Raw genomic sequence first — 144,179 nt, 5'->3', positions numbered from 1 at the left:
AAATTGCAGAAATCCTAGATTATAACGTAATTGCCTTGTTTCCCTAAAAAAAACATAATTTCCTTGTTGAAATAAATCAATAATCCCCGGCAACGGCGACAAAAACTTGATAGAGGTTTGGCAAGTGCACCAAATACTATCGAAGTAGTAAAAATATCGATCCCACGAGGACTGTTTTTAACTTCAATAATTCAATTGCGTTATAGAAATTGGATGTGTAAAGTTTATTTTGGTTTGCCACTAGGCAGTAGATTTGGTTTGATTTTATGAAATCAAATAAAAGAAAATAGATTTGATTAAGAAAATATAAGAGAAAGATGAGATCAGATCCTTCGAATCCTCTAAATTCCCCTAATTGGTCTACTGAACCTATTTGTTATGAATCCTCTTCTAATTTACGATGATTAAAAAAATAGCCCTAATCAATCCCTTGAGTTAGGACCCTCTTCTTAAACTACAGCCCCTAATTCCTTAGGTGGTCTAATAATTCTTGAAGGTTTTACCGAACGTTAACCTATTATCACTAACAAACGATTATCTATTCCTAGACTAACCCTGTTTATTAGAACAATTCAATTAGGTCTAAGTCGAAAGCCATGGTCAGTGGTCATTCGTTCTCACAAAATCAAGTTATATGTGATCAAGATATAAAAAGCATTAAGAATAATTGAATTGAATAAACTAGAATTGAATTCATAAACAAAATAGAGTTTCACAGCAACATGTGTCAATTAGGGTTACAAAGATTCATCTCGGATCTAATCTCTAAGAGATTTAGCTACTCATAATCGAGTTTACAAATAGCATAATCAATGAAATAATTAAAACATACATGAATTGGTAAGAGGTTGAAGAAATCGCCCTTCTAGCCGTCTCCGATGTCTCAAAATCGCACTTTGCTCTCCAAAATCGTAACCCTTGTTCATCAGATTGAGTGCAGTATTTATAGAAGTCATGGGCCTGACCCGTCAAAATCGAGCCGCGCCTTGTATAATGGCGTGCCGCGATTTCCCTCAAACAGGGAGGTTGTAATTTCGCTTCAAAAATCGCAGCACAGCTTGAAATTGGCGTGGCGCGATTTTCTTCAAACAGACTTCAATATTTCAGCTTTTTGCACTCCAGAACAGTATAAATTGCATGAGAACTCTATCAAAATGTCACAATAAGTCCTAAAAATTACGTAATGACAGCATGTCATCAGTACTTTCAAAGCTTTAAATCATCATTGTTCTTTCACGTTATACACCAATATAGATAATCCACGTCAGAAGTTTTCAGAGTAACTACCAAGTTAGTGGGCCAGGAGTTACCATAAAAAGTAACTCCCAACGTTTCCACTAACTCTACTATTCAGAAGCACAAAATCCTGCTTCTGGACTTCAGATGCTGACGTCATCATCAGAAGCACATTTTCCTCAGAACCTCAATAAAGAGCTTCTGATAGACCATGGTCAAATTTTTCTTTATAAAATGCATGTTCAAATTTTTCTTTATAAAATCAAATCTTTCAACAGTTAAAGGCATAATAAATATATCAGCCCATTGATTCTTAGTATCAATGAATTGTATATCTAAAACACCTTTTTGAACATAGTCTCTGATAAAATGGTGTTTCATTTCAATATGCTTAGCTCTTGAATGCAAAATTGGATTTTTAGACAAACAAATAGCAGCAGTATTATCGTAATAAATGGGAATACTGTTAGCAATTATCTGATAGTCTTCATACTGATGTTTCATCCAAAGTAGTTGTGTGCAACAACTTGCAGCTGAAATGTATTCTGCTTCTGCTGTAGACATAGCAATAGTTGTTTGTCTTTTGCTAGCCCAGGATATAAAATTGTCACCCAGAAATTGACAATTGCCACTGGTTGACTTTCTGTCAATCCTATCACCAGCATAATCAGTATCACAGAATCCAATTAGTTTATAATCTAAGGATTTCCTATAGAGGAGTCCAAGATTAGTTTTTCCCTTCAAATACCTGAAGATTCTCTTGACAGCAGTCATATGAGATTTTCTAGGATCTGATTGGAATCTTGCACACAAGCATACACTGAATAAAATATCTGGCCTAGATGCAGTGAGGTATAACAAAGAACCAATCATACCTCTGTACAGCTTCCGATCTACTTTAGCTCCTTCATCTTCTTTGCTTAAAATGCATGTTGGATGCATTGGAGTGTTCATCACTTTAAAATCTTCAAGCTTGAACTTCTTCAGAAGCTCCTTTGTGTATTGTGATTGATGAACATAGACTCCATCTTTGCATTGATTGATTTGAATGCCCAGGAAGAACTTCAGCTCTCCCATCATGCTCATTTCAAATTCATCCTGCATTAACTTAGAGAATTGCTTGCAAAGAGATGCATTAGTAGAACCAAATATTATATCATCAACATATATTTGCACATCAAGAATATCTTTCTCAAGAGTCCTTCTGAAGAGTGTTGTGTAAACCTGACCTCTTTTAAAATCATTTTTGATTAAGAAATTACTTAGTCTATCATACCAAGCTCTAGGAGCTTGTTTCAAGCCATATAGTGATTTCTTCAGTTTAAAAATATGATTACGATACTTAATATCCTCAAAACCAGGAGGCTGTTTGACATACACTTCTTCTTCTATGACACCATTAAGAAATGCACTCTTGACATCCATTTTGTCGCGTCATTTTTCGGACGGTCGAAATGCCATTTTGATTGGCGTTCATTCCGCTAAGTTGTTTTCACGACTGAACATTTAATTCTTTTCAAAAAGAAAGTGGAAAAAGGTTCAAATACCACATTTTTAGGGATTAAGGGTTCGGGGGTTGGTTATATTTAGGGAAGGTGTTAAGCACCCTAAATATTCGTAGTATTCTACGAGAACCTCTTGATTTTATTTAACTTTTGTGCTATAAACTTGCTTGCTTTAAAAAATGGAATTAGCAATGATAAAAGAAAATTAGAGACCTAAATTATCTACGTTTTTATTGATTTGGAAGGACGCATGTCCTTTGCCTACGTACCCGTGAGGGATCAAAACCTCGTAGTTCGGGGTAGAAATTGTCGTTTGATTTGTTTTGTGTTTTTTAATAGTTTTTGAAAAGGTTTTAAAATGCAAAGCCAAATGGCAAATTGGAATTCGTCTGTATTTTTTTATATTGAAAGAAAGATGACTCAAAGTAGAATTAAATTGATTGATGATTTGATTAAGAAATAAACTAAAAAAAAGACGATCACTTGATTGAAAAATCAAGGTTTGCTATGAAAATATTTTTGTGATTTTGATTATTTGCATGTTTTTTTTGTTATTTTGGAATAATGATATGAAAGTTATATAAGCAGAATGAGAAAAATAATGTTAAGCTGAAATAAAAGGTTATTTTAACCCGGACCAGAATACTCTGGAGAACGATTATATAAGCGGAAATATAATATTAACAGTTGATTTAGGACCAGAGTACTCTGGATTAATTTAATTAAACAAGGACCAGATCGTTCTGGAGAATAATTAAATTAAACAAAAAATTATAATTTTAACAGTTAATTTAGGACCAGAACACTCTGGATTAAGGTGTGTATTTAATGACAAAATTTAAATATGCATATTAATAGTAGAAAATAGAATGTAATGCAAAAATAAAATAAAATGCATGAAAGACATATTAAAGTTAAATTAATAAAGAAATAAAATGCGAAAGTAGTGGATAAAAATGCGAGAGGAATTAAAAATGCATGAAAAGAGATAAAAAATGAAATGCAGGGGGTGAAGCAGTGATATGGGGGTGCAGGAATTGAAAAAAAGCTGAATTGGGCTAAGGAGAGAGACAGGCATGTGGTTGGGCCTGGGTTGGGTTAAACCCAATGGGTCGGTAACAATGGGTCAGACCATGGGTCGACCCAAAAGAGCTTCTATATAAGAGACATGGGTCAGAAAAAAATCATTTTCACTTCTCTTTTCTCTCTCTAAACTTATTTCTAGAGAGAGACTCTCTCATCTCTCTCTTCTTTCACTCATCTTCACCGATGAGTTTCCCGGCGGAACAGGGGTGGTCGGAGCAAGTCCGACGCGGCGGTTAGCCGTCGAAGACGGCGGCGCCGCCGCTCCAAACACCCTCCCTTTTTTTTTCTCTTTCTTTCTACCTATTTTTTCCTCCTCTTTTCGTTTTTTAAACCCAAATTTCCAAGCAAAAGGCCAAACGGCCTAGGTCTAAAGAAAGAAGATGACTACCTTTTGTGTGTGTGTATGTTTGTGTCCGTTTGAGTGGCTGCTATTACTGTTGGTTCGGATTTTCGAATCGGTTTTAGTGTGAATGGCTGTGTGTGTGTTGAGGTGTTGAGGTCGATTTTATGTGTTGTGTGCGTGACTGTGATGTTGTTATGGTGGTCTTATGACTGCTGTGTTGTGTTGGTTTTGAATGAGATTGGGTTTGATGATCGTGTTTTTGTTGGATGTCGGTGATGGTTGTGTTATACGGATTTGTGTAGCTTGCGTGAGCTTTGGTTGGGCTGGTGTTACTTGCGTGATGTGTAAATTTTTGCAGGTTTATTGGCTTTGTTTTTGTGTGAATTGGCTGTGTGTGTGTTGAGGTGTTGAGGTCGATTTTATGTGTATTTTTGCTGGAAAATTCCTCCTTCTTGTTGTGTGCTGCTGGTCTGTATTTATAGAACTTGGATTGAGACATTATGTCTGAACAAGAAGCAACCGAAACTGCCTTGCTTGGTTTGGAGGGGACAAAGACAGCCTGTTTTCTGCTGGCTTGGATATTTTGGGACTTAATTTTGGACTAAAAAATAATAAATGAATAATAATAATAATAATAATAATAACACTAATAATAATAATAATAATAATAATAATAATAATAATAATAATAATAATAATAATAATAATAATAATAATAATAATAATAATAATAATAACACTAATAATAATAATAATAATAATAATAATAATAAAAGTAATAATAAATAAAAAAATGAGAGAAGAGGGCCCAACTCGGAACCAAATATGAGGTATTTTAAAATACCTCTCTGCCGAATTTTTCGCTGAAAAGTCTAAGACTGATCAGGGTTCGAGGACACGTGTCTGTAATATCTTGGGTCAAAAATTGGGGTATGACAGATGCCCCTATTTAAGTTTTCTTCGTCCGGCGATTTGAAGATGAAATATTTGATTTGACGGGCCGAAGAGACTTAAATACCGAAAGTGCACCAATTTTGACCTAAGATGTTATGAATGCAATGCTTATGAATATCATGGTATGTATGTATGCGATGCAATTATGAATGCAACAAAGATGAACATATGCCGACTGAGGGACAAACGGATAATGATTGTTGGGGAGGAGAGAATGCCAATTACCTTTGAAGTGGTAATAATGAACATTACGAGGAAAGAAACCGTCTATTACTTTTGATGTAGTAAAGACGAAGTATGTTACCTTTGAACTGGTAAAAATGGACATGGTAGAATTTGTCAATTACTTTTGAATTAGTAAAGACGTGCAAGAAGTAAACTTGTCAATTACTTTTGAATTAGTAAAGGACGATGTCTGTTACTTTTGAATTAGTAAAGACGTGCAAGAAGTAGATTTGTCAATTACTTTTGAATTAGTAAAGGACAATGTCTGTTACTTTTGAATTAGTAAAGACGTGCAAGAAGTAGACTTGTCAATTACTTTTGAATTAGTAAAGGACAATGTCTGTTACTTTTGAATTAGTAAAGACGTGCAAGAAGTAGATTTGTCAATTACTTTTGAATTAGTAAAGGACAATGTCTGTTACTTTTGAATTAGTAAAGACGTGCAAGAAGTAGATTTGTCAATTACTTTTGAATTAGTAAAGGACAATGTCTGTTACTTTTGAATTAGTAAAGACGTGCAAGAAGTAGATTTGTCAATTACTTTTGAATTAGTAAAGGACAATGTCTGTTACTTTTGAATTAGTAAAGACGTGCAAGAAGTAGATTTGTCAATTACTTTTGAATTAGTAAAGGACAATGTCTGTTACTTTTGAATTAGTAAAGACGTGCAAGAAGTAGATTTGTCAATTACTTTTGAATTAGTAAAGGACAATGTGTGTTACTTTTGAATTAGTAAAGACGTGCAAGAAGTAGATTTGTCAATTACTTTTGAATTAGTAAAGGACAATGTCTGTTACTTTTGAATTAGTAAAGACGTGCAAGAAGTAGATTTGTCAATTACTTTTGAATTAGTAAAGGACAATGTCTGTTACTTTTGAATTAGTAAAGACGTGCAAGAAGTAGATTTGTCAATTACTTTTGAATTAGTAAAGGACAATGTCTGTTACTTTTGAATTAGTAAAGACGTGCAAGAAGTAGATTTGTCAATTACTTTTGAATTAGTAAAGGACAATGTCTGTTACTTTTGAATTAGTAAAGACGTGCAAAAAATAAATTTGTCTATTACCTTTGAAGTAGTAAAGACGCGTCTGTCACCGTGAATTAGGTGAAGACCCACAATGCAGGAGAGAAACTATCTATTACTTTTGAAGTAGTAAAGACGTGTCTATTACCTTTGAAATGGCAAAGACGAACATAATGAGAAATGAAACCGTCTATTACTTTTGAATTAGTAAAGACGTGTGTGTTTAACAAAAGACACTTAAGATAAGGTTTGAACAATTACTGGGGAGATTTGGATAGACATTGGTAAAGATGAATATTTGGTGGGACCTGCCACTTGAAACAAATTTGATTGGTGACGCTCTTTGAATCAGTCCTATTGGGGATGACACTATTGAAATTGAATTGTGATTCCAAACTATTCATTAGTTGGAACTGGCCGTTTGAAACATGATGAAAGTAAACCTGATCGGTCCGTTGGTGGACTTGGTGACTTGAAACATGATAAAAAGGTAAACCCAAGCGTCCGTTGGTGAACTTTGTGACTTGAAACAAAAAGTAAACTCAAGCGTTCTTTGGTGAACTGACAGCCTGACGTGATTGATATGTGAAGCGTTAATCTTTGTTCATTACCATGAGGTGATTTATCTGTGTGTACCGTTCGAGCCTTCCAGCGTCTAAATAAACGGTTATATTCCCCCTTTTAACGGTCATGAATAGTGAAAAGTAACCCCTTTTTCTTTCCCCCTAACGGCTACATTCCTCCCTCCTTCTATAAATACTTCACATTCATCTCTTATTTTTTTCACAACCTCCATCCTCATTCTTTCTTAAAATGACTATATTCCTTCTCATTGTCATCACTCTCCTTGCATTCGTTCTTCTTCTCATCGACATCTTCCATTATGAAGAAATAGATGAAGAAATGGCGTTTCTAAGAGAGATTGAAGTCGCAATAGCGGTATTGCTTGGTTTACCGTTACTGATCCTGGCTTGGACTATGGAGATTTGTTCTCGTAGAAATCGCGGTTAGAATAATAATCTCTGCTATGAAATGTATTTTTTTCCTTTTTTTTTTTTTTTTTTTGGTGTGGCTGCTGGAATTTGCGAGAATCCACCCGGCTTGGTAAGAGTTCGCCGGAATCCAACGGGCTCATAACGAGTGACATCTCTGGACCAGACACACTGGGGATGACACTTTTGATGACAAGAAGGTAAATGCAAGATGTTCATTTATAGAAACTTGCGGCTTGACACCATGATAAGTAAAGACCGGACTGAGGAGACACGACCGAAATGAGATTCTAGGTGACTGATGTAGTTATGTATGAATGATGTTGTATATGTGTTATGTATGCATGAATAAATGAAATGTGAAAATATTAATGTATGAATATATGATTGTTATGAATGTAGGAATGTATGCATGTATGAACTGTATATGACAGGTGACTCGGTGAAACAAGACAAGACAAGTAAGATGGGAGGTGGACTGACGACGCAGTACAAACACTCGGCAAACTTCCTTGAAGATGATACTATTGTGAGCAAATAGAGCCGTTGACGGTGTAAAATCTGGCACAAAGTAGCAACTGATGCCTTTTGGGGATAAAGCCCATTGCTGACGAGAAGTCTGGAAGAAGTTGTCATTTGTAGACCAGCGCAGAGTGTTCCTTCATTGGCATGCTTCAGCAGTCATGCTTTTTGCTTTGAAAATCCCTAATTTTTGCCTGGATCGCCCTTTCAGGTTTTCAATCCACCGGGATGCTCATTTTTGCCTAAGTCTCCTTTTCAGGTTTTCGACTCAGCGAGCTCTCTCTTTTTTTGATTCCTTTTTTTTTCTTTTTTTTTTTGACAGAGGCATCATCCAACATTTGGTCAGACTTGCAGAGTTTAAATGTCCTTGAGATGGATGTTGATGTATGTTTCCTCTACTCATAAGTTCAAAGAAACCGTACAAGTTGCTTATGCATTCCAAAAGACATGAAAAAGTTTAAAAATTTTTTGCTTTAAGTATTCATATCAAAAAATAGAAGAAAACTTTTGCACACCAAATAAACGAGAATTTCAAATAAATAGGCATAGGCTCAAATTAATGTAATGGAGTGGTAGCATGCCAAAGGCGTGGCTCCACAGATTTTAAAAAATTTGGAAAATGGTAATTATAAAGGGAAAGGTACGTTGAACACAATAACCGTTATACTCCCTGACAACTTTGAATTCCACTGTTCCGAGTCATTGATTTGCAGATGCTTCATAGCGGAGATCCTTTTGACAGTTGAAAATGCCCCAGATGAACTATGTCTGATTTGATGCAGTTACCTTGCCATAAATTGGAGGACTTTTTACGACTGAAATGCCCCAAGCTTCGAATTGGATGTTCTTTGATAGCAGGCATTCCCCAAGCGGATTGTTATTGATTGGATGTAGTTACTTTGTCATTTGATCCATAATTTTTGCATAGATCGCCTTTTTAGGTTTTCAATCTATCAGGATAATCATTTTTGTTTATGTCTCTAATTTTTGCCTGGACCGCCCTTTCAGGTTTTCAATCCACCGAGACGCTCATTTTTGCCTGAGTCGCTTTATCATGTTTGTGACTCATCGAGCTTTCATTTTTTGACAAAGTATTTCTTGACTGCATCTGGACATACAAGTTTGCTACCATGGATTGTAATTTGGCATCCATTTGCCCCCGGAATTGGGTAAAACACTTTTGAGCACAAAGTCACTTTTTGACATTCGCGGGGACGAACTTTATTTGTCGCATACTTGCTTTATCCTTTTGACATAACTGTCCAAGACATACAGTGGCAACACTTTTATATCACTGGAACTTCTGTTGACGGGACTTTGACTTCCATGAGAAGCACTACCTTTACGTTGTATATTGAGGGATAGAGGGGGATTGCCTCTGTTGAAGTGTGTACTGAAGTACAATACCCATGTGAGGCAAATTGTGTCAGTCTTTGTACATGAATGTCCTCTCCTGGACAAATCTTTCTTGATAATTGCGGCTTCGACGACCAAAATGCCCCAGCATGCGAGAAATCTCATTGGAAATTTCTTCATCATCCTCCTCTTCAGTCTTGGATATAAAGAACTTAAAGTCGAGAGAGAGTACAGGGTTTAAGTGTTCAACGGGTTTAATAATGCATGATTTGATTATTGATATAAACATTATGATTATGCAGATATGTGGAGATGATTAAAGGAAAATATTTTTTTGGTTTTTTTTGTATTACCATTTTTTCCAGAAAAGCACAAAAATAAAACAAAGTCGGGAACGAAGCGACTTTTTATTAATGATGAAAATACATAAAGCAGAAAGCCCTAAACAAGTTCACTTCCGTTTCGGGTGGGACGGGAGGATTTTTTTTTTGTTTTGAAAAAACATAAAGCAACAAACAAACATATTATTTGAACAAATGAGTAGTAGAAATAAACATCAACAAAAACCCAATTGCAGCTAATGCATCAACATCAGGTTCCAAGATCCGATAGCGGATTAACTTGCACATTCCAATTCAAACTCTTCAAAAGGTATGAGATCGTCTTCAATCAACCTTCGGACTTCTTCCTTCAAAGGATAGCACTGCTCAGTGTCGTGACCTAATCCCCCTTGATGAAAGGCACAACAGAGGTCAGGTCTCCATCGAGCTGGCAATTTCTTTGGTTTTAGAGGAAGTGGCCTTGTCCGAACAAGGTTCCTCTCAAGCAAATATGGAAGCAACTTGGCGTACTTCATAGGGATCGGGTCATATTGCGGAGCTTTCTGAGCCTGTTGCCGAGGCTGTTGTTGATGTCGTTGAAACTGGGGCTGATGACCCGGATTTTGAACAGCATCCATGGTGGGCCTAACAGCGGCAATAGAGTGAGGAGCCAGATGATGTGGTTGAAGTAGTACTTTTATATCTGGGTCCTCAAAGGACCATGATTCATCTTTGATTAACTTCTGCACTTCATCCCTCAAAGCATAGCACTGTTCCGTGTCATGACCCGGCGCCCCCTGATGGAAAATACATGTGTGGTCAACGCGATACCATGATGGTAAGGGGTTTGGCACACGAGGCGGTAGCCTGGTTTGAACAAGTCTCTTCTTAAGCAAGATAGGAAGCAAAGTCGCATACTTGATAGGAATTGGGTTGAATTGCGATACTCCCTGAGCCTGATTCTGAGAAGTAACCGACTGAGGGGCCGGACTCGGAGGAGTGCGCTGATGCAGAGCCTGTTGTCGAGGCTGTTGCATACACATTGGTTGATATGGTGGCTGAAGCCTTTGCTTGACAAACGGTGGTTCCATTGTAGCCATCAATGAAGATACTAGACTAGTTAACTTCCCTATTTCAACCCGAAGTGTTGTTACCTCTCCGCGAAGTTCATGGACTTCCTGCTTCAGCTGATCAAGTTGATGTGCTTGCACGAGTGTTTGCATATGCGAGCCGAACTTGGATGAAGACATCGGACCACTTTACTGACGGATTGACCTTTGGTAGACAGAGACAAGACGTGAGACACATACCAGAAACTATGAATGCACATGATGTATGAAATGCTTATGAAAAAAAATTTACCCTTTCTTTTTTTTTTTTTCATCGAAGGATTTGTCAAGATGAATTGTAAACATCGTAGATGAACGTGATTTCTCTTGAAAATTTGTAAAGATATTGCAATCAGTTCTATTTTCCTTTCAATGTGGAATATTTCTGATGTTTACAAAAACTTATCTAAGTCCTTCGATGTTTTGATGAGAAAAGTTTTTATGCATGTATGCATGTATGCATGATTATGCTACTCAAATGGTGAAAACACAGTGAGGTTAGGCCCATAATGATGGAGTCAAGGGTAAGAACGCCATTGGTAAGGACTACGGTTTTCAATTGTATCTGTATCACGGGTTCTACCAAGTTCCCAGAGTTATCAACCACTTCCGAACACTATCAGGTTACGGAAATACTTCCGTTCCAATAATGTTCGTAAGAAAGTCTCGTCTGAGTGTGGTATCGCGTGTCAACTAAACCAAGATTACTCATGATTAGCCACCGCACCACGTCCTAAAAGGCCAAGAGGGGTTAAAGGTAACTAAAGGTCCTCAACTTTCGACAGTCACTTGAAAATAACATGCCAAACACGAATACTCATGCCAACATAGTATACTTCCAAGATCCCTCAGTTGAGTGGGGTTATCACATGTGTCACAAACCAAAATTCACTCTTGGCAAGGCACTATGATTATACCACCGTCCTATCTTAAATTTCTCTCAAGTCCGGGTGTAGGACTTATCTCACCACTTACGTTAGAAGAAAGAAGGAAGAAGAAGGGAGAACATACATACAGATATTTCCATCTTTTATTTTTTGTTTTTTTTTTAAGCAAGTTTAAAGCACAAAATTTTAAACAAAGCCAAGTTAGGCTTAACCCACTTAAGACAACATCCCCAGTGAAGTCGCCATTTCTGTCGCGTCATTTTTCGGACGGTCGAAATGCCATTTTGATTGGCGTTCATTCCGCTAAGTTGTTTTCACGACTGAACATTTAATTCTTTTCAAAAAGAAAGTGGAAAAAGGTTCAAATACCACATTTTTAGGGATTAAGGGTTCGGGGGTTGGTTATATTTAGGGAAGGTGTTAAGCACCCTAAATATTCGTAGTATTCTACGAGAACCTCTTGATTTTATTTAACTTTTGTGCTATAAACTTGCTTGCTTTAAAAAATGGAATTAGCAATGATAAAAGAAAATTAGAGACCTAAATTATCTACGTTTTTATTGATTTGGAAGGACGCATGTCCTTTGCCTACGTACCCGTGAGGGATCAAAACCTCGTAGTTCGGGGTAGAAATTGTCGTTTGATTTGTTTTGTGTTTTTTAATAGTTTTTGAAAAGGTTTTAAAATGCAAAGCCAAATGGCAAATTGGAATTCGTCTATATTTTTTTATATTGAAAGAAAGATGACTCAAAGTAGAATTAAATTGATTGATGATTTGATTAAGAAATAAACTAAAAAAAAGACGATCACTTGATTGAAAAATCAAGGTTTGCTATGAAAATATTTTTGTGATTTTGATTATTTGCATGTTTTTTTTGTTATTTTGGAATAATGATATGAAAGTTATATAAGCAGAATGAGAAAAATAATGTTAAGCTGAAATAAAAGGTTATTTTAACCCGGACCAGAATACTCTTGAGAACGATTATATAAGCGGAAATATAATATTAACAGTTGATTTAGGACCAGAGTACTCTGGATTAATTTAATTAAACAAGGACCAGATCGTTCTGGAGAATAATTAAATTAAACAAAAAATTATAATTTTAACAGTTAATTTAGGACCAGAACACTCTGGATTAAGGTGTGTATTTAATGACAAAATTTAAATATGCATATTAATAGTAGAAAATAGAATGTAATGCAAAAATAAAATAAAATGCATGAAAGACATATTAAAGTTAAATTAATAAAGAAATAAAATGCGAAAGTAGTGGATAAAAATGTGAGAGGAATTAAAAATGCATGAAAAGAGATAAAAAAATGAAATGCAGGGGGGTGAAGCAGTGATATGGGGGTGCAGGAATTGAAAAAAAGCTGAATTGGGCTAAGGAGAGAGACAGGCATGCGGTTGGGCCTGGGTTGGGTTAAACCCAATGGGTCGGTAACAATGGGTCAGACCATGGGTCGACCCAAAAGAGCCTCTATATAAGTGACATGGGTCAGAAAAAAATCATTTTCACTTCTCTTTTCTCTCTCTAAACTTATTTCTAGAGAGAGACTCTCTCATCTCTCTCTTCTTTCACTCATCTTCACCGATGAGTTTCCCGGCGGAACAGGGGTGGTCGGAGCAAGTCCGACGCGGCGGTTAGCCGTCGAAGACGGCGGCGCCGCCGCTCCAAACACCCTCCCTTTTTTTTTCTCTTTCATTCTACCTATTTTTTCCTCCTCTTTTCGTTTTTTAAACCCAAATTTCCAAGCAAAAGGCCAAACGGCCTAGATCTAAAGAAAGAAGATGACTACCTTTTGTGTGTGTGTATGTTTGTGTCCGTTTGAGTGGCTGCTATTACTGTTGGTTTGGATTTTTGAATCGGTTTTAGTGTGAATGGTTGTGTGTGTGTTGAGGTCGATTTTATGTGTTGTGTGCGTGACTGTGATGTTGTTATGGTGGTCTTATGACTGCTGTGTTGTGTTGGTTTTGAATGAGATTGGGTTTGATGATCGTGTTTTTGTTGGATGTCGGTGATGGTTGTGTTATACGGATTTGTGTAGCTTGCGTGAGCTTTGGTTGGGCTGGTGTTACTTGCGTGATGTGTAAATTTTTGCAGGTTTATTGGCTTTGTTTTTGTGTGAATTGGCTGTGTGTGTGTTGAGGTGTTGAGGTCGATTTTATGTGTATTTTTGCTGGAAAATTCCTCCTTCTTGTTGTGTGCTGCTGGTCTGTATTTATAGAACTTGGATTGAGACATTATGTCTGAACAAGAAGCAACCGAAACTGCCTTGCTTGGTTTGGAGGGGACAAAGACAGCCTGTTTTCTGCTGGCTTGGATATTTTGGGACTTAATTTTGGACTAAAAAATAATAAATGAATAATAATAATAATAATAATAATAATAATAACAACACTAATAATAATAATAATAATAATAATAATAATAATAATAATAATAATAATAATAATAATAATAATAATAATAACACTAATAATAATAATAATAATAATAAAAGTAATAATAAATAAAAAAATGAGAGAAGAGGGCCCGACTCGGAACCAAATATGAGGTATTTTAAAATACCTCTCTGCCGAATTTTTCGCTGAAAAGTCTAAGACTGATCAGGGTTCGAGGACACGTGTCTGTAATATCTTGGGTCAAAAATTGGGGTATGACACATTTGATATAATATTATGCCATGATTAACTGCATAGAATAGAAATAACCTGATTGCTTCCAATCTCGCAACTGGAGCAAATGTTTCAGTATAATCAATGCCTTCTTGTTGACTATAACCTTGTGCAACAAGTCTTGCTTTGTTTCTTGTTACTTCTCCTTGCTCATTCAACTTGTTTCTTAATACCCATTTTGTTCCACTAATGTTCTTGTGCTGAGGTTTGGGTACCAGATCCCACACATCATTTCTTTGAAATTGATTTAACTCTTCTTGCATAGCTAAGATCCATCCATCATCTGAAAGTGCTTCATCAACTGTTGAAGGTTCAATCATTGATATCAGTCCAATCATTGAATCTTCTTGTCTGAAGTATGATCTTGTTATTCTAAGACTATCTTTGTTTCCAATGATTAGATCCTCAGGATGTGAAGACTTGTGCTTGAAAGTGTTTCTGGGAGGATCTGCTTGATGTGAGCCATCTTGTGCTTCATCAGAAGCAGCTTCATCTTGAGCTTCTGATGTGGGTTCAGCTTCTGGACTATCTTCAGATTCAACTATCTGATCAGGTTCTGGAGTATCTTCAGGAACCTGTATCTCTGCAAAACTTTCATCTTGCTTTGGAGTTTTATCCCCAAGCTCTTTGTCATCAAATTTAACGTGCATAGATTCTTCAACACAAAGTGTTTCTGAATTATACACTCTGTATGCCTGTGACCTTTCAGAGTAACCTAAGAAGATTCCTCTTTGGGCCTTGGCATCAAATTTCTTTAGGTAGAGTTTGTTGTTTAGAATGTAACATGTACATCCAAATTGGTGAAAGTAAGAGATATTGGGTTTTCTTCCTTTAAAGAGTTCATATGTTGTTTTCACCAAGATAGGTCTGATATAAATCATGTTTTGGACATAACATGTTGTATTCACTGCTTCTACCCAAAAATGTTTTGCTAAATTGTTTTCATGGATCATGGTTCTGGCCATTTCTTGTAAAGTTCTATTCTTTCTACAACCCCATTTTGTTGTGGAGTTCTAGGAGAAGAGAATTCATGGACAATTCCATGTTTTTCACAAAAAGCTTCAAATGGCTCATTTTCAAGCTCTCCACCAAGGTCACTTCTGATTTTCAAAATCTTTGTTTCTTTTTCAGATTGAATTTGTGTGCAGAAATTACTGAATACATCACAAACAACATCTTTACTCTTCAGGAATTTTACCCAAGTCCATCTACTGTAATCATCAACAATAACCAAATAAGGATGTAGTGTTAACTGGTCCAAATAAATCAATATGAAGTAATTCCAAGTGTCTGGAGGTGGATACAATGTCTTTTGTTTTGAAAGATGATTTCACAATTTTTCCTTTCTGGCATACACCACATAGTGCATCTGAATGATAGTCAATGTCAGGTAGGCCTTTAACAAGTTGTAACTTACTAAACTTAGAGATTAACCTCCAGTTAGCATGTCCCAACCTTCTACGCAACATCCATTTCTTATTATTCACTGATAGAAGGCAGATTACCTTCTGATCAACCAGTTCAGAGAAATTGATTTTATAGACATTCTCCACTCTATTTCCCTTGAATATTATGGATTTGTCTTCCTTGTTGATTACAGTACAATTGGCTTTCTCAAATAACACATCATAACCATTATCACAAAATTGACTAATGCTCAAAAGGTTATGTTCAAGACCATCTACCAACCATACATTATTAATTGAGGTAGAGGAATTACCAATAGTTCATGTACCGATGATCTTGCCAGACTGGTTGCCTCCAAACTTCACATTTCCTCCCTCTTTCGTTGTTAGACTGAGGAACATGGATTTCTCTCCTGTCATGTGTCTTGAGAAACTGCTGTCTAGGTACCATGATTTTTGTTTCCCCTTTGCTCTTAGACATACCTGCAATATTGACATTTTCAGATTTTCAGATTTAGGTACCCATTGTCTTATGGGTCCTCTCAGGTTAGTACTAGAAGTTTTACTCTTCACTTCTTGTACCTTGTGGTGTGAGTTTGATTGCTTCTGATTAACCATCACCTTAGGTTTAACAACCTTTGGTTTTGGTACTTCAGGAGTAGTAACTGTTCTCTTCTGAAACTTAGACTTCAAAACCTCAGATTTTGGTTTCACCAGACTCTGAGGAACAGGTTCTTACCTTCTTAGGATCCTGATCTTTGAAGTCTTGGAATCAGATTTGATCATAGCCTTTGGCTTAGAGTTCTTTGGCTTTGAAGTAATAATCTTAGCCTTAGAGCTAGAAGCTTTAGGTTCTGATTGAACGACAGTTTCCAACTCAGCACCTTCAGGTACAAAGAAGGTTTTCAATCTTTCCTTGATGCATTCACAACATGCTTTGAGACTGATTTCATTAGGTTTCCCTCCTGAAAATTCAATCCCTTTGCCATTGTTTCTGTAAATGATGTAAATCATTGCAGCAACTCTGATTCTGTCAATACCAGACATGATAAAATCTTCAAGAGCAATTTCATGGTTGCTTAAAGGTTTTTCATTACACTTTTCTTGTAGCTTCTCACACAAGAACCTGAGCTTATCTTCATAAGTTTTACAGATGAAATCAAAGCCCCTAAGTCCTTCTTCAGAATCTTTCAGATCCAATAGAGTTGATTTTTGTTGTTTCACTAAATCAACATATTTTTCTTTTAAATCCTTCAACTCATTGGTTCTTACTTCAAAATGTGTAAGAAGTTCTTTAAGTGACTCAACAAGTTCATCTCTGGGAATCTTAGAATATACCTCGTTTTCATCTTCAGAGTCTGATTCTGATCCAGCTTCTGAAGTTGATGTAGCTACTAACCCAACAGCTATCTTTGCACCTTCGTCAGCTTCCTCTGTTGAAGCTTGATCTTTCACCAATGATCTTTTGCCTGATTTGGTTGTTGTCTTATGAAGAACCAATTTGAAATCCATTCCCATTGTGAAGGAACATCTTTGCAGGCATAGCTGTTATTCTGGAGCTGTTTTCTTGTCTTGTAGCGTGGACACAAAACGAGTAGTGGAGAAGGTGGTTGTACAGTTCGTACATAGTACAATGTCAACGCTCTTTGAAGATAAGCTTCTGATGCCTTCAAAATTTCACCAAAATGACTGTTGCAAAGTTCCACTAGTCTTCTGCATTGCTTTCGAATCCAAAAGACAGCTTTTGAGAGGTTAATTCTTGAATCTTCAGCTTGTGGTGATTATCAGCATCTGATGAGCTTCAGCTTCTGATGAAGTTGCTTCTAAACTACTTTCTTCTGATGACTTTCAGCTTCTGATGTCGTCATCATTCTTCAGGAGCACTTTTGATCTTCAGGAGCACTTCTCTTCAGATGCTTTAAAGCTTTCTTTTCTTGATTCCTTAGCTCTCTATTGTTCTTCAGAACCTTTATATGATGTAAATTTTTAACTATGGTCATGTACACTTGAACAAATATTAGTTAGTCCAATTGTCAATTTTTAATACCTTGTTATCATCAAAACTCTCAAAGGTTTATTGTTAAACACATTTTGTTCCATCAAATGATGCCTTTAGAGGCATAAAATTCAGAGGGGAGGAATTCAGGACCATTGTCTGATCTGATAGTTTTAGGAGTAATGTTATATTGAGTATGAATCATGTTAATGAAATTCTTAACATGAGTGGAGACCTCAGAGTTATTCTTAAGAAGAATAATCCAAACAAATCTACTGAAATCATCTACAATAGTGAGAAAATATTTATGATTATGAATAGAAGGAAAAGCTAAAGGACCCCAAATATCAAAGTGAAGCAGTTCTAATTTAGCAGAAGAAATAGAAAGACTGGGAGTAAAAGGCAGTTTTCTTTGTTTTGCCAAATGACATATGTCATAGACATCTTTATTATTGCAAGAAATAGAAGGGTACAAAGATTGCATATGAGATAATTTATGGTGGGAGAGATGTCCTAATCTATAATGTCATAAAGCTGAAGCAGGAATTACACTGAAATGAGATTGAGAAACATTATTACAAGAAACAGACAAATTTTTATTGAAACTAAGAGGAGAGGATTTGAAGGAATCAGCAGACACCACCAATCTGTATAGGCCATTGAGATTCTCACTCAAACCAATCATCCTCTTGGTACTCAGATCCTGAATGAGACAACTATCAGTGGAAAAATTGAGAAAACAAGATAAAGATTTGCACATTTTGGACATTGAAATGAGATTAAAACTGAAAGTTGGACAATATAAAACATTGGTAAGATATAGGAAAGGAGAAAGAAAGACATTGCCAACATATTGGACCAAAACAGAAGACTTGTTAGGCAAGTTAACATTTGTAGGTTTGATTTTATAGAATGAAGTAAAACAAAGCAATGATGAGCATATATGATCATTGGCACCTGAATCTAAAATCCAATGATGAGGAGAAGAATTAATAGCACAAGAGACAACACTGAATATACCTGATTGATGAGAATCAGAAGCAGAAGGATTGGAAGTATGAATGTGATTGGAAACAGGACCAGTAGGGGAAGGAACCGAGGAAAGCAAATTAGCCTGTTGAAGCAAAGACACAAGATGATCATACTTCTCTTGAGTCAAGCTGAACTTAGAATCTGGTTCTACCACATCATTGGGGCCAATAGAGTTGTTTGAATCAGAAACCTCAGCACTAGCATTATTGGCAGATGAATTACCCTTGTTGAAGTTGGGGTGACCATGTTTCTGATAACAAAATTCTATAGTGTGATTATATCTATTGCAAAAGGTGCAAAACCTATCTTTACCCTTACTAGTTGAAGATCCAGAGGCACCTTTACCATAAGGATTAAATTTCCTTGCATCAAAAGCATTAACAGAAATGTTGGATTCATCAATAACAGTAGGAGTAGAAAACACAACATTTTGGCTTTCTTCCTGAACTACCAATGAGTAAAGGATCCATAAGGAGAATTTGAGTCTTCACAATAGAAAAAGTATCATTCAAACCAGTAAAAAACTGAAGAATTTGATCTTCAGTTCTGTAGTATTTAGCAAGGCGTATAGAATCACATCTACAAGTATGAACGCAAGTGCAATTTGGAATTGGTCTGTGTGAATTCAATTCATCCCATAGATTATGAAGCTCAATGAAGTAATCAAGAACAGATCTAGTACCATGCTTGAGATTGTTGATGGTGGATTTCAAAGAAAGAATAGGACCACGATCAACCTTTGAGAATCTTTCTTTCAAATCATCCCAAGCAGACAAAGCAGTGTCATGAAAGACAATAGTTTTAGCTATGGATTCAGTAATAGAATTCACAATCCAAAAGTGAATCAAATGGTTGCAACGTTACCAAGCATGACGATTGAGATCATCAATGTCAAGAACTGAGATAGAACCATCAATTAAAACAAGTTTGTTCTTCGCGCCCAAAGCTCGTTGCATGGAACAATGCCATGCAAGATAATTGGAACCGTTGAGTTTGGGAGTGATAACCAAAGAACTAGGTCCATGGAGAATCTGAATCAGAGTTAGAAGGCACAGAATTTCCACGAGCCATGAAAAACAGAGTATGAAAAAGGAGAGAAAAGCGAAGAATAAAAGCGAACGAATTGAGCAGAGAAAGACAAAATTCGAAGTAGAAACAAGGAAGAAGAAGAAGATAAGGAATCTTCAACAAGAAAAAGGGAGAAGAAAACTTCAAAACGAAGCTTGAAGAAGAAGCAACAATGGCGGAAAACGGTTACACCGGATCGTAACTAACTCCTCAGAGAGGAGAGAAAAACTTCTGATACCATATTATGAATGAAACAAATGAATGAAATAATTCTCATTACTTGGAAATGAAGTATGATTACAACTTATACAGGCAACTGAAAGACTACTATAACTGTCATATACTAGCTGCATTTTATCATACATTCTATTACAAAGCGACAACTAGATAACTTGGGGAGCAAATTATCTCTATAACTAAGATGTATCATCACTAATCTCTTCACCATGCAATAGAAACAAAAATAGAACTATCAAAGCATATCAAACAAAAACATAAAACATCATACGATACTTTCACTCATTTCCAATAGAAAATGAATTATTCCAACCATGATATAGGAAAGGAGTTTCAATTGGTGGCTAGAGACAATTAACATTTTTCTTTATTGAAAAATATTTTAGTGGAAAAAAAGAAACCAACACATCAAAATAGCAAACATGTTTTTATAAAGGAAACTATTTAATTGGAAAGTAAGCAAAAATGTAGAAAAAATATATAGATGCACATATAATAAAGAACAAACAATAATTAGTACTAAACAATTAATTGTTATCCTCACTTAAGAATTTGAAGAAGCTCTAATCACATGGAAGAAAAGAATGTGATTACTATCACTAAGTTGTGTTTCATCATCATCACAATCTTCAACATTTTCAAATGTATTAACTCCCCACGATCTCGAAGTCTTAATTCTACAAACAAACATTATCCTCTTATATGAACTCGAAATTTGAGCAATCAATGCAGCCAAAACACAAAGCACAATATAAGCCAAATTATAGGTGAAAGTTCATAAAAGCATTATATCAAACAGATGGAGAAGGCAAAAGTAAGTGAAAAAACTGATTCAAAAAGCCTACCATATAAGAAACCAATCCATATTCCAGTTTAGTTTTGTTTAACTTTGGATAATAACAATTGAAAACATAATATGCATTTTTAATTTAGAGTATGTAAATAAATCATATTAACAGGTGCATACTGTCGATTTTCTGCAGGATTTGCTTGACTTTATGTTTGCATCCATCCCATATGTTCACTTTAACCACATATTTCTGCATACACAATAAAAGTAAGATTAATTTTAATTTCAATGTTCAAAAAATAAAAAATAAACAGAAATGAGATAAAAGCAATATACATAACACAAAATCAAAAATAAAATAACCCTGGAGAAGGTGATGGGATTACCTGTATCTTCGAAAATTCTTTAATCTTGTTTCATATACCAATAGGAATTAAGTTTGTACTTATCATAAATGAAGATTTGGGCAATAGAAAAAAGAATGATTGTAGATATGAGAAGAAAAGAATAAAGGAGGAAAAGGTCAGTGGAAATATAAAATCAAACTCAAAATCAATTTTTTCCTATACTATCAAAATATCATGTTTATCCCTTCAAAAACCCTAAAAACAGAATAAAAAACGAAATTTGAGCCATGTAGTGTAGTGTGCGATCACGAAAATAAAGTGATTCAATTAAAGGAAATAGTATAGGAATTGAGATACTTGAGATCAATGGAAGAAGTAGATGAGAGCAGTGGGGGTGATAGAGAGGAAAACCTGCATACCAAAGAGAGAAACAAACCTGGTCATAGCTTGGCCGAAAGGATCAAGTAATGGAGAGAGAGAGAGAGAGAGAGAGAGAGAGAGAGAGAGAGAGAGGGGGGGGAGTTTGATTTTGTTAAGGGAAAAGAGGAAGAAGATGGGTTCTGTTATGAGAGATGATACCCATTACTTATCATGTGCACCATCATCTCTTATTGGTCTATTTTACTGTGCTTAACTCTAAACCTAATTGGCTAGGTATTCTTGAGCAGTGCACTTTTTTTTTATCCATGTGGTCTGATGACAGTCCGTCATATCACATTTTTAGAGTCTTTTTAACTAAATTTTTAGTCTATTATTATCAGTTTAGTATTTAATTTAGAGTCAATTTGAATAAAACATTGTTTTATTGTTCTATTAAGTCAAGCAAGGAAAAGATTGAAATTAATGGATTATTATCATGATTATTGGCTATGTGATCATACAAGAGCAAAACAAGAAGTGCCAAAAGCAATGATTTTTATATTTATATTAAAGTTTGGGCTTGAAGCATGACACGCTTGTGGAGAAAGAAACAATCAGGAACTAGGTCACTTGGAAAAATATAAAAGGAGAAGCATTATTCACGTTTTGGCAGGAGGGAGAGCACAATTCACGTGACGGCACAGAGGGATCACGATTCTGACCTTTTGGAACCATGCCGCACGCATTACGAGACCCTTTGGAGGAAATAGGATACAGGCAGGAAGTCGCATATCACAAAAAGGCATGAGCATGAATATGGAAAACATTATCAGTAGCGTTTGAAAAGAGATTGAGGATCAAAGCCGGCAACGACGGAACTCTATCGGTTTATTTTTTTACTATGTTGTTTATTCCTTTTACCATGTCTAACTAATTTCGTTTGATTAAGCCAAGATGAATTTGTTGTATCTGTGAACCCACGTAGCTTTTGACTCTATTTTTATCAATATAATTCAGTCTTTATTCAGAATTATTTATGTTCATTGCTTTTCATATGATTGTTTGTATGACTATTAACCTAGCTTCTTGCAATCACGTAAATTGATCTTAGGAATTGAATGACTACTAGCCCTAGCTTTTAATCCTGAAATAGTAATTCTGTTTAACTCAACACTAGGAACCTAGAGATAGGAAATTGAGGGTTATGACATATAAATTAACGTTCCAACATCGCTTCCGCGGTTATTCAATCTGTTTAAGGGTTATAACTTAGGAAGGGGTTTTGAGTCAAGAGATTGATCAAAACCACTTAGTTAATTTTTCGTAAAGATTGAATTTACATTGAGAACTTGGAGAATTTAGCTACCACAGAGACCAATAGAGGATTCGAAAGCTTAATCATCTGTTTTCCATATAATCTTCCAACCAGTTTATTTACTTGCAATTTATTATTTTTAGCACTTAATCCAACTCCCTAGGGCATCCCTATAAATTTAATACATCCTTTATTTTAACGCTTTTGCCGAGTAGAAATTGAAACAGTCCATGTGGATACGAACTTATAAATTTTATTACTTCGATATATTTTTGGTACACTTGCCAGATTTTTATCATGGTCATTAATTAACCTGTTTAAGAATGTGATCAATTCAAAAAAGCGGGATTAGGGTTGTAAATCTATTTGTCAGACTGCACAGGATTTATATTAAGTTAGATTAGATTAGATTAGATATTCAACCATATTTTTGTTTGTGGTCACCCATCCATTGTGCCTTAACTTGATTAACTGCAAATTTAATCAAACAATTCAAATTATTCAATAACAAAATTAGCTTAGGCAATTATGACCGTTCATTGAAATCGTAAATTTGATTGATATTAATAATAGTGCGACAATTATGTGAAACAAGAAAGTGAGACCCACTGAATGTGAGTAAAGCCACTTTTGTCTTGAAATTGTGCACCGAAATAATTTCAAAGCATATGCACCGAAAGTTTGTTTGTTGAAATTATGCACAACTAGTCGAGATACCCGTGCTACAGCACGGGTAGCGCGGTTTCGCCGCGCTGTATGGCCGCGGCTCTACCGCGTGTCGCGTCTCGGCTGCACTTGGCATAATAATTTTTTTTTGTTCATGGTGAAAAATTGTAAAATAACAAATTTTAAATGAAGAAATATATATTAAATTTTAGTATTGACGATATTAAAAAAGCTAATAAAACAAATAATCATAGTTTTTATTTACTAATATGTTTTAGTGTGAAAAATACTAATAAGCATCCCGTGAAAAATCATAATTTATGTATTATATAATATTGTTAGTATATAGTCTATACACTAACATATTCCCGTAAAAAAAAATACTGTGAGATATATTTTTGTTAATATATAGTCCATACACTAATATATATTTTATCAATATATATAGTTCTCATTAGATTTCATAAATAAGAATATACTGATATATTCCTGTAAAACAAAACATAGACCCATATATATTTTTATTAATATATAGTCCATACAACAACAAATACTTTATTAATATATTAATAAAACTTAGGCAGTTGCGGTGTTTAAATAGAGATATTAAAAAAATACTATTTTTTTGAAAGATTAAAAATACTAATTAAAAATACTTAGGCACTTGCGGTTACGATGACAGAGGTGAATTTTGAAGACTTATCATTGACTGATGATGAGGGACTTAGTTTCGACATTGAGAAGGAAGAGAGTTCTGAACATGACCCCCGCCTATGTTTGGTTGGACATTTTCTTGTCAACCGTCCTGTTCGACTTAAGGAGATGAAGATACGGATGTCTGAGGTGTGGCGACCGGTAAAGGGTGGCGGTGATGGAAGCGCAACCAGGGCTTTTCTTGTTTCAATTTTTTCATAAACTGGATATGGAGGAGGTACTGAAGGGAAGTCCGTGGACATATGACAATCATTCTTTGGTTCTGGAAAAGCTGCGACTAGGGGTGCCATTGAAGGATATACAATTGAACTATATGAACCCTGGGTTAGGGTTTAGAATTTGCCAATTGGTATGATGAAGGAGAAAGTCGAAATGGGGTTAGCAAACTATATTGGAGAGTTTTTAGAGTATGATGGAAATAACAATTCTAGCTTCTGGCGTGAGTATATGAGGTTGAAGGTGAGGTTTGATATCCGACAACCATTGAAGATAGGGAAGAAGATCAAGGCGAACAGGGGAGAATGGTGTGTGGTGAATTTCAAGTATGAGAAGTTAGGAATCTTCTGTTTTGTGTGTGGGGTGCTAGGGCATAGCGAGAACAAGTGTGAGGTTAGGTTCTCTCAGCCAGATGTTGCGATTCCTAAACGGTGGTTAAACGCTATTAGGGCAGATTCATGGAAGCCGGGAGGGAGGGCGTCATCACAGTGGTTGGGGGAGGATGGGGTTCCTAAGGCTGATGTGGAGAAGGAGGGAGGGAATATAGCTGAAACAAATGGACAATCCGAGTCCAGTAGACAGCAGGCATATCCAACTTTTGTGGAGAGGGTGCCCATGTGCCAGGTACTGGTGGGCAAGCAGACTGGTTCCACGCATGTCTCAGGTGGGGCCGGTAATGGTGTGAATGAGTTAAGGCATGCAAATGCTCCTTTACTGACTTTTACTAAAGATATAAGGTCGGATACATCATGTTTAGCTAGTACCTCGGATATTGATAACCAAAACCAAGTGTACAATACATGTACTAGTGAGAAGGAAAATAATGTAGATATGGAGTATTAGTTTCAGAGAAAGCGTATGCAAGAGGACAAACAACATGTTGAGGATTCCACAAATCAGGCAAACCAGCATTTTTTATCGGCATGTACTGGCAGCCAGGACTTCCGGGACCAATGATTATTTTGAGTTGGAACTACCGAGGATTGGGCAGCCCGAGTGCAGTTCCAAATCTTCGAAACCTGGCCCGGGGACATAAACCAGACATTCTTTTCTTATCTGAAACATTGGCTAATACTCGAATCATGGAAAGTATTCGGGTCATGTTGGGATATGATTCATGCTTAGCAGTTAATGTCGAAGGAAGGAGTGGTGGGCTGGCAGTGTTTTGGAAAAATGGTACTAATTGTCGTGTGTTAAATTACTCTCGAAATTTCATTAATTTGATTGTGGAGGATAGAGAAGCTGGTGATTGGAGATTAACTTGTTATTATGGCTTTCCTGAACGTGCTCGTCATCGTGATGCTTGGGATTTACTTCGGGAGCTGCGGGATATGTCATCTCTTCTGTGGTGTATCATTGGGGACTTTAATGACTTGTTGTCTCAACAAGACAAAGCTGTATTCATCCTCATCCTAATTGGTTGTGTATGGGTTTTTGTGAAGCGGTTGATGATTGTGCCTTATCCGATATTAAAATGCATGGTCACCCATTTATGTGGATCAAAAGTCCGGGTACCAATCGAGTGCTGGAAGAAAGATTAGATATGGCTATGTGAAACTCTGAATGGTTGCAACGTTTTCCAGAAGTCAAACTTACAAACTTGCTTACTTCTCACTCAGATCACACTCCAATACTGCTTGATACTATCCCTTTGGTTCGTCAGAGGTATAATTATTCTTTTAAATTTGAAAATTGTTGGCTCTTAGAGGACGATATTGAGGAGGTGGTGGTGGATGGATGGGTTTGTACTAGGGGGTTGGAGCTCGGTGATAGAGTTGTGAATTGTTCTACGAAGTTGCAAAGTTGGGGTAGTAGGAAGAGAATTCGGTTTAAGGAAGAAATTGACCAATGTGTTCTTATTTTAGAGGATCTCCGTGCCCAGCCGAATGGTATGATGCGTACACAATATGTCGTAACCCGTGAGAAACATGCTCGACTACTTGTACAGGAGGAGGCATTTTGGAAGAAAAGAGGGAAAATGCACTGGTTGAAGGAAGGGGACATCAATACTAAGTTCTTTTATACATAAGCGATAACTCGTGGCAAAGTGAAGAAGGTTAGTAAGCTTCATACGGATGATGGGAGGACGACTACGTTGCAAGAGGATATGTGTAATGTGGCACAAAGTTATTTTGAGCAATTATTTTCTGCCAATGCGGGAGTCCACGAACCGGAGCTAGATTTGATGAGTCAGTGTGTTTCGATGGATGGTAATGCAATGCTTACAGCACCTATTACAAAGGAAGAATTGCGTCAAGCCCTTTTTCAGATGCAACCAGACAAGTCCACAGGTCCATATGATTTTAACCCGTCATTTTATCAGAGATTCTGGCAAGTGTGTGGTGATGATATTTTTCAGGCAGTGGTTTCTTGGTTGGATCGCGGTTACTTTCCTACAAACCTTACAGAAACAAATATTTATTTGATCCCGAAGTGCGAAGACCCGGATAATATGAAGGATCTTAGGCATATATCTCTTTGTAATGTTTTGTATAAGATGGTGTCGAAGTTGCTCGCTAATCGACTGAAACGTTGTTTGGATAAATGTGTGTCAGAGGAGCAGTCAGCATTTGTCGAGGGTCGTTCCATACTGGATAACGCATTAATAGCTACCGAGATAATCCACTCAATGAAGAGGAAGACGAAAGGATGGCAGGGGGAATTGGCTCTCAAGATTGATATTAGTAAGGCTTATGATAGGTGGATTGGGGGTTTCTTCGTGGCATGCTTATGCGAATGGGGTTCGGTGAGAAATGGATCCAGTGGATGATGATGTATGTTAGTTATGTTACGTATTCGGTGCTTAGGAACTTTGACAGGGTGGGTCTATTGTACCCGACCGAGGGTTGCGCTAGGGTGACCCATTATCACCATATTTATTCATATTGGTGGTCGAGGGCCTCTCAACTCTAATACATAAGGCAGTTAATAGAGGTGATATTCATGGGGTACAAGTATGTCGCGGTGCACCAGTGGTGTCCCATCTGTTGTTTGCAGATGATTGTTTCTTGTTTTGCAGGGCCAATGTGGTGGAAGCACAACGTTTACTCACTATTCTTAAAACTTATGAGGCAGCATCTGGACAAGAAATTAACTTATCAAAATCTGAGGTGTTCTTTCGTCGTAATATGAGTGGGCCGGCATAAGAGGATTTGTCACGCATTATTGGTGTCCGACATGTGATGGGTACTGGAAAGTATTTAGGATTACCTTCGATGATTGGTAGAGATAAGCAGTCCGTTTTTTATTTTATCAAGGATCGTATCTGGAAATGAATAAATGCATGGAGGGGACGAGCATTATCAAAGGCGGGTAAGGAGGTTATGATCAAGTCTGTGTTACAATCCATTCCTTCATACATATTGAGTATTTAACTTCTGCCGAGTTCAATTATAGATGATATTGAGAAGATGGTCAATGCGTTTTGGTGGGGAGGAAGGAGTAACAACCAAGGTATTAAATGGATGGCATGGGAATGTATGGCATGCCCCAAAGTGTTTGGTGGAATGGGGTTTAGGAATTTCAAAGCTTTTAATATCGCTATGGTAGCTAAGCAAGGATGGAGCTTTCTGTCTAAACCTGAATCTCTAGTTGCTAGAGTTTTTAAATCGAGGTATTTTCCGCGTTCTTCATTTTTGGGTGCTAAACTAGGTAATAACCCGAGCTTTGCTTGGCAGAGTATTTGGAATTCACATCAGATACTTCTACATGGACGTAGGTGGACAGTTGGAAATGGGCAGCAGGTCAGCGTGATGAATGATCCATGGATTTGAGGTGTTCAAGGTAGCTGGATTCAATCCCCACAAAGCCAAGGTGTGTATAGCTTGAGTGTGTCTGATTTGATACCCAAAGAGGATCGAGTTTGGGATGTCGATAAGAATGAATCTTTATTCCCAGATGATATGGTGCAAGCTATTCTCGATACACCACTGTTTGCGGAAGTTCAGAATGATAGAATATTGTGGATGATGGAACGTAACAGGAGGTATACTGTCAAGACTGGTTATAAACTAGTTATGATGGAGTTGCTACATACTGATCGATTCCATGTTGAAGGAGAGTGGCAAAGAATTTGGATGATGAATTCCCCTCATGAAGCTCGTAATTTGTTATGGAGGAATTGCATGGGATGTGTTCCAATGCGTCTCCGATTACAATCACGACATGTACAATGTTAGGTGATCTGTCCCTGGTGTGATACGACTGTTGAGGATGATTGGCATGCTTTTGTGGGTTGTACGGTGGCACGTGAGAGTTGGTATTGGGTAGGACTTTCGACTGTGCGGCAATCGCGAGTTAGCACTATAAGCAGTTTGGCAGATTTTGTTTTTCATATATGTCGCTCAGAAAGCCGAGACATTGCTGGTCGGGTGGCTTTACTTCTTTGGCAAATTTTGGCTGCACGTAATGATGTAATTTGGAATGACTCTCATCAGACATCAACGGGCATTGGGAGGATGGCACTAGATGCATGGCAGCAATGGCAAGAGGATCATAAACAGCCCTCACTACCGGTTGTACAACACGGGCATAACAGAGTGCAAGGCAACAACTCAGTTTCGGAGAAACCGAGCGAGACGTGGTTGAAGTGCAATGTGGATGCCGCGTTCCATGACCGTAACCATGTTACAACTTTTGCATGTTGTGTTAGAGACTTTCGCAGGCAATTTATTCGGGCTCAAATGAAATGGCAGCTGTAACGCCCTACTTCTATTAAAGCGATAAAACACGCGAATAAAAAAAAATTATTCCAGAAATAGACGCTACAACAATAATTCACTCAACATGCATTTATAAAAATATTCTCGACAGTTGCAGCGATATAATTCATGTCTCCAAAAATATACATGTCATAAGTTCAACATACAACCATAAATTAAATCTCTAAAACCTGACAAATGGGCAAAATCTCCATAACAACATAAGTTCAATGAAACATAATACCGACACCTAATCAGAGCTTAATCTAAGACGCCAAGAAACGATAACGGAGATTAGCTCCCGCTATCCAAGCACTTATCAAAAACAACTAGTCCTGCACTCCGTCTACCCATTCATACAAACAGGTAGGCGGTCAAAACCACTGGGGGTAAGCTTCACATCAATCATAATCAACATAAAACAAACATAAGCATTCAAAGATTTCATGCATAACACATATACATAATCATCCCTCCTAGAATACTATCATCACATGATTATTATCCCTCATTCCATACATCTCAAGTTATCACATTACTAGCATAGCATATCAAACATATTCAATCTCTAATCAAGTCATCAACATAAATCAATGAAAGGATTACTCACCTTATTCTTCATTTAACATACTTAACTCAACAAGTATAATTCATCATTTCAAAGTCATACGCAAGCAATCATCATTATCAAAGGAATCACCACATCATATATATATATATATATATATATATATATACATATACATACATACATACATACATACATACATACATACATACATACATACATATACATATACAATTCTCACCTCATCATTATCACCTAAATAATTATCATCTAATAGAATCACCAATTGTATAAGCACGAGCAAGTAAGACATGCAATTAAAATATAATTCAATCATTCACAATCATCGACAAGATTCACCAATGTACTTATACACCAATCCACGTAATTATAACATTCAACAATTTCACGAAATATTCCTCCAAGGTCGTCACCTCAAGATGCAACAAAATCATCATTATCAACGGTTATAATCAACTGCTATATATAATCACATCCAAATTAGCATGTATAAACTCAACACCAACAATCAACATCATTTTCATATAATGATTCAATAACATAATTCATCTTCATGATTTAGCATATAAGCATTCACCAACAATATCATCATCAATTAACATATATGCAAATATTCAACATCAACAACAATTAAACAACACTGATGCTTCACATAATTCCTCAATATCAACTTATTAATTATATTAACAACTTGACAACAGGACAACAACATCGACAACTCAACATCAACGACAATGCAGCAACAACTACATTAACTTGACAACATGACAACAACACCGACAACTCAACATCAACGACAATGCAACAACAACTACATCAACTTGACAACGTATTATGCATGATGTACCAATCAGGGCATCAAGCCCCCAACGTATAGAGCGTAGGCTCTCAGGGCATCAAGCCCTCAACTTAATTGAGCAAAGGCTCCAGGGCATCAAGGGCATCAAGCCCTCATCGTATTGAGCAAAGGCTCCAGGGCATCAAGCCCCCAACTTTATATGAATATGAATGTGTTGGAACAAAATGTGTTTAACAATGAACCTTAAAGAGTTTTGATGATAACAAGGTATTAAAAATTGTAAATTGGACTAGCTAATATTTGTTCAAGTGTACAGGACCATAGTTAAAAGTTTACATCATGAAAAGGTTCTGAAGAACAAAAAGAGAGCTAAGGAATCAAGAAAAGGAAGCTTTAAAGCATCTGAAAAGAAGTGCATCTGAATATTAAAGAGCATCTGAAGACAAAAGTGCGCCTGAAGAATGATGACGTCATCAGAAGCTGAAGGTCATTAGAAGCTAAAGGTCATCAGAAGCGGAAAAGTCATCAGAAGCGGAGAGTTCAGAAGCGACTTCATCAGAAGCTGAAGCTCATCAAAAGCTGATTATCACCACAAGCTGAAGTTTCAAAGATCAACACTTTAAAAGCTGTCTATTGGATTCGAAAACACTGCAGAAGACTAGTGGATGATTGCAACGGTCATTTTGGTGAAGATTTGAAGGCATTGGAAGCTTATCTTCAAAAAGCATTGACATTGTACTATGTACAAACTGTACAACCACCTTCTCCACTACTTTGTTTTGTGTCTACGCTACAGGACAAGAAAACAACTCCAGAATAACAACTATGCCTTCAAAAATGTTCCTTCCAATGGGAATGGATTTCAAATTGGTTCTTCATAGGACAACAACCAAATCAGGCAAAAGATCATTGGTGAAAGATCAAGCTTCAACAACGGCTCTTTGATGTGCTGGCAATTTCACAACTTCTCTTTCACACCTCTATATAAAGGAGTGAAGACTTAGAGATTTGGTAATGCTGAACGAAAGACTCTCAACATTTTTACAAGTTCCAAACCTCTGCTGAAATTGTTCTGCATTCACTTAGAATTTCTGTGTCTCAAAGTCATATCTTAGAAATTCTTAAGTCTTAGAGTCTGTATCTGATTTGTATTGTGAGCACCTCTGATTGTATATCAAGTGTTCAACCTTAAATAATTTTCTATGTAATTTTGTTTAGTTAGAAGTCTCTTGCAGTTGTGCTTGAGCAGGGAAGTCTCTTAATTGTGTTCTTGAGCATAGGAAGTCTCTTGCAGTTGTGCTTGAGCAAAGGAAGTCTCTTGCAGGTGTGCTTGAGCAATTGTAATCAGATATTACATTCTAGTGAAATCTCCTTGGAAGTGCAAGGGGGACTGGACTACTTTCGGATTATGGAAGGAACCAGTATAATTGCTTTGTGTCTTTCTTCTTCTCTCTCTATGTTTTATTCCGCTGCGTTCAGATTCTGATTATCACTTCAGAAGCTGTATCACTTAGTTTCTGACCAGTGTGTTCAGTTTTTAGGAGAAACGAAGAATTTTCAAAAACACAATTCAACCCCCCTTCTTGTGTTTTTCTCACCTTCAATTGGTATCTAGAGCCTTGGTCTGTTGTTTAACACTTAACCGTGCAACAGTAAAAGATCTGATAAAAACATGTCTGGTCCTATTCCTGCACCTATTCCTGGTCAAACTAGCTACACTAATGTCTCACATGATTATAGTGATAGTAAGAAATCCAGTGTTAGAAAGGTTCCAGAGTTCAATGGAGATGCTGAATAATTTTCTTGGCGGAAAACCAACTTCTATAGTTATATCATGAGCTTAGACGAAGAACTATGGGATATTCTAGAAGAAGGAGTTGGTGACTTGGTTCTTGATGAAGAAGGAGCTGCTGTGGATAGAAAGAAACATACTCCTGAGTTGAAGAAACTCTACAAGAAGCATCATATTATCAGAGGAGCTCTTGTCACTGCTATTCCTAAAGCAGAGTATATGAAGATGAGTGACAAATCCACTGCTAAAGCTATGTTTTCTTCTCTCTGTTCAAACTATGAAGGCAGCAAGAAGGTCAAAGAAGCAAAGGCTCTCATGCTTGTACATCAGTATGAGTTATTCAAGATGAAGGATGATGAAACTATTGAGGAGATGTACTCAAGGTTTCAAACCTTAGTCTCTGGGCTACAGATTCTAAAGAAGAGTTATGTTGCTTCTGACCATGTGAGTAAGATACTCAGAAGCTTGCCTGCCAGATGGAGACCAAAGGTGACTGCCATTGAGGAAGCTAAAGATTTAAACACTTTAAGTGTCGAAGATCTTGTTAGTTCTCTTAAAGTTCATGAGTTAAGTCTTAATGAACATGAGTCTACTAAGAAGAGTAAATCAATAGCTCTTCCATCCAAAGGCAAGTCATCAAAAGCTCTCAAAGTGGTTGAATCTGAAGAAGAAGAACAATAGTGTTCAGATTCTGAACCAGCTGCTGCTGAGATGGCTATGATCTCCAACAGACTTCAATATCTGGTCAGGAAGAACAGGAAGTTTCTAAACAGAAGGAGTAACTCCAGAAGCTCAAGGAAAGAAGATCAGAAGGGATGCTTCAACTGTAAGAAGCCTGGACACTTCATTGCTGAATGCCCTGATCTTCAGAAGGAGAAGTCAAAGGACAAGTCAAAGAAATCAACTTTTAAACCAAGCAAATACAAGAAGCAGATTAAGCAGAGTTTAATGGTAACCTGTGATGATTTAGGAAGTGAATCTGGATCTGATAAAGAGGAAGCTGATGAAGATGCAAAGGTAGTTGTTGGGTTATGTCATACCCCAATTTTGGACTAGTTATTTCTCTTTTTAGTCGTATTTTTAAAACATCTCAAACTTTTTTTTTCGCTTTAACTATTTAAAGTATTTTAGTCGTCTTCTAAAATTTTTGAGGCTTTCTATTTTACAGTTTGAAGTGGAATTCATTTTTGTCCAAGCATTGTGTAATTTAAATCCTTTCTTTTGTTTGTTGGCATTTTAAAATATCTTACACGCTCTTTTTAATATTTAATGTCTTGTTTTTATTTTAATTTCCTTTAAAAGCTTTAATTTAAAATTTCCTCTTTGTCCGTATATTCAAGTCGCCTTAAAAGAGTTTTGTTCGCATTTACAAACACCGCATTATTTTAACCGTTTCAGTCAAAATTTTGGCAGAGAGGTATTTTAAAATACCTCATTTACCGAAAGGGACATTTTTTTTTTTATTATTACCATTATTATTATTTTTATTATTATTTTTATTACTACTATTATTATTATTAGTATTATTATTATTATTATTATTATTATTATTATTATTATTATTATTATTATTATTATTATTATTATTATTATTATTATTATTATTATTATTATTATGAATTTTGTTATTTTCATCTTTATAACTCACGTGAGTTTCAACTGACTCCTATTTCATTTTTACTTTTTTATTATTTCTTTGTTAGTCTTTAGTCCATGTCCTTGGGTCCATCTATTTGTCCATGTGTCCTCATGCTACAGGTTCAAGAAGCATCCAAAGTTTTTAACTTTCTCTCCAAGACAGTCCAGGTGTCACAAGTCCATTGGTCCAAAGTCTCCAAACCCTAATTTCTATCAGTATAAATAGTGCATTTATGACACTGACTGAAGGGACTGTTCACGCTTCAGAAAAAAGCTTGCAGTCTCCAATCAAATCCCAAAAACACTTTTCGTTTCTCTCTCTCATCTATTTCCGAATCAAACCAACAAAATTTCAACAAAAAAAAACCATGAACATTTTCCCAGATTCATGAACAATTTCCAGAAAACCTAAACAATAACAATATTTTTTACATGTGAATCTTGCTTTATTTTATGCCTTGCTAAAATTTTCTTAACATCATTGCATTTCATTTTAGTATATGATGCTTTTAGATTTCTCTTCATCTTATTATATCATGATTGCTTTAATTTTAGTGCATATCCATGCATTTCTTTTCCTATTGCAAAGCCCTATGATATTTAGTGTGTATAATTAGGGAAGTGATGTAATTTATTTTGGGCTTTGCATTTCTCTTAGTGTGTATCTAGGAATGGTATGTAATAGCGTTGTAAATGCACACGCCGACACAAGCACCGACACTATCACTTTATTTATCGCTTCTCGCTTTATTTTTCACGTTATTACGCTAGCTTTCCGTTAGTTAGAAAATCATTTTTATCTCAAAAGAATCAAATAAGCAAAAGTAAAATTATTTTCTTAATAAACCTTGGATCCAAATCCAAGTTGTTTTCCCTTTTTATTTTCTTAATCAAATTCCTAAATGAATCTTAATTAAACTTAGACTAAATTTCTTAAATAAAATGAAACAACCTCACTTCTATTTTATTTCTAGAGCCTTGAGGCCCCTCAATCCCCTTCTAAAAATCATTTTCAAAAATAATTAAAATCAACCTAACCCACAAAAATATTGTTCAGAATGAACTACGGCGGTTTTGATCCCTTTTAAGGGTACGTAGGCAAGGGTTTATTCCTTCCAAATCGATCAAATAAAAAATAACCAAAACTCATACTTCTTCTCCCTCCATTCTTTCACTTAGATTTTAAGCAACAAAATTTCAAATAAAAATAACCTAGGACAAGATAAAGTTAGAAAGAGGTTCCCACGGAGTACCGTGGACTATGCGGGTGCCTAACACCTTCCCCAATCGTAACCGACCGCCCGGATCCAAAAGGGTTTTAATCTCATTTTTCCCTTCCCAAGAATAAAATCGAGAAGTCCAAATGATTGAAGGTTCAAGTCCAATTAATGGCTTGACACCTGAAAATAATGGTCTACAAAAATGGCGACTTCACTCGGGATCCTACGCGGGTTAAACCCACCTTTCTTCCTTTATTTTTGTGTTTTATTATTTGTAAATATTTTTTATCTTGATGCGTGAGGGGTGAGAACCCATCTTGAAACCCATCAAGCGTTGAGAACCTTTAGATTACCGTTAACCCATCTTGGCCTTTCTAGGACGTAGTGCGTTGGCTACACCAAGAGCGGTCTTGACTTTAGTCGTCACGCGATACTACACTCAAACTAGACTTCCTTATGAATACTGTTGGTCTAGGAGCAGTCCTACGCACCGATAAGTCCATGTGGGTAGTTGTAATTTGGGAACTTGGTAGAACCCGTGATACAGGTACATTTGAATCCACAGTCCTTACCAAATGGCGTTGTGACCCCTAAACTCCAACATTGTGGACTTACCCCCCATGTATTCAATGTTCTTAGCATCATGCATTCATGCATTCATCCATAAATTTTTTCATTCATCGAAGGATTTAGACAAGTTTTTTTTGTAAACATTGTAGATGAATCCCGAAACAAGGAGCATTAAGAAGTATAGTTTCAAGAGACCGGATTTGACAAGACTAAGGGAGCTAGGGAATCAAGTTGCTAATCCTAAGAAATTCTGGGATCATTATGGGAGGTTACTCGATCTCATCAGGGTGAGGGTGGACGATGGCATTTTGGAAACTTTGGTGCAATTCTATAATCCGGCTTATCATTTCTTTACTTTCCCAGATTATCAGTTGGTCCCCACACTCGAGGAGTATTCCTATTGGGTTGGTTTACCGGTGTCAAAAGAAGTACCCTTCAACGGTCTTGAACCCGCACCTAAAGAGACAACTATTGCAAAAGCGCTCCACTTAAAGCCTTCTGACCTAGTTCAACCCCACTTTACCATCAAAAACAAGTTCCTCGGCCTAACCGCTAAGTTCCTCTACAGAAAAGCTTCTGACTTTGCCAAAGCCAAAAAGACCGATGCATTTGAATCTGTTCTCGCCTTACTTATATACGGCCTCTTCTTGTTTCCCAACATGGATAACTTTGTTGACATCAATGCCATCAAGATCTTCCTCAGTAATAACCCAGTCCCTACCCTCCTTGCTGATACTTACCACTCCATCCACCATAGACAGCGCCAAGAGGGTGGAACCATTGTTTGCTGCGCACCACTGTTATACAAATGGTTTGCTTCACACTTGCCCAACACTGTCTTCTCCCAGACCGACATCGGGACAACTTCTTGGTTTGAAAGGCTTATGCCCCTCACCCCGGCCGACATTCTTTGGGCCCACCCTGCTGCTGACACTGAAGGGATCATCGGTGCTTGTGGAGCATTTGAGAATGTGCCCCTCATTGGCACATGTGGAGGAATCACTTATAATTTGACTCTTGCTATGCTCCAGTATGGATATCCTATGAGAAGGAATCCTGATGGTATTTCTTTATCCAGCGAGTTTTACCTTAATAGTGAGGTGGGTCATACAGATTTGAGGATGTAGTGTGTGCAAGCTTGGTATACCGTTCGTAAGTTCGATGAGATCCAGCTAGGGGAAAAACAAAAGTTCGCCCACGAGTCTTACACTCAGTGGATGATTGAGAGGGTTGTGGCTTTCGGCATGCCCTACACCATACCAAGGTTCGTGTCTGTGACTGATCCAGAAATACCACGACTTTTACCCCCAGAGACCAAGAAAGAGTACCAAGAGCATTTGCATGCGTCCAACTATGAGAAAGCCGTCTTGGAAAGGATGCTCCGCAAGAAAGAACAGGATTATGAGATAGTGATGGGTATGTTAGAGCAAAAGCATTGGGAAAGTGAACATAGACGCCTTGAGATTGTCTGATTAGAAGCCATCATCGAAGAAAAGGACGCCGCACTTGACATGGTTTCGGGACAAAAGAAGAAACGAAGTGCTTTCTTTGCCAGCACATGTTCTTATCCATCTCCATAGAGTGTCCAAATTTTTCTCTAGATTTGTTTATTGTCTTATATTTTGTATTTGTAAGTCTATCCCTTGACTTGGTTGTTAGAAAGGGATTTATTTTGTATTTCTTTATATTTATAAGTCTATCCCTTGGCTTGAAAGGGATTTGTTTTGTATTTCTTTATATTTGTAAGTCTATCCCTTGGCTTGGTGTTATACCCTAATTTTGGACCTAAAAATACTTGCTCAAAATGTTTTTTCATCTTTGATATGTGTCTTTGATTTTCGAGAGATTGCCAATTTGCTAATGTTTTATCCTGATATTTTACCATACTTTACTATCTTTGTCTTGAAAATATTTTCAACTGTGTATTTGTCTGTGTTTTCTTGCATTTCAAGCCATCCAAAAGGGTTTTCTTACGTTCCAAGTCATTTGAAATTGTCTCTGATCAATTGCATACTTTTCTGCATTTTATTTGCAAAAATTCATGAAAAAGGGCATTTTAGTCATTTCCTGTGTTAAAACTCATTTTAGTCCTTAGAAATTGTCTCTGAGTCTTTTCAATTAGTTCGTATAAATCCTTGCTTTAATTCCATGTTAAAATCCATTTCAAAATTGCATTTGAGTCATTTTGAGTCAGTTTAGTCCCTAGGGGCATTTCGGTCATTTCACATAAAATTTTGACAGAGAGAGGTTACTTTAAAGTACCTCATTTGGTAGTTGGTTCATTTTAGTCCTTTTGTTGATTTTATTTTTTGTTTCACTTTACGTTAATTTCAAATTACCAAATTTTAACCAAATTTTATTTTATTTTTATTTTAGTCCTTTTTCATTTCAGTCCTCAAGTTTTGCAAGTTTTCATTTTTTAGTCCTTTCACTTAATTGCAGAATAGTCCTTCTAGTTTGTTATTTTGCAGAAAGGTCCTTAAGGCATTTTAAGTCCAAAGCCGAAGCTTTTAGTCCAAGACAGGTGTCAAGAGCTCATTGGATCAAAAATCACAGTTGGCCTATAAATACAGGCCAACTCATCACATGTGTCGGGATCACACCATTCTCTAACCGCAAACTCAACAAACATCATTCCACATTCTCTCTCCAAAATCAGAGATCAAATCCAGAAAATCAACAAGAACATGAAGGACAGTTTGAAACCCTAGAATTTCCAGAACCAAAATTCATCACAAATTGAAGCAATTCGCTTCAGTTCTCAGTGATTCTTTGCATAATCATCATCATCGAACCATTCTCCTCGCAATTCAAGCGAGAATTCGTCAACCACAGGGACGAATTCATCACGATCACAAAGAGAACTTCGAGTTGAGAAAAAGAGGGATTGAATCTGAATTGAACCAGAGAAGAAGAGGAACGTGTACACCGATTTATTTTCGGTTTGAAACAACAATGAAGCATTCACCAGAAGATCAGAAAAGGATTCAAGAAGTTTCTTTCGTCTTCTCTTTCAAATCTCCAAATTAAACCACAGGTAAACACGTAAACCTTCTCAGTTTCTCTTTAAAAACATCAACGAAGATAGATCGAAGTAGATCGGTGGTTTCTGGGAAACATATGTGAAAAAGATTCAAAACTGAAAAGTTCTTGAAAAACCGTAAGTTTAAACCCCGATCTACTCCGTTTTAATCACAATTTCACAAAACTAGCTCCAGAACCATAAAGAGGAGACAAAGACGAACACAACGATGTAATTTTTTTCAAAAAACGTTCAGGTACGGTGGCGCCACCTGCGGACCACCGTACCTCCGCCGTTGTGTTCGTCGGAGAAGATGAATGGAGAAGAAGAGAGAAGTTGCAGAGCTTCTCTCTCTAAAACACTTAGAGAGAGAAAGGAGAAGAGGAAATGAAACCAGACCGGTTTCAAACCTTTATATAACCAGTGGACCGGTCTGGTTCACTCCTGGTTCACCTTTCTTTCAATCTTCACCGTCAGATCTAGGTCTGACCCATTTGGATCGATCTGACGGCTCCTGTAGCTCCCTGGTGGTTTGGATCCGTTTTCCCTTGGGCTTGGGCCTGTTTCTTTGTTTTTCTTGGGTTTCTTGCTATATGTACCCCTGCTTGTGCTATTTGAACCTCCTGTGTATTTGTTCTTGTGTTAAAAAAATTTTAAAAAAAAATCCTATGAGTTTTTCTATGTGTTTGGTGATATTTTTTTATCCTTTTACTTGTCATTTTATCTCTCAAAAAATATGGAAAGATATTTTTGTTAAGGTTTCTTGAATTTTTGTTTTTGATTGATTGATTGAAAATGTAGAAATGAATATGATGATTATGCATAAATAAATTGTTACGAAAATTATGCTTTATTGATCCTTGTTAATCCCTGTATCATGACTTGGAAAATTTGTTATGGAATTAGGACCTTTGGATCAATATTCCATAATTTTAATGATGGTTTATTTAAGTATATGATTATTCCCATTTTTTGCATTTTAATCCTCCTTTGTCCTTGACATTTTCTTGCTTGCAAAATGTGCCAACATACATGCTCATGATTCTTGATTACCTCTATCATCTTTGCTTTGTTCTTCAATGTTTCTATCTTTTCATAATGTCCTATGAAAATGCCTAAAAAAAAATGTTGAGTTTCAATATGTTTACTTGCTATATTCTTCTTGCTTATATTTTTGTTGATATTTTTCTATATTGTGGTACTAACCCTTGCATGCATTTCCATCCTTTGCCTCATTAGCATTTCATCTCTTATTTTCTAGCATTTATCTTTCTTGCAATTTAAGTTTCCTTGCAATATTAGAATGTAAATTAGGGACTTGTAATTTTACTTTCATGTCATTTACTTTTCTTACAAGACCATAGAATGTAAACTAGGGCCTATGTAAAGGACAATGGACTCTAATGATATACACAGACACAAGCACCGACACATGCACACACATCACATGGATACTTTAGATGTATGCTTAGGGAATATATGTTTTAGATGTATGCTTAGGAATCACGATACTTAGGAAAATTCTCTTTCCCAAAAAATATGAACAACTTCACTCAAATAATTTTCCAAAGAAACCTTGGGATCAAAATCCCATTAAATTTTCCCTTTATTTTCTTAAACAAAAAACCTTAATGAACTTTAATCATACTTAGACTTTTTTTTTTGCAAAGTAACTAATCACACCTCGCCTTTTTCAAATCTTATGCCCTTGAGGCCTCTCTCTCTCTTATTCTTCAAAATTCCATTTTCAAAATTAAAATTAACCAACAAAAACAAAAACTTTTTTTGGAAGAGAACTACATGGATTTTGATCCCTTAAAAGGGTATGTAGGCAAGAAGTCAAAACTTCTCCAATTCCAATAAAACAAAAATCCAAACACCTTCTTCTCCCTCCAAATCTTAACCTAGCAAACCCTTAGGTGTAAATAACATTTTCAAAGAGCATTTAAAAATAAAGCGCGCGCGTAGAAAGTAAAGACGGTTCCTATAGGATACTATAGTCGTTATGGGTGCCTAACACCTTCCCGTAACGAAAACAACTCCCGGACCTCGATTCTCAAGGGTTTTTCTTATTTTTCCCTTCCCAAGAAAAAATGAGATATCAAAGGTTAAAAAGGTTCAAACTTAATCAATGTTTGACACCCGAAAAACCAAGATAAAACAGCTGGCGACTTCACTGGGGAGATTCGAGAATTACGCCCAGTCTTTATTTTCACGCTTGCGCTTTTGTTCTTTTATTTGCTTCCTTATGTGAATAAATGTTTAAATTCTTGCAAACGTGTGGGGGTGAGAATGTTAAAGCCCTACACCCGGGCTGAGTGAACTTAGGATTTAGGGGGATATAATCGACAATTCATTCCGAGGGTTGCCTCGTGTATTGGATTATGCGATCAATCCCACATAGCTGAGGCATTTTGGGGGTGATGTTGTCGGCGCGTGTTGTCGCGTTTAGGCACTTTGCTTCCAATTGTTCTATGACGCTATGGACCGTAGATAACCGAACCCATCCATGGCCACTTTCTAGGATGTAGTGCGGAGGCTAAACCGAGTGTTGTCTCGAGTTTTAGTCGTCACGCGATACTACACTCAAGTTAAACCTTCTTACGGATAATCATGGAGCAAGTGTTTGTCTCGTGGCACCATGATATACGTAAGAGAGGTTGCGACTTGGGAACCTTTTGTAGAACCCGGTTACTATTACCCATAGCCCTAGTATCACCGGACACCTTGTCCACCCATGGCTCCTTGACTTTTAAACTCTAACCCACTATGTTCTCCCCGTACTTGAATGTGATCATGCATACATGCATACATGCATACATGCATAAATCTTTTTCCATGCATTTATCGAAGGGCTTAGACAAATTGAATTTGTAAACATTGTAGGAATGGGGAAGACTAAGTCCTACAAGTTCAAGGAAGTGGATTTGGCTAGTTTGAGATATTTGGCACTCAAGATCAAGGATCCGACCGGTTTCCGACATCGTTACGGGGACTTACTTACTCTTCTCCGGACCAATGTGGATGAGAAGCTTGTACACACTCTAGTGCAGTTTTATGATCGGGACTATCGGTGCTTCACTTTTCCCGACTTTCAGTTGGTACCCACACTCGAGGCTTATTCTTTCTTGATGGATCTATCTATTGCCAAGGGGACACCTTTCACGGGTCTTGAGCATCCCACTACTCCTTTGGTTATTGCCCGTGATCTCTATCTCAAGACCTCAATCTTGTCACTAAGGCTCACATTCGAGGGTTCACTTCGGAGTATCTACTTGAGAAAGCCAATCTCAAAACCACTTGTCAGGACACTCTTGAGGCTATTCTTGCACTACTCATCTATGGGCTTATCCTCTTTTCAAATCTTGATGACTTCGTGGATATGAATGCTATTATGATCTTCCACTCTAAGAATCTGGTTCCTACTTTACTGGCTGACACGTACCATGCTATTCACGATCGATCCGGCAAGGGTCGTGGATACATCCTTTGCTGTGTACCTCTCTTATATAGGTGGTTTATTTCGCACCTTCCGAAGTCTTTCCATGATAATCCAGATAATTGGACTGTTTCACAGCGGATTATGGCTCTCACCCCTAACGAAGTGGTTTGGCTCACCCCCGCTGCTAGAGTCAAAGAAATTATCTTCGGTGGTGGAAAGTTTCTTAATGTGCCTCTTCTTGGTACCCGGGCTGAAAGAGAAGCCCATCTATCTTGCTACATCTCCTTATTTCTTCTATTACTCTAATGCTCCTACAGGAATAAGAGAAGATTTCATAGAGGCTTGGTCCAAGATTCGGAAGAAAGATGTGAAGCATATGGGTGTGAGATCCGGTATTGCCCATGAAGCATATACTCAATGGGTAATAAACCAGGCTGAGAAGATTGGCATGCCTTACCCCGCCATGAGATATGTGTCCGCATCTACTCCAACCATGCCTCTGCCTCTACTTCTGCCTACTCAGGAGATGTATCAGGAGCATCTAGCTATGGAGAGCCGAGAGAAGCATCAGTGGAAGACTAGATACTATGAGGCTGAGAATTTGATCATGACTTTGGATGGAAAAGATGAGCAGAAGACTCATGAGGTTTTGACGTTGAAGAAGGAGTTGGCAAAGGCTAGAAAAGAAATTGAAGAAAAGGATAAGTTGCTTATGAGGGATTCCAAGAGGGCTAGGGGTGCCCGTGACTTCTATGCCCGATACTGCAGCTATGAGTCTGAGTCTGAGTCTGAGGATGATCCTTCCATTTCCTATGCCTGAAGATTTATGTTTCCTGTTGTTGTTTCCAGTTGGTGTGTATGTTGTTTTACATTACAAAGTCTATCCCTTGGCTTAGCATTTCAAAGGGAATTATCTTGTAAGACCTTGTGATGTTTGATTGTTTCGTCTGGTTATGATGTTTCAGTTGTTTAGTAATGTTTACAAATTTCTAATTTGTCTAAAACCCTTCGATAATACAAAAAAGAGTCTCTTTTGCATATGCATGCATCATATGCATTCATTGGTCACAAAAAACTTCCCTTGTGCTCATTACCTCCTGGTTCTTCTGCCACAGTTGAAAGGTGGCTCGTGCTCACAAAGTTTACCAACTAGCTAGAATTCATCAGACAAGATTGTACAAAAGAAGAAACATGGCTAATTTTGAAGAAGAGAATGCTCAGCTCCGTGCCGAATTGGCTGCTATGAAAGAAGACTTGGCTAAGGCTCATGACACTATGTCTACTCTGATGGCTGCACAAGAACAACCAGCCATGTCTGTTCCAGTCACTACTGAAATGATTCCATCCATCCCATTATCCACTGTGGCTTCTGATGCTCGATTTGTTATACCCAATGGACGCCCTTATGGACTCTCAGCTTTCTATGCTCCTAATACTGCGGCTGGTATTCCTGGTATTGGCAATCAAGGACAGATTCCTGTAACAACTTTTGCTTCCACAAGTACCTCTATGCCTCAAGTGACTACTGTTGTTACTGATCCTGTTGTGCACACTGTGCAACAGGTAATCGATGTTGACACTCCGCGTGGACAGGACCCTGTAATGAAGGCTATGAGAAAACAGTTAAGAGAGCTAGCTGGAGAGCTCCGTGAGGTCAAAGCTAGCCGTGGGAACGGTGTTTCTGCTAAGGCTCGTGATCTATGACTGGTATCCCGATTTGAGGTTCCTAAGAAGTTCAAAGTGCCAGATTTTGATAAATACAATGGATCTTCTTGTCCACATAGCCATGTCATTCGGTACGTCCGGAAAATGGCCAACTATGCAGATAATGATGCGCTAATGATCCACTGCTTCCAGGATAGCTTGACAGAAGATACGGCAGATTGGTACACTGGCTTGAGTAAAGACAATATCCATACTTTTGAGGAACTCGCCGCTACTTTTGAAAGTCATTATGAGTTTAACACCCGCTTGAAGCCGAATAGGGATTCTCTTAAGTCTTTGTCTCAGAAGTCAGATGAAACCTTCCGTGAATATGCTCAGAGATGGAGGGGGCAACTGCCCATGTTTCTCCTCTGCTCGATGAGGAAGAACTGACGCAGACATTCCTGAAAACTTTGAAGAAGGAATATGTTGAGAGGATGATAGTCTCTGCACCAAATAATTTCTCCAACATGGTTACTATGGGAACTCGTCCAGAGGAGGCTGTCAGAGAAGGTATCATTGTTCTTGAAAAAGGTGAGCCCTCAGCTAGTGCGCCAAAGAAGTATGGTAATGGCCACCATAAGAAGAAAGAATCCGAAGTAGGGATGGTGTCCGGTAACCAGCCTACAGCTGCCGTCGCTCCTATTAATGCTGCTCAGTTACCCCTACCCTACCAATACATTCAGTACCCTACCCTGCGTCATTATATGGTGAATCATACAACTTGGTTGATATCCCGAATGGATCCAATCAAGTACATCTTTGAAAATCCGGCTATTACTCGATGACTATGGAGCGTGACTGCTACAAACATGCCAAGAGATGCCACAAATGTCAAATCTATGCTGACAAGATACATGTGCCTCCACATGCCCTCAATGTTATCTCTTCCCCATGACCTTTCTCCATGTGGGGCATCGACATGATCGGAAGAATTGAACCAAAATCTTCCAATGGTCATCGTTTCATTTTAGTGGCAATTGATTATTTCACCAAATGGGTTGAAGCTGCTTCCTATGCGAATGTGACCAAGCAGGTGGTAGTGAAATTTATCAAGAATAACATCATCTGTCGATATGGTGTTCCCAACAAGATCATCACTAACAATGGTTCCAATCTGAACAATAACATGATGCAAGCTTTATGTGAAGAATTCAAGATTGAACATCACAACTCTTCTCCTTATAGACCACAGATGAATGGTGCAGTTGAGGCCGCTAACAAGAACATCAAGAAGATTGTTCAGAAGATGGTCACTACTTACAAAGACTGGCATGAGATGCTACCTTTTGCCTTGCATGGTTACCGTACTACGGTGCGTAGTTCAACTGGGGCAACACCTTTTTCTCTGGTATATGGTATGGAAGCAGTTCTCCCTCTGGAAGTGGAGATTCCGTCTCTTCGAGTGATCATGGAAGCAAAATTAACTGAGGCTGAATGGTGTCAAAGTCGGTACGATCAGTTGAATTTGATTGAAGAGAAACGTATGGTTGCTATGGCTCATGGACAGTTGTATCAAGTGCGAATGAAGAATGCTTTTGACAAGAAAGTCCGACCTCGTGAATTCAAGGAAAGCGAACTTGTATTGAAAAGAAGGATAAGTCAGCAACCTGACCCAAGGGGCAAGTGGACACCTAACTATGAAGGTCCTTATGTTGTCAAGAAGGCTTTCTCTGGTGGTGCTTTAATTCTTACACACATGGATGGTGTTGAACTTCCGAATCCTGTAAATGCCGATATAGTCAAGAAATACTTTGTCTAAAAATATGAAAAGAACAGTGTGGTAGGTCGAAAACCCGAAAGGGCGGCCTAGGCAAAAATGCGCTTCCCGGTGGATCGAAAACCCGAAAGGGCGATCCAGGCAAAAATTAGGGACAAAAAAAATTGAATATGAAAAAGCTCGCTGAGATTGTACGCAACTCAGGCAAAAATGAGCGTCTCGATGAGCCGAAAACCCGAAGGGGCAGTTCATGCAAAAATGAGATTGATAATGAAAGACAAGTAACTATATCTGGCAAATCACCACCACCCGGCATCTGCAGCTGTCAATGATCGTCTTCATCAGAAGCTTCTGTACTTGTGAATTCAAAATTTCTATGAAATGTAGCGGTCATCGTGTTCAATGTACCACCAACCAATAAAATTACCATTTTCCAAGCTTTGTAAATTCGTGGAGTTATGCCTTTGGCTGACTTCCACTCTACTACATCAATTTGAGCCTGTGCTTTTGTTTGAAACTCTATTTTCTTCCTATTTTCAATGCTATATACAAAATATTTTCTTTCTATTTGATAATGCCAATGTCTGAAACAAACATCTTTGAAAATCGTAAAACCTTTTTCTGTCTATTTTGAAAGCAAACCTGAGCAACAAGGTACATTCCAGTGAAACATACATGAATAAATGTGTACCAGTGTCCATTTCAATACATGTTAAAATTTGATGTCTATGTTAAAATCTTTGAGAAAGTTTCTTCTGGGTCAACGATGATGGTCATGTCTATCTTCAAATCAAGTCTATGTCAATCTACCCTCAATTTGTATCTTGTTAAATCAAACCTCCAATGTATCTTGCTATATGTCTTGTTATCGGCCAAGTGGCTAGTTCGATCCAAAGAACAGCTTGTACCTGCTTATATGCCTGTGTTTCCGGTCAAACGACAAGTTCGATCCAAAGAACAGTTTGTACCCTGCTTATGTTTTGTTATTGGTCAAGTGACAAGTTCGATCCAAAGAACAGCTTGTACCTGCCTATATGTCTATGTTTCCGGTCAAGTGACAAGTTCGATCCAAAGAACCGCTTGTATCTGCCTATATGTCTATGTTTTCGGTCAAGTGACAAGTTCGATCCAAAGAACAGCTTGTACCTGTCTTGTACTTCTATTCCCAGTCAAGTAGCAAGTTCGATCCAAAGAACAGCTTGTACGCATCTTTTGTCTGTATTGCTTGGTCAAGTAGCAAGTTCGATCCAAAGAACAGCTTGTACCTACCTTTTGTCCTCTGGTTTGTCTACCCTGTTAATGTCCACCTAGATCCCCAGTGATATGACATGCTCTGTAGACTCCAGTTGTTTGTCTTGCATTCATAATCAAAATGTTGCATGGCATTCATGTTTTTGCAAATGTGAGAGCGTATTTTTATGTCCAAAAACAGTGCAAATGTTAATATTTAAGTATCTTCGTCCCGTCGAATCAAAGACTTCGTCTCTTGACTCTCCGGACAAAGAAACTTAAATAGGGGCAGCTGTTATACCCTAATTTTGGACCTAAAAATACTTGCTCAAAGTGTTTTTCCATCTCTGATATGTGTCTATTACTATTGAGTGATTGCCAATTTGATAATGTTTACCCTGATATTTTACTATGCTTTAGTTGCATGTCTTACTGTCTTTGCCTTGAAAAAATTTCAAATTGTGACTATGTCTATGTTTTCTTGCATTTCAAGCCATCCAAAAGTGTTTTCTTGCATTCCAAGTTATTTGAAATTGTCTCTGATCAATTGCATGTTCTCTGCATTTTATTTCAATGTTATTTGCAAAAATTCATAAAAAGGGCATTGTAGTCATTTCCTGTGTTCAAACTCACTTTAGTCTCTGAAAATGGTCTCTGAGTCCTTTCAATTTGTTGTATAAGTTTTTGTTTCAATTCCATGTTAAAATCCATTTCAAAAATTGCATTTGAGTCATTTAGAGTCAGTTTAGTCCCTAGGGGCATTTTGGTCATTTCACATGAAATTTCGACAGAGAGAGGTTACTTTGAAGTACCTCATTTGTGTAGTTGGTTCATTTTAGTCCTTTTTGTGTTTTTTATTGGTTTCACTTTACGTTGTTTTCAATTTACATTTTTTACCCAATTTTATTTTTAATTGCATTTTAGTCCTTAAAGTGTTATTATTTGCATTTTAGTCCTTTTTTTATTATTTCAGTCCACTGAGTCTCTAAAATTTGCATTTTAGTCCTTTGACAGTTTTACATTTTAGTCCTCAAATGTTTGTAATTTTGTTTTTAAGTCCTTTTTCTATTATTGCATTTTGGTCCTTGTATTTTCAATAATTGCAGGAAGGTCCCTAGGTCCCAAAACAGCCCAAGACCGAGTTAGTTACAGTCCAGTACAGGTGTCACAAGTTCATTGGGTCACAGGTCCACATGGCAGCCTATATAAGGGTCAATTCATCAATGCACAGTGCCAACAATGCCATTCACAACACGTCACATCACACAAACACAATTCCCAATTCTCTCTCTTCTCCTCAGAATCAAAATCATAACCGTTTTTCCAGATTCGTCAAGAACACCAAGAACATTCATCAAACCCTAATTTTTCCAGAATCACAAATTGAACCAAATTGAAGCGAATTTCATGAAGTTCTCAGAGATTCAAAGCTGAATCTTCATCATCGAACCAAAATCACTGCAACTCCAGCACAAATTCGTCACCGAAGTAACAAATTCATACGATCACAGTGTTCGAAAAGAGAAGAAGAAGGATCGAAGTAAAATTTTGAACCGGCGAAGAAGAAAAAGAGATTCACCGATTTATTTTCGGTTTCCAGAAGTTTCAAACACTTACCAGAAGAATCTGAAGAGTTCTTGAGGATCTTTTCGTTCGAATCTCCGATTAAATCCAGGTAATCACCAAAAACTTCTTCGTTTTCATCGCAAAAGCTCATCGAAGGTTTACAAACACAAATAAACGGTGAATCGAAGCAGATTAACAAGTTCTAAGACTTGTTCTTTCGAAGAACTCTGAAAAGATTGAAAAGATTTGAAAACCGAACCCTAAAATGTAGATCTACGAAGATTCACCGTTTATTTTGTAAAACTAAGTTCATATTCATAATCAGTGTGAAAAATAGAGTAAGTTAGGGTTTAGATCCATGTAGATCGAAGTTGTTTAGGTCTTGCCGGAATCTGGAATTCACGGCGGTGACGATGAAGATTCCGATGAATCTTCATCTTCTCCAGCCGTTTCATTCCAGAAACCGGCGGTGAAAGATGAACAAGGGAAGAGAGAAGTGAGAGCTTCTCTCACTAGAATGAGAGAAGAGAGAGAATGGAAAGAAAGAAATGAAGTGAATCGGTCTCACTTCTCTTTTATAGGCATTTTTGAACCGTCTGGTTCACCCAAACCCTGTCGGTTCACTTGGTTCAATCCCTTTTTCAATCTCAATCATTTATCTTGCTTAGTGATGAGGTGTACGGCTGTGGTTGTTTCCTCCTGTGTATCTGATTGTGTTTACCATGCGCTGTGTGTTTTGAACCCTTGGATCTAGGTCAAACTTGGACCTGGATCAATCCAATGGCTGTATGGCTGATGGATAGTCCAGATCCATGAGTGATCTTGGTCCTGGGCCTGTCTCTTGCAGATTTTCATTCTTCACTTGTTTTCTTGCTATTTTGTATACTGCTTTTGATAATTGCACCTCTTTTGAGTTTAAAATCTTTTATAAAAATTCCATAGAAATTCATAGAGTTTTCTTGATAGATTTGTGATGTTTTTTGATAGTTTTATACTGGAAAACTTGATAGGAAATATTGATGCTGTTTCTTGTTTCATTTCTTGAATTTCATGTTAAAAAAAACTTGTGAAAGTTGCATGATTTCAATGCCAGTTCTTGATAGATGTTTGTAATCCATGATATATGACTTTGTGAAAACTTTTGCTACTGTTTGAATGTGTTTTTACTGAATATGTGTGTATGATGCTTAGTTGCTTGCTTTGCAAGTTTTGTTTGTGAATAAATGATGCAAAATATGTTCAATTTCACTATTGAAATGTATAGACTATCACACTCCTTTGATCCTCATTGCAAAAACCTGAATCTATGACTTTAACATGTTTTGAATTATGAGGATTATAGGTCATGTGACCCTTGCATTTTGTGGTAGAATTTTGGCTATATTTTGCATTATTTTGGCTATGTTTTTGTGACCTTTCCTTACTTTTGTTATGTCAATTTCACTTGCTTTATTTTTCTTGACATTATCATGTGCTACTAACCCCATTGTTTCATGTTTCATACATGCCATAAACATCTCATCCTTCATCACATATTCTTAGCTTTTATTTCTCGCACTTTAAATTTCGCCAAGACTTAGCATGTAAAGACTTAGGGATTTTGCAATTTTCTTTATGCTTTTAATTTCTTGCAAGGAGTAGCATGTCAACTAGGGCATAGGTAACGGACAATGGACTCTAATGATGTACACCGACACAAGCACCGACACATGCACACACATCACATGGATACTTTAGATGTATGCTTAGGGAATGTATGCTTTAGATGTATGCTTAGGAATCACGATACTTAGAAAATTCTCTTTTCCAAAGTATGAACAACTTCACTCAATAATTTTCCAAGGAAACCTTGGGATCAAAATCCCATTGAATTCTCCCTTTTGTTTTACTAATAAATGATAAAACAATTGTTAAATACTTAGACCTTTTTGCAAAATAACTAATCACACCTCACATTTTCCAAATCTTATGCCCTTGAGGCCTCTCTCTCTTATTCTTCAAAATTTCATTTTCAAAATTAAAATCAACCAACAAAAACAAAAACATTTTTTGGAAGAGAACTACATGGATTTTGATCCCTTAAAAGGGTATGTAGGCAAGAAGTCAAAACTTCTCCAATTCCAATAAAACAAAAGTTCAAACACCTTCTTCTCCCTCCAATTCTTAACCTAGCAAACCCTTTGGTGTAAATAACACTTTCAAATAGCATTTAAAAATAAAGCATGCGCGTAGAAAGTAAATACGGTTCCTATAGGATACTATAGTCGTTATGGGTGCTTAAAACCTTCCCGTAACGAAAACAACTCCCGGACCTCGATTCTCAAGGGTTTTTCTTATTTTCCCCTTCCCAAGAAAAAATAAGATATCAAAGGTTAAAAAGGTTCAAACTTAATCAATGTTTGACACCCGAAAAACCAAGATAAAACAACATGATAGAGAAGAACATTGAGGTATTAATGGACGACTCTTCAGTGTTTGGTAAGTCTTTTGATCAATGCTTGTTTCACTTAAATGTTGTACTTAAAAGATGCATCGAAACTAACCTTGTTTTGAATTGGGAAAAATGTCATTTTATGGTTACCGAAGGTATAGTTTTGGGGCATAAAATAAGTGCTAAAGGCATAGAGGTGGACAAGCCAAGATAGAGGTTATAGAGAAACTTCCTCCTCCTATAAATGCCAAGGGAGTTAGGAGTTTCTTGGGGCATGCCGGTTTCTATCGGAGTTTTATAAAAGATTTTTCAAAAATTTCTAAGCCCCTTTGTAACCTCTTGGTCAAAGAAAATGATTTTGATTTTGATTCTGAATGTTTAAATGCTTTTTCTTTGATTAAAACCAAGTTGGTGACTGCACCAATAATCATTGCACATGATTGGGAACTACCTTTTGAACTTATGTGTGACGCAAGTGATTATGTTGTTGGTGCAGTCCTAGGCCAACGAAAGAACAAATTTTTCCATGCAATTTACTATGCAAGCAAGGTTTTAAATGAAAATCAAGTGAATTATTCCACTACTGAAAAGGAATTGCTTGCAGTAATCTTTGCATTGGAAAAATTTCGTTCTTATCTAATAGGCTCCAAAGTCATTGTTTTTACAGATCATGCAGCTCTTAAATATCTCTTGACGAAAGGGGATTCAAATACTCGGCTATTAAGGTGGATCCTATTGTTGCAAGAATTTGATCTTGAGATTCGTGACAAGAAAGAAGTGGAGAATGTAGTAGCTGATCACCTCTCAAGGTTGGAAAATGAGGAGGTGACGAAGAAAGAGAAGGCTATCACGGCCGAATTCCCGGATGAAAAGCTGATGGCTATTGAAGAAAGGCCTTGGTTTGCCAACATGGCGAATTTTAAGGCCGGTAACATGATTCCGGATGACATGGAGCAGCACCAGAGGAAAAAGTTTTTCAAGGATGCAAACCACTATTTGTGATATGATCCTTATTTATTTAAGGTAAGTCATAATGGTACGGAGGCCAACAATATCATGTGGCATTGCCATAGCTCAGCTTATGGGGGCCATCATAGTGGAGAAAGAACCGCTGCAAAAGTCTTGTAAAGTGGCTTCTGGTGACCCACTCTCTTCAAGGATTGCCAAAAGTTCGTAAAGCGGTGTGATGAATGCCAAAGAACAGGCAGTATCTCAAAGAGGAATGAAATGCCCCTAACTGGAATCATTGAAGTTGAACCTTTTGATTGTTGGGGCATAGATTTTATGGGACCATTTCCATCCTCTTACTCTTATCTCCATATACTTGTGTGTATTGACTATGTTACCAAAAGTGGGTTGAAGTGATACCATGTGTTGCTAATGATTCTAAAACTGTGATTAATTTCTTGAAGAAGAATATTTTCACTAGGTTTGGAACCCCTGGAGTTTTGATTAGTGATGGGGGGAAGCACTTTTGCAACAATCTTCTTGAAACTGTGCTTTAAAAGTTTAACATCAAACATAAAGTTGCAACTCCCTATCACCCTCAAACTAGTGGTCAAGCGGAGGTTTCAAACTGTCAGTTGACGTAAATTTTGGAGAAAACTGTAGCGTCTTCTAGGAAAGATTGGTCTAGGAAGTTAGATGACGCTCTTTGGGCATATAGAACTGCGTTTAAGACGCACCTTGGGATGTCCCGTTATCAGTTGGTTTATGGAAAGGCTTGTCATCTCCAAGTTGAATTGGAACATAAAGCTTATTGGGCTATCAAAGCCCTAAATTTTGATCAAACTTTAGCTGGAAAGAAAAGGTTGTTAAAACTTAATGAGCTAGAGGAGATAAGGTTGCATGCGTATGAGAACGCCGTAATTTACAAAGAGAGAACTAAGAGGTATCATGACAAGGGGTTGGTGAGGAGAGAATTTTATATTGGACAACTTGTTTTGCTGTTTAATTCCAGGTTGAAGTTATTTCCCGGGAAGTTAAAATCCAAGTGGTCCAGACCATTCGTGATTGTAGACATGACTCCATATGGAGCTGTGGAGCTGAGTAAGCCTGGTGAATAACAAACTTTCAAGGTAAACGCACAAAGGCTGAAACCGTACCTTGGAGTTAAACTCCCAAAGAATAGAGCAGTAGTGGTGTTGAATGATCCTTAGGGGTCGTCATAAGTCAAGCTAGTGACGGTAAAGAAGGGCTGGATGGGAGGCAACCCATCGGATTTAGATCCGCTCAGGTATTGTTTATATTTATTTACTACATTTTTCAAAACAAAAACAGCAAAAAGATTTTTTTTTATGAAAGCTGAAAACAATTTTTTTTCTAAGTCTCATTCATCGTGGCACGTCTGTCTCTCATCGTGGCACGATTTGAAACCAAAAATCATGATGGAAGCCACTGGAAATTTCGTGGCACAACGGTTGTCAAATCGTGGCACGTTTGCTGGAGAGACTATGATCGTGGCACGAAGGGTATGAACGTGACACGTTGAAAACCCAGAACGATGATTGTGGCATGTTTGCTTGCATCGTGGCACATGATTGGGAAGTTTTGAAATCATTTGACCGTTACAACTATCTTCGTGGCACGACCACTACCCAATGTGGCACGATGACCCTTTGCCTATATATACATGCTTCACAAATTTTTCACCATTCTCATTTTCCCTAACAAAACTCTACCCAAATTTCGCCCTACTCATCTTCAACCTCTCAAATTCGTCCTTAACCACAATTTCATCATCTTATTCATCCTCACAAACATTTTAACCCATCACCACATCAAATTCATCAACCTTTTCCACAATTTCAACCTAACCCTTATTTCACAAACCTTAACCCACAAATCTTCATCTCCCTCGATCCAAACATCTACCCTAACTCCACAAATGGCCTCAGCATCCAACAAACGTTCTAGAACTACCCGCAGCACCCAATCAACCCAACCACCACCTGAACCTACCTACGAGAAATTTGAGGATGACGAGCATGCAGAGCGGTTTGTAAAGATCAAGAGGTTCAAGTTTTCTGGTGAAAGAAAGTTTGATTTCTTCAATCTTCAGAGGTATCCTCAATTTGAAACAACAATAAGGACGCTTGGGTGGAAGAAATTGAATGACATGGTGGAAAAAGAAAGCAATTACACCATCGCTCTTGAGTTCTTTGAAAATGCATTTGGAAATGAGGGTAATGTGTCTTTTGTCCGTGGGAAGTAGGTTGATTACAGCCCTAGAGCCATCAATGCATTTCTAGGGCTAAAGCCACCGAGAAAGTGTCATGTGGAGTTTCGGAGGCAGAGAAGCACAAATAATTTTCCTTCTGATGATGTGCTTCAGCAGATATTGCAGGAAATTAGGGAAGAAGGTGATGATTATGCTAGGTCCAGAGCTATTGGACTTCTTACTAGGATGGATGTGGTGGACCTCAAGCCACAATACAAAGCTTGGGCTTCGTTCATTCATTCTACCTTGGAGAGTGTGTCTGCTACATTTGAATTGCCCATGGAGAGGCTGTATATTTTGGAGGCCATTATCTTTGGCTACGGGATAAATGTTGGGCGACTGATCAATTTGAGTATTCAGGAAATGGCAAATTGTGGGACTACCGTGCATTTGGGGCATGTTTGTTTGATAAATGCCTTGTGTAAGAAGGAAGGTGTCCCTGAGGATCTTAGAGACATCATGCTTAAGTCCAAAGGGGCCATTAACGATACAGCCATGGTGAAGTTTGAGAAGAAGAAGGGTCGTGAAGGACATCCGGTTCAGTGAGAGTGTGGAGGACCATCCCAGGCGCAACCTATGCAAGAAAATGCGCCTCAATACCCACCACTACACCCGATGATGCTTGATTATTTAGGTGGTATGGCCTGCTGGGCCCAGGATACTTCATCACAGCTGTATGTGGACGACCCTTATTTTGGAGCGGAGATTTCTCTTGCTGCTGATCAGCACCGTCAGAGGTCTCTTCAGAGCAATTCTTTTGATAGGTTTGGCATTGAATCCAACATGGAGGAATACTTTATAGAGCAGAGGATACGTGCTGGTGAGAGAGAGGGTCGTCTTCGATCCGACTTCGCTCGTGGGAAGGCAGCTAGTGAGCAGAGTGTGAATGAGTTTTATGCTGGCTTGCAGGAGGATTTGGAGGCCACTGATGAGGATGAGCAGTGATGGACTTGGAGTCCAATTTTATTTTCAGCTTTCTATCTTTTGTTTCTTTATTTTGATGTACTTTTTATTCCGTTTGAATATTTTGTTGATGTGCACCTTGTTTAACTTTATTGCCCCCCGTTTGTAATGCTTTCCTTGGTTTATTATTGATGAATCTGTTTGTTTGTGGAAATTTATAGTGCTATACCAATGATATGTCAAAGAGTTCAAAGGAGGGTGATGCCTAATTGATTCAAAGGGAAGTGTTCGAAAAAGGAAGTAGGTAGCCACAACTCCCAGATATCTTAACTTGCAAGGTCCATAGCCAAAATTTTTATTTTTTTCAATTTTAGATATATGAGTGTTCCATGCAACTGTTGTTTCTAGAACTTGCGATATTTCTCTATTGTTGATTGGTCTTGTTTTGTACACACTAAGGCAAAGTGCTTGGTACCTTGAGCCTTTTTGAGCCTACCTTGATTTGTTCATTATTTATCCTTTGTAAAGCCAAATTGAGCCATTAGGTATAGATCTTTTTGTTCGGTGACGAGCCATGTTACAAACCTAGAAGGCCTTAGGAATGAATGTCCCAATTATTTGTTTGAAGTAAGCTCTCTAGGTTGTGTTAAATGTTCAAGTTTGGGGTTGCTTTTGGAATTAGCAACTTACTAAGTTTGGGGTGGGGGTACTAGAGAACCAAGAGAAATTGTTAAATTTTATATTTTATCTCTTGAAAAACAAAGCAAAAAGCACTTGAAAATGTGCAAAAAAAAATGAAAAGAAAAGAATCTTGTGTATGAGACCAGCAATGTTTATATGTCTCAAAAGAATAAGTTTTCTAGTACTCTCCTGTGTTAAATTTGAAAAGAAGGAGATTGGTTTTCTGTGATGTTTCCAAAGATACCCAAGTAGTATGAGCTTAACTTCATTGTTTTATAACACTACTTCCCAAAATATATCCACCTTTCACCTAAGCTCGGTTATAACCTTAAAAGACCTTAAAGGTGTGTACTTGACTCTGACTTTGATTGACAGTTTAGAATTTTTTCAAGCTTATGGTAATACAGCATACCTACATGATGATTGTGTGACCCTATTCAAACAATTACGTGGAGTTGTGGATTCGGAGGTAAGAGCTAGGCATCTGGTACATCATTACACCGGAAAGGAGTGAACTTTTTAAGCATATCATTGGTTGGTAATTTGTTATCTTACTGCGATTTTTTCCATTTGCAAATTGGATTCCTTGAGGACAAGGAATGGTTTAAGTTTGGGGTTGACGGTGCAACAACATTAGTTTTTAGTCACATTTATGCATTTATTATAGCATTTAGAGAATCAACTGCAATGAATTCATGGTGAAATCAAACTAAAACAGGAACAAGAGCTCAAGAGAAGAAACTTTGAGAAAAAAAGAAAATATTGCCCAAGTTTAAGCAATCGTGCCACGTTGATCATTGGTTGTGGCACGTTGCAACGATGTGGAGTTCATGGTGACATTCTGGAATTTTCGTGGCACGATGGAAAACAAAACGTGCCACGATTGGTTGATGAACTTGCTGCCACGTCAGATTAATGAAGGCATCGTGCCACGATGGTCCCGAAACGTGGCACGATGATGGGCTTTTTCTGAAACCCTAAATTCTTTCTATAAACATCCAGCTGCTAGAAAAGGTTAGGGTACCGATTATTATTGCGATTTTGAGCACAGAGGACGGCAGGAGACCAAGGAACAAGCTCTGAATCTCTTACCAACTCTTCGTTGGTTAGATTTATGTATGTTTTTCTCTTGTTTATGCTTATGATTGTTTAGCTATGAGTAGCTAAACCTCTAGTTTGATTAAGCCATGATGAAACTTTTGTAATATATGATTGTGTAGTTGAACTCTCTTTATAATCACTGCTATTCAGTTTTTATTCAGAATTATTTGTGTTTATTGCCTTTCATGTTATTGTTTTGTATGACTACTAGCCCTAGCTTCTTGCAATCACATGAATTGATTTTAGGAATTGAATGACTACTAGCCCTAGCTTTTAATCCTGAAATAGTAATTTTGTTTAACTCAACATCAGGAACCTAGAGATAGGAAATTGAGAGTTATGATACATGAATTAACATTCCAACATCACTTCCACAGTTATTCAATCTAGTTAAGAGATTAATAGGGTTATAACTTAGGAAAGGGTTTTGAGTCAAGAGATTGATCAAAACCACTTAGTTAATTTATCGTAAAAACTGAGTAGTAATTGAGAGTAAAGAGAGGTAGACTTTTCATATAAAGCAATAACGGATTCACCGGCTTAATCATTCATCTCAATATAATTTTCTCTCGCACTTTGTCTACTTCTATTAAGTCTGATAAAACCAAAATTTTCTGCCTAGGGCAAAACAATACAAACTTTACACATCCTAACGTATAACGCGCTTGCTAGAATTGAAATTAACACAGTCCTTGTGGATCGATATTTATTACTACTTCGATAGTTTTTGGTACACTTGCCAATTATTTATCAATTAACAATGAAACTTCATTAGCCATAAACATCTAATCTACTCGTCTTGACTGCTGCAACGCCAATTATAAAGTATCCCAGTGGTTAAAACCTTATTTTAGATTAAAGACAAAAGCAGAACAACTAACAAATTGTTACTTTGTAGAGCTTAATAGGACCACCATATCAAAGTAACAAATAATTCACCTTTGTGTGAATTAATTGTTACTTTTGACTTTTATAGTGTTGTGTGAATTATTAACCAGAGAATTGTTACTTCTAAAATACGCTTACATTTCAAACGGTAAGTTGTTCATTGCGATGGTGTTTGTGATAATTTAATGCTTAATGTTCGTTGCAATGGTGTTTGTGATATTTTAATGCTTAGATAGAAACAATTGTTTTCCTCTGAACAACAAACAGCTGAATTAAGGTTTCCTCAAATTGTGTCACGTTTTTGCCTCGTGACACGTTTTCCTCAATGTCCAAAGCATGTTTTTGGTCTTCTAAAATCGTGTCACGTTTATACCAAATCGTGACATGTTTTCTTTCTTTGCATTTTCTTCAGTTTTTCTGCTCTTTTTGCTGCATAAGTTGCCTTGTGAACAGATTTGACTATGACCAAATCTTATGACTATGACCATCTAGAACAGATTTGAGAAGGAAATAGCTTACCCTGCTTACAATCCTCGGATCATATCGAAGTTGGATCGTCGTGATTATCGGGGGAATTCAATCTCTTTTTACAGGACAAAGAATATTGTCTTGACTGAATCTGATGTTAATTCTGGATTTTTTGTAGTAATTATTGATTATGTTATTTGTTGATTGTTAAGTTTATTTGTTTTTGTTTTGTAGTTTTATGCATAATAATGGCTAATGGTGTATCTTTTTGCTGTATGTCAGATATTGACGTGTTTCGGTTTATGTCAAGACACCTTGCCTACTAGAAACACTGACCTAACTGTGATCAATCACCTCGGATTTACTTGGAGGTTTAACTTGACGTTTGTTTAGTGTGACAAGTCTCATGTCTGTAAGATTGGAGGTGAAAGGGGGACTATATGCAAGGCGTGCGGGTTTGTCAAAGGCCGTTTGTTAGACATTGCCGTTACTGAAGCACGGGTAGCACGGCTTCGCTGCGCTGTATGGCTGCGGCTCCGCTGCGTGTTGCGTCTCGGCTGCACTTGACATAGTGATTTTTTTTTGATTTGTTTATATTGCCTTTAATTTGATTTCTGAATCCTCACTATCAATATTTGTATTATTTTTCTGAATCCTCACTATCAATATTTGATTTGTTTATGAATTCTTATTGATATGATGGTTAAGAGGAAGGTTTGCTTCTCAATGACGAAAATTTGTGTATAATAGTAGGTAGCAATTGATAGCTGTTGACAATAGTGTTGTGGTAGTAATAAAATATATATACTAACATATTCCCTTAAAAAAACATATAGTGAGATATATCTTTGTTAATATATAGTTCATATACTCAAAAAAATATACTAACATATATTTTATCAATATATAGTTTCCATTAAATTTCAGAAATAATTCCACCAAAAAAATTCAGAAATAAAAATATATTAATATATTCCCATAAAACAATCATAAACTTATACATATTTTTATTAATATATAGTCCATACACCCACACACAGACATATATATATTGGTTGCTATTTTTCGTCAACTACTTTTGTTTTTTGTATTAACAGAGTTAAATTCAATTATTTATATATTTATTTGTAAAAAAATTCATTTATATTTTACTTTTTGAGTCATTTTTTCTTCTTTTTATAAAATTCTTTTACTTTTGTCTCAATACCTGACATCATGTGCACCCATAAACCTACTTTATATGAAGAAAAAAAATTCACTTGTCAAACCTAAAATATAAATTATTAACTAATATTAAATTTTATCGATTCCATTTTATCCGAAGAAGTTAGACTCTCATAACGTTGCAAACCAATTTTTAAATCTCATATAAAAGAGGTGTTCATGTTTAATATCTCGAATAAAAGAGGTGGTCATGTTTAATATCTCGAATATAATTAACAACGTGTAGAACATTATTTCAAAAAATAAAAAGTGCAAAGAACATGTAAGAAAGTGTGCATAGGAACAAAAATATAGAAAAGAAATTATGCAAGTATATTTAAAATTATTTGTTAGAACCTGTAACAATAACAAATAAAAGAAGTAGATTCATGCTGCAAATAAAAAATGAGGTCTTATTAGTGACCGAAAAAATAACTCCTTTAATAACATTTCAATGTATACTTTTTTATAAGAAAAGCTTAACTTTTAATCAATGTATATTTTTTTTATAAGAAAAGCTTAACTTTTAATATATGTTTTATTAATAAACAAATACACCACAATTCTAAAAATTCATTTTCATTAAGACTGACATTATAAACAACTTTTGTAAATGTAGACCATCACTATATCTAAGCCATTCAATTTTTAAATAGTAAATCTAAGGTAAAAGTATGTTTGTGTATAATTTGTGCACCCTAAAAGTCACCATTATATAATAGTGTTATCATAAAATACAAAATCATATTCTGTTATAACAACAACACTTGTTGGTTTCCTCTAAAAAAACTTGTTAGTAAAACCAAATTAAAAAATTAGTAGAGAAAATGAAGTTGCAAATGAAGAAAGTTGGTAAGAAAAAGATAAGAGAGGAGAGTGAGATTGAGAGAGAAAATTTTATTATTAAAAAATAAAGGTGAGAGATAAAAGTCTATTATATAAAGATGAGAGAGAAGTTTATTATTAAATAAAGAAAGATGAATTTTGATATTGGATTTGACAAAAATAACCTTAAAGTTGTAAAGGAAAAAGTTTAGAAGAAAATTAGGTAGGGGTAGTTAAGTAATTTTGGTTATTATTATTATTATTATTATTATTATTATTATTATTATTATTATTATTATTATTATTATTATTATTATATGTAGATAAGTAGACTTTTTTTTTTTGTGGTCCGAGTTTATTGTTAAGAGAGTATTGCTAACCCAATTTTCCAATTTAAATTTATCTGGACACACTCAACTAAAAAAATAATAAAAGAGAAAAGAACAAAATGACTTGTCTAAATTATTTCTCTCTTAATATTTACATACACATGCGTATGTCCAAATTAATTTGATTTGTGGTTGTGCTCAAATTGGAGTTGCTTTTGATTGAGATTTCTATAACATCCTTTGCACCATCGCTTTGGATTGGTTAAACAATTTTTTTATATGAAAATTATCAATTTTTTTATATGAAAATTTTCAATTGTTTTCATTTTTTTGTCTTTAATCGGTGCTTCTCTGCATTGTTCTTAGAAGGGCGATGTGTATGGTCTCTTTTCTGTAGAATAGTAGTTTGATTCATTTGTTCAGGGTTCAATTTTCTCTTTTATCCTCTCCCATCGTGTTAAAATGTCCTAAACCCCCCTCTTTCACGGAGATGTAACTTCTCCCACTTTTTATTTGAATTCTCGACAGTACTCCTTCCTACCCCATACATCATCAGTTTCGAAATTCAAACCCTAACACAACACAACCACAACTTTCGAGAATCATCAACTCCAAATCCCTATATCGAAATCCAATTCAACACAGCCTAAATCCAAACTCACAAGCATCAAGAGGTATAGATCGGAATCTAACCGTACAAACATCAAACAATTTCAAATTTGAGCTCGGATCAGTGAAGCATGTGAATCGAATCAGAATAGAGAGACATTAATTGTTCCGTTTCTACTGATTTTTTCAAAAGCAACTTAAATGGTAAAAATATAAAATTACCTATGTTCACAAGTACCTTGTCACATGATTTATCAGTTTAGTTAATTTGAATGGCTCGGTTCTGTTAAAAAGGATAGAGGTTGTTTCTATTAGCAACTTAGCAATGATGTTAGGTAAACTAGCAGTCTAGTACATCAAACAAAACCAAACTAGTCTTGGACACTGCAACAGTTAACTGCAATTTAATTACATTTTATTTTTATGATTTTTTATCATGTCCTCAATGCTGAATACATAGTAATAAATTAAAACAATTCCCTTCCAAAATCAAATGAATTTATGCAGGTACCCAAATGGCTTCAGGCACTATCACTAGTTGTTCTATGCAATTAAACAACTTCACTGGGTGGACTGTACATCCTAGAGTAAAGGAAGTAGTTGAACACACTTGTTTTAAATATTTTATGAGATTCCCCACCAGTAAAATTAATATCCCTCACAGAATGATCTCCGCTTTACTTCACTTTTATGATGCGGAGCAAGAATGCTTTGTGTTTGCGGATAATACAATGGTTGATCTTGGTCTTGAAGATATAATGTATATCACAGGACTTCCCATTGATGGGAAGCATGTATATTTTTTATTTTTTTTATTTCATTTATTTTACTTAACATGAATTAGTCTTTCTTAAGTTATTTATATACTTGTGGCAATTGGTGTGCAGGTTTCAGGAACTGAACACGAGGATGCTATTAAAACAATAATAGATCACTGGTCAATAAATGTGGATGAAGCTAATAATTTGCTAATATGTAATAAGGAAAAACAATCCTATGACATAAATTTAAAAAAATTGAAAGAAAAATTCCATAATATTGTTGTTTCTAATGAGAATTTAGATTCTCATGTTAAGGCATACCTATTATATTTATTAGGAAATGTTCTTTTTTGCACTTCAACTTTTAATGTTATTTATGTTATGTATTTCCCTTTTCTTGAACGATCTGATATAAATAGTTACGCTTGGGGGGCAGCCGTGCTTGCTACCCTCAAAGTTTCGATGAGTAAAGTACGAAACGGTTTTAAAACGTTGAGCGGTTTTGCATATCCTCTAATGGTAAGACATTTATCAATATGCATACAACATCTATATTTCCTTTGATACAAACACAAAAATGCTTATCTTTTGCTTTTTGTTTTTCTTGTAGGTATTTGCATTTGAACGATTCAAATGCCTTCGTGAAAATGTATCAAGTGCGGGGTCTTAGGAAAAGATCTTGTATCCCTGACCTGAAAACTTGTTATGATAAGCTTCAGGAAATGATGAATGAAGATGTAAGTTTCCTACATCTCAAAGGTGAATTGTACTTATTAAGAGTATATAGTTCAAGATCTATCTTGTTGTATAGCTTAGCTTAGTCAATCATAGATGTTAGTAAGCTAAAGGCTCAGTTTATTAATACTTTATTTTATGTTTGAAAGGTGGATTGGTTCCCTTATAAGAGGGGTGCTCTAAAAGACGTATTGCCCATTGAACTCCAATTTTAAACTTGGACGATATATGCGAAAGTTTATGCCATTTGCTTTGAGGATATTGCAAAACACAGTGTAGATATTTGTTGGAAACAGCTGGGGTTGCAGCAGCAAGAGGCAAAACACATGTGCCCTAAGGACACAAGTTTTTTTTTTTGTTTTTTCTCCATAAATTTTTATCTTAAGAAAACTTATTAGAAAAGATCCTTAAAATATCAATTATTTTCTATTTTTAATTTAAAAAATGTCTAGAATACTATTTAAAATGAAAGACATAAGATTTTATTGATCATCATAGGTTAAAAGTTATATATTTAATGTATTTAATTAAGAAAAAATATATCATATTAAACAAAGGCTTTTTAATGGAAAATTTTAATAATTAGTTGTTAGATTAATTTTTCTTTCTTTCTCAAAACAAAATTAATTTTTTTTCTTCTTCATCCGAGTTTGTACCAAGAACCTCTAACATCATCTAAAAAACACAATCAAAGAAAACCAATAAATACATTCAATTAGACAATTGATATTTCATTAAATGCTAAGATTTTCCTACCTTGACTTATTTTTCCAAAAATTAAAACAAATTTTTGGAAAATTATTTTATTAAATTTTTCGTAGGAAAATTAATACGTAAAAATGATTTTCTATTTACTTAGGATATTATTTTCATAGATTAAAAAAATCATGAAAAAAATACAACAATTAAGTTATAATTGAGTAATAAAATAAAGTTGAAACTGTATAATAAAATCATAATAAGTTTTTTTCTAGAACAATTTAAATCAATAATTATTCGCCTATTTTGATTTATTTTTGCTGTGCATGCCTTTTTGTTTATTATAGAGATTCGAAGTAGGTATTTTTTTTATTTTTTTTAAGATTATTAATTGAATTGTTAGCATGTATAGAAATGATTGAAAAAAAATTATAAAATTTTCACCATAAAAAAGGACAATTGCTTTGGCACGTGAAAATCTTCTCTTTCTTGATTTGATTATGAATGTTCATAAAAATTACTAAATTAATATGAGTGAGTAATAATAACTTTGAATGTTCATAAAAAATTACTAAATTAATATGAGTAAGTAATAATAACAAAAAAGAAGTAACATGTTTATTATAGGAAATTTACAAATGAAGAATTAAGAGCAATTAAGTCTTGTTAGCAAATTAAAATGTCACGTGTACTATTTTTTTTTATCTTTATAATAATATAGATTCGTAATTTCGTATATAGTGAATGAGTTAACTTGTATATACCAACAATTTTTTTTATTGATATATCAAATCACTTTGTTTTATTGGTGCATCTAATCAAATTGCTTTGTTTTAAAATATAATTAAAAAATATGAAAAAATAAACAAAGACAATAAAAACCAACCAACAACATTCCTTCAAAAAAAAAAAACCAACAACATTAACGTAGCAAAATTATAATTTGAAACGACCAAATTTTTTTTAAGGAGAAACAACTAAATTATTCCTTCAAAAAAAAACTAAATTATATATTTCAGCCAAAAAAAAAATAAATTATCAACAAACAATTTGATGATAATGCCAATAAACACTAAAAAGAACATTAGTACGTGTTTATATCCCATGTTTCATAGAAAGAAAAAAAAAATCTCCATATATGTTTCATAGATCCTTATCAATCCTTATCAATCTTAATATTCTTCAAAAATTCTTGGACGAAATTGTACTGCTGCTACGTGTTGATCCTGATATCAAATGATTGCTTGAAAGGTGTGAGTTCAAAATTTAGATGTCTAATTGCTAGGTCTAGCCTCCACGTTACATTAGATCCATAATCCCTCGATTTTGATAAAATTGTAACAGTAGCCTATAATCATCGATATAAAATAACAACTTATTTTATATATCATAATAGAATAAAAAAAATCATGTACGTTTTAACAAATTAAAGCAACCGATTCAAAAACACAAACGATTATTACCAAAAGAGTCATGATGTTATATTAATTTATAACAGCCAATTATTGTTTAATTTGTTGTTTTGTATGTCTTAGATGACTAATGGTAGATTTTAAGGATTTTTGAAAATTCGGTCTAAATGGAGTCATGATGTTATATTACCAAAAGACACAAGTTTTAATGTTATTTATGTTATGTATTTCCCTTTTCAGGTCAGGGATACAAGATCTTTTCCTAAGACCCCGCACTTGATACATTTTCACGAAGGCATTTGAATCGTTCAAATGCAAATACCTACAAGAAAAACGAAAAAAAAAAAGATAAGCATTTTTGTGTTGTATCAAAGGAAATATAGATGTTGTATGCATATTGATAAATGTTTTACCATTAGAGGATATGCAAAACCGCTCAACGTTTTAAAACTGTTTCGTACTTTACTCATCGAAACTTTGAGGGTAGCAAGCACAGCTGCCCCCCAAGCGTAACTATTTATATCATATCGTTCAAGAAAAGGTAAATACATAACATAAATAGCATTAAAAGTTGAAGTGCAAAAAAGAACATTTCCTAATAAATATAATAGGTATGCCTTAACATGAGAATCTAAATTCTCATTAGAAACAACAATATTATGGAATTTTTCTTTCAATTTTTTTAAATTTATGTCATAGGATTGTTTTTCCTTATTACATATTAGCAAATTATTAGCTTCATCCACATTTATTGACAAGTGGTCTATTATTGTTTTAATAGCATCCTCGTGTTCAGTTCCTGAAACCTGCAAACCAATTGCCATAAGTATATAAATAACTTAAGAAAGACTAATTCATGTTAAGTAAAATAAATGAAATAAAAAAAATAAAAAATATACCTGCTTCCCATCAATGGGAAGTCCTGTGATATACATTATATCTTCAAGACCAAGATCAACCATTGTATTATCCGCAAACACAAAGCATTCTTGCTCCGCATCATAAAAGTGAAGTAAAGCGGAGATCATTCTGTGAGGGATATTAATTTTACCGGTGGGGAATCTCATAAAATATTTAAAACAAGTATGTTCAACTACCTCCTTTACTCTAGGATGTACAGTCCACCCAGTGAAGTTGTTTAATTGCATAGAACAACTAGTGATAGTGCCTGAAGCCATTTGGGTACCTGCACAAATTCATTTGATTTTGGAAGGGAATTGTTTTAATTTATTACTATGTAATCAGCATTGAGGGCATGATAAAAAATCATAAAAATAAAATGTAATTAAATTGCAGTTAACTGTTGCAGTGTCGACGACTAGGTTGGTTTTGTTTGGTGTACTAGACTGCTAGTTTACCTAACATCATTGCTAAGTTGCTAATAGAAACAACCTCTATCCTTTTTAACAGAACCGAGCCATTCAAATTAACTAAACTGATAAATCATGTGACAAGGTACTTGTGAACATAGGTAATTTTATATCTTTACCATTTAAGTTGCTTTTGAAAAAATCAGTAGAAACGGAACAATTAATGTCTCTCTGTTCTGATTCGATTCACATGCTTCACTGATCCGAGCTCAAATTTGAAATTGTTTGATGTTTGTACGGTTAGATTCTGATCTATACCTCTTGATGCTTGTGAGTTTGGATTTAGGCTGTGTTGAATTGGATTTCGATATAGGGATTTGGAGTTGATGATTCTCGAAAGTTGTGGTTGTGTTGTGTTAGGGTTTGAATTTCGAAACTGATGATGTATGGGGTAAGCTACAAAGAAAGACATAAAGAAAGGCAATTGCAATATTATACATTCCATACCTCAAAACAAGTGACTCCTTCGACTGTTAATTTCTTGCTTCAAACTTAAATCAATTCTCTTATGGTGTATCACTGTAAAATATATAATAAGAATTCATAAACAAATCAAATATTGATAGTGAGGATTCAGAAATCAAATTAAAGGCAAATATAAACAAATCAAAAAATATTTTTTTTTATCTTCATAAACTTCATATTTTGTGTCACATTGGAATTGGAATTATTTTTCATTTAAACTGCAAATGGTGTTGGAAAAATTATAAGTATTTGTACCAAAATATATTTTACATCTACAAGATTTAATTTTAATCTAAAAAATTTTGGTTCCTACCAACTTTTTTAAATCTATGTTGATTGACTTTATAAATTATAAAAAAAAATTAACATGTTATCTTTCTACCAACATTGCAGTTAAATATTTTGTCATTCATAAAAAAAACATTGCAGTTAAAGAATAAGCGAGGAAAAACTTAATAAACTATAAAAGAACACAAAATGAAAAGAATGAGTCTGTATAGAGAAGAGAGAAAAATAACTTCCTAATAATGAAAAATGAAGAAAAAAACAAAGTAAATAGATAAATATATGTATTGGGCCTATATGCCCAAACTCATTTTTTTTATGATGGAGAGCCCAAGATTATTTTTGTAGTAAATGATAAAAATTGATAGATGTGTTTTTTGAAGGATTTTTTTTTTGAATGATATATGTGTTAATAATATGTTAATATTTGTTTAGACAGATAATAATAATAATAATAATAATAATAATAATAATAATAATAATAATAATAATAATAATAATAATAATAATAATAATAATAATTATTATTATTATTATTATTATTATTATTATTATTATTATTATTATTATTATTATTGTTATTGTGTGTAAAACGGGAAAGAATATCACTGGTAGGACTCATGGTATTGTAAATCTCTACAATTTTGAAAAATATGAAGACCCAATTTAAGTCCACTTAATTTGCATTTTTTTCTTAAGCACTTAATTTGATTTGATGAGTTTTTTCATCAACAGCGTAGAAAATAAAAAACGAGAAAATAAAATAAATACAAACATGTGTTAATAGAAAAAAATACACCAGATCTTTTAATATCTTTTTATTGTTTTAAAAATCAAATTTTTATGATTTGGGTTCAAGAAAAGTGTCATCTATTTATACTTTAAATAAAAAATAAAAAAACTTAGCCCTTATTTCAAAGTTAAAAAAATGAAAAAAAAAAAAAGATCTATCTTATGAAGAAAAAAACTTGAAAAGAATTTTCTCAATAATTCAATAGAAGAATTACCAAAAAAATACCATTAGTATCAGATCTAAAGATTCATTGGTCTACAAACAAGTCTAAAAATGAAAACCCAAATGGCAAATTGAAATTTGTTTGTATTTTTTATATTGAAAGAAAGATGACTCAAAGTAAAATTAAATTGATTGATGGTTTGATTAAGAAAAAAAAATAAAAATAAAAAATCACTTGATTGAAAAAATCGAGGTTTGTTTATGAAAATATTTTTTTGATTTTGATTATATTTGCATGTTTTCGTTGTTTTTATTTGAATAATAAATGGAAACTAAGATTAATACTAATGGAGCGAGAAAATAAAGCATGGGGGACTTCTGTAGTGACATTGAATCACCGCATAATCCATTACCTAATAATTTTTGCATTTTTCGATATATAAAGCGGTAAATAAAACACACCACACTATTTTTCATTGTTATGTATTATATTTGACCTAAATTACATTTTATATCATATGCAATGCAATAAAGTAAAATGACAATACGAGAACAAAAAAAATGCTAACGGAGTTTAAAATTGAATGAAAGTAATAAAAAATGATATGCTGGGGATGCAGGGAATAAAATGGGTTGGGCTTGATGCTGGCTGGGTTATACTATTGGGTCGGGTTAGAAGCTGGGTATGGGCTCAATTGGATCACAAACTGGGTCGGGTTATGGGTAGCATTTAAAAAGAGGATTGATAGATTTTTGCTTCGCTTTCACCCAAAATCCTCTCTCTTCTTTCTCTATGAAACCTCTCTTCTCTCTCATTCTCTTCTACTCCGGCAATGGGGACATGGTGGTCGGGATATGTCCGGCGCGGTGGTTGGCCGGTCCAAGGGGCGGCGTCACCGCGCCCGAGTTCCCTTTTTTTTATATTTTTTTAATTCTCTCTTCTACTCTTTCTTCTCTACACTCAACTCACCATAAAATTTCTAAATAGCCTTCCTATACACTTAGATCTAAAGAAGAAGACAAGACAAAAAAACTTACCTTTGTTGACCCGGTTTTAGCTTAGCTAGGGATTGAATCGGTTCACTTCTCTCCTTTCTCTTACTTCGGTTTCGATCTCAGTTCACGTTCCGGTTCCTGTATGAGTTCGGTTTTGGATCTGTTTGTTATGGTTTGGTAGTGAATTGGTGTTGTTTTGGTGCAAATTTGTGGTGTGATTGTGTTGGAATGGTTTTGGATCGGTGGTGGGGCTGATGTCCGTGTTTGTGATGTGTGTAGCAGTGTATGTTTGTGATGTTGGTTGTGAGAGATTTGATTTGTAAATGGTTTGGATTTTATGGCTTTGTATTTTGAGACCGTGATGCTTACTGATGATTTAATTTTGGAATTGGTATTGATGGTTAGATAAAAAAGAGCGTGTAACTGCGTTTGATCAAATTGGTTTATGGTTTGTGAGTGAATGCCCCTTGAATGTATGTGTTGCTGATTGCTTTTATAATCTAAATAAAGATAGATTTTGAAGTTTTTTTGAATTGTTAACAGGGCCGACAGGCTGTTGTGAGGTGGATTTGCATTGTATGGATTTAGTTGAGACGTGAGTTGGACTTAACAATGAATAATAATAATAAAAAAGTAACTCAAAAATTAAAAAAAAACGAAAATAAAAATAAATATTAAAGTTAACTAAACTAAAAAAATATTTAAATAAAAGATGGAAATTAAAAATAAAAATAAAAACTGAAAATTGAGAGAAGATGGTCTGACTCGGAACGAAATGTCTCTTTGTCAAATTCTTTTGTTGAAAAGTCAAAGATTGATCAGGGTTAAAGTACACGTGTCGGTGTATGAATGTGGGTTCTACTGGTAAAAATTGAGGTTAATATAAATTATTGTATCAAAAGTAGCTATATTTATTGATTATTTTGGTTTGTGTAAAATATCAAAAATGTGACAATTAAAAAGAAACGGAGGTAGCAATAAGAAAATCTCTTGAAGAGAGGAACTAATTGAAGAAACTTGCTCCTTTAATGAATTATTTTCCTTGCTTGCTAGATTGAAGAATTAAGAAAGTTTGTGGGTAAAGAGAAAGGAAGAAGGAACAGTATGACAGAGATAGAAGGAGAAGAATGATTGAGAGAAAAGGAGAAGAATGAGAAAAAGAAATAATTGAGAGAAGAAGAATGATTGACGGTAGTTGAAAAGAAAAAGGAAAAAGTCGTGCATAGTAATCTCAATATAATTGTGTCGGTAGTGAGGCTGCATTCTTTTTTATTTTTAGCTTAAACGTGTTTATTAACGTATCTCTGGCTTATTTAAAAATTCATCTAATAAACTTTCTAAGTCATACTTATTTTTCCATGAACATTAGTCCTCTTAACACGTTAGACTGATAGTATTTCAAATATTAACGAGCGTCATATTACACTAGACTTTTCACAATAAAAAATAATTATAAAAGTAAATGTGATGTGAAATTGAATATTGGGAGGAGTGATTAGTGATGCTTGAGCGGCAGTTTTCATGTGGGAGAGACAGACAATACAAAAAAAATTAATTTGTTTGGTAAAAAGTAGAGGTGAGAGGTAATGAAAATGGTCAAAAAAAAAGATTTCGTGTGTGTTTCGCTGGGTCGGTGGTGAAAATTTATTTTGATTGAATTAATTTTGTAAAATTGATTTTGATCAAAAATAAGTTAAGTGTAAAGTGATTTATGTTTGGATGCTACATAATAGAAGTGATTAATATGAAAAATATTGTTTGGATATTTTGTCAAAATTGTTTTTTGATATGTAAATTAATAAAAATGTATCTCACTGTATTTTTTTTACGGGAATATGTTAACATATGCTTATTTATGAAATATATTTTACGATAACAATATTATATAATACATTAATTATAATTTTTCACGTGATGCTTATTATTATTTTTTACACTGAAACATATTAGTAAATAAAAACTATGATTATTTTTATTTATTAGTAACTTTTTTAATATCTTCAATACTAAAATTTAATATATATTAGTTCATATTAAAATTTAATTATTTTACAATTTTTCATTACTACCGATCAATATATACATTATTATGCTTTAAATATTTTACATATTTTCACCATGGACAAAAAAATCACAATGTCAAGCGCAGCCGAGACGCGACACGCGGCGGAGCCGCGGCCATACAGTGCAGCAAAGCCGCGCTACCCATGCTTCCGTAACGGCAATGTCTAACAAACGACCTTTGACAAACCCGCACGCCGTACATATAGTCCCCCATTCACCTCAAATCTTACAGACAGGAGACTTGTCACACTGAATAAACGTCAAGTTAAACCTCCAAGTAGATCCGAGGTGATTGATCACAGTTAGGTCAGAGTTTCTGGTAGGCAAGGTGTCTTGACATAAACCGAAACACGACAATATCTGACATACAGCAAAAAGATACACCATTAGCCATTATTATGCATAAAACTACAAAACAAAAACAAATAAACTTAACAATCAACAAATAACATAATCAATAATTACTACAAAAAATCCAGAATTAACATCAGATTCAGTCAAGACAATATTCTTTGTCCTGTAAAAAGAGATTGAATTCCCCCCATAATCACGACGATCCAACTTCGATATGATCCGAGGATTGTGAGCAGGGTAAGCTATTTCCTTCTCAAATCTGTTCTTGATGGTCATAGTCATAAGATTTGGTCATAGTCAAATCTGTTCACAAGGCAACTTATGCAGCAAAAAGAGCAGAAAAACTGGAGAAAATGCAAAGAAAGAAAACGTGTCACAATTTGGTAATACCGTGACACGATTTTAGAAGACCAAAAACATGCTTTCGGCATTGAGGAAAACGTGTCACGAGGCAAAAACGTGACACGATTTCAGGAAACCCTAATTCAGCTGTTTGTTATTCAGAGGAAAACAATTGTTTCTATCTAAGCATTAAAATATCACAAACACCATTGCAACAAACATTAAGCATTAAATTATCACAAACACCATCGCAACGAACAACTTACCGTTTGAAATGTAAGCATATTTTAGAAGTAACAATTCTCTGGTTAATAATTCACACAACACTATAAAAGTCAAAAGTAAGAATTAATTCATAGAAAGGTTAATTATTTGTTACTTTGATATGGTGGTCCTATTAAGCTCTACAAAGTAACAATTTGTTAGTTGTTCTGCTTTTGTCTTTAATCTAAAATAAGGTTTTAACCACTGGGATACTTTATAATTGGCGTTGCTGCAGTCAAGACAAGTAGATAAGATGTTTATGGCTAATGAAGTTTCATTGTTAATTTTTTAGATTATCTTTGAAGCAAGTGTATAAAAATAGTATGAACATTGTGATTTTTCAAAAAATGTTGTGTGATTTCATTTTAAAAGAAAGGGATTGATTTCTGTAAGAATCGAACTCTTTTTATTTGGTTTGAAGATATGTATATTTGTTAAGTTGTATTTATTTATCCTTAAAATAGTTAAACTAGTCTTTTTTCTTATCAAAGTTACACATTTCAAATGGTTAGTTTTGGTTAGTCCTTAAAATAGGAAATGAAATCGATAATATCTAATCTGAAGAAGATGAAGATACAAAACCTTTTAAAATTAAGTATAACTAGAATTATGCGCAATCCACATGTATAACAAATATGGAGAAATTACCACGGTGCACCCGAAATTGTAGTCGTAACGATTTTGACTTCTTTTCCACCAGTAGACATTACCTTCAAAACTATCTCTTTTACTATCAGCATTTTGTTTACTTCTTTTCTGCCAGTAGAAGTTACCTACGAAACTGTCTATTTTGAAGGTCTGCGTCGAAGACACCGTCAGATTTAGAAATAAATCCAAACTTGAGAAAATCAATGATGGATTTACTGTTTTAGAGATAATTTGTCAACATCAATAAGGAACAAAAAAATTAAAAAGAGTGATAGATAGAGATAGAGATGCCAGCTTCTTGTCAAGTTTAACGAGGCTGGCATGCGATCCGAGAATTTTATAACATTATGTTTGGGGCTTGGGTGACTATTGTTTTTCTCAGTAATGGGAGGTTTAACATTAGGGTCAAGAACAGGTTTGGAAAGAAGAACCACTATCCCACTTTCAACCCTCCCACGAGGTTTGCCGCGGTCAGAAATGCAGTTCCATTCAAAGCACCACATGGTCCCAAGGCCATTTCAAAATGATGAACTGAACTTCCGATTCACATACGAGAAACGACTTGCTAAGGAAGAAGTGGAAGATGAGGTTTTGGTATTTACTTTACAATGTTGATAACTGTTGTGTTTATTTGTTGGTCATAATATACGAAATATATACTAACAGCTGTTATTTCTGTGTTTTGAAGGAGCTTGCTCTCGTTGGCTTTTGTATGCTTGCATTGGATATAGAAACAACTTATGTTGGCTTGGTGGATGAGAATGGTAATATTTGAATGTGTACACTTGAGTTTTGCGATGAGATTAATGCTTGCTTCAAGATTGGTGGTGGTTGGGGTCGGATGGTGAAGGCAAGGAGGATTAAGGAGGGTGCACGTGTTGTTTTCGGTGCACCATATTATTGATCTAATGTCACACTCTACTTTTTTGTGCTGCGTTATTGAACATGAATTCTAAGTTCCCTTTTTATAATTTTGGTTTTTTTTTTAATGGCATTATAATTTTGGTTTTTTTTTAATCAGCAAAATTTATTAGCAAGGCTAGCACAAGATGCACAAAGCCTGCAAAGGAGAAAAAAGAGTACATAGTGGTCTTAAACGACCCACAATAGAAAAGATGAAACTCACTAAAAAAAACCCCCTAATTTTGGTTCTACTTATCCAATGTATTGAATCATTATGTAAGGAATGGTTTTGTTTTAGATATGTTTGATCTTTTGTTTTGAAGCACCTAAACTCCATGAATGCCTCTATGTATTATGAACTATATCAATGCAATTTGGTGAACTATATGATTGGAGCCTTTTATAAGATTTTTGTATTAAACTGATACAGTAGGTGTAATTTCATTTCTTTCCAATCTCAATTACAAGTCTGTAAAGGTATTCTATATATACATATATATACTGTAAAAAACCTATTTTTACTGGACTGAAATAATGGTAATTATTTCTTATTAAATAAAGATTTTGAAGTTTTTTTGAATTGTTAACAGGGCCGACAGGCTGTTGTGAGGTGGATTTGCATTGTATGGATTTAGTTGAGACGTGTGTTGGACTTAACAATGAATAATAATAATAAAAAAGAAACTCAAAAATAAAAAAACGAAAATAAAAATAAATATTAAAGTTAAGTAAACAAAAAAATATTTAAATAAAAGATGGAAATTAAAAATAAAAATAAAAACTGAAAATTGAGAGAAGATGGTCTGGCTCGAAACAAAATGTCTTTTTGTCGAATTTTTTGTTGAAAAGTCAAAGATTGATCAGGGTTAAAGGACACGTGTCGATGTATAAATGTGGTATCTACTGGTCAAAAATTGAGGTTAATATAAATTATTGTATCAAAAGTAGCTACATTTATTGATTGTTTTGGTTTGTGTAAAATATCAAAAAATGTGACAATAAAAAAGAAACGGAGGTAGCAATAAGAAAATCTCTTGAAGAGAGGAACTAATTGAAGAAACTTGCCCCTTTAATGAATTATTTTCCTTGCTTGCCAGATTGAAGAATTAAGAAAGTTTGTGGGTAAAGAGAAATGAAGAAGGAGCAGTATGACACAGATAGAAGGAGAAGAATGATTGAGAGAAATAGAGATGAGAAAAAGAAATAATTGAGAGAAGAAGAATGATTGACGGTAGGTGAAAAGAAAAAGGAAAAAGTCATGCATAGTAATCTCAATATAATTGTGTCGGCAGTGAGTCTGCATTCTTTTTTCTCGTTGGATTAAACGTGTTTATTCTGTCTCTTAAACGTATCTCTAGCTTGTTTAAAAATTTATCTAATAAACTTTTTGCGTTATACTTATTTTTCCATGAACATTAATCCTTTTAACACGTTAGACTGATAATATTCCAAATATTAACGAGGGTGATATTATGCTAGACTTTTCACAATAAAAAATAAGAAATAATTATAAAAGTAAATGTGATGTGAAATTGAATATTGGGAGGAGTGATTAGTGATGCTTGAGCGGCAGTTTACATGTGGGAGAGACAATACAAAAAAATTAGTTTGTTTGGTAAAAAGTAGAGGTGAGAGGTAATGAAAATGGTCAAAAAGATTTCGTGTGTGTTTAGTTTGGCCGGCGGCGAAAATTGATTTTGATTGAATTAATTTTGTAAAATTGATTTTGATTAAAAATAAGTTAAGTGTAAAGTGATTTATGTTTGGATGCTACATAATAGAAGTGATTTATATGAAAAATATTGTTTGGATATTTTGTCAAAATTGCTTTTGGATATGTAAATTAATAAAAATGTATCTCACTGTATTTTTTTTACGGGAATATGTTAGCATGTGCTTATTTATGAAATATATTTTACGATAACAATATTATATAATACATTAATTATAATTTATCACATGATGCTTATTATTATTTTTTACATTAAAACATATTAGTAAATAAAAACTATGATTATTTTCATTTATTAGTAACTTTTTTAATATCTTCAATACTAAAATTTAATATATATTTGTTCATATTAAAATTTAATTATTTTAAAAAATTTCATTACTACCGATAAATATATACATTATTATGCTTTAAATACTTTACATAGTTTCACCATGGACAAAAAAAAATCACTATGTCAAGTGTAGCCGAGACGCGACACGCGGCGGAGCCGCGACCATACTGCGCAGCAAAGCCGCGCTACCCGTGCTTCAGTAACGGCAATGTCTAACAAACAACCTTTGACAAACCCGCACGCCTTACATATAGTCCCCCATTCATCTCCAATCTTACAGACAGGAGACTTGTCACACTGAACAAACATCAAGTTAAACCTCCAAGTAGATCCGAGGTGATTGATCACAGTTAGGTCAGTGTTTCTGGTAGGCAAGGTGTCTTGACATAAACCGAAACACAACAATATCTGACATACAGCAAAAAGATACACCATTAGCCATTATCATGCATAAAACTACAAAACAAAAACAAATAAACTTAACAATCAACAAATAACATAATCAATAATTACTACAAAAAATCCAGAATTAACATCAGATTTAGTCAAGGCAATATTCTTTGTCCTGTAAATAGAGATTGAATTCCCCCCATAATCACGACGATCCAACTTCGATATGATCCGAGGATTGTGAGCAGGGTAAGCAATTTCCTTCTCAAATCTGTTATAGATGGTCATAGTCATAAGATTTGGTCATAGTCAAATATGTTCACAAGGCAACTTATGCAGCAAAAAGAGCAGAAAAACTGAAGAAGATGCAAAGAAAGAAAACGTGTCATGATTTGGTATAAACATGACACGATTTTAGAAGACCAAAAACATGCTTTCGACATTGAGGAAAACATTTCACGAGGGAAAAACGTGACACGATTTGAGGAAACCATAATTCAACTGTTTGTTATTCAGAGGAAAACAATTGTTTCTATCTAAGCATTAAAATATTACAAACACCATTGCAACGAACATTAAGCATTAAATTATTACAAACAACATCGCAAAGAACAACTTACCATTTGAAATGTAAGCGTATTTTAGATGTAACAATTCTCTGGTTAATAATTCACACAACACTATAAAAGTCAAAAGTAACAATTAATTCACACAAAGGTGAATTATTTGTTACTTTGATATGGTGGTCCTATTAAGCTCTATAAAGTAACAATTTGTTAGTTGTTATGCTTTTGTCTTTAATCTAAAATAAGGTTTTAACCACTGGGATACTTTATAATTGGCGTTGCAGCAGTCAAGACGAGTAGATTAGATGTTTATGGCTAACGAAGTTTCATTGTTAATTGATAAATAATTGGCAAGTGTACCAAAAACTATCGAAGTAGTAATAAATATCGATCCACAAGGACTGTGTTAATTTCAATTCTAGCGAGCGCGTTATACGTTAGGATGTGTAAAGTTTGTATTGTTTTGCCCTAGGCAGAAAAGTTTGGTTTTATCAGACTTAATAGAAGTAGACAAAGTGCGAGAGAAAATTATATTGATATGAATGATTAAGCCAGTGAATCCGCTATTGCTTTATATGAAAAGTCTACCTCCCTTTACTCTCAATTACTACTCAGTTTTTACGATAAATTAACTAAGTGGTTTTGATCAATCTCTTGACTCACAACCCTTTCCTAAGTTATAACCCTATTAATCTATTAACTAGATTGAATAATCGTGGAAGCGATGTTGGAATGTTAATTCATGTATCATAACTCTCAATTTCCTATCTCTAGGTTCCTAGTGTTGAGTTAAACAAAATTACTATTTTAGGATTAAAAGCTAGGGCTAGTGTTTTATCTTGGTTTTTCGGGTGTCAAACATTGATTAAGTTTGAACCTTTTTAACCTTTGATATCTCATTTTTTCTTGGGAAGGGAAAAATAAGAAAAACCCTTGAGAATCGAGGTCCGGGAGTTGTTTTCGTCATGGGAAGGTGTTAGGCACCCATAACAACTATAGTATCCTATAGGAACAGTCTTTACTTTCTACGCGCGCGCTTTATTTTTAAATGCTATTTGAAAATGTTATTTACACCTAAGGGTTTGCTAGGTTAAGAATTGGAGGGAGAAGAAGGTGTTTGAATTTTTGTTTTATTGGAATTGGAGAAGTTTTGACTTCTTGCCTACATACCCTTTTAAGGGATCAAAATCCATGTAGTTCTCTTCCAAAAAATTGTTTTTTGTTTTTGTTGGTTAATTTTAATTTTGAAAATGGAATTTTTGAAGAATTGAGATGAGAGGCCTCAAGGGCATTAGATTTGGAAAATGTGAGGTGTGATTAGTTACTTTGCAAAAAAAAAGCCTAAGTATGATTAAAGTTCATTAAGGTTTTTTGTTTAAGAAAATAAAGGGAAAATTCAATGGGATTTTGATCCCAAGGTTTCTTTGGAAAATTATTTGAGTGAAGTTGTTCATATATTTTGGAAAAAAGAATTTTTCTAAGTATCGTGATTCCTAAGCATACATCTAAGGTATATATTCCCTAAACATACATCTAGAGTATCCATGTGATGTGTGTGCATGTGTCAGTGCTTGTGTCGGTGTACATCATTAGAGTCCATTGTCTGTTACATAGGCCCTAGTTTACATGCTATGGTCTTGCAAGAATTTAAAAGCATAAAGAGAATTACAAAATCCCTAAGTTTTTACATGCTAAGTCTTGGCAAAATTTAAAGTGCAAGAAATAAAAGCTAAGAATATAAGATGGAGGATGAGATGCTTATGGATGAATGAAACATGAAATGAAAGGGTTAGTAGCATAAGGCACAATAGGATAGAAATTATAAGCAAAAGGAACACTAAACAAAGTAGAAAAAACTTGACAAAAAGTAACAAAACTCTTAACATAAAGGTGGCAAAATATACCTAAAATTTATCATAGTATCAAAACAAGTATATGACCTATAATCCTCATATCATGACAATTTTTGAAAGGTTTTATTACATCAATAATGTGAGAATTATAAGAACATATTCAAGTCAAGAGTCATGATGCATTTTTAGATACATTTAGCATTTTATTTTCACAAACAATTATTTACATGACTTGTAAAACAAGTAACTAACCACAACACATTAACATTCAGTAAAAACACATCAAATACAGAGGTAAATTCATCACAAACTCACACATCACAAACCACAAATATATATCAAGGATTGGACTCAAGGTTGTGCAAGTCTTCACAAGATTTTAACATGAAATTTCACACATAAGCAAAGAAAATATCACACCATTTCCATCAACTTTTATTATGCTAAAATATCAGAAAACACCAAGAAAATTATCAAGAAACAAGTATCAAATATTTTTTTGAAATTTTACAAGCAAGAAAGTACGAAAATAACAAAGTCAGGGGGTGTGTGAAGCAGGCTTAGGGGGCGTGGATAGTAACGAGTACAAAGGAGGCAGGAAAGGGTTTGGATCACCCAAACCGGCCCAAACTGGGCCTGGTCCAACAGGCTTGCTATAAGAGCCTTGGACCGGTTCAATCTCCCATTTTCACACTCCTTTCTCTCTCTAGGGTTAGCGTACTCTCTCTCCTTCTCTCACATAAGCATACCGGTTTTCTGGAAACATATGAACACGATGAAGATTCCGGCGGAAAGTTGAAGTTTCCGACGACGGTTACAGTTTCCGGTGACGGAACCACCGCGTCGGAACTTTAACTTACGTGTTTTCAAAACCTTTTTACATAAGTATACTCAAAATCTTCTTCTCGTTCTTGTTCCGTAAACGCTTTTCCCAAAAAACTTGCGTATAAACCTAGATCTATGAGTTTGTTCTCGGAAATTTCGAAAGAGAAAGAAAGAAATACAAGGAAGAAGAGGTGGATTACCTGTGTTTGAATCGGAGGAAGTAGCGAAAGAACAACGAAACTTTTGCTGCTTCTTCTCTCGGTAAGTGCTTCCAAACTGAAAATAAATCAGTTTCTTTGAATCTCTTCTTCTTCTTCTTTGCTCCACTGTGTTGATTCTTCGATCTTTGAGTTACTTGAGTTAGTTACGATCTTGTAACAAACTCAAGTTGCAACTTACGATTCGAATTTTTATTCTGATGATTTCGTGATGAATTGACGATCGGATTTGGTGGATTTGTGTTGAGAATTGGTTGAATTGGTGATGAATTGTGATGAATTTGGCAAACTTGTGTTGGTTTGGACGATTCTGGAAACGGTTAGGGTTGTTAGATGGTGAAGTTCTTCATGAACTTCATCATGTTCTTGATGAAAATGGGACTTTGATCCATTTTTTGAGAGAGAGAAAAAAGGGCTGTGTTTGCGTGAGTTGGCAGAAAGTGATTGATTCCTTTTTTGTGCATTGATGATGTGGCCTTTATATAGCTGACATGTGTACTTGAGACCCAATGAATTGTTGACACCTGTACCTGGACTAAATGGCTCGGCCTAAACTTGGACCTGTTGACTTGAGGACTTTTCTGCAATTATTGAAACTAAAGGACTGGACTGCAAAATAAACTAAAGGACTAAAATGCAATTAACAGAAATTGAAGGACTAAAAGAAAAATAACACAAAGGACTAAAATGAAAATAAAAGAAAATAGGGACTAAAATGAAAATAATAATAAAATTTGTTAAAATTGGTAATTTGAAAATAACGTAAAGTGAAACCAAAAATAAAATCAACAAAAGGACTAAAATGAACCAATTACCAAATGAGGTACTTTAAAGTAACCTCTCTCTGTCAAAATTTCATGTGAAATGACCAAAATGCCCCTAGGGACTAAACTGACTCAAAATGACTCAAATGCAATTTTTGAAATGGATTTTAACATGGAATTAAAGCAAGGATTTATTCAAACTAATTGAAAAGACTCAGAGGCAATTTTCAGGGACTAAAAGGAGTTTTAACATAGGAAATGACTAAAATGCCCTTTTCAATGATTTTTGCAAATAAGATTGAAATGAAATGCAGAGAAATATGCAATTGATCAGAGACAATTCCAAATAACTTGGAATGCAAGAAAACCCTTTTGGATCGCTTAAAATGCAAGAAAACCACAGACAAAATCACAATTAATAACACTTTCAAGTAACAGCGGTAAATTTCAGATAGAGTAGAGTAAAATGTCAGAGTAAAACAACAGTCAATTGCAATCTCTCAAGAGTCAAAGACCCTATCTCAGAGAAGAGGAAAGTCATTTTGAGCAAGTATTTTTAGGTCCAAAATTAGGGTATGACAGCTGCCCCTATTTAAGTTTCTTTGTCCGGAGGGTCAAGAGACGAAGTCTTTGATTTGACGGGACGAAGATACTTAAATATTAACATTTGCACTGTTTTTGGACGTAAAAATACGCTCTCGCATTTTCAAAAACATGAATGCCATGCAACATTTTGATTATGAATGCAAGATAAACAAAACCGGAGTCCACAAGATATGTCATATCACTGGGGATCTAGGTAGACATTAACAGGGTAGACAAACCAGGGGACAAAAGGTAGGTACAAGCTGTTCTTTGGAGCGAACTAGCCACTTGACCAAGTAATACAAACAAAAGATGGGTACATGCTGTTCTTCATATCGAACTTGCTACTTGACCGGAAACGAAAGACAGGTACAAGCTGCTCTTTGGATCGAACTTGTCACTTGACTGGGAATAGAAGTACAAGACAGGTACAAGCTGTTCTTTAGATCGAACTTGTCACTTGACCGGAAACATAGAAATATAGACAGGTACAAGCTGTTCTTTGGAACGAACTTGCTACTTGATCAATAACACAACATGCGAGCAGGTGCAAACTGTTCTTTGGATCGAACTTGCTGTTTGACCGATAACAAAACATAAGCAGGGTACAAACTGTTCTTTGGATCGAACTTGTCGTTTGACCAGAAACACAGGCATATAAGCAGGTACAAGCTGTTCTTTGGATCGAACTAGCCACTTGACCAATAACAAAACATATAGCAAGGTACATGAGGAGCTTGATTCAACAAGATACAAACTGAGAGTAGATCGACATTGACTTGACTTGAAGATAGACATGACCATTATCGTTGGCCCAGAAGAAATTTTCACAGAGATTTTAACATAGACATCAAATTTGCAGGTAGAAAGATGGCCAAGTGACGTTGGCTCACAGAAATTTCACAGGAGTTTTCACATAGACATAAACAGAGACTTTAACAGAGACATTAACAGAGGCATTATCAGAGCCATTGAGTTGAAAATTGAGATTGAAAGAGACATAGGCATTGAATTGAATTGAAAGTTGAGATAGAAAATGCAACATGTGTGTATGGTATAACAATTTTACAAATGCATGAGCACATAGAATGCATGATTATGCATGTATGAATGCTTGGAAATGCATGATTGGTTTACAATTTGGCAGAGAAGTTTCACAGAGACAGACAAAACATTGGAAGGTTGGGCATGTGGTGGCTCGTGCTATAACATATACACATGGAATCCTCTCTGGATGGACCGTCGTTGAAAGACGTATCGAAACCATGGTTGAGGGCAATATATCACGCCACATATACAAAACATACAGAAGAGGGAACCTTGGAAGGTTCTTTGACACAGGTTGCCATTGCTGGGGATGTCAGTGCTGGGTAAACATTGGATGTTCACATCTGTGGTCAATGCTTTTTCATATCATTTTCATTCTTTCATTTTTTAATCCCATTTTTGCTTGAACCACCCTTTCGGGTTTTCGATCCACCGGGAGTACATTTTTTCATTGCCCCATTTTTGCCTGAATTGCCTTCATAGGTTGTCAATCAGCGGGGTGCTCATTTTTGCTTAAGCCGCCCTTTCGGGTTTTCAACTTAGCGAGCTTTTCATTTGCATTTTTTCAGTTTTTCCATTTTCATTCTGTTTTTTCATTCTTGCCATTGACCACAGATCATCCTGGGGAACAACCTGCTTGTAACACGTATTGAAATGGACATTGACACACATTTATTCATGCATGTTTCACGGGAATGTACCCTATTGCTCAGGGTTGCTTTCAAAATAGACAGAAAAAGGATTTTTCAAATTTCAAAGATGTTTATTTCAGACATTGACATTATCATATAGAAATAAAATATTTTGTATATAGCATTGAAAATAGGAAGAAAATAGAGTTTCAAACAAAAGCACAGGCTCAAATTGATGTAGAAGAGTGAAAGTCAGCAAAAGACATAACTCCACAGATTTACAAAGCTTGGGAAATGGTAATTTTATTGGTTGGTGGTACATTGAACACGATGACTACTACATTTCATAGAAATTTTGAATTCACAAGTACAGAAGCTTCTGATGAAGACGATCATTGACAGCTGCAGATGCCCCAAGGGGTGATGGTGATTTGCCAGATATAGTTACTTGTCTTTCATTATCAATCTCATTTTTGCATGAACCGCCCTTTCGGGTTTTCGGCTCATCGAGACGCTCATTTTTGCCTGAGTTGCGTACAATCTCAGCGAGCTTTTTCATATTCATTTTTTGTCCCTAACTTTTGCCTAGGCCGCCCTTTCGGGTTTTCGACCTACCATGTTATTCTTTTCATATTTTTAGACGAAGTATTTCTTGACTATATCGGCATTTACAGGATTTGGAAGTTCAACACCATCCATGTGTGTAAGGATCAAAGCACCACCAGAGAAAGCCTTCTTGACAACATAAGGACCTTCATATTTAGGTGTCCACTTGCCCCTTAGGTCGGGTTGCTGACTTATCCTTCTTTTCAATACAAGTTCGCCTTCCTTGAATTCACGAGGCCAGACTTTCTTGTCAAAAGCATTCTTCATTCGCACTTGATACAACTGTCCATGAGCCATAGCATCCATGCGTTTCTCTTCAATTAAATTCAACTGATCATACCGACTTTGACACCATTCAGCCTCAGTTAATTTTGCCTCCATGATCACTCGAAGAGACGGAATCTCCACTTCCAGAGGGAGAACTGCTTCCATACCATATACCAGAGAAAAAGGTGTTGCCCCGGTTGAACTGCGCACTGTAGTACGGTAACCATGCAATGCAAAAGGTAGCATCTCATGCCAGTCTTTGTAAGTAGTGACCATCTTCTGAACAATCTTCTTGATGTTCTTGTTAGCGGCCTCAACTGCACCATTCATCTGAGGTCTATAAGGAGAAGAGTTGTGATGTTCAATCTTGAATTCTTCACATAAATCTCGCGTCATGTTATTGTTCAGATTGGAACCATTGTCAGTGATGATCTTGCTGGGAACACCGTATCGACAGATGATGTTATTCTTGATAAACTTCACTACCACTTGCTTGGTCACATTAGCATAGGAAGCAGCTTTAACCCATTTGGTGAAGTAGTCAATTGCCACTAAAATGAAACGATGACCATTGGAAGCTTTTGGTTCAATTCTTCCGATCATGTCGATGCCCCACATAGAGAAAGGCCATGGGGAAGAGATAACATTGAGGGCATGTGGAGGCACATGAATCTTGTCAGCATAGATTTGACATTTGTGGCATCTCTTGACATGTTTGTAGCAGTCACGCTCCATAGTCATCCAGTAATAGCCGGCTCTTAACAGTTTTCTTGACATGGTGTGACCCGTAGCATGGGTCCCAAAAGTACCGTCATGTACATCATACATTAATTTCTCAGCTTCTTGTTCATCAACACATCTCAACAAGACCATATCGTAGTTACTCTTGTATAGGATTTCTCCGTCCAGAAGGAATCTACTAGCCCATCTCCTCAGGGTCTTTTTATCCCTATTGGAAGCACCAAGTGGATATTCATGATTCTGCAAGAACTGTTTGATGTTATTCAGTGTAATCATAAGTGTCAATGTTACATCGCGTATGCGTGACATTAAAAGAGGTTTAAGAGCATAATTTGTTATAAATGCTTCATGAACCAACTTTACAAAACCTAAACAGCCCACCTCAATAAAAAATAAAGGAATAGACATAAAGACAAGCTAAGTTTAAGCTATGGAACATATTTATGTAACTTTGAAATAACTACTAATAAAAGTTCCTTCCTCGTCAAAAGAATGTGTAATACTGGATCTGCCAACAAAACAAAAGCACAATGTACATGAACACCATTAAGCAATTCAAGAGAACTAGAAACTAGTACAAACATTGTCCATTACCAACAGTATTGTCATGGCATGTTACACCCGTCATCATTCACCTTAAATTTTCCTGCAAAGAATGTCTTTTGAAATAATATTTATTATAAGTTTTAATGTTTGAAATAAATGTTTGAAACATAGTGACATAATTTTGTATCTTGCGTTGGTACGCGGTACGGATATAGATTCACGGTAAGATATGTGAAGAATTTGGTACCTATGGGTTATAAAGTTTAGGTACGCGTCGGTTCGTAGTACCGGTACTACCTAATTAAATATATTAAGCAATCAATGAACTTTTTGTATCCAATGTGAGTCTTTCCAACCCCGCTATGTTTCTCAAAATCTTTTAATATTTAATCAGTTAAATTAATTAACAATGCGAAAAAGTAGAGGGATTATAATAGTCAGCAGCAACAAACTAGTACTTTACTAAAACCTTTTTTGATATTTACTTCTCTTTTGCTTTTTTTTCTTCCTTTTTTTTATCGGTGTTATTTTGCAAGAGACCTTCTCCTTCTTCAAGCTTCAAAGAGATTTTATTCAAAATTTATTTGCATCACTAGAGGTTTTCCTTTATCTTTTATCTCCTACTCAACCTCCACATCCTCTTTCTTCGATCTTCACTTATCTCGTTACGCCGATTTCAAGGGATTATAAAGCAAATTTGTGCAAACCAATTTTCAAAAGTACTACAAACCGATACTTACCAATTTGCGGTTCACAACGTGTACGAGAATTTTGTGACTATGGTTTGAAACCTATATTTTAGAATGTTAGTTGTACCAAAATAAAAAAGAATGTTAGCTAATGTATAGTTGTATGTTAGCATTCCATAGGCACCGGAAAAATTTAGATGTTTGAGTTTTCACTTTCAATTTCAACAATAATTTTTCATACACAACAAATTATGCTTATACTACGCCAATGCCTTTGAGACACCCAACTTGTGAAGCACTACCACATTTTCGTTATTTTTCTTGTTTTTAAGTTTTTGTGGGAGAAATATGATGAAAGTTCCCCCCCCCCCCCCCCCCCCTTGATTTCAAGAAGAAGAAGAAACACGCTAATAATTAAAAAAAAAAATGTGACATCAATGAGAACCGATATATTAAGAATTGAACAAAATCAGAAAAAGGAAAGAAAAAAAAATGGTGTAAATCCAGACATCAATCAATAGGAAACAACTTAGCACAGTAATATCAAATCATACCGACCTCTTCTTCTTCTTCCTTCAAGTTCCCAAGCGTTCTGACCCCAGCAACTGTGCGCATATATGAGCAGGTAGCAGTAATATTAAATTAAAAATGATATAATTATTTTATATATTGTGTAAGATTATGCACCTATGCCGTGAGCATGCATTAGTATTAAATAAAAGTTTGTTTATGTTTTGGGTGAGATTATACATATTTGTTTCACTCTTGAATTATTAATATCATCATACATGCATATATATACTCGTTGTTCCTAAAAATCACATCGATCAATGCTGTGATTTTTAAGATGAGAGAGTAAATATGAATATATGATGATATTAATAATTCAAGAGTGAAGCAAAATATCTATAATCTAACACAAAACATAAACAAACTTTTATATAATACTAATGCATGCTCACGGGCATAGGTGCATAATCTCACACAAAACAAAAGATACTTATATCATACAAAGCAAAATATCATACTTATATCATATTTTTATTTAATACCTGATCATATATCTGCGGTGGCTAAGGTAGATTTTCTTACATTGTCTCAATTCTTTCCGGTTGGTGGGAAAAAACCTCTTCCTCCAGCATTATTATTTGGAATTGTCATTTCCAGAAGAAAAATGAGTGAAACAAAACTGAACCAATTTTATTCATAGTTATTTTCTCTAAACTCTAAATTAATTTCTTTCATAGGGATAAGGTTGAAGCCAAGCTACTCAAATTTATAGCGCTCTCAGACACAATGAGAAACTATTCATTCCACCACACATGCAAGGTTTAATTTGGTATCACATTAAAGCATTGAAAGAAATTTGTTTTATATAAAAAAATAAAAATTGAATGAACCACATGGTTTGCATTCATGGATTGATTCCACATGGATAGAAACTGTATTGCTAAAAATGGTGAACCAAAGGGAATGCGTGTAGTTATTATATGGTAAATGTTTAATCAGAAATGTTAATTGTTTGGATTTAGCTAGGAATCATGCTAAACGCTAGTTATTATGAGAGTATTTTTGTTAGTGAATATAATCAAACCTATAACACACATATCATCCCAAATCGTTATATCACTTCTCATGGAAGCATGGTTTTTAAAGCAAAGCTTTACCATGGGAAGATTGTTGTTGACACTTTAGGTTTGGCTGAAAAACACCAGTAAAAGATGTAAATGTCCATCGGTAGTTAACTGCCGCCGGTTAAAAATTCATCGCCAGTTAACTGCAGATGAGGTTATATAGGTAAATTACTGGTGTTTCCCAGCATTGAGTGAAGTGTGAACAACATCTTTCTTACTACGGCTTATGTGTTTGGGTTATACCCGAGTGTCTATTGAACTAGATTGCAAGTAAGTCTTGGACATCATGTTGGATGGGCCGATTCATAGATCATGTGCTTGTAAAACTATTATACGTTCTTTACCAAACTTTAGGATAAGTTTTGTTCGAAAGCAAACAAATATTGTGGCTCATTTACTAGTTAAAGTGACATTGTCTCAGGCTAGTCGCCAATTTTTTATTATATTCCTTCCCACATATGAATTGAGTTAATTTTGTTGCAATAAAATAATAATAATAATAATAATAATAATAATAATAATAATAAGGGTACGTATGTTTCTCACGTATGATATTGTAGGAAATTAAGAAGTCTCAAATTTTATTTTGTTAGGGATATCAGCGCAATGCGGAAGCACAGGATCGATGCAATTGGGAATTAAAGAGAAGTAAGTAAAATAACAAGAGAAATAACACACAAGATTTACGTGGAAAACTCCTCAATATGAGAAGTAAAAAACCACGGGCGATCACGAGCAAAGTTCCACTATGTAAAAGAAAAGAGTACAACAAGTCCTCTTATAGTGATGAGGACAAAGGACAATATTTTCTCTCAATATCTCCTAAAATACTCTCTAAAATGGAACAAGAATTCTCACCAAAAATACACTCAAGTGTATGTTACAAAGTGTGTTAATTGTTATGTGATAACTCACTATATCTCAAGCCTTTCATGTTGCTTACATATATATAGGCCTTAATCTCATACTTAAGAGTGAAGGAATCAAAGTTGGAACATCCAACCTAGAGTAAGAGCTTGGAAGCAAATTAGGATTTCTCTTGGTCAAGATTGTAGGCACATTAAATCCAAGAGTTATTTACCTCACAAGTAAGTCAAACATAATGGCTTGTAAAAGTCAAACATAATGGCTTGGAAAAATCAAACATAATGGCTTGAAAAAATGGAGAATTAGAGCCACATAATCTAACATATTTATATACCACTTTTTTTCCTTTTGTTTCTTTAATTTATTAGCTTCCCTACCGTTTAAAGATTCTCATTCCGTATACTCTGATACAAATCCGCAAGTGTACGGTTCCATCGAGCAGTAAAGATTATCGATCCATAGGAAGTTTATGTAATTACCAATCTAATTCTTAGTTTTAGCTGAAAAGGTTAAGTTTAAGTTCAATGGTTTCTTGATTTAAATCCAGATATTATAAAAAGGTCTTGGGATTGTGGTCTAATCATAATGATAAATATTAAACATTCTCTATCTATTTCTCTATTTTATGTTAAATTTGTTTCTAAATACAAAATGTTTTCTTTTCAGAATACATGAGTGTATCTCAATAATAATCAAGCATACTCTCATGGTTGATTATTATTGAGACCCTTTAAGTATGAATCTTATTGGCTCGAGAATCACAAAACTATTCACATGTTTTGTTCATCTTGTATAATCTCATTTGTTCTAATATTAAACTTCATCTTTCGGTCATTCGTTTGATATTTGATATAAAACTTTAAGAAATGATGAGATTAGATTAGAAAATGAATCTTAATAAAATAGAGCCTAGATTTAGGTTGAATAGGATTAGATCATTAAATCAATCGAACAATCAAAAGACTAAACAATTCTACTCACTCATGATCATTGTAGACAGGGAATTAAAATTAAAAGACATAGATTGTTAAAACAAAATTAAAAACATATAAATAAAATGCATGAAAGTAAATGACTGAATATAAAGTACTAGAATTGTATGAACAGAAAAGTAAATAGCAAGAACAATAAAGTGCAGGAAAATAAGTATAAAATAAACTTTGTCAAAAAAAAAGTATAAAATAAACTTAGAACAACTGTTGAACTTAGATTTCACTATAGTAAGTTTACAAGCATTCCAAGATGCCTTACAACTATGATATGTGCCCTATTTATAGCTTAGAATCTCAGACAAGGCATTAAAATCGGATTACAAGCCAATAATGGGTAGTTTCCAAGAGTTTTCATCATTAAAATTTGACTGCATAATGTGCACGGTCGTGCTTGTGAGGGGCACGACTATGCTCCCTTTCTGATGGCTATTATAATTCTGGAGCTGAAGGGGCGCACTACCGTGCCATTGTGGGCACGGTTGTGCGTGATATCTCTGCCAAACAGCACACGACCTAAGCAACAAGGCAGCCCGACCAGTGCAAAAGAGGGGCACGACCGTACTTGTCCAAAATGCCTTAATTCTTGATTTTTCTTCTTTTTCTTGGCTCTTCATCCATACTTTTGATCCAAGTAACTTGTTCATTATTTTGACTCTGAAAATATAACAAAGACTTTGAAGTAAAATAGTTCTAGAACAAGACTAAAAACAAACTAATTTTTATTGAAATTAAAAGCGAAAAACACCATAAACTACATCTTATCTTGTACAAAATTTTACAAGTTTTTGATGGTATTTTTTTTTTGTCGATATAAATGATTCTTTAAAAATGTATGATTGATGAAACACATCATTCTATAAAAATATGGTGTGTATATATATATATATATATATATATATATATATATATATATATATATATATATATATATATATATATATACTAGTATTTCCACCCGTGCAACGCACGGGCTGACAATTTTTTGTGGAGTTAACAATTATATTTCTGAACATACCACCAAAATACAAATTTATAATGCAGTGGTTAGACATAATCGGGCTATGTTGATCTAAATAAAATCAAAGATGTCATCTATCAAAAATTAGTTCAATTAAGTTAGAATCAAATACATATCATTAACAAATAACAATGAAGCCTACTTGTTATATGTAACACAAAATAGTAGGCCATACTTTAAAGCGCAATCAATCCAAAAAACATAACCCTTATTGTAGATAGATGCATCAACTATACTTAGCTCCAAAGTTATCTACAAAAATAAACAAAGGTTTTTGCATGTTAGCAATGTACTTTCGATAAAAAAAAATTGACAATCAAGCTTAAATATAGACAGATTCATACCTCATAAGATAATTTCTACAAATTAGAAAAGACCTCCGGATAAACAACATTTAGAGTTGAGGTGCATGGATTGCCATCTTCATCCAAAATCAACATTTTCAGCCCCTTCTTCGTGGTTACCCTAGAAACAGCTACATACAATTGCCCATGTGTAAAAACAGGTCGAGGTAGATACAATCCAACCTTCGACAATGATTGTCCCTGGCTCTTGTTTATTGTCATAGCAAAGCACAATGAGATCGGAAATTGTCTTCTTGAAAATTTAAATGGAAATCCTGAATTTGTAGGAACCAAATCCATCCTTGGGATTAATACCTTTTGTCCAATACCCTTGCCAGTAATGACGGTCGCAGTAATGATATTTTTCCCAAGGTGATTGACTTGTAGTCGTGTTCCATTACATAAGCCACTGGCTTGATCAATGTTTCTTAGCAGCATGATGGGAACTCCGGTCTTTAGAATCAACCTGTGGTTTGGTATTCCAGAACACTTGATGTCATTCAAAAATTCTGTAGTGCACCAATCCCCTTGAATATCATAGTCTTCATCAGATTTGCAAGTTGTATCCGAACTTAAGTACTATGTTGCTTCCCCTTCAATTAGTGACAAAACATACTCATTGACTTGTTCAACAACATCAAGAGTAGGAGCAAGTATCGCTTTCTCTTCAAAGATCCTTCGATTGTCAATGCTATGAACAATACCTGGATAAACAAAATCAATCAATGCTTGTAGAGGATTGTTGCACGGAGGAATGCACAAATTCTCTGGAATATCAATGATGCTCTCTCCATCTTCATCTGCAACCATATCACCATTTCCAATTTTCAAAATCCATTTTGCAAAATCTCTGATCTCATTTGCATTATCACTTGTGCCATCACCAATTAACCTCATGTTTTTTGTGAGCTTTAAGACCTTACAACTATGCCAAATATTAGAAGAATTAACAGAGGACTTCATTATATCACGTTTACGTGCTTTCCTAATGACAGGTAAAATTTGCCTGAAATCACCACCAAGAATAACAACTTTCCCTCCAAAAGGTTTTTCCAAATTATCCTCATCTACAACCCTCATTATATCACGCATAGTACGGCCAAATGCTTCAAAACAGAATTTGTGCATCATAGGGGCCTCATCCCATATTATAAGACTTGCCTCTCTAAGCAACTTGGCTCTAGGATCTTGTTGTTTCACATTGCAAGTCGATTTTTCATTGATTTTCAATGGTATACAAAAAGTAGAATGCGCAGTCTTGCCTCCAGGTAACAACAAAGATGCAATTCCGCTCGATGCAACATTAATGACAATCTTACCTTGTGATCTGATGGCTGCGGATAGTGTCTTCCACATAAAGGTCTTTCCGGTTCCACCATATCTATACAAAAAGTAGAACTGCCCATCCTGTGCCTCAACAGATTTCATGATTGTGGAATAAACACCATACTGCTCATCAGTGAGTTTTTCAAGAAGGGATTTATGTAGCTGACCTTGCTTATCTTTGTCATAGTTCAATTCATCGGCAATGAATTTATTTGCTTGGGCAAGTAACTCATCGAACCTTGGGTAAGGCAAAGTTTTGTGATCTTTCAATGACTTACCATTACACATCAACAACTTCTCAATCTCAATAAGGCAAAGATTTTGCAAATCACTATCAGGAATGCGCAAATCTGCATAATTTATTTTACATCAAACAACAATTATGGTCCAATATTATAACATATATAATGATGCCGTGTCAGACATGTTATGAATAACTTTGCTAATTTTTTTTTGTAGTGTTCATAACGACATGTAGGTGTTCTTGTCTAATACAAATATAAGCAAATTTAATATAAAAACAATCAAGTTAACCATATGTAAAGTATAATTCCATTTTAATGTAATATTCGTTAAGTGCAGTGTTGAGTAAGGTTAAAATAAAGATTACAAACCTGGAATATTGAGCATCCTTCGTCTTATATATAGAATTCCATCAGCTAATAACTTCCAAGTAGCTTTCCATACATTATCAGGCTTGTGCATTGTATTCATGATTAAAAGTCTAACAAACAAAACACGGAGCATCTGACCACTCTGTGATCTAGAAGCTTCAATAATTCCATCTATGAACTCTTTGTCATCGGACAATAACCCAAGCGCATAGCATGCATCTTGAAAAGTGTCGTAGAGCTTGCCATTAACAGTCTTAATACAATTGAACCCCTTACAACCCTTTTGAAAGGTCAACAAAATCCGCATGTAGTAAAGTTCACCTGAGCCTACAGGAATGTAAGAAAGCCTCCCAATCTGAAAACCCTTTTCCCTTGGAAGCCATATCCTCTTGTCAGAAAGATAAGTAAATTTTGACGGAAATTCAGCATATGTAAGATGTCTACCCTCACTGTACTCGTGGTTTGTAACAAACCAAGCAAGAAACATAGTTGGAACTGATTGATGATACTTCACAACATTTTGAAGCTTTTGATTTTCCTTGAACCTAACACATTGCTGACCCTCTAGGTGTAAAGCTAATCTCATAACAGATGGCCATTTCTCATGGATATCAAACATGAAAATTCTCCAACATGCTTCACATGGTGACACATAGCGACAATCATAGTAACGCTTAATTTCATCAATCGGCCCTTCTTCATCTTTGTCTCCTGCTTGTTTTTTAATATGGAGGTTTGCTCTATCAGGACCTTTGTTCACATATTTGAATAGATACTTGATTGCATTTGACTTGTTGCAATATTCAGTATTAACATGTGCTTGATATCTCATCAGGAGTGTTGGATTGTAAGGAACAACATACCTATTGTCCAAAGGAGTTCCATTCTTGATCACACTAACACCAATAGCAGTGGCCTCTAAAAACTTCTTTGGAAAGTATTTTGAGCATCTTTTTCCCTTCATGCAAGGTGAATTCAAGTTCGCACCTCCGCATGGTCCATGCATCATGTATGTTGAAACGGCCGAGTGCAACTTTGGATATAGATGTGGATGAGGAATCTCTGCTGATATAACCCTATCTATTTCCTTAGTTGTATGCAGTTTGTTGACACCTTCTAACCATAAAAGAATGTGTGCATGTGGTAGCCCCCTCTTTTGAAACTCTACAGTATACATACCTATGATATATGAAAATATTAAAACATGCAGAATGTATTATATAAAACAGTTTAATCAAAGATTTAAAAACTATATCGTAAACATACCTGCTTGCACTTTCCCAAACATTTCATTCTTCTTAAAGTCTGTCATCAATTGATCAAGCTTCATCTTGAAAACTCTACAAATTATATCGGGTCTGTCGGATGCACTAAGGCCTCTCTGTGAAACAAAGTCCTTGATTTCTTTCCAATTTTGGTTGCAAGTTATTGTGATGAATAGGTCCGGGTAGCCAAATCTCTTACAAATTGCCATTGCATCTTGGCAATTATTGAACATGTACCTTGGTGAACCTGTAAATGAATCAGGAAGTATAACACGCTGTCCAGCTTTCCTCGGGTCATTGTCTCCCAATTCAACTGCTTCCTGTAATCCATTCAACAAATCTGAACGAATATTTCCCTGATTATTCCGAATATAAGATAGCCTTTGAGCTTCAATCATGGTGTAACAATCAACGGAAAACTGCTGAAGCAATCTTCTTCCAAGAAGAATATTTCCAAACTCACAATCCCTATCTTGCAAGCGAAATGCAATGTACTCTCTAATGGCAACTCTTTCCCTTGAACCTCTTGATTTTTTTTCTTCATCTTCAAATTCCCTATAAGGGATATCTTCCTCATAACCATAATCACCCTTAGGAAATACTAAAGGATATTGAAGTGGCATGTATAAGCGATGTGTCTCGTGTATCCTTCGTAAGCCTTTCCTTACATCATCCACTATAATATCTCTTCCCTGTTCGGTCTCATCATAATCACCTATTATCAACCCAGCTACTTCATCTACCGTAGGTAAATTGTGCATCCTTGAGTCTTTATCCGTCTTTCGAAACAATCTTAAAGCCATCTTGGGAGGTGGACCCTGTTCAAACATATCACGGATCTTTCTAAATGATTTGCACAAAGGGTTACAATCATCGAACATGTTTTTTAGATCTTCCACCAATGAGATGTCAAATCCACCCTCACCATCACTTGCACTGCAACCCAATGTAACAATACCGATCACAATAAACATCTAATGAGAACATAATCAACATTTAATGATAACAATAAACAATCAAGGGTAGGAAAAAGTAGTACTTACTCAAAAACTTTGGTTATATTTTGAATTTCATTTTGAGTGTCATAGATGTATAGTTGCGCAAATCTTGGAGCACTTCTAGGCTCAGGCAGCAGACTTTCAATTCTATGATAATTCTGTCCGCTTAAGATGAATTGAGGTGGTCCATTTCCATTGTTGAGCTTTGTGAACACTTTGCCTCCAAGGGATGTAAAGGCAAACATACTGTTGTATGCTCTGATGTTGGCTTGATAATGCTTGCTTCTAGGTTCACTTCCATCCAACAATGATAACAGTAATTTAGGCGGTTCCTCTACAAATGGAATATCAACATATCCCTTTTGACAACATAGCAAAAACTCTACATCTATGGTCGGTGGTCTAGACTTTGTTGCCCTCTCTTCTATCCAAAGTTTAGCTTTGCACCATTTGCATGTGATATCTGGAGATCCAAAATCAAGGGATCCTATGGATGGTTTTTTAATATATATTAGATATCAAAAATATCATTAAGTGGTTAAAGTATATTTAGTTACACAAATAAAAGTTCTAGACGAACCTTTTCTCTCAGCATCACCATATATATCAACTTTGAAGGCATCCAGAATGATATTTTCTTGATTAACCACTGTTAGAAAATGTGTTAATTTAACTACTTTTTGTGTAATATAGAAAATTTAATATTCAACACTTACCATTAGCTGATGAGTTTGATGATGGACCACCTTGTTCAAATACTGAATCAAAATTAAGTCTTGTAACAGGAAGCTCTTTAAATCTCCTTCTCCTTTGAACTCTAGTTTTTTGTCCCTTTTTGCTTGTATTTAGAACTTGCGGCACTGCATATGTGCATTTGTGTGTGTTGATGATGCCAACAGATTAATGATATGACCCAAGTAAGTTAGATGCTTTAATTTATTAGCAAAACAATAATTTAATGTCTTACTGCCAAAAGGAACACATTCAATGTTGGTAATGTTGGATAGTGGACTTCTTTGTGAGGTTATAGGTTGAGATGATTCTGCCACCTTCCTCTTAGACAAAATGCTATGATTTAGTGTTGATGGAACTAAAATATGATCATAGTATGTCAATGATTAAAATATGTAAGTGTGAGACCAATCTTGAGGAATAAGAATATTGATTCAAACATATAAATAACTCACATGAATTCATAGAAGATAGAGACGGGTTAATTGTTGATTCAGATGATCTCATCATTTCTGACGTTGAATCATTTGCTTGCTCGATAGTTTACAATGCTTCACTTGAATCTACATGGTACCAATTTCAATTATGTCACATCATAAAAAAAACCTTTGATAGAGTTTGACCATATTACAACTTGGAAGACTATTAAATTTTGTAGGCAAAATCACAATCTATATAAATACCATTTATCAATGGTGATATAGGATTCCAGTGTGCCTCCTTTGATAGCCTCTTTTTATTATATCTTAAAGCATAGTCCGAATCCTCATTCTCTGCAATTTAATGTGTCAAGCATACTTTGATGTTATTCACATTCCTTCGGTAATTTATTTTACTTGAAAATGTAAAATAAATTATAAACATTTTATACCAAACATACCTTTATCATTTCTTTTTTCTTTAGACCCTCTTCGCAACATTGCATGTTTTCTCTTCATCCTTGCATGTGAGGAATCGGAATTACCAATGGATGGAGGACTTATTGATTGAGATGGAGATTGATGCATTGGTATATCTAAAAATTAATGTCAAATAAATTTGAGAACCCTAATTGCAAACTTCAAATGTTTGTGGTACAAACATAAAATAAGAACACTTGGGAATATTTTATGGTGGGATGTGATATGTCAAAAATAAAAATTATGCAAAACTAAATAAGTAGATAGATAATATTACCATTCATCAATGGAGAAAGAGGACTTCTAAAAGGCTCCCTGGATAACTTGTTAACTTGATTCATTGTTGATTTAGTGGAAGACAAATTCTCTACAATGGTATTAAAGAAACATAGTTATCTTGATTGGAAATTCTATTATACATTCCCAAGCAATATATATTTGACATGGTGATTAACATTTGGACATACCTTTGTTGATACAACTACTTTGTGTAACCATTAATTTTTTCTTCATCCTTCTACTTGATGGATCATTTGGTTCCATTGTTGAAGAAATTTGTGTTAGAGAAGAACCTTGAGTTGGTGATTTTTACATGGATAGGTTTGTGTTTGATTAAAGGATAGAGGACATATTGTGTTGGAAAAATGAAACACCTTTTTGGCCTATACACTATGTGACAAAATTAAAGCTTTGCCAAAACATTGATATGTCATTGTCAATGAATTTTTTTCTATAGACAAACACAAAAATGGAATATCCAAATCAATTGTCTTCTTTGTAGGTATATTATGGCCCACACTAAAGCAACTAAAGACATGCTTTAACGTGAATGTCATTGTTTAATGTCTCAATAAAAGACAAAGTCCATATACCAAGTTGTAAGCATTATCATGAAAAAGAATGCCTTTGCTTTTAGTTTTTTCATACATGATATAATATCAACTACCAATCAAAGCTGCATCAGACATGTACATGGGCATAAGTAATATATAATTAGCTTTGAGCATGACATTGGAATTAACATCATCAAGTTTGTCATATAATACAAATGAAAGCTACATCACACATGCACATGTGACCCAATTGCCAAAAGTATACATCAATTAACATTACATACCAAAAAGTTGGATTTTAACATCCAAACCAAGTGCCAGATACATTGTCAAAGTCATATTTTACATAATAAAACATCCATATACACCCCCAAAATGAGAAGCCATTTTCAAAATCCCTAGTCCAAAATACAGATTCCAAGATATTTAAACTACCCATCAAGCAATATTATGCCTCCTAACCACTTGAACAAACAATACCGTAGGAGGCCGATCCAACTCAAAGCAAAGTCTGTCACCTTCTTTTAGGCGACGGTCTCTGACAAATTTCAACCATCCTCTTCCTAATGCTTTTTCGAATTTGTTTCGTTCAGCCGTGTTGAGCCGGCACTTGTACTCTTTGAGTGTTTCCATATCAACCAAGAGAATCCACTTCCTTGGAGCAGTCAATATCTCTCTAGAAACACGGTTGGGAAAATGCTATACCAAAAGTGACAAAAACACCTTAGTAAATTGCACATAACAATTTTAGTCATATGTACATCGTGGAATTTATGTATTCAAAAAAAATAAACAACCGAATATGTCGCATATTGTTGTAACTTGTAAAACTACTGAATGTATATCTAAGTTATTCTACAATCTCCATACTTATTATATCAGAGTTAAAATAATAACCTTCCTATGGATCATGGAACAACATAACTTGACATGTGAAATTTTTAATTCATATAATCCTGATCTTAATTCAAATTTTCTCTTAAAAGGATTTTGCATATTTGAGTAGTACAATATATATTATTCAAAAACTAACATCATGTAAAAATAGAATTAAAAGTGTGAGAAATAATAGAAATATAGATATTGGTTGACCATATACAGACTAAGCCATAGTAGCATCATGTAAAAATAGAATTTTAATTATAAAGAGAAGGTTTTTTATTGTATAACTTACCATTGGTTGACCATATACAGACTGAGCCATAGTAGCAGACACAACTTGCTCAAAACAGTAGGGATCTTCCTCTTGTTGCTCACCTTCATCTTGCTCTTCGTCTGAACTAATATCGATGACTTCTTGATGGGGATCTTCAATGTCAACAACCTCCTGCACGACTTGTTGATTTTCATCAACATCTTGCACTAACTCCACATTGTTTGCAACTTGTGGATTAGCATCAGCCAAACGGGTAACAAAAAACATGTTCAAGGGACCTAGATATTCAAATTTGGCAATAGCAGGAATGTTGAAGCCAAACTTCCGAGCGATTGAGGCACCGTTCTTCATTGAAATTCCAGATTGATCCATATCAAAACGGATAACAATGCCTCTATCATCTTGATCCCTAACAAATCCTTGCTTGTTAACTTGAAGTGTGTCTTGATTTCTTAGGTAGAATTGAAAATCCACAGGTACTTTCTCCTTAGAACAACAAATATAAAGGGTTCAAAAATCCATATAAAATACGTCATATTTTAAGAATAACATGCTTTGAAAATAATTATAATTCAACCAAACTAATAAAGACATTGTTTCCTTACATTCATCTGAACATCATCATGATAAGTAAAGAGAAAAAAAGGCATACTACATATATATTTATGTTTTAATCGACATAACCAAACTGTAACACTTGAACTACATATTAAATATTATGAGTCAAGATCAACAATATGTTACATACCTCTTCCGGGTTGACCTCGCTTATGAAAAAATCCCTTTGCCACCCATTGCTGCGAAAATCAATGAAATGAGCACATCATATACATGTGACTTGAATCGACTAATTTCCTGAGTAGTGATTGAGCTTCAATATACATGTGACTTGTATCAAAAATAATATTTCCCTCTATTTATCAATGTAAAATACACAATATTCCTTTAGTCATAAAATTAAATAAAAGTTTAATGTAATATACAAAAATTTTCCCACTTAATTTTATATATAGAAAAAAATGAATATTTGTTTAAACCTTTTTAAGGTAAATTGTGCATGACCACCCAAAATACTTTGGTTACTGATATTACCAACAAACGATAATGCATGACCACACAATATATTCTATCTTGCACTTTTATTCCTTTTATAGTTGATTCTGAATAAATGTGAAAATAAAACAATCATAAACCAGATCTAGGGCAAACTATAGATGCAATATATACAACAAAAAAATTGCAGAACCAAGATGAAGGTTTGACTATTAATCATCATTGAAAAAAAAGCAACATAAATTGATATATAAGCTTAAAGGCCATGCGATTGGGAAGGGGACAGTTGCATGTTTCTGTCCGAAATTGAAGGGAAAATAGCTAATATGAGACAAAAAGGGATTACGAATTGAGACAAAAAGGGATTAAGAAAATTTGTACCCATGGTTTGCCGCAGCCATCGTTGTCGGTGGTCCCCTGTACGCACGTACGAAACAGAAATTGGAGGAAGGAGTAGCAACGTGTTTCTTTGTTGAATGGGATCTGTGTTGCTAACCCTTTATATGATACAAAGTTCCTCCTTTTACAGCAATATTGGGCTTTATTGGGCTCCTGATTTCCTAGTTTTCTCTGCTCCAAACTGTTGCCTAATAATTTGCTATTTAAACACCTCATTTTTAAAATATCATTTAAAAACAATTCTGGATCCATGGTTTTTGTATTCATGATGAGATATACTTACTTGAATGAGTTACCAAGAAGTTTTTTTTTAGGTTGGGTGAATTATACTTAAGGTTTTTCGTTAACAGAGAAGTGTACTAATTAATATTCATAAAGAAATTGAGAAGCAAGTAAAGTATAAGGAATAAACCATTGTATTTATTAAATAATATTCTTGTAATATACAGCTGATGAATACAAAGCTATTTGTCTAATTTACACATTCACTAATGGATGCAACTAAGAGCAATTTAACTTGTATGCAATTGACTCTATTAATGATCCTTGCTGTGCACATGGGACTATAAGTGAAATTTCCATTATTGAAATCTGTCTCGAAACCTGCACTTAAAAAAAAATTGTTATTAAACTTCTGAAATTGCAGAATATAACTCAAAATATATATCATAATTAAAAATAGGTTACTCAAATTATTTTTGTAACCCACATAGTAACAAAAATTGTAAAGGGCAATAAATGTAGATTAATACTAATAAATATTAAAACAGGGGAATACAATTGTCAAAGTTAATATTACAACCCAACTAATGTACCAAAATAACTTAAAGTTAAGTACCAAATTATTACAACTTATACAAAAATCATAGAGTAAACATCATATTAGATGGATTAAAACTTAATAAGCTCTATGATTCAAAAAACTGATGCTCATAAGAGGTTCAGCCAAATCCCTCTTGCACTAATTCTTCTCAATTTTGATTCTCCTCTTCATGATCTTAAGTGGAACATCCATATCATCCTCATCATTGCTGGGAGATGCCCTTTTGCTGGTAGCAGTTGCAGAAACTGTGGGAGTGATAACTTGGCAATCAGATTCAGAATCAGCTTCTCCAAACTTGGGCAACAAATCCTGCAATTGTGCATAAGCATATAAGAAACTGTAAGCAAACAGAATATGTGCAAAAGATAACATATAATTTATGAATGTATAACATATAACCTGTTTAACAACATCAGGCACAGATTCAGCAACCTTAGCAAGCTTGGCCTGAATCTTCTCAAGAGGTTCAGATAAGGGGATTAGCTCCTAAAAACATAAGACATTTACACTGTGTCAATGCAGCCACTTAATTGAACATGAATGCAACACTTAATTGAATTTATGATGTAAAGTTATTACCTGGGATTCCAAACTGGATTCTCCAATATGCATAGGGCCTTTGCCCTTGTCCATCAACATGCTTAGAGAAGCACTCTCCTAATAAAAACCAAAAAATACACATTAGCTTCAAGTTGAGGTAAATCCACACTTTACAATATTTATATAACCACTACAACTAATTTTTCAAAATAAAACTCTCCTATTTATGAGTTAGCATACATTAGTGAGCTTGGAGAATGAAGCCTCTTCCTTGTCCCACTTAGACATAAATTCTTTGATGATAGAAGGGTCATGACATATCTTCATAACACGGAAAGACTGCTCAAATCTGGGATTGAATTCTGCCTTTGTTTCCACTTTGAAGAGATAAGTTTTTCCAATAAGTTCAGCAAGTTCAGGTGCCATTTGTCCCTCTTGGATAGCCTACACAAATTTCATATAAAAGGGTTATAAACAGTTCAAATTAAGAGATGCAAAATATTTTCATTATCCATGAAATAAAAACTAAACATTTACCATTCCATGCTCAGCAAGGAGATCAGCACAACTCTTATTAAAGATAGAAGTACAATCTCTGTCAAAGATGACCAGTGTTGCACAATCACTTTGGTCAATTGCTCTTACCTTCAAGCAATACCTAAGACATTGGATTTTAAAAGGATATTAGATTATAGATAGATAATGCATGTATAACTACCCAAAATATTTACACAAACAATAGCATTGATAAGTAAATTACCTAGGAAACACCTTCTTAACGTGCTTATCGCACTTTTCACAGAAAAACATGGCTGAATCAGGTATGACAGCCTTGGAACACATACAGGCAGTGTACCAAAAATTCTCCTTGTTAACAATCCTCTTTATGGTGCCAACAACAACAAACACAGAATCCTACAATACATAACCAATACTTAATAATTTCATTTTAAAAAACTAATTGACTTTAAACTAATAGTGGATATATATCATTAAACTAATCCTGTATCTAGATCAAAATTCATGGAAATGAAACTATAATTTCTATTGAGGTGGATTTAAACTGAAAGAATAAATAATCAAGCTGTTTTGCACGAAATTTATATATCACTTACAGTTGCGGCATCCTTAAGTCCCTGCATAGTAGTCCTAGGTGTGTTGTACAAAAACTCCTCCTTTGGGTCAACTTTGGTTTCAGGTTGCAGCTGTGTTATAGTCAGTGGTGAAGGTGAATCATCACTTTCAGTCATCCTAAGAAACAACAATAAAATCTATTAAAACCAACATCTAAATACATTGATTGAAATAAATTTCCTATTTGAATGAATCAAAATAAAAAGTCAACCAAAATGGGTACCTGCTCCTCATGCTAAGACCATCAGCACATGTTGGGTTGAAAAGCACACGTGTGCAGTTCAAGCAATTCTGAACATGCAGCTTTTCTACATTAAACAAACAAATTAAGGATCTTAGAATACATTTCAACCATATAGTAAATGGTACATAAGAAAAAATATAAAATACAATTATGACTTTAATACTTGAAGTTGTTAAATATTGTATTGCTCACCTTGGTAAATTTTTGCTTTAGCAAGCTGAATGATCACAATGGCATTCTGAATGTCTCCAGTTGCAATGAAATTGTTCAAATCTTCCACATAGCTTCCAAAAAGGGTACATTGAACCTTATGCCTTAAATAAAAATAAAAATCTGTAAGATACTTAACTATAACTACAAAAGAAAAACTAAACCACAAAATAAGGATTAGATACTTACCCTCCAGACTCCAACTCAATCACATTCAGCTTGCTTGTGATACCATTCCTTTGAATTTCTCTTTCAATACCAACACCACTCAATACTCCAATAAGGTCTGAAATTAACATCAAACCACAACTACTTCAATGAACATAACGAAAAATCTCAAAATGATTTAAACACATGAAAAAACTTTAAAAACAACTTAAAACACAGAGAAAAATACCAGGCAAGTAATCAGTATCGTAGGACCCTCCAACAATTTCAGAAATAGGAATGAAGTTGTATGGTGACTTAGTGATTTTGAGATTTGGTAGATAACCAACCTTGCTGCTAAACTGAAAGTTCTGCTTAAAGGAGTGTCTAGTAGTCCTATAATTACCCCCATTGTTAGCCACCCCCATGTTTTCAAAAGTGTAGCATTTTCCTTCAAAAATGTCATTTTTGAACTTATTGAGCAAAGTTTTCTTAATGGTAGCATGAATCCTGTTGCCAGCTTCATCCATCAAAACCATTTCAGTCGAAAATGGCAAGGTGTTTCTGCTAAAGTCAGGAACTTGCCATAATCGAATTACCTTTGCCTTGATGTTCCAAAAAGTTTTTTCAGTAGAAATTTCAGAAATTGGAGAGAACTCAGGAAGGTTAGCCATTTTTCTTGTTAAGAATTTTTTTTGATGTTTAGTAATTAAAAGTTTAAAGACCCCAACACTAAACTAAAATGAAAGTTCAAATTAAAATGAGGGAGAAAGAAAGCAGTGCAATGTTAACACTTTGCAATGCTGGGGCAAGTCTGAACAGACACACACTACACCCTTTTATACTAAAAACCTAGGGTTAGGGTTGAATTAAAAAACTATAAAATTTGGGATTGATTTTGGGGGGAAAATTCGAAATTGGAATGGGTGAAATTTTTTACCTCTTGATTTGAATTTAACCTCATCCTTATCTTCAACCCCATCCTCCAATACTGATTTTCGCAGATTGCTTTGAAAAAAATCTGATTTCCCTTGGGTTGAAATAGCTGTTAATGGAAACTACAGATTGAGGGTTAGAAGCGACGGTGACGGGTTGGAGATTCCTTCATGGATTGGGAAATAAAATAGTTGGGCTAAACAGAGGGGTTTTGATGGTGTTTGTTGTAACAGCCCGATTTTTGCTAGTTTTATTTTATTATTTATTTATGTGTGTTATATGTGCTCTTATGTGATTATTTGCCTCTGTGTGTATTTTGGTTGGGAATCGTAGAATTCGGTGTTAGAAGGGTATTTTAGTCATTTTGGACTTAGGGGCATTTTGGTCATTTTGAGGGCAGTGGCAATTTTGTAATTTTGCAGAAAGTTATTTTTAGTGTTTAGTGGAAGTTATTATTTTACCAAGTTACTAGAGAGGGTGTAGTAATTATTTTAATTACCGTTAAGTGACCGTTAGTGTTATATTTTACCGGTAGGTGAGTAGTAACATTTTTAAGGTTGAATTAGAAATGGGTTAGGCCCATTAAGGTTTGTGAGATAAGCCCATTAAGTGAGCCTTTATAAACTAATGTTAGTGAGAAGAGATAGGGTTACAACATTTTCATTTCATTTTTCATTTGAGAAGATAAGAGATAGAGGCTAGAGAGAAGAATAAGTGCAAGGGTTAGAGGCAAGAGGGATTCATCATCTAGGAGCTAAATTGAAGCTTGGGTTAGAGAATCTTGGTGCTAGAGGTAAGAGGGTTAGATTTCAACCATAATTCACATCTTTTTCTCTTTACCCATTTTTGTGAAATTGTTGAATTGAACCTAATTGCTTTCAAATTGGTGTTCATGTTTTGATGCAATATTTGAGTATGTAATTTGAATGTTAATTGAGTTGTTGATGATGAAATTACATGCTTAAGTTGTGCTTATATGTATACTTTGCATTTTTGCCCAAAAATGGTGATATGAGATGTTGTTGTGATGAATTGTTGGTGAATTCATGATGTTTAGCTGCTGTTGTTGTTGATAGATGTTGTTGTTGATGATTAAAACATTGGGTAATCATAATTGGAGAGTTTGATATGACTTTGTGTTGTTTTGTTTGAAGTTTGATGAAAATGGGTCAAATGGTGATTTTTGTTAGGAGAATGTTTTGGGGCAAATTTTATACGGAATTGGGTGTCTTTTCATGTTTAGAAATGTTTAAACAAACTTTGGGATCAAATTTGAGCTTTGGGAAGTCAAAATTGAGGTTTTGGGGTGAAAAAAAGAGTTTTTCTCGTAACAGGACTGTCCCAACTCGCCACAGCGAGTGGGAGGCGAGTTGGAGGCGAGCAGGAGGTGCTTTCGGTGATGCTTACTCGCCTCGCGAGTAGATTTACTCGCCACGGCGAGCTGCACAGTGGCAGCATCCCCCTGTTTCGCATTCTTGCCGTTGATTATAGCCGTTGATAATGATGTTTTTGTTGCATCATAAGGTGACGACCTTAGAGGAGTTTGGTACCACATGCATCTAGAAGAGTCTAGAGCATCATATGCATTTGATTAATTGATGAGTCGTGTCATAATTGAATATGTGACTTGGTGAATTTGTGTGTTGGTGAAATTTGGTGAATGTTGTGATTATGTGGACTGGTGTATATGTACATTGGTGAATATTGTGGAGGGTTGTGAATAATTGTATTATGCTCTGATTGCATGTCTTAATTATTTGTGCTTATACACTTGGTGAATCAATTGATGATGGTTATTTTAATAATAATGATGAGGTGAGATTTGTATATGTATATATACATATATGATGTGGTGATGTTCTTTGTTAATGATGATGGCTTGCTTATTACTTCGATATGACAAATTGTACTTGTTGAGATAAGCATGCTAGATGAGTAATGAAGTGAGTAATGTTTTCATTGATTGATGTTGATAAATGATGAGATTTTGTTGATGACTTGATTAGAGGTTGAATATGTATGCTATGCTATGACAATAATGTGATAGCTTGAAATGTAAGTGATGGGGGATAATAATGATCATGTGATGCTAGTGTTCTAGGAGGGAGGGTTATGTATATGTGATACGTGTATGATACACTTGTTGATACGAACTTGGAATGATAATATCGAATGATATAAGTGTTGTGAATACTTGTGAATACATGTATGATTTGTTATTTTGTATTCTTGAATATATCTTTCATTTCCAATGTTCTTGCTTAAATCTTTTATGGATTATGATGATGTAATGCTAACCCTCAGAGGTCTGTGGTGGACCGCCTACCTCTCTGTATGGATGGGTAGACGGCGTGCAGGATGCTTAGTTGTTGCTTGTTGATGCCGAGGAGTGGAGTTCCTCTTTTTCATGCAAGTGTCTAGATTAGGGCTCTGATCTAGGATAGTCTTTGCATGTTGTTTATTTGACTATGTATTTGGAGTTGAGATATTCTGTTATTTGAGATTTGGATGATACATTTGTATTTAGTTTGGAGATCCAGAGATTGTTTATGAATTATATGTTGTTCCGCTGCTATGTAGTATAACATGATCTTTATGCATGTATGAATTGTGGTTTATTCGGAGACGTAGCATCTATTTCTAGAATATTTCTGATGTATTCGCGCGTTTTACCGCTTAATAGAAATAGGGTGTTACAAGTTGGTATCAGAGCCGTGGTCGGTCTTGTCCAGACCAAAACCCGTTGAATTTCCTGTTGTATGTGACATGTACGGAAGTACTGTCGGTACTTGTTGTGTTGTTCCGTTCTTTTAGGTGGGTTTGAGCGTAGTGGGGGAGTAGCAGTTTGCTTCAGGTTTGTTTGGTCTGGCAAGGGAAGGTATCTTTGGCTGTAGAGGATCAGTTGGTTGTGGTTTGTGTTAAAGTTCATGTTGACTTTGAGTTGGATCTTGTGTGTCTTCCGTTGAAGCATATGGACGTGATTTTTGGTATGGATTGGATGTTGACTTTTGGTGTTAACATTAATTGTTTGACCAAGAGTATAACGTTTTCTAAGCCGGTGGCTGAGGAAGGTGGGAAGTTCTTGACCGCGGAGCAAGTGAAGAAGTCCTTGGATGGTGAAGCTAGTGTGTTCATGATGTTTGCTTCCTTGAAGGAAAGTAGTGAGAAAGGAGTTGGTGAATTGCCGGTAGTGCAAGAGTTTCTAGAAGTTTTTCCGGACGACATTACCGAATTACCGCCGGAGAGGGAAGTTGAGTTTGCAATTGATTTGGTTCCGGAAACGAGTCCTATCTCGATTGCGCCTTATCGGATGTCTGCATCAGAGTTGGGTGAATTGAAGAAGCAATTGGAAGAATTGCTTGAGAAACAGTTTATCAGACCGAGTGTTTCTCCGTGGGGTGCTCCTGTATTGTTGGTTAAGAAGAAGGATGGTAGCATGAGATTGTGTGTGGATTATCGGCAGTTGAACAAGGTGACAATCAAGAATCGGTATCTGCTTCCGAGGATTGATGATTTGATGGATCAGTTGGTTGGTGCAGAAGTGTTCAGTAAGATTGATTTGAGGTCAGGATATCATCAAATTAGAGTAAAGGCGGAAGATATATCCAAAACTGCGTTCAGAACGAGGTATGGACACTATGAGTATTCTGTGATGCCATTTGGAGTGTCTAATGCGCCAGGTGTCTTCATGGAGTATATGAATAGAATATTTCATCCTTTTCTGGACCGTTTTGTGGTGGTGTTCATAGATGATATTTTGGTGTATTCGAAGTCTGAAGAGGAGCATGCCGAGCATTTGAGGATAGTGTTGGGAGTCTTGAAGGAGAATAAGTTGTTTGCTAAGTTGTCGAAGTGCGAGTTTTGGTTGCGGGAAGTGAGTTTCCTTGGTCATGTGATTTCTAAAGGTGGTATTGCCGTGGATCCGTCGAAGGTTGATGCAGTGTTGCAGTGGGAATCACCTAAGTCTGTTTTTGAAGTTAGAAGCTTTCTTGGGTTGGCAGGTTATTATCGGAGGTTCATTGAGGGATTCTCTAAGTTGGCATTGCCACTGACGCAGTTGACTCGGAAAGGGCAAGCGTATGTTTGGGATGCTAAGTGTGAGAAGAGTTTCCAAGAGTTGAAGAAGAGGTTGACTTCAGCTCCAGTGATTGATTTTGCCGAATCCGAAGGAATCGTTTGTTGTGTATTGTGATGCTTCTAAGATGGGTCTTGGTGGTGTGCTTATGCAAAATCGTCAGGTTGTGGCTTATGCTTCGAGGCAGTTGAAAGTGCATGAGAATAATTATCCGACTCACGATTTGGAATTAGCAACCGTGGTGTATGTGTTGAAGATTTGGAGGCATTATCTGTATGGTTCTAAGTTTGAAGTGTTCAGTGACCATAAGAGTTTGAAGTACTTGTTTGACGAGAAAGAGTTGAATATGAGGCAGAGAAGGTGGTTGGAGTATCTTAAGGATTTTGATTTTCAGCTGAGTTATCACCCTGGAAAGGCCAATGTTATTGCTGATGCGTTGAGTAGGAAGTCGTTGCATATGTCTGCTTTGATGGTAAAAGAGTTAGAGTTGATTGAACAGTTTCGAGATTTGAGTTTGGTTAGTGAGTTGACACCGGATGGTGTGAGGTTGGGAATGTTGAAGCTGACAAGTAATATTCTGGAGGAGATCAAGAATGGTCAGAAGGAAGATTTGGAACTTGTTGATCGAGTGGTGTTGGTTAATCAAGGTAAGGGTGGAGACTTCAGGTTGGATGAGAACGGTGTTTTGATGTTTCGTGATCGTGTCTGTGTACCAAGTGTTCTTGAGCTTAAGAGGCAGATTTTGGAAGAAGGTCACAGGAGTAGTTTGAGTATTCATCCAGGAGCGACTAAGATGTACCAAGATTTGAAGAGGTTGTTTTGGTGGCCTGGAATGAAGAAGGAGATCGCATAGTTTGTGTATGCTTGTTTGGTTTGTCAGAAGTCCAAGATTGAACATCAGAGACCGTCAGGTTTGATGCAACCGTTGTTTGTGCCAGAGTGGAAGTGGGATAGTATATCAATGGACTTTGTGGGAGCGTTGCCGAAGACTGTTAACGGTTTTGATTCAATTTGGGTGATTGTTGATCGGTTGACGAAGTCGGCACATTTTGTTCCTATTAAGACCGGTATGTCTGTGGCGAAGTTGGCTGAGATCTACATTGAGCAGATTGTTAGATTGCATGGTATTCCTTCTAGTATTGTGTCGGATCGGGATCCGAGGTTTACTTCTAAGTTTTGGGAGAGTTTGCAAGTTGCTTTGGGGACTAAGTTGAGGTTGAGTTCCGCTTATCATCCCCAGACTGATGGTCAGACGGAGAGGACTATTCAGAGTTTGGAAGATTTGTTGAGGGCTTGTGTTTTGGAGCAAGGTGTCAGTTGGGTTGAATGTTTACCATTGATTGAGTTTACTTACAACAACAGTTTTCATTCTAGTATTGGAATGGCACCGTTTGAGGCTTTGTATGGTCGGAGGTGTAGAACTCCTTTGTGTTGGTATGAGTCAGGAGAGGGTGCTTTGTTAGGACCGGATGTTGTGCAAGAGACTACGGAAAAGGTTAAGATGATCCAAGAGAAGATGAGAGCGTCTCAGAGTAGGCAGAAGAGTTATCATGATAAGAGGAGGAAAGACCTTGAGTTTCAGGTTGGTGATCATGTATTCTTGAGAGTGAATCCTGTAACCGGTGTTGGTCGTGCTTTGAAGTGTCGGAAGTTGACTCCTCGTTTTGTTGGACCGTTTGAGATTATTGAGAAGGTTGGGGTTGTAGCGTATCGGATTGCGTTACCGCCATCATTGTCGAATCTTCATGATGTGTTTCGTGTATCTCAGTTGAGGAAGTATGTGTATGATGCGTCTCATGTGATTCAAGTGGATGATTTGGAAGTAAGGGATAATTTGACTGTTGAGACTTGGCCAGTTAGGATTGAGGATCGTGAAGTGAAGCGTTTGCGTGGCAAGGAGGTCGTTTTGGTTAAAGTGATTTGGGTTGGACCGACTGGTGAGAGTGCCACTTGGGAATCGGAGAGTAGGATGAGGGTTGCGTATCCGGAGTGGTTTCCTTCAGGTAATTTTCGAGGGCGAAAATTCTTTTTAGTGGGGGAGAGTTGTAACAGCCCGATTTTTGCTAGTTTTATTTTATTATTTATTTATGTGTGTTATATGTGCTCTTATGTGATTATTTGCCTCTGTGTGTATTTTGGTTGGGAATCGTAGAATTCGGTGTTAGAAGGGTATTTTAGTCATTTTGGACTTAGGGGCATTTTGGTCATTTTGAGGGCAGTGGCAATTTTGTAATTTTGCAGAAAGTTATTTTTAGTGTTTAGTGGAAGTTATTATTTTACCAAGTTACTAGAGAGGGTGTAGTAATTATTTTAATTACCGTTAAGTGACCGTTAGTGTTATATTTTACCGGTAGGTGAGTAGTAACATTTTTAAGGTTGAATTAGAAATGGGTTGGGCCCATTAAGGTTTGTGAGATAAGCCCATTAAGTGAGCCTTTATAAACTAATGTTAGTGAGAAGAGATAGGGTTACAACATTTTCATTTCATTTTTCATTTGAGAAGATAAGAGATAGAGGCTAGAGAGAAGAATAAGTGCAAGGGTTAGAGGCAAGAGGGATTCATCATCTAGGAGCTAAATTGAAGCTTGGGTTAGAGAATCTTGGTGCTAGAGGTAAGAGGGTTAGATTTCAACCATAATTCACATCTTTTTCTCTTTACCCATTTTTGTGAAATTGTTGAATTGAACCTAATTGCTTTCAAATTCGTGTTCATGTTTTGATGCAATGTTTGAGTATGTAATTTGAATGTTAATTGAGTTGTTGATGATGAAATTACATGCTTAAGTTGTGGTTATATGTATACTTTGCATTTTTGCCCAAAAATGGTGATATGAGATGTTGTTGTGATGAATTGTTGGTGAATTCATGATGTTTAGCTGCTGTTGTTGTTGATAGATGTTGTTGTTGATGATTAAAACATTGGGTAATCATAATTGGAGAGTTTGATATGACTTTGTGTTGTTTTGTTTGAAGTTTGATGAAAATGGGTCAAATGGTGATTTTTGTTTGGAGAATGTTTTGGGGTAAATTTTATATGGAATTGGTTGTCTTTTCATGTTTAGAAATGTTTAAACAAACTTTGGGATCAAATTTGAGCTTTGGGAAGTCAAAATTGGGGTTTTGGGGTGAAAAAGTGAGTTTTTCTCGTAACAGGACTGTCCCAACTCGCCACAGCGAGTGGGAGGCGAGTTGGAGGCGAGCAGGAGGTGCTTTCGGTGATGCTTACTCGCCTCGCGAGTAGATTTACTCGCCACGGCGAGCTGCACAGTGGCAGCATCCCCCTGTTTCGCATTCTTGCGTCTTTTTCCCTCGTTTTTGTTTTGAATTGGTTTTCGGTGTAAACATGAAAGTTGTAGATAATTTTGTTAGCTTTCCAATGGCTTTGGTTTGACTTGAAAATGATTCTTGGTTTTTGAGTTATGAGGCAAATACTCCAAGGTGGTCTTGGTGAAATTTTACGAAAAATCCGCATAACTATTTCTAAGTCGACCCAAACCTTATGGATTGTTTCCAAACTTTCAAACTTATATTTTATGAGTTCAATTAAGGTGTTTAGTAGTATTTAAACTATGATGTGAGGGATTTAACTTGTTTTACTTAGAAAATGGAAAATTTCTTGAAAAGTGTTTCGGTGAGACGAACTTTGTGATTTTTATGAATTCATCGTATTTGGCCGATGAAATGCTTATGTAATCTCTACTGCACATATGTGTGACTTGAGAGGATACATGGCATAGGCAATTGAACTTGTTTACTTGGTTTTGGCTTAGGTGCTCAATTATTTTCAATATTGTGATTTTTGAGACGAACTTGATTGAAAATGATCATTGAGGGCCAATTGCTTATGAACCCTCTATGATTAGATTGATATGATTATGATATGATGTATGAATGGTTGTTAGGTGATCAATATGATGTTTGTGATCATATGTTGTGATTGTTCTTTTATTTGGAATGTAAGGAACTATGTGGAGATATGAACTATATGATATAGTTGGATGATGATTATGGCCGTTGACTTATAGCCGTTGATTATAGCCGTTGAATTGTTGTGAACATATGCATTGTGGATTGAGTCATATGTTCATGCATCATATGTCGTGTCGGATGTTATATCCATATTGCCGTTGACCGGATACTTGTATCCATATTGCCGTTGATTATAGCCGTTGATAATGATGTTTTTGTTGCATCATAAGGTGACGACCTTAGAGGAGTTTGGTACCACATGCATCTAGAAGAGTCTAGAGCATCATATGCATTTGATTAATTGATGAGTCGTGTCATAATTGAATATGTGACTTGGTGAATTTGTGTGTTGGTGAAATTTGGTGAATGTTGTGATTATGTGGATTGGTGTATATGTACATTGGTGAATATTGTGGAGGGTTGTGAATAATTGTATTATGCTCTGATTGCATGTCTTAATTATTTGTGCTTATACACTTGGTGAATCAATTGATGATGGTTATTTTAATAATAATGATGAGGTGAGATTTGTATATGTATATATACATATATGATGTGGTGATGTTCTTTGTTAATGATGATGGCTTGCTTATAACTTCGATATGACAAATTGTACTTGTTGAGATAAGCATGCTAGATGAGTAATGAAGTGAGTAATGTTTTCATTGATTGATGTTGATAAATGATGAGATTTTGTTGATGACTTGATTAGAGGTTGAATATGTATGCTATGCTATGACAATAATGTGATAGCTTGAAATGTAAGTGATGAGGGATAATAATGATCATGTGATGCTAGTGTTCTAGGAGGGAGGGTTATGTATATGTGATACGTGTATGATACACTTGTTGATACGAACTTGGAATGATAATATCGAATGATATAAGTGTTGTGAATACTTGTGAATACATGTATGATTTGTTATTTTGTATTCTTGAATATATCTTTCATTTCCAATGTTCTTGCTTAAATCTTTTATGGATTATGATGATGTAATGCTAACCCTCAGTGGTCTGTGGTGGACCGCCTACCTCTCTGTATGGATGGGTAGACGGCGTGCAGGATGCTTAGTTGTTGCTTGTTGATGCCGAGCAGTGGAGTTCCTCTTTTTCATGCAAGTGTCTAGATTAGGGCTCTGATCTAGGATAGTCTTTGCATGTTGTTTATTTGACTATGTATTTGGAGTTGAGATATTCTGTTATTTGAGATTTGGATGATACATTTGTATTTAGTTTGGAGATCCAGAGATTGTTTATGAATTATATGTTGTTCCGCTGCTATGTAGTATAACATGATCTTTATGCATGTATGAATTGTGGTTTATTCGGAGACGTAGCATCTATTTCTAGAATATTTCTGATGTATTCGCGCGTTTTACCGCTTAATAGAAATAGGGTGTTACATTTGTCTCTTAGCATCTGATTTTTTTCATTTTGTAGAGGAAGGGTTTGTGTATCGGCGATGAAGAAGGGATGATTTTTTTCATTTTGTAGAGGAAGGGTTTGTGTATCGGCGATGAAGAAGGGAAAGGGGACTCTCTTTTCAGACTTTGCATTTAATGACCCTGTAAAAGGCTGACCCGGGTTGGACTTTTCACTGGGCCGGGTTTGCAATGGGCTGGTATTCAATTTGGATTTTTGTTGTTTTGCTGAAAATAGGCCCGATAACACATGTTTCTTGGAGGGAAATCTACTAATTCAAATTTTACTACCATAAAATGCATTTTGATTATTTTTAAATTGTGGAAAAATTGTGATTACATAGTTTTCTGCTCCAACTTGCTATTTTAGATCATAAATTGAGCTTATAAGAATTATTAAAAAATTTGAGGTGGCTTAGAATTGTGACACATTGGATTGGAAGAAATTTTTTTGCTATTTGTTGTTCCATGTTTGTATATTATTAAGATTAAGATATATATATATATATATATATATATATATATATATATATATATATATATGTTATTTTTCTAGTTGTGATTGAATAAACATTAACATTGAGATCAAGTTTGTTATGAAGACTTCATTTAACTAATTCTGTTTTTTTTTTGTTTAGAAAATGATGGATTTAATAGAAAAAAACTAAGGGACAAGACAAAGAATGCTGCACCGTTACTTCCTAAAAAAAAAAAATGAATGCTGCGCCGCATTATATAAAAATAAAAATGAAATTATGAAACACGGACACATATAAGGACACTAGACACTGCCACCAACAAATCGACATCGATAATAATTTAAGAAAATGATATAATTTAGTGTAATTATAAATGTAATTGTCTAATACCGATGCATGTCCGACACCGAGACACATTTGATCTAAAGAGTGTTCGTGTCTCATAAAGATGAAGGAAGTCAAAATAGCCTGAACGTCTCTTCTTTGTCAAAATATAAATACCAATTTGATGTAGGAAGTCAGTTAAGGGGCTGGATTAAAAGACAGAGAGATTTAAGATCATAAATTGTTATAAATCCTCCATGAACCAACTTTACAAAACCTAAACAGCCCACCTCAATAAAAAAATAAAGGAATAACCGAATAACCATAAGACAAGCTAAGTTTAAGCTATGGAACATATTTATGTAATTTTGAAATAATTACTAATAAAGTCCCTTCCTCCGTCAAAAAACGTGTAATACTGGATCCTGCCAACAAACAAAACAAAAACACAATGCACATGAACAACCAAATCATGTAAACAAATTAGAAACAACAAAAATAAACAACATTAACTAATTCGAGCGAGAACTAGAAACTAGTACAAGCATTGTCCATTACCAACAGTGTCATGGAATGTTTCACCCGTCATCATTGACCTTAAATTTGCCTGCAAAGAATGTCTTTTGAAAGAATATTTAGGATAAGTTTTGACCTTTAAAAGAAATGTTTGAAACATAGTCACATAATTCGTAATTTGTGTTGGTACGCCGTATGGATACAGTTTTGCGGCACACGATATATAAAGAATTTGGTATTTGTGGGGTCTAAAGCTTCGGTAGTGTCGGTTCGTGGGACCAGTACTACCTAATTAAATATAGTAAGCAACCAATGAATTTTTCAAATTTTTTTTTTCTTTCCAATGTCAGTCTTTCCATCTCCGCAATGTTTCTCATAATCTTTTAGTTGAATTAATTAACGGGGCAAAAAAGTAGAAGAATTATAATAGTCAGCTGCAACAAACTAGTGTCTACTTACTAAAACTTTTTTGATTCCTTTTTTAATCTGTGTTATTTTGCAAGAGACATTCTCCTTCAAGCTAAAAAAAAATTGTATGGAAAATTTATTTGCACCACTAGATGGTTTCCTTTATCTTTTATCTCCTCCTCAACCTCATCTTCCTCTTTCTTCGATCTTCACTTATCTCGGTTCGTCACCAATTTCAAAAAATTATAAGGCGATTTTGTGCAAACCAATTTGTAAAAGTACCACAAACCGATACGCAAGTACCAATTCCTGGTTCACACGTGACTATGGTTTGATAGCTAATGTATAGTTGTATGTTAGCATCCCATAAGCACAAAAAAATTACATGTTTGAGTTTTCACTTTCAATTTCATGATTTTCATCTATCATTTTTCGTACACAGCAAATTATATGTGCTTATACTACGCCAATGCCTTTGAGACACCCAACTTGTGAAGCACTACCACATTTTCATTATGTTTCTTATTTTTAAGTTTTTGTGGGAGAAATATGGTGAATATTTTCTCCCTTTGAATTGAAGAAGAAGAAGAAGAAGAAAAACACTAATAATTGCAAAAATGTGACATAAATGAGAACCGATATATTAATAATTGAACAAAATCAGGAAAAGGGATAAAAAAAATGGTGCAAATCCAGACATCAATCAATATGAAACATAAGATCAAATCATACCTACCTCATCAATGCCCAACTGACCTCATTGGTTAACTCGTTCTCTCTTCTTCTTCTTCTTTTTCTTCTTCTTCTTCTTTGTTGTATCCCTTTTCAGCCCTTCAAGTGCCCAAGCGTTCTCGACCCCAGCAAATGTGCGCATATACATTGCATGATAACCTTTGTCATGAGAAAAAGATTAAAACAATTTCCAAGTTAACAATATTGAAGAACTCAAAGTTCTCTAGAAGAATTCTGCCTAATCCTCTAACATATTTCCTAACAATTAACATATTTGAGTTAAACATTTAGAGTATAATTAGTCTAAAGTCTAAACCTTCCCTTTGATAGACCATTTATGCTAATTTTTTAAACTAATTTGATTAATTGCCTTAATGACAAACCTAACCCTTTAATGGGGGACCAATTTATGGTTCTATAAAGGAAAATGTTAACCAGTGTCCCGGGGCACTGGTTAAGGAAACCAAATGTAGTAATGTTACCTTGGAACTTGTGCATTCAAGGTCATAAAAATATAAAAAGTAAAATTTTTAATTTAAAACTTTCCCTTTTAACTTCCTTAACCAGTGCCCCGGGGGCACTGGTTAACATGACCCTTCTATAAATTGGAGTGAATTTAGTTGATTGAACTTCACACAACAAATTATTGAGTTAAAGAGTACACACTTAGTTATAATGAGAAAAACAATTTCAATATTAGATTTGGTAATTTTGTTGGTATCAGTTCCAAAATGTCTCGGCGAGGAAAGAACCTAAAAGAAACAACACCCAAAGCAGTCCGGAGGGACAGAATCGACTTCCCTTTTAGGTTCTTCCTCGCCGAGGCATTTGGAACTGAATGAATAAGCCTTAACATCATCTTTTGGCAACTGTACCAACCATGATTGCCATGACTCCCATTAAAACACTTGGAATTCTCATTGTAATGAGAACAACGACTAAAACAGAATATTGAAGCAATTTTCTCTTAACTTTGATATACTTGTTTTGTATATATGATTGAAACAAAGTTACACCAATTTATAGAACCATATCATTTGGTTACACATTTAAGAGTTTGGCATCACATTAAAGCATTGAATGAAACGAACCACATGATTTGCATTCAATATTAATTGGTTTCACATGGAAAAGTTTTGGTAAAAATGGCGAATCAAAGGAAATGTGCGTAGTTATTGTAAGGTAAATGTTTAACCAGAAATGCTAATTGTTTCGATTTAAAAATCATAATTGAAAATGCTAAGTTGTGCCCTTGAGCCACAAGTTAATGGATCAAAAGTGGAAATATTTTTATTGAACAAGAAAAGTGGAAATATTTTATTAATCAATGCATTTGAATATAATTTTTTGATTAATTGAATGCACAAAATTTAAGATAATGTTTCTATTTTTGGGTTGTTTAACATGTGTCCTTAGACCATCTACAATGGGGAGTCCTTCCCCTATTTATCACCATGCTAAATAGGAGATGGATACTTTTATAAGCACCCTCTCTCCTATTACTCATGGGTCCCACATGTACAATTAATTATATTTTTTTCTATCCAATTATTATTTTAATATTAAAAAATAAATTATATATTAGTTGCAAGAGCAATATTTAATCGATCAACATTAAATTTTCAACAATTTTTTTTTAAAACAACAAATGATTTACCCATCTGAATGGAAAAAAAAAAACAAACATATAGTGATTGTGTTTGGTATTTGTGTTGGATGCATTATTGCTAAAACAAATATTCATATTCTGTAAGTTGGAACCAATGTTTCAACATGTGGTTAGGCAACTCTGTAAGATGTTGGATTTCCAACATCTTGGCACGGTTCAGTGTGTCTGGGTTCATGCCTAAATATACGCGCGCTCTTTATTGTTTAAGGAAACAATATTTTCTTTACTTATTGACCAAGCAACGCGCATATCATCTAAGAATCAGTTGTGGAATATTTCTAAAGTCTATATTTTATTTTAGGAAATATTTGTTATTATTTGGAACACTCCTATAAATGTTCCGACATTTTAGGACTTTCCAGAATTGTTTCTCATTCTTGTTTTGCAGATTAGCTGAACCGATCTGCAAGTCACTGAAGCCCAACGATTTATTTAGCCCAAGCTGCTTCAGTATAAAATTAAGACTTCAAGACCTAATTGCTCATTCAAGCCGTCATACTAAAAAGTTTAGATTTTTAGGGTTTGAGTCTTCATGTATTCTGCTCTTGTATCGTTTGTGATGCAAGTTTAGAATCTCTTACAGTGTGCCTTTCTTGTGTCGTCTGTGATACTTGTTTAGGACTGATTGTGTGAGTTTGATACTCTTGTGCACTAGACCGAAGTTGTGAAACAAGGTTCTAGTTGATTGTGTTGGAAGGTAACTTCTATTCTTGTTTTGGTTGAGGTTTGATAGGTCACTGGGGCAGTGACTGACCATTAGGATAGTGAGATGTGATCTCAGATCTAGGAGTTCCTAGGTTGAAGTCTAGATTGGTAGGTCATAGGTCATATATTGTAAACAAGGAGTTTGCTGAGAGCTATTGAATAAGGACTACACTAGTGGAATTCCTTCCTAGCTTGGAGCCCTCAGACGTAGGCGTGTTGTGCCGAACTGGGTGAACAAACTCATTGTGTTCTTTACTTTCAATACGGAATAGTTGGTACCTCCATAATGGTACCTCCAAAGCTTCCTTGGTAGCTACAGAATAGTTGGTTCTATTGTAATAGAACATATTGGAATTTCAATACTTTTGTACAATTTTTGATAGAGTTGGTTGTTTTGTAGCAGTTATTATGGTCATGAATGATCATAATCTGTCTAGCTTTTCTGTAAAATGATGGACTTAACCATCTCTTTTCTTTGGACCTTTCCATTATAGCGATAGATCTAGATTTTCTCTTCACAAGTTCTTCACTTTGTGGCTATATTGTATTTGTTCAGGTATCTCTTATCTTTTATATTTTTGTGATTTCATAAAAAAAGAGATCATGAGACATTTGACCTGTTCCCTTAAAAAAAATAAAAAGACATTGACATGTTAAAAATTTCACGTAATCATGTTTATGATGAAAGAGAGCCACATTTACACAAAGCACAAGTCAAATAATAATCCCTCCTTCCTTATATTTAAGCACCATTTTGATTAAAAATTTGTCTCTAAATATAAACTTCTTTTCAAATTACTAGATGCATTTATTATTTTTTTGTTCTTAAACATAGCAATAATTAATACCATTAACTTGTCTTGAAATATGAATAATCAAATTTAATACATATATAAAGAATGGACAATTTAGTAATATTAACTCATAAAATAGACAGATTAATTGGATTAACAACTTTTCTTAAAAAATACGTAAAATGCAAAGAGTGCTTGTATAGTAAAAGCCAAAATCACGTGAAAGTTTTAAAAAAAGAGGAATCACACGTGATGGTGTCGCAAAACCAAGAACAATATTCCCTTTTTCAATTAAGCGATCAAGTAAAAGTGGTCGTTTTTTGTTTACTGAAGTGTGAATGAATTTTTGTTTATACGTAAATGAACAAAGTGCAAGTGGTAGAATTTTTTTTTAAAGAAAAGTTCAAGGTGTAATTTCCTCTGTTATGGAAAATAGAATAAGGAAACAAACTTATTTCTCATACCTGAAATCATGATACAATTGGTATTTACAAGCTTTGATTGAGAGTTTGAAGGGAAGGAGGAAGAAGGACTTTGCAGGATGAAAAATATAGAGGAAAATAATTACATATTATTATTCAAAGAGGCATGATATTTACATAACTTTTTTTTTGACAAAATGATATTTATACAACTATTTATGACAACTTTTAAACATTATTATTACATAATCGTATTGTATTTTTATCATCTCGCTTAATTTGTTTTCCTTTTTCTATTGTTTTTTATGAATAAGAAGAGATAAAAAATTAATTTAAAAGTTATGTTAAATTAGTTAAACAAATTGTCTTAATCAAATCATGACAGATCGTCTTTTAAAAACTGCACGTAATCATGTTTATGATACAAGAGAGCCACATTAACACAAAGCACAAGTCAAAAATAGTAAAAGCCAAAAAGGACATGAAAGTTTCCGATAAACAAGACGAATCTCACGTGATGGTTTCGCAAAACCAAGGACAATATTCCCTTTTTCATTAAAGGAGTGAATATTCAAATTTATTGAAATGGCTATTTTGTCTCTGAAATTGTCATATGTCAAATAAATTAGTCCCTTCGTCCATTTGGGGTGCTAACAGTGATGACGTGGCCGTTAACGTCTCACATGTGTTGCCATGTTAGATGTCACATAAGCAGTGACTAATTTGACCGTTAGTAACCAAAATTTTCAAGAACGAAATTGATTGATTGCAGAAAACGTTATACAATTTAGTCCCTTTTATATTTAACTAACTATCAAATCGATCCATAAATTATATTAAAAAACTATCAAATAAGTCCTTGAATTATATAAACAGATATCAATTTGATTCTTGAAGCACATATGTGCAGAACAAAGTAAAAAAGTCATAAGACACAACTTCATCCTTAAAAATACCATCAAATAAGTCATAAGTCTTAAATATTATACATAGGCAAAAGCATAACTTGTTAATGCACCATAGTTGGGTTGTTTTTTCCTATGTAATATTTTAGACTTAAGACTTATGACTTATTTGATGGTATTTTCAAGGATGAAGTTGTGTCTTCTGACTTTTTTACTTTGTTCTACACATATATACTTCAAGGATCAAATTGATATATGCTTATATAATTCAATAACTTATTTGATGGTTTTTTAATATAATTTAGGGATCGACTTGATAGTTAGTAAAATATAGCAGAGACTAAATTGCATAACAATTTTTGCAATCAATCAATATCGTCCTTGAAAATTTTGGTCACTAATGACCAAATTAGTCCCTGCTTATGTGACATCTGACATGACAATCCATGTGAGAGGTTAACGACCACATCATCAGCGTTAACACCCAAATGGATGGAGGGACAAATTTGATTGACATACAACAAATTAGGAACAAAATAACCATTTCGTTAAATTGGGGGACGTTTTTGTCCGACTCGAGCAAATTCACTCTTCATTTAAGAGATCAAGTGTGGTACTCTCTCTGTTCCAAATTAACTGAGCAATTTGCTCATTTCACACATATTAAGAAAAATATATAAATGAAGACGATAGAAAAATGGTTTTAAGTGTTTTTGTTAAGTATTGATGCGTTCTCCACTATTATAAATGCAAAGTGAAATATATTAAATTGGGGTGATGAAAGTATAATTAATTAAAGTTATATTTGAAAAAAGTAATTAATATTGTATTGAAAAGTGATATAGATAAAAAGAATTAGGATAATATTATTTTGTAAATGACTCACTTGTTATGGAAAGAAAGCAGTGGTTTCTTGTTCACTGTGAATGAATTTTTGTTTATACGAAAATGAACAAAGTACAAGTGATAGAATTTAATAAAAAAAAAAAAAGTGCAAGTGGTAGATGATTAACAATAAATAAATAAACATCATGATGGTACTATGTGCTGGATATAAAATGAGAAATGATATTTTCACAACCATTTTTTGATAATTTTTGGACAATTTTCTCTCTCACACTCACATGATATTGTTATTCTCTCTCTTCCTTTTTCTCTCTCCATTGTTTTTGACCAATAAGAAGTGAGAAAAACAAGGTTATCAACAAAGTTGTCACCAAATGGATGTCAAAATATCATTACTCATATAAAATGTGTTTCTCTTTTATAGTCCTTCACCATTCATTCACTTACTCACTTTCTATATTCTTGCTTTTTGGTATTCCCAGGCTCAGTTATCCGAAGAAAGTTCAAGCCTTCAAGGTAATTTCCTCTATCTCTCTCTTTCAAATTATCTCTTGATAATATACTATATCTATTTATGTTATCTATCACTGTTAACTAATCGATGACATTTCATATGGAAATTCTTCATTTTTGTTTCCTTTCTTAGAGTCCTCGTCTCCAACCTCTATTAGATCCAAAGGGAAAGTCAGAGGTTGGTTCCTCCCATTCTAGGTTTGAGCGTTCTATAAGTGGTTTTATTCCAAGTCTATTGACAGGATCTCCATTGTCCTTTGAAGAGCTAAAGGCTCTGAGATGGGAGGATCCATGACTAACTTTTTTGTGTGGATAAAATAATGATGTAAAAAAAAAAAAAATTGTCTAATGAAATTGAAGTATGTGTTCCATTTCCTCCAAAATATCTTGTCAACATTCTCACTTTACGACATTAAAACAATAAACAATATGGTAGTTCCATATTACTGCTACATCTTTTTCTTTTCTCTCTTCGTTTATTTTGTTTGTCAAACATTTCTACCCCTAAATATGGTGGTTTGAACCAATGTTTTAAAAATCGGAAGGGAGATCTGACCAATAAGACCTTTGAGTGATTCAAGCGGTTGAACTGAAATAAATAAAGAGAAATGTTTACTGGTGCCCCGGGGCACTGGATAAGGATGTTTTTTTTGAAGGAGGATAAGGATGTTAAAAGAAAAAATTCTAAGTTAAAAAAGATATTTTTAAGTTTTTAATGCATTGATTATACAACTATCAATGCTAATATTACTATATTTGCTTCCTTAACCGGTGCCCTGGGACACTACTTAACATGACCCATAAATAAAAGTAGATACTTCCTCCGTCTCACAATAATTGTCACTTTACCATTGTTTCTTTTTCTCAAAATAATTGTCACTTTAGAATACCAATGCAGCATTTATTTTTTTTTCCATTAATATACCCTTATTTATTGAATTTCATCCAACTTAACCACTCCACTAACTACAATTAATAAGGGTGTTTTAGTAAATGACACTAATTTTACTATCAAAATCAACTCAACTAATCATTTCCTTAATAACCGTGCACAAACCTACGACTATAATTTAGAGACCGGGGGAGTAAATATAGTATTAAATTCCATAGGTGATTCCCGCAACCAATAATTTATAAAATAAAGTTTATAAAAGGCTTAATTGCACTTTTGGCCCCCTATCTTTTCAAAAGTTACGATTTTGGCCCCCTAACTAATTAAAATACAAAACAGCCTTCTATGTATTGGATCTTTGGTAGTTTTGGCCCCTAAAGCCACTTTTGACTTAGTCTTCGCTGACGTGACATCCACATCCCTTAATTGAAAATTTTGCAGAGTTTGAGAGTGGCTGTGCGAACCAATGTAGAAAAAGTAGTATCCATACAACAAAATAAGGATTAAGGACCAAGGGAAAGGGACACAAATGTAATTACCTCTTTAAAAAAATCTAGTTTTATCATCAGCATGTCCTGGTGGTGGGGAAACGAGTCGCTTCTATGTCTGCATGTTGCATCACAACTGTCCTCATAGAAAGAAAGAAACATGAAAATATAGGGAAATGTTAACTTGTGTCCTCAAGGTACAAGTTAATGATTCAAATATAGAAAAAACTTATTGGAATGTGTGCATTTCATTTAATATTTAACTTTTTAATCATTTAAATGCACAAAATTTTATAAGAAGTTTCTTCTTTTAGGTTTCTTAACATGTGCCCTAAGGGCACAAGTTAACATTACCCAAATAATATTATATGTTTTAAAATGAGTACTGCCGTTTAAAATTTTCTACATAAATTAATTTTTGCGGTTCTCATCTCCTGAAATATATATAAACTATGCTAACAAATGTCTTGAGATATTTGTTGAGGATTTAAAATTTGAAATGATTGATAAATTATAGGGGGCTGCTAACTTACACCCACCTAAAAACACTAAGGTACAAGTTAGCAAGCTACATCCACTTGTCTTTTACCAAAAAACCCATGTTTTTCTATTATAAACAAATACTCCCTCCGGTCACTATTATAAGCAAAAATCAACTTTTTAGGTTCATTCATTAAATGATGTAGACCAAATACATCATTTAATGAATGAACCTAAAAAGTTGATTTTTGCTTATAATAGTAATCGGAGGGAGTAATAGACAAAGGATAGTTTAGTAAATTTAGTTTACTTAAAACAAACAACACGCTACAAAACATGTTTTATGTAGCACAACTTCACAAGTACACAACAAAAAAAAAACATGCTATATGTTCCAGCGTTCTTTTTTATTTTTTGAAGGATGTTCCAGCATTTATCAATGCCATTATTATTATTGTTTCTATTTTTATGTTTCATTTTCTTTCACCCAACTTCTTTTTTAATAGTCACAATGACCTGATAACTTTTTTTCTTCTTCTTTTGGTTTGCTTAATTAATAGAGTAAAATAAAAAGTAGTTTCATTTAATGTAATTCCTGAAGTTATGCCTCTGCATGCTCAACTATTCAACAACTACAATAAATAAAATACTCCCTCCGTTTTATAATACTTGTCCATTTTGGAGAATAATTTTGTTTCACATTACTTGTCACTTTCAAGTTTCAATCTAACATTAATTATTATTTTGTCAATAATACCCTTACATATTTATTGTAGATAGAGAAAAAATAGAATGAAATAATAAATGATTAAGGGTATTATAGAAAACACACACATAATTTCATCAAAAATAACAAAATTTATGTGGTTTCTTGGTTACTGCAATTTCTCCAAAATGGACATGTATTTTGAAACGGAGGGAGTAATATTTGCATCCATCAGCATTCAACCGCGTGCCATTAAAAAATAATCAATAGCTCTACAATAAATAAAATAATTAATCATAAACTATTTTTTTTTTAGTTAATGCACTGATGGTTTGTTTGTTGCAAATGTGTACTGAAAAAAAAAAAAAAAAGTTAATCGGAATCCTTAAAAACAAGTAATTGGAAGTAGGGGTGTGCAAAAAAACTGGATCATGTGAACTATATCTGGAAATCCAGTAAACTGTTTTGGAAAAACCATTTTCTCTTGAACCAAAACTGACCCAGTCCATTTCATTGGAAACAGTTATAAACTGTATCCACTTAAAAAAACCATATTCAATTCTTTAACTGCATCCTGCATTTCAGAGAACAAGAGAGTTACTTCTCTGTTGTAACAAAAAAGGTGAGATTGAAAAAACAAAAAAAGTCGCTCAATAATTGTAGAAAGAGAAGGAGAAATTGAAAGAGAAAAGCAGTATTTTCACAAGGCTGCAACAACCACGATGGAGACAGAGAAACGGAGACGGCAACCGCTACGACGGTGGTGGAGACAACGACTGCAAAGACGGCAATAGAGACAACAACCGCAACAACGGCGGAGACGACAACCACATTGAATCGACGATACACTTTGGTGAAAACTGGAATCGGAGAAGAGTATCAATTGAATGAAAACTGGAATCGGAGAAGAGTACCAATTCAGTACCAATTGAATCGGAGAAGAGTACCAATTCGACGATACCCTTTTATCATTCTCTAACTTTGGTTTTTATCAATTGAATGAAAAACTATTCAGTACCAATTCAATAAAAGTTGTTTCAAACTAAATTCAAGAAAAAAAAAATCAGATTTTGTAACTAATCCATTTGTAAACCAGCAGTTTTTAATCAAATCCAGTTTAAACCGGTTTTGAGCCATATGGGAACCGGTCTGTTCATGAACCAGAAAAATGGTTTGGATCTCAAACTAGAACCATTTAAGTGGATTGGTTCTTATATTTGGTTAACCATGCACACCCCTAATTGGAAGTCCCTCAATCTCTCTGCCGAAAAAATAGGAGAATATATATTTGTTTAAGCTAGTTACAATAATGCCCTTCTATTTAATATTAATTATAATATAAACAAAATGATGTTTTAGTAAAATACAAGTGGGTGTAGCTTGCTAACTTGCACTTTAGTGTTTTTAGGTGGGTGTAAGTTAACAGCCCCCTAAATTATATATATAAAAAGTTATCTTTCATTGTTTCAATTTGTTGAATACATTGAATACATAATTTTTAAAATAAATTTTTACTTTAAAGTTCTTAACTTTTTTGGTGGTGGTCGGGGTTTGAACCTCAGACCTTGTTGGTGGTGGTCGGGGTTTGAACCTCATTGTCCTTACCTACTGAACTAAGCTCGCGTGGACCTTTAAAGTTCTTAACTAATGTAAGGGTACTTATTAGCTTTTTCTAAAAAAATATTATTTTAAAATTAATGTACATAGTCTTCTTAATTATAGATCTTGGTTGAGTTTGTCAAAAAAGAAAAAAATCTTAATTGAGAAAATATAAATTTTAAAATAAAACGACATTTATTTTAAAATAATATTTTTGTTAAAGTGACGTTCATCGTTAAAATAATTCTTAGTTGATTTTATTTTAGCTTCTAACCAAACTTCAAATTATTAAGTTCTCCTTCATTTAATAATAAAACACAAACCACCAAATAATTTAAAAATATAGTTATTTTAATAATTACTAAAAAGTAGTTTTAAAGTCTTGTTTATTTGGCTAATAATGTATGCATCTAACTTTCCTTTTTCCTTTGATGTCAATGTCAATTCTTCCTTTCGGTGACCTTTCTTTATAATTTTCAAAAGGGTCCAAAAAAGTAGAAGCATCAATTTAATTCCACTATGCTTCTTTTCCTAATGGAGTGTTGTATTAAAGTGCGACAAAAACCAATCAATATTTCGCCATTTAATTGATTTTAAACAAAATAAATCACTTCAAAAAAATAAAAATGTAGGGCCTTACTGTTATCAATGTGCACAACTTCAAAGGAAAGGAACAAAAATACAAAGACTTAATTGCACTTTTGGTCCCCGATCTTTCCAAAAGTTGTGATTTTGGCTCTTTAACTAATTAAAATACAAAACAGCCCCCTATGTATTGGATCTTTGGCAGTTTTGACCCCCAAGGCCAATTTTGACTCGGTCAACACACACGTGGACGACACATGTATTTTTTTTTATTTTATAATTATTTAATTTTTTAATTTTTTATTTTTGTAATTAAAAAAATTAATTTTTTATTTTTAAATTATTTAAAAATGTATATTTTTAATTAAAAAATAAAAAAGATTTTTTTAAAAAATTTTAAAAAAACTATTTTTTATTTTTTAATTATTTAAAAATTATTTTTTTATTAAAAAATAAAAAAATATTTTTTTTTATTTTTTTAATTAAAAAAAATTAAGTGATGTGGGTGCCACGTCAACAAAGACCAAGTCAAAATTGGCCTAGGGCCAAAACTGCCAAAGATCCAATACATAGGGGGTTGTTTTGTATTTTAATTAGTTATGGGGCCAAAATCGAAACTTTTGGAAAGATAGGGGCCAAAAGTGCAATTAAGCCTTCATAAAATGATCAAACATATACATCAAAAAACAAATAATTAACAAACATGTAAACTAGAACATAAATCTACAATGCATTTAACGGGGCAGTATCCGGGTTCAATTCTTGACAATGCTTTACTTAGCTCTTAGTCGAATTCTAGACTACTAGAGCCTCCTTTCCCTAAGAACCGGATGATTATCACCTTTTTTTTCAATTATGTAAGAACATGAAGAATGATAAAAAAAATAATATATTTTGAAAAGGGAAATGGGTCTTGATCGGAGTCCAAGACATAAATTTACTTTCAAAATGTAAGATAGCCCAATCATAATAAATGGTGTCTGCTAGGTTGTAGCATTAAACAAGGATATCCCCTTGAGGAACTCCGATCTAACCTTGCAGCTGTTGGTGATTCCCAAATCCCAACTGTCAAAGAAAATGCCCCAACTTCGCTTGTGAACTTGTGATGACCATGACTGAGGCGAGGGAGATCAATCATTCCGTTGTTGAGGTTGATGCATCATAGTGTCTTTCATACTCCCTCCGTTTCAAAATGAGTGTTGTTTTAGGTGTTTACACACATATTAAGAAATGCAATGATTAAAAGAAAGAGAATGATTATTTTACCAAATTATCCTTATTAACTATTGGTTAATTTTAAAAGTAATACTTTGGAAGTAGTATGCAGAGTATTCATTGGAGGGTACAATTGAAAAGAAAAAGTTATTATTGCATTGGAAACTGAAAGTGACCTTCATTTTGAAACAAATTTTTTTGGCTAAAACGACACTCATTTTGAAACAGAGGGAGTATTAAATAATTGTTTACAAGAAAAATAATTTATAGTAGATAAATATATATTATGGGGTAGCATCATATCATATAAACATATATGCTTATATTAAAAGAAGGGTTAAATATATTTTTTTTTTCCCTATGAATATATCAATTTTTCATTTTAGTCTACTAAAATTTTTGTTGGACTTTTAGTCCTCCAAAAGTTTTTTTTTTTGAGAAAAGTCCTTCAAAAGTTTTTCATCACTACTTTTGTTCCTACTTTTTAGTCAACCCATGTCAAGCTTTAATATGTTTTTAATGAAATTTTTGAGAAATGAGTAGAATATTATGACAACCTATTCCAAAAGAAATTATATTTTTATATCAAAACATAAATTAAATATATTTTTTTATGTTTTTGGTGCTTAAAAATTAAAATTTAATTCAAGTTTTGTTTCATAATTCTAACTTTTTTTTAGGAGAGATTGTCGTAATATTCTACACATTTCTGAAAAATTTTATTAAAAAATTTTAGGGGGACTAAAATAAAAAGTTTGTATATTTAACCCTTAAAAGAAAAAAAATAAAAAATTCCGCATCTATTTGTAAGTTCTATAAATTTAAATTTCATATGAAAATTCTTAAATAGTACTCCCTCCATTCGAAATTATGTCATTTTAGCAATATCAATGAATCATTGATGCTTATTTTTCTATTATGCCATTTACTATTAATTACTTTATCTTTTTTTTAAATTCTTTTAATTTTTGTTTTACATACCATTAATGAAGTACATTTTTTGTAAAACAACTCACAATTACTCTTTTTTTATACAACTTTAACTATATTTTTTAATCTATATAAATTTGAAGCAGAGGAAGTAGTTAGTTAGTGTCACCAATAGCCATAAGGGAAAATTTTAACTACCTATAAATTCTAGCCAAATGCAACTAACCTCCTCATAAATTTTTCTAAACATCACATACCTCTCTTCAAGTCACCATGAACTCAAATTCATTTAAAGTAAATTTCATTTTTTGGATGATAATTTAAAGAATTTTTGAAATGATGAGAATTTATAAAGTATTTCGTCTAAGTAAAATTTACAAAATTTAAAATGACCCATAAAAGCTATGGTTTTCAAATTTTGTATATTGGTCCTCGTATTTTGCAAATTGACCCCAATAAAATTTAAAAAAATTACAAAGTGACCCATCAAATCTTTCAACAACTTCAAATCGGCCTTTAAAATTTTTTGAAATTTGCAAATTGACCCTTATTTTTCAATTTTCAAAGCTGACCAGAAAATTGCAAAATTTACACAAGTAACCCAACAATAACAATGATGAAATATCACCAATGTCAATTGAATAACTCCAACAATTTTATTACAAAAACATTTTAAAATAAAAAAAAACTCAATTGAATAATTTAATTACCTCATCTAAATTGTTTGGAATAATTCCTCCAAAATTTTCAATTACCTCATCCAAATCTATTCTTAGAGATTTTTTTATAGCTTCTGTTTGGGAAGTTATACCCTACACCCCAACAATTATACCTTTACCCCTACGAACCATCCAGATTACCAATTTTAACCTTTTACAAAATCTCATCTCGTTCACCCTACCAATCTTCTGGAAAAGTAGCCACCGAACATGGTTTCTCAATATTAGTTACCGAAAACTCATTTTGTAAACAGAATCATTTGGTTTGAGAAGTATATTTGCAAAAATCACATTTGTAGTATCAATCTTCTCATCAGATTCCACGTTAGTGGCTTCAAACCAACAACACATACTTAGTACTTACAGAGGCTTGCCTTCGACAGTTGTTATATAACACAATGGCATACTTACAGAGGCTTGCCTTCGACAGTTGTTATATAACACAATGGCAAATAGAATTAAAAATACACAGCCAATTTGTTGAAAAACTTTTGTTAACTCTAAATCTAGCACATCATTTTCCCTCATTGAATTTTGTTGAGTTCCAATTTGATCATAACCCCAGTTTACTTTTTTTGACATGGGTCATGTAAAAATCAGATCTTTTTAATCAAATTTAAGGTATTCTTTATTTTGCAATTCTCTATTTAGATTTTTTTTTAATTTCAACCCCATCAAATTGATGTGTGAGGTGGAGAGGGAGAGCAGAGGAAGGAGTGATGAATGGATCTACAACATGAGTTCAATTTGAACCTTGCAACTTCAAGGTGAGAAATTGGTCGTTTGGGGTGAATGGTTTGTAGGGGTGAATGGGTGAGATTTTGTAGAGGTTAAAATTGGTATTTTTTATGGTTTGTAAGGGTAAAGGTATAAGTGTTGGGGTGTGAGGTATAATTTCCTTCTGTTTGTTGTTTTTCTTTTCTTACACTATGTATTTTGGAGATACGACTCTTTTTTTTTTTTCTTTCCCTTGGTTGAGTAATATATACTCTGATGTTATATTTCTTCGATACATCACCATGGTTCTCTAAAAATGAAAATAATCTGCAACCTGTTTTCCAGAGAAAGAAAATTACATAGTCATGTTGCCATATTTAAATGTTATTGGAGAATTATTTTCTTAGTATTCAGCGGGAAAAAAAAACAGAGAGAAGTTAATGGAAAAATACACTGTTTAACGGTGAAGGGAGGTATTCATATGTTCGATGAAAACTTATGAAAGGTTAAGTGATATTTAGAGAGAGCGACAGTGCAAGTTTAATAGACTTTAAGGGAGGTGAGTGTAAATTCTACTTTCTCATTATTTTATAAAAAAACCACCCATTGTTAAAAAACAAAAAATTCAAAGTAAAAATCACACATTGTGAAATGTTAAGTTAATCATAATTAGAAGCATTGTATGAGAGTGGTTCTATGCGTGGGGCTGTAACAAGAGAGATATTATTTTGCATATATATAATTCTTGTTTCATTTAATTTTGCCTGGCTGAAAGAATATATTTTCATCTTGCAGAGACTTTTAAGAATATATCATATGGCAGAATTGGTAGCTGGGGCATTTCTTCAGTCTTCCTTTCAAGTGATTATTGAGAAGTTAGCTTCGGTTGATATCAGAGACTACTTCAGTAGTAACAATGTTGGTGCCCTTGCGAAAGAACTTAATATTGCACTTGATTCTATCAACCAAGTACTAGACGAAGCAGAGATAAAGCAGTACCAAAACAAATATGTGAAGAAGTGGCTTGATGAACTTAAGCATGCTGTTTATGAAGCAGACCAACTATTAGATGAGATTTCTACAGATGCAATGCTAAATAAGCTGAAAGCTGAATCTGAACCACTTACCAGCAATTTATTTTGCTTGGTTTCAGCTTTAACTAGAAATCCATTTGAATCAAGGCTCAATGAACAACTGGATAAACTAGAACTTATTGCAAAGCAAAAGAAAGAGTTGGGATTGGGAGAAGGTCCAAGTGCTAGTAATGAAGGCTTAGTTAGTTGGAAACCATCAAAAAGATTGTCATCTACAACTCTCGTGGATGAGTCAAGCATATATGGAAGAGATGTTGATAAGGAAAAACTAATCAAGTTTTTACTTGCAGGCAATATCAGTTGCAACCAGGTTCCAATAATCAGCATAGTAGGTTTAGGAGGGATGGGAAAAACCACCCTTGCTAAGCTTGTGTACAACGACAACAAGATAAAGGAGCAATTTGACCTTAAAGCATGGGTCTATGTTTCAGAATCTTTTGACGTTGTTGGACTCACCAAAGCAATTCTCAAGTCATTTAGTTCTTCAGCAGATGGTGAAGACTTGAACCTACTCCAACATCAACTCCAACAAATGCTAATGGGAAAGAAATACTTGCTTGTTTTAGATGATATCTGGAACGGGAATGCTGAATGTTGGGAGCAGTTGCTACTCCCGTTTAACCATGGATCTTCTGGAAGTAAGATTATGGTGACAACACGTGAAAAGGAGCTATCATATCATGTCCTAAAATCCACCAAGTTATTTTATTTACAGCAATTGGACAAAAGCAATTGTTGGAGTTTATTTGTGACACATGCATTTCAAGGCAAGAGTATGTCTGAATATCCAAATCTTGAATCAATTGGCAGGAAAATAGTGGACAAGTGTGGTGGGTTGCCTTTAGCTATAAAATCTTTGGGCCAACTTTTACGGAAAAAATTTTCTCAACATGAATGGATTAAGATATTGGAGACTGATATGTGGCGTTTATCAGACGGGGACCAAACCATTAACTCAGTGCTGAGATTGAGTTACCATAATCTCCCTTCCGATCTGAAGCGTTGCTTTTCCTATTGTTCCATTTTTCCCAAGGGTTATAAACTTAGAAAAGATGAATTGATCAAGCTTTGGATGGCAGAAGGTTTGTTGAAGTGTTGCGGATCAGATAAAAGTGAAGAAGAGTTTGGTAATGAAATATTCGGTGATCTTGAGTCAATTTCATTTTTTCAACGATCATATGATTATTTGAACCACTATACAATGCATGATCTGGTACATGATTTAACAAAATCAGTGTCAGGAGAACTTTGTATGCAAATAGAGGGTGCTAAGGTGGAAGGTATCCGTCAAAGGACACGTCATATCTGGTGCTCTCTTCAATCAAAATGTGTTGATAAATTACCAGTGCCAATTTGTGTTGATAAGTTACTAGAGCCAATTTGTGAGCTTCAAGGATTACGTACTCTAATACTAGAAGGCCATAGGGGTACGTTGATAAGCAACACTGTTCAACATGATTTGTTTTCAAGACTACAATGTTTGAGGATGTTATCATTTAGATATTGTGGTGTCTCGAAGCTAGTGGATGGGATTAGCAATTTAAAACTTTTGCGTTATCTAGACCTTTCTTACACTCAGATTACAAGTTTACCCGATGCCGTTTGTATGTTGTATAATTTGCAAACACTCTTGTTGCAAGGGTGTGAATTGACTGAGCTCCCTTCAAATTTTTCCAAACTCATCAATTTACGTCATCTTGAACTCCCTCATGAAACGAAGATGCCAAAGCATGTAGGAAAGCTAGAGAGTCTTCAGGCCTTGCCTTATTTTATTGTGGAAAAGCAGAAAGGATATGATCTTAAGGAGTTAGAGAAACTAAACTATCTTCATGGAACAATTCATATTACAGGATTGGGTAATGTCATCGACCCTGCAGATGCTGTGATAGCCAATATGGAAGATAAGAAGTATTTAGAAAAATTACATATGGAGTTCGATGGCAGAAGAGAAGAAATAGATGATTCAATAGTTGAAAGCAATGTGGCTGTGTTGGAGGCTCTTCAACCAAATAGCAACTTGAAGTGGCTTAACATCAAATATTACAAAGGTAATAGCTTTCCAAATTGGATAAGGGGTTGTCATTTACCCAACTTGGTATCTCTTTTTCTGCAAGACTGTGGCTTATGTTCCCGTTTGCCACAACTTGGGCAACTACCCTCACTCAAGGAGCTTTATATTTATGGTTGTGATGGAATAAAGATAATTGGTGAAGAATTTTATGGCAATAATTCAACAAATGTTCCTTTCAGGTCCCTTGAAGTTTTGAAGTTTGATAGGATGAACAACTGGGAGGAGTGGTTATGTCTTGAAGGGTTTCCTTTGCTTAAAAAGCTTTATATAAGTGAATGTCCCAAATTGAAATGGGCCCTGCCTCAACACCTTCCTTCTTTACAAAAATTGGAAATTAGTGATTGCATCAAGTTGGAAGCATCAAGTCCAAAGGGTGATAATATCATAGAGTTAGATCTGCAGAGATGTGATCGGATTTTGGTAAATGAATTGCCGACTAGCTTGAAAAAGCTAGTCCTTTATGAAAATGCGTACACCGAGTTCTCCGTGGAGCAAAATTTAATCAACAATGCCATTCTTGAAGATCTGTGTTTGGATTTGAATGGCTTTGTAGAGTGTCCCTCTTTGGATTTGCTTTGCTGTAATTCTCTTCGTGTACTTTCAATAAGAGGCTGGCACTCCTCCTCCTTGCCTTTGAAACTACACTTGTTTACCAATCTTGATGTTATGCATTTGTACGATTGTCCAGAGTTGGAATCATTTCCTGAGGAAGGTTTTCCTCCCCACTTGATCGACCTTCTAATATCCAATTGCCCTAAACTGATTGCTTCAAGAGAGCAGTGGGGTTTGTTCCAACTCAATTCCTTGGAATCATTCATTGTTAGTGATGACTTTGAAAACGTGGAGTCTTTCCCAGAGGAGAATCTGCTTCCACAAACCCTTATGACTCTTCATTTGTATAATTGTTCAAAGCTAAGAATAATAAACTACAAAGGTCTTCTCCACCTCAAATATCTCAAAGATCTATACATTGAAGATTGTCCTGGTGTTGAGTGTTTGCCAGCGGAGGGTATACCCAACTCCCTTTCTTATTTGAGGATTACTGGTTGTCCATTACTCAAGCAGAAATATCAAAAGGAGGAGGGAGAAAGTTGGCATACAATTTGTCACATCCCTGAAGTTGAGATTGACGAAATTGAGCAACATGAATAAGATGCTGCAGCAGGCAAGTACAGTTCATGTGTTAGTCTTCTCTGAATTATTACTATTGTTAGGAAGAAGTGATTAAGATTACTGTATAAATTGAATGTCTTTCCACTTTGTTGTCAAAAGGATTTTTGGTGTTTTAGATCTACTCAAATTCTCTGTGGTTGATGATATTCTGCACTGCCATATTAAAAATTGTGATTTGGATCTCTCTTTTGACATAGCTTCAAACAGAAACGTGGCTGGTTACAAAATTTTTTCTAATTTCTTGTTTTGCATACCATAGAATTAAATTTTTTTTTTTTTTTTTATAGAATATCTAATTTCAGTTCTGCAGCTAGAAAATATTTACAATTCGTATGCATTTTTTCAAACAACCAAAAGTTACTAACATTGCCATAATTTTATTTTTCTTAAAATCAAATAGAACACTCTATGTTTAGTATGTATCATTCATTTCTTGCCAGCATCCTGATTATAAAGGTCCTCTGATACTATTTTACAAAGTTGTGGTCTGCAACAAATGTAATAGGCCATATTAAACTTTTATATTTGTTAACACTTACATACAATGTTGGTTTCTGTAAAACGTAATTGAGATTAGGATATATAAATCTTGACTCATTTCAAGTTACTGATGTCTATAATATTATGTATTTATTCTTCTGACTTTGTGCCCCTTTTTACGAGTCTATATCGTTAATTGTCTGATTTGTGTCTTTCCAGAAGCAGGTAGAATGGATAACTTGCATCAACCAATTACAAGGTGAGGATGTCATGTGGCCTTTTACTCTGATTTTCATTTTATTTTTTATTGTTAAGAACAACTGATCAAAAATATTATTAAAATCAAAAACTGAGAAAATCACTGTTCATAAGGTGGATAGTAGCAGCTCAAGACGAGATGATGAAAACTTCTGTTACTCCCAAATGGCATAAATAACTTGATTCTTTTGTGATTTTGTTTCTAGAAAAGGCAAATCTGGTATTTTCTAATTGTGCTTGGATCATGATTTAGTTAACTTCTGTGATTTTTGCTGCTGTGGAGCTCTGTGTTGACATAACGTAGCCTCTAAACAGAACACGTGCTGCATGCTAGAATTTTCTCATTTTGCTCTGGTATAGAAGTTCAAGAGTCTCTAATTTCAGAACTGCATTAATAAAAATTGTTTGAAAACATTTCATTACAAAATTTTATTTATTGTATGTATTTATAATTGTTGAGATTCTTTTTCTCTTTGGTATTTTAATACAAACAGTTACATTGACATTCCTGCTTGTCATTGTTCATAGGTCAATTAGCTTATAAACATGCTCATTTATGAGCACCTTAAAAAAAGGGACAAAATTTATACAAGTATTTATGAATGTCTTCTAAATATAATGATGTTTTTTAGGACTTGAGAAGAAATCTGGAGAAGTCCTTGCTTTGCACAACATTTCCATAAAGAGAAGAAATCAAAGAAATATACTCAAATTAGATATCTTCATTATATATGCTTCCAGATGTAACACATTACAATTCTGCAAGGCACTACTCCAATTTATGCCTAAGGAAAGATGAGTCAGCCGAATTTGATAAAAATGGACAGCTTGATCACAAGTGTTTTCATGGAATCAAGGAAACTAGGAGTAGCAGGAAAAATTTAACCAACTCCAAGTGGAAGAAATATGTGTTAGATAGAAGTGTGCATTGTGAAATGTCAGTGACTCCTTTCTCTGAAATTTCATTTTATTTTCAATTTACTGTTTGTATATTCCTTCTTAGTTCATGCACTGGAGTCTGGAAGTTGACTTGCATATTTAGTTAAATTCAATAAAACACTACTTTCATTGCAATACTACTGATTGGCATTATAGTTACTCACTGTTGTTGTTCTATGATGGAAATTAATATTATTAGTAACGTGTTCATTTTTTCCCTTTTAGGGGAGTATTCTAAAAATTGGAGAATGATGATATGGAATATTGAGAAATTTAAATGAAGGTGGTTGATGCATTATTGGCTTGATAAAATATGCCAAACTCTTTATTAAATTATCATCATGTGGAGAGAAGGCAATGGTGAAGCAGATCTAGTTTGTAAAGGTTCATGGTGTTTTAATGGAATCAAGTTTTCCTGCGATGCACTTGTTCTGTTTTATGCTTTAACATTTGAATGTTTCTATGTCAAAGGTCCTTCCTTTGTGAATTATCTACGCATATTACTGTTGAAGGTTTTATTTGTTTTTATATTACAGAATCTGAAAACAATGACACCAATAATAATTTGAGAGAATGGGAAGCATAGTTTATAACCACATGTGATTGTGTTGGACAGCAACACGCTTTGTGTACTATGAAAATGCTTTCAATAGATGCTCTGGTTCGTGGAGGAATATGAGAGTATTACAACTTCCTTTGCCATATCTGATACTATAATTTTTGGATTTTCAAGCTGTTCTATTTGGATTTTCAAATTCTATTTTGAAAAATAATATCTACTGAAGATGTTACTGGGTTGAGTCACTGTCAGGTCTCTCTCTTTAAGACATTTCATGGCACTGCCCAAAGTTGTGCAGGGCATACTAGCAACCATACCGCCTCCAGGATAAAACAAGCCAAACTACAATTGTGCGGTGAACTACTGCATTGTAGAAAACTGTTCGAGATTTACACCACCAATATGGTACAAAGACCATTCTTTTAATACTGAAACCACTTTAATATGGTACTGTTACCACTCTATTATGGTGCTGAGACCACTCACATACGGTGTTACCATGCACCATTCTAATTTTTAACTTCTCCAACTATGATACTATGATCACTCAAATATGGTTTTACACCATTCTAACCTTTAACTTCTTTAAGGGAAGAAAATATTGAAAAGGAACTATACTCACTTAAGATCATTCATAATTCTGAAGGGATATTATTCTTAAAAAATGAACTATGATCTTAAAAATATTTTTTATTCCAAAGAGATATATATTATCGAAGAGACTATGCTTTTAAGATCATTTTTAATTCTGAAGGGACATTATACCGACAAAGGGACTATGGTCTCAAGAACACTCTTAATTCCGAAGGGACATAATAAGGAGATGAGGAGAAGAATAGCTGGTCGACACAAGATGGACGGAGAAGAGAGAAAGAGTTGTCGACAACTCAACATAAGCTCTTTGGTGTGATTTTTGAACAGATTGGAGTACTCTAACGGAAAAGATCAAAATGGAACTTACCCATTAACTAGTTAAACAACACTTGTGGATAAGATAAAAATGAAACAAATACACATAAGTGGAGGAAACAAACTCATTGGATTTGAATGAAGAAAAGATAAGAAATTCAATTGAACTCTTATTCTTATTCTTATCACAACCACCCTAAGCTAACTTTACAGGAAGTGATATTCACGAATAAAATTAATAATTACTATTATTTTTATCATTATCAAGTATTTAAAATTAAATACCGCAATTTAAACACTGCTAATGTGTGTGTTATATTTTATGTGGGACCCCCACATTCTATTTTTTCAATTCAGACAACAATAGATCAAAGTATAATTACGTGGTTTTAATCTTCCAATTTTTCTTCCAACATCACACCAATGTTCCAACAATCTCTCACTTGAATTTAAAAAATGGTTTCAATAATAACTTCAAAACATTTATATAAGGTTGCTAATAAACAAAGGTGTCGCCTACAACTTGAACCTTTGCATAGCGAATAATATTTCGATTTAACAAGAGTTGCTTACAACATTGAACTCTATCTCAGACATAGAACCCGCACACAAACCTTTTACTAAGGTGTATTCTAAAAGCCCGTGCGTTTTTGGCCATGCACGTCTATCCCAGTTTTAACGAACGCTCTAGGTATTCTTCTCCAAATCCAATAGGATCTAGCCTGAGTTCCACAATCGTATAGGTTATTCTATCAAGAGTAATCATGTAGCTATGTACTCCACTCCACAAAGAGTATATATCTCATTAAGAGTTTCTATTATTCCATCCTCCCGTCGTTGCAGGATTTATGCTTTCTTAAGCTTCTCATACCATGTTCTATCACTCATGACTTATTATTACCCATCGAACCTATTTCTTGAAATCTCAGTCATTTAGGTCGGGTTACCATCTCTTGTGATTTTTAGGCATTAGTCTCATCCTATTGGATATGTTTATGACTTTCTTTCTTGTAATTCCATATGTCAATTGATCAACTAATTCTTCATCAGTACGTACATGATATACTTTAACCGTTCTTTTTAAGAGTAGCTAAATCTCTAATTGAAATTCTAGCGCACTTGTTTTAATATGTTCTGTAAGATGATTTAACGTTTGCAATGTTCCGTTTAATGTTCCAACATCACGAAATAAACAGAAATAAAAACAGGAAAATAAATGACAAGTAAAGAACACAGTGAGTTTGTTGACCCAGTTCGGTGACAAACACAACTACTTTGGGGGCTACCAAGCCAGGAAGGAAATCCACTAGTGTAGTCCTTATTCTATAGCTCTCAGCAAACTCCTCGTTTACACTAAAGACCTAGGACTTACCCGTATAGACTTCAACCTAGGAACTCCTAGATCTGAGATCCCATCTCACTATCCTATGGTCAGTCACATCCCCTATGACCTATCAGACCTAAACACAAACTCAAACGGTGAAGTTACCTTCAATTCACAACTTCGGTGTAGTACACAAGAGTATCAAACTCACACACAGTCCTAAACAAGTATCACAAACGATACAAGAAAGGTACACTGTAAAGGTTCTAAACTTGCATCAACATGATATAAGAGTAAAGCACATGTAGACTCAAAACCCTAAAAATCTAAACTTTTTGGAATGACGACTTGAATAATCAATTAGGTCTTGAAGTCTTGTTTATATACTGAAGCAGCTTGGGCCAAATACTTAGTTGGGCTTCAGAACAAAGAAGATCGATTCAGCTAATCTGCAAAACAGAAATCAGAAACAAATATGGAAAGTCCTAAAATGTCGGAACATATTTAGGATCGTCCAAAACAAATACAAATATTTCCTAAAATATAAATACTACTTTAGAAATATTCCACAACTGATTCTGTAAAGATATGTGCGTTGCTTGGTCAATAAGATAAGGAAATATTGTTTCCTTAAACAATAAAGGGCGCGCATACATATAGGCATGAACCTAGGCACACTGAACCGTGCCAGAATGTTGGAACATCATATCCAACATCTTACAGAGATGCCTAAACTCATGTTGGAACATTGGTTCCAACAACACACACAATGATATTTGTTTTAGCAACAATGCAGCTAATACAAATACCTAACAATCTCCTCCTTTGACAAACTTTTGGCTAAAACAAATTAAGGCCAAATGCAAAGAATAAAGAGGGATACAAAAAACATCCATTTCTTCAAGAAGCATGAACACATACCTATGAAGAAACAGCTAGCACACAAAATCTAAAGGGATACCTTTGATACACTTCCTCAAGTCATCACGAACACATATTCAAGATGAAGAAGTAGCAGGAAATATCACTAAAGATATAGCAAAAGTGTGCATACAAGAATACCTCACATAGTCTTCCATTACAACTTCAGTTGTAGAGGTATTACAACTTATCAGAGACATGCAGTAGCGGATCAGATAAAAGGCATAGTCTTACAAGAGCAAAGGAAAAATAAATTCCTAAGCTACAGTCAGGGAAAAATAAATTCTCACACATAAATAAAGAGAAATAAACTCTCTCAAGAGCAGAGGAAAAATAAATTTCTATGCTACAATCAGGGAAAATGAATTCCCACACAAGATAGGACTTTTCAACATCCTTCATAACATCAGACAGGAGTACCTGCCACACATAGAGGCAAGGAAAATAAATTTCCCATACCTACAGAGTACAATCACCAACTAACCATAGAAGCACAGGAAAAATAAATTCCCATACTTACAAGTGACAGACATGGATGTCTGCAGAGTACTGTCACTAACCAACCATAGAAGAATGAGAAAAATAAATTCCCATACTTACAAGTGACATACATGGATGTTTAAACATCTGACTCAACATCCTGTCAACAAGCTTGAACTAGCACAAGCACATATAGAAGTATCACTCCCCCTGAATATAAGAACTTACGAGTGAATACTTACAGGAATATTCCATTACTCCCCCTGAATACATGCATATGAAAGATACATTTCTAATGCATAGATAAATGAATACTTCAGGTTCAGGGCATAAGATCTTGCAGGGAATATTCACCAACTAGCAGACCTAAGAAGGTGATACAAAATAACCTAGACTTTTAAAAGTCATACACAGAGACATGGGGACAGATGAAAGCACCGAATTGATAGACTACACTAGAAAACTACTAAGAAATTAAGACTGCAATGAAAGAATAAGCATAAAACTGCATAAGGTTTTTCATAGAAAGCTGCCAATGCCACTATTACACCTTTTTTAGCTAGGGTTACTAGCTCCAATGGGTTTAACATTAATTGGGCCTAAGGCCTTTAGGGCAAAGACATAAATTAATAAGAAACGGGTCCAGATATTACTGGTCTGACCCGTCCAAAACACACACATAATCCTCCAGCTTCTTGGGCTTCCTGGTTGCTCTTGTGGGCTTAATGCTATCATATAATGACTCATAATGAGTCATTATATGACTTATTAAGTCAAAAACACACACATGTATTGTCCATAATAAGTCATTATATGATAGCATTAAGTCTTGCATTGTCTACATCAAGAAAGTACCTCAAGTAAAATTAAGTGAAATATCTACTTGTAAAATATATACCTATGATGTATATTTTTATTTTTTTTTTGCATTATGGACAATGCAAGACCAATTTACTAGTTGCATGGCAAAAAAGGGAAATTCCAATAATAAGAGAATGATCTGAATAAAAAATGAAGAGGTTCCTAGAAAGAACATGTTGATGTAATCCATGAACCCATCCATGGTTGGAGTTATCCCTAGGAAAGATGAGTTCTCTGGATTTGATGAACACTCACACTTACACATTATAATGGGTAATAATGAACCTTATAATGTTATTATCCATTATAGTGTGTAAGTGTAAGTGTTCGTCAAATCTAAACCAATCATCTTTCCTAGGGATAACTCCAACCATGGCAAAGTTCATCAATTACATCAACCTATTCAAATCATTCTCTCGTTATTGTTGGAGTAAGCCCTAATAGCCAATCAATATTGATTGGGTTTGAATTTGTATCATGATATTGATATAAATATATATTGTGAATATACAATAATAAGACATTTCTTTGTTGATTTTGTTTTGTTCCAAAATAATAAAGTCCCTATAGTAATTAATCCATTTAATGGAACTTAATTGTGAGACCCCATTAAACATAAGGACATTATTCTTAAAGTATTTGTAGTCAAATTTTATTCTGAAGTGGGATATCATTAATACATAGAGACTATTATGTGGTTAGGCTGATGAACACATCTCACATATCATGGATAAAGAGTTATCAAGTCTTCACATATATATAAATCTTAGGAGTAAAATTTATATTGGACTGACCCACAATGAGAATGCTACATAGTAAAAGTTATGAAAATTCAATTAGTGGTGCATTCCACCCTTTGACCTAAAACCACTATGTACCGTAGAAGTTGGAGTCGAGTGATTTATCACCATTCAAACGTTGTCTGTAACAGGATGACTATAAAGTTTGTTGATGTGTACCCCACGAATCATGCTGATGAACATAATAAATCAGAGTTTCTCAATCATAAACAGAGTTTCACATTCTTTTCTTAAAAATCATAAACTGGATAAATAAATATTAATCCTTCAAAAATCCAACAACATAATAATTAAAACTTCGCAGCGGAATTAATTCAACAACTTAAATAGTCTTTGGCACAAGGGTCTCAACATAAAATCTCATAATATCTTAGTTCAACAACAATTCTTAAAAGTTTCATAAGGTAATACGTAAGGAATAGAAAACAATGACAAAATTCTCATCCCGTTACGTATCAGAGCACCTAAGACACACACATGTGAGGAGTCCACTCACGACCGCAACTAATCTTGGTTACCTGCAAGTTACTCATACGAAGAGCAACATTTTCAAGCTGAAGGGGTGAGATTTCACAAACAACAATATTAAGCATATAATTCATCAATCACATTTAACAACATAAACATCATCGAAATATCATAATAATAATCATGTAACATTATAACATCATCATAAACAACTTCATAATCATTCATCAACATCAACTTCATAAATCAACTTAATCAACTTCACAACTTTGACTCGACTATGCAACTTCAACTCGACTATGCAACTCTTATCATCTTAAATCATCTCAATAATGCAAATGCATGTGGTACCAATTCCAGGGCATCAAGCCCTCAACTTAATTGAGCGTAAAAAGGCTCTAGGGCATCAAGCCCCCAACATAATTGAGCGTAAAAAGGCTCCAGGGCATCAGCCCCCAACATAATTGAGCAAAAGCTCCAGGGCATCAAGCCCCCAACGTAGTTGAGCAAAAGCTCCAGGGCATCAAGCCCCCAACATGAATGAGTATGCATGGACTCAACATCTTACATCTTAAACATCTTGAACATCATGAACATCTTATATGACTCCAATAATTTGGACAACATCTTACAACTTTACAACTTAGACCGACATTTACAACTTTATGACATTAATGGTCATCAACAGCAAAACAGCAACATATGCAGCATATAAACAACTCTTATATATCATATCAACAATAAAGAATGAATCACATCATCATAAGCATCGAAAACAATACATAAAGTGCATATATAACAATATCTCACTACTATTAATCTTAATCATCTTAATTCATGTTTTCTGGACAGCTTCTAACATTATAAATAACTTTCATTCCTACCCCAAGGTCGTCTCATGATTACACGTGTGAAGGGTTCTCAATGCAACAATTCAAGACAGCCTACCACTAGTTAGACTCATCACAACATAGGTTAAATACTCTTAAAGACCTTAATTGAACTCATAGTACACAAGCTTTGAAGTTTGGAGACAATCCATAAGTATTGGTTTAACTTAGAAATAGTTATGCTGAATTTTTCATAAAGTTTTACTAAGACCCACTTGGAGTATTTTCATCATAACTCAAAATCTAAAAATCATTTTTGAGCCAAACCAAGACCATTAGAAAGCTAACACAATTATCTAAAACTTTCATGTTTACACCGAAGGCAAATTCAAAACGGAAAAGGGTGAAAAATGTGAATGTTTTCTAGATTGGCCTGACAAAAAATCGGTGGCCGATTTTGACAAATCGGGGACCGATTTTTGCAGAACTAAAACTGGAAATCCATATCAGAAATTGGTGGCCGATTTTGGCAATTCGGTGGCCCATTTTGGGCTTCTCAGCAGTTCAAAAATCAGTTTAACAATGCGTTTCTCACTTAAGAATCACTCTTAAATCCCAATTTTCATCAACCCAAATTCCAAAATTGATAGAAAACTCTACCTATGATTATTCTATGAACTAAACGCCAACTGGACATGAATTTGATAGATTCCTATTCAACTAACAACCTATAACGACTTCAACCCTAATTCTCAAATTCTCACAAACTCAACATACAACATGTTAAATCTAATTATCAGAATTACAGACTTAATAATACTGAATGTTAGTCTCACCCTTACCTTAGAATTACCGATTGGCAGCCTCCTCTCTTGGTTCTTCTCTCCTCTTGTTCTCTTCTCTCTATACCTTGTTTTCTCCAAATCCTTGTTGTAGTTGATGATTTTCGGGTGTCAATCCATTAATTGGTTTTAAACCTTCAATCGTTGGACTTTTCGATCTTTATTCGTGGGAAGGGAAAAGATGAATTAAAACCCTTTTTCAAAGACTCTAGATCCGGGGGTTGGTTTCGATAGAGGAAGGTGTTAAGCACCTCTAAAGACCACGGTACTCCGTGGGAACCTCTTTCCTAACTTTATCTTGTGCTAGATTATTTATTTATTTAAAAATGTTTACTTAAAGCCTAAGTGAAAGAATGGAGGGAGAAGAAGGATGATTTTGTTGTTTTTTATTTGGTTGGGAAGGATAAATCTTTTGCCTACATACCCTTAAAGAAAGGGATCAAAATCCAATGTAGTTCATTCTCAAAAATATTTTTGGTGGGTTAGATTGATTTTAATTTGTTTTTGAAAATGGTTTTAGGAAGGGTTGCGAGACCTCAAGGTATAGAAGAATAAAATGGTGTGAAGTTGGTCAATTTTAATTAAGAAATTTAGTCTAAGTTCAATTAAGATTCATTAGAAATTTGATTAAGAAAATAAAGGAAAAGCCTCTTGGATTTGGATCCAAGGTTTATTAAAATATTTGAAGTTTGACATATTTGATTTTTGAGATAAAAAAGCTTTTTCTAATCTAACGGTAAACTAGCGTAACGATGCGAAAAATAAAGCGAGCGTAAAGCAATAAATAAAGTGGTGTAGTGTCGGTGCAAG

General features: G+C 34.7%; 5 protein-coding genes and 3 pseudogenes across 8 annotated transcripts; 3 read left to right on the top strand and 5 right to left on the bottom strand.

Moving 5' to 3' along the window:
* The first annotated feature begins 27,799 nt into the window (after positions 1-27,799).
* On the top strand, positions 27,800-29,089 carry LOC146916090 (uncharacterized). The gene is made up of 3 exons (XM_085721541.1): positions 27,800-28,132; positions 28,244-28,486; positions 28,568-29,089. The coding sequence occupies exons 1-3, from the start codon at positions 27,800-27,802 to the stop codon at positions 29,087-29,089; spliced, it is 1,098 nt and encodes a 365-aa protein (XP_085577667.1).
* Positions 29,090-35,823: 6,734 nt separating this feature from the next.
* Positions 35,824-37,277, top strand: LOC146916089 (uncharacterized; annotated as a pseudogene).
* A 27,606-nt stretch (positions 37,278-64,883) lies between these two features.
* Positions 64,884-69,182, bottom strand: LOC146916088 (protein MAIN-LIKE 2). Its single transcript, XM_085718256.1, has 4 exons — positions 68,760-69,182; positions 66,464-66,535; positions 65,546-65,832; positions 64,884-65,452 (listed from the first exon to the last, which is right to left on the bottom strand). Exons 3-4 carry the CDS (start codon positions 65,822-65,824, stop codon positions 65,015-65,017), a joined length of 717 nt encoding a protein of 238 aa, XP_085574382.1. The 5' UTR covers positions 65,825-65,832; positions 66,464-66,535; positions 68,760-69,182; the 3' UTR covers positions 64,884-65,014.
* Positions 69,183-71,000: 1,818 nt separating this feature from the next.
* LOC146916087 (uncharacterized) lies at positions 71,001-71,411 on the bottom strand. Its single transcript, XM_085721540.1, has 2 exons — positions 71,247-71,411; positions 71,001-71,141 (listed from the first exon to the last, which is right to left on the bottom strand). Exons 1-2 carry the CDS (start codon positions 71,409-71,411, stop codon positions 71,001-71,003), a joined length of 306 nt encoding a protein of 101 aa, XP_085577666.1.
* A 4,070-nt stretch (positions 71,412-75,481) lies between these two features.
* Positions 75,482-76,036, bottom strand: LOC146916086 (uncharacterized). Its single transcript, XM_085721539.1, has 2 exons — positions 75,872-76,036; positions 75,482-75,766 (listed from the first exon to the last, which is right to left on the bottom strand). The coding sequence occupies exons 1-2, from the start codon at positions 76,034-76,036 to the stop codon at positions 75,482-75,484; spliced, it is 450 nt and encodes a 149-aa protein (XP_085577665.1).
* A 13,914-nt stretch (positions 76,037-89,950) lies between these two features.
* On the bottom strand, positions 89,951-94,621 carry LOC146916085 (uncharacterized; annotated as a pseudogene).
* A 5,557-nt stretch (positions 94,622-100,178) lies between these two features.
* LOC146916084 (uncharacterized) lies at positions 100,179-102,989 on the bottom strand (annotated as a pseudogene).
* Positions 102,990-120,946: 17,957 nt separating this feature from the next.
* LOC146916083 (putative disease resistance RPP13-like protein 1) lies at positions 120,947-136,049 on the top strand. Of its 4 annotated transcripts, none has more exons than XM_085718253.1 (5): positions 120,947-121,032; positions 130,156-133,690; positions 134,398-134,437; positions 135,069-135,373; positions 135,601-136,049. In XM_085718253.1, the coding sequence occupies exon 2, from the start codon at positions 130,177-130,179 to the stop codon at positions 133,675-133,677; it is 3,501 nt and encodes a 1,166-aa protein (XP_085574379.1). In that variant the 5' UTR covers positions 120,947-121,032; positions 130,156-130,176; the 3' UTR covers positions 133,678-133,690; positions 134,398-134,437; positions 135,069-135,373; positions 135,601-136,049. The 4 variants fall into 4 exon arrangements, with proteins under 4 accessions (XP_085574379.1, XP_085574381.1, XP_085574380.1 ...); XM_085718255.1 differs by lacking the exon at positions 135,601-136,049 and adding an exon at positions 134,690-134,790 and having other exon boundaries at positions 135,069-135,512; XM_085718254.1 differs by lacking the exon at positions 135,601-136,049 and adding an exon at positions 134,643-134,790 and having other exon boundaries at positions 135,069-135,512.
* Positions 136,050-144,179: the final 8,130 nt, after the last annotated feature.

Source organism: Medicago sativa, chromosome 6 (assembly GCF_051527215.1).
Source record: "Medicago sativa cultivar Bolivia chromosome 6, Bolivia_mono, whole genome shotgun sequence".
In the NCBI taxonomy this organism is placed as follows: domain Eukaryota; kingdom Viridiplantae; phylum Streptophyta; class Magnoliopsida; order Fabales; family Fabaceae; genus Medicago; species Medicago sativa.
Note: the sequence above shows the minus strand (reverse complement) of the source record. Positions and strands in the feature narration are given on the sequence as shown.

What these genes read in the sequence shown, in the direction of transcription:
- LOC146916090 (XM_085721541.1), top strand. Translation starts at nt 27,800, where the DNA reads ATGGTCAATGCGTTTTGGTGGGGAGGAAGGAGTAACAACCAAGGTATT. An exon ending in CAGTTGGAAATGGGCAGCAG is followed by an intron (nt 28,133 to 28,243) that starts GTCAGCGTGATG and finishes ATACCCAAAGAG; the next exon opens with GATCGAGTTTGGGATGTCGA. An exon ending in TGATGAATTCCCCTCATGAA is followed by an intron (nt 28,487 to 28,567) that starts GCTCGTAATTTG and finishes GTACAATGTTAG; the next exon opens with GTGATCTGTCCCTGGTGTGA.
- LOC146916088 (XM_085718256.1), bottom strand. Translation starts at nt 65,824, where the DNA reads ATGGCTTCAGGCACTATCACTAGTTGTTCTATGCAATTAAACAACTTC. An exon ending in TTCCCATTGATGGGAAGCAG is followed by an intron (nt 65,453 to 65,545) that starts GTATATTTTTTA and finishes ATTGGTTTGCAG; the next exon opens with GTTTCAGGAACTGAACACGA.
- LOC146916087 (XM_085721540.1), bottom strand. Translation starts at nt 71,411, where the DNA reads ATGACCATCAAGAACAGATTTGAGAAGGAAATAGCTTACCCTGCTCAC. An exon ending in TTAATTCTGGATTTTTTGTA is followed by an intron (nt 71,142 to 71,246) that starts GTAATTATTGAT and finishes GCTGTATGTCAG; the next exon opens with ATATTGTCGTGTTTCGGTTT.
- LOC146916086 (XM_085721539.1), bottom strand. Translation starts at nt 76,036, where the DNA reads ATGACCATCTATAACAGATTTGAGAAGGAAATTGCTTACCCTGCTCAC. An exon ending in TTAATTCTGGATTTTTTGTA is followed by an intron (nt 75,767 to 75,871) that starts GTAATTATTGAT and finishes GCTGTATGTCAG; the next exon opens with ATATTGTTGTGTTTCGGTTT.
- LOC146916083 (XM_085718253.1), top strand. Translation starts at nt 130,177, where the DNA reads ATGGCAGAATTGGTAGCTGGGGCATTTCTTCAGTCTTCCTTTCAAGTG.